Source organism: Caretta caretta, chromosome 5, assembly GCF_965140235.1.
Source record: "Caretta caretta isolate rCarCar2 chromosome 5, rCarCar1.hap1, whole genome shotgun sequence".
Classification (NCBI taxonomy): domain Eukaryota; kingdom Metazoa; phylum Chordata; order Testudines; family Cheloniidae; genus Caretta; species Caretta caretta.
In genome coordinates, this window is record NC_134210.1 from 29,008,830 (window position 1) to 29,130,725 (window position 121,896).

General features: G+C 41.4%; 1 long non-coding RNA gene across 1 annotated transcript; it reads left to right on the forward strand.

Moving 5' to 3' along the window:
* Positions 1–19,235: 19,235 nt before the first annotated feature.
* Positions 19,236–119,124, forward strand: LOC142071992 (uncharacterized). Its single transcript, XR_012668275.1, has 3 exons — positions 19,236–19,391; positions 114,815–114,924; positions 118,348–119,124. It is a non-coding gene; the product is annotated as an uncharacterized LOC142071992 (long non-coding RNA).
* The last annotated feature ends 2,772 nt before the right edge of the window (positions 119,125–121,896 follow it).

A 121,896-nucleotide genomic window follows, 5' to 3' on the forward strand; every position in this document is an offset into this window, starting at 1 on the left:
GTTTCTCTCTTCTTAGACCTGCATGACCACTGTAAAGAGTATTGAAGACATATTTGAACCACTGACCTTAGTGTCAAAGGTTCTGGATTCCTTTACCAATTCATGGCTCCCTAGCTTCAGACACTCATCTTGTAGAGAATTGCACCTGCACCTGCACAGAGCCTCACTGACTTTGGTGGGTCTCTACCCATGCACAACATGTTGCAGGATCAGTGTCTTATACACTGTAATCAAGTCAGCCCTTAATCTTCTCTTTGTTAAACTACACAGATTGAGCTCCTGGAGTCCATCACTGTAAGGCATGTTTTCTAATCCCTTAATCCTTCTTGTGTGTTTTCTCTGAACCCTTTCCAATTTATCAACATCTTTCCTGAACTGTGGGCACCAGAAATGGACACTATTCCAGCAGCCTTTGCACCAGTGTCATACACAGAGGTAAAATAACCTCTCTTCTTCTATTCGAGATTCCCCTATTTATGTATACGCAGACTGCATTAGCTGTTTTGGCCACAGTATCACACAAGGAGCTCCTGGTTAGCTGATTATCCACACCCCGCTTCAAATCTTTTTCAGAGTCACTGTTTCCCAGGTTAGAGTCCCCCATCCTGTAAGTATGTATATGTTTACAGTTAGCCATTTTAAAATGCATATTGTTTGCTTGGAATCAGTTTGCCAAGCAACCTAGATTGCTCTGAATCAGTGACCTGCCCTCTTAATTATTTAGTACTCCCCCAATTTTTGTGTCATCTGCAAACTTTATCAGTTATGATTTTGTTTTCTTCCAGGTCATTGATAAGGATGTTAAATAGCACAGGGACAAGAACTGATCCCTGCAGGACCTTACTGGGAACAGACCCACAGATGATGATTCCCTGTTTACAGTTACATTCTCAGACCTACCATTTAGCCAGTTTAATACACTAATATGTGCCATGTTCATTTTATATCATTCTAATTTTAATCAAAATGTGATGCAACACCAAGTCAAACCCCTTACAACGGTCTAAGTATATTATGTCAAACTGTCACCTTTAATCAACCAAACTTATAATGTCATCAAAAAAAGATATTTATTATTCATAAAATATGTTGGAGGTTCTTTTTCTTTTCTTTTTTTTTTTTAAAAGGGCTTCTCTTTTCTTCAGATTGCTTTTTATATTAGAAATACAGGCTTTGTCTATACTCCAAGAGGGTGAGAGGAAGTGAAATGAAGTGATGACATCACCACCACCAAGAGATTGAAAGTTGAGCAATTGAGAGAGGAATAGACTTTTAGTCATATTTGTTAACAATTTTTGTATTTATTTATTTGCTTATTTATTTTTAACCACATGGTTGCAATGACTGATATTCCTCCCTTTTCAACTAAGGCATGAGAGGTCACAGTACACATCCCTAAAACCTCACTGAAGGTCCTCCAAGAAAAACTAGGTGTGGACACTGACACTGATATAAACCAGGCTTAAAATTATTTAGTTTAAGTTGATTAGGAACAGGTTTAAGGTAAACCAAAATCAGCCACTCAGGCAAAAACAGACTTAACAGTCCTGATATTTCCCATGGAAAAAACAAGCAGAAGAAAACCTTTGAAAAAAATCTTTCAGGCCTTCTTTATACCTCCAAAAGTAGCAAAAATAGCACAGTTTCTACTTTTAAAAAAATCCCTTCACAGGTCACCATTAAACAGTAATCTCCAGCAGATATTGCCTCTCCAGTCATATTTCTAGCCAAGATCATAAGAAAAAAAACAGAGGTAGAACTCTGAGAAAGTTGCTGAATAACAAATATTCAATGCTAAAGCTTCAGCATCACTACTCAAACAGTACCTTGTCTTCATCTTATGTATGTTCTACATTTACATTTGTGATACAATTTCTTTGAGGGGGAAAAAAAAATACCTGTAACAGGGCAGCCTGCCTCTTTAAGGGCCAGGAGGCCTGGGCCCCAACCAGCCTTCTTCAGTTAGCCTGGGGTAGCCAGCCCTCACTACATTTGTGCTGAGTGTTGGATGTAAGAGGAGGAAAGACCAGCAGTTGAGAGATATTGGTGAAGGGGGGCTGAAAGGCTGCTCTTGCATGGAGCAAAGAGCTTGACTTGTACAAGGGACTATTGGAGGACTGAAGGCAAGCTATTGTACTTGGGGACTCACCTGTGAGGAAGGGGGCTGAAGGTTGAGCCTGGCTGGACTGAGGATTCTTTTGTTTCATATGTTAGCTGGATTTGGACTAAGCGATTGTTACCCCAGAAAGGGCTGAATGCTTTAAAGTGGCTTGGCTGTGGGGGGCCAAGTTCCTTTGAGAGAGGGAATAGGATGAAATTGAGGCAAGGGTGCCTGCAGGGCCACATCTAGCCACAAAATGTGATCCAGAAGGACCTGCATTATCACAAGGCTGCTCTGTATGTCTGAGCTGTGACTATGGAGTCAGTCTTTCTGTTGGAAGAATATTATACTGCATGTACAGGGCCTTCATACTATGGTGATAAGTGTTCCAAAACTGCTTTGAGATAGACTCATAGAAATGGCTTATAAGAATTTCACAAGGTAATTATTTAATGGCCAATTCACTAATCTTTTCCAGTGGGCCTCCTCCTATGTGCTGTTAAAATCAAATGTCAAAAGAAGATAACCAAGTAACTTATGACTTCTCTTGTTCACTGCAGCAAGACAATCATGCTTTAATCTAGGGGAATGTTAAACGAAAATGAATTACATCAAATGTTTTACTTTCTAGGATGTTAAATATGCACAAATATTTGAAATAGTTGAAATTAGCATAGTTCGCCTTGCCAAAACTGTAGAAAAACACATTGTGAACATAACTAATGTTTTCACTAAATATGTATCATGTAGTGAATGCCTGCTGTTACAGCTCTTGTCTCAGCCTCTCATTCTGCTCTCCAACAGTAATTAGCAATTTTTGTTTAGTACAACTGGCTTCTAATTTAGGAAAAGTGTGGTTCTCAAGAATGGACTTCCAGTGAGCTGGAGACACATGACCATAAGATTTGTCTTTCTGGATCAGATTACTGGTCCTTCCTGCCTTCAGCAGAGACCAATGGCTGATGCTGTAGAAAAAGGTGAAAATGTATGTACCCACTTGTACTCCTTAATACCCTTTTTTCACACCTTAACATCTTCTCTTCACACCTGGATTTTCTTAAACCCTGAAAAATTCACATTAGACTTATATTAGAGTCTTTATTCACCTTGCTTATGGGTATAGCTGTGGCCGTTGACTCTTATCAGCTACAGTAATGAATTCTACAAGTTGACGATATGTTGCATAAAACAGTTTAGTTTTCTTTAATTCATTCTTTCTTTCCCCTTGTTCTCTAATTATGTGATAGGTTAAAAAGAAAGCTTTACTGGTCTTTAATTTACAGGATCTCACTTTTCTATAGAGTTGTGTAAAAAATGGACATCACAGTCCTGAAAGTTCTGCTTATTCTAAAGTATTTAAAAGTTTATTTTCAAAAGTTTCTACATAGTTTAAGAGTACAAGTCCCATTGAATTTCAATTTCAATTAAGCTTGTGCTCCTAGATCACTTAAGTGTTATTGAAAATCCCAACTGAAGTCAGAAATGTTTCATATGTAATCATGCAAAAAACAATGCCTCTTCATCTATAATGATGAAGGTTCAAATTTTTCTTTGTCTCCTATTCCACAATTTGCTCCTGTCCCCTAATTGTCATTTATGTTTCTGAGTACAGGATTTTGTTAAGTTCCCTGAGCTGTGGTTAAAGATTTCTCCCTCACGTGTATGCAGCATGCGTCTCCCTTCCTTACATTTTAGCTGTGGAAAATCAAGGAAATTATCCTTCTGCTCTCAGTTTTAGAGGATTTTTTCCTTCTAGTAAATTAACTATGAAAGTTCCAAAATGAGATTTAAGATTTTGGACATTAGAGTCTACATTTTCTGAACCAGTTGCTAGTTTTGCAACTACCATGCCCTTTTATCATCAGAACTCTTCCTTTTTTGAGAGAATGTTAGCTATTAGTATTGAGATAAAATTGCCTTTAGAAGATTTTTTTGATAGCTTGAATGTTATTGTTTTAGAAAAAGATATGATGCAAATTGAAGTAATCTTGTCTGTGCAATCTGATTACAGTGTTCAGATTGTACTTTTTATTAACATTTTGAATATATGCTATTTTTGTCTTACAGCTTCTGTTTCCCATTACAAAGTAAAACTGAAGAATAGCGAGTTTATCTTAACCAAATGTTATGAGATCACAATGTTGCTCTTTTTTCCTGTAATCCGGTTTACATGGATATTTGGCTTGTCCTAAACAAAGTATGTCAGTCATGTCCAACCCAATTTCTCTTCTTCAGCTCCATTGCAGTTTGAGAAAGGAAAGCATGTAACTGGGATTCTGAAGACTAATTAACAAGATTAATAAGGCTTGGTCTACCCTACAGAGTTAGGTCGACATAAGGCTGCTTATGTCAACCTAACTATGTCAATGTCTACACTACAGTCTTGCTCCCACTGATGGTAAGTGCCCTACTACGCTGACATAATAACTCTACCTCCACGAGAGGCATAGGGTTTATGTTGGTGTCGTTAGGGCAATGCAGTCATTCCTTACATCAGCTGTTGGTTGTCTTGTCAATTTCAGGGCTCCCCAGCTTGGGCTGCCACCCAAGATCTCTGCTGCATCCCCCACCCCCCACCGGTGTCCTGGCTTCCCCCTGGGAGCATGGCAGCTGACTGGACTCCAGGCACGGTTCTCCCTATTGGAGGTGAGGTGCCCCGGGCAGCTGCCCCCCCTGCTCCCAGCTGGGAGCGGGAGGCAAGGAGCCCTGGGGGGCAGCTGGGCTCCCACTGGGGAGCTGCTCAGACCTGAGAGCCCTGGTTCTCGGCCTCCCACATTTCCCCTCTTCAGTTGGTGGAAGCACTCCTGGTGAGGATACACACCAGCAACAGAAGGAAGGTAGCGTGGACATCAGCCCTAAGAGTTGTGGATGCATACAAATCTCCATGAGGCCATGTTTCCTGCTCTGCACCACATCCTCATCTGGTATAAGTTAGTGAGCTCCATTGGTTATGCCAACTTTACATCATCTCAGAACTTGGCCCTCCATAATCTCATGATGTGATATAAAGGCTATTTGTAGACAACTACAGTCATTGGAAGTTTTTCCATTGACTTTTGTTTGAGTAGCATCATGCACTATAGGTGAAATCTGTGAAATTCACTCCACTGCAGAGGGCCTAGATGAATAAATTCTGATCACTTTTCAAAACTAATGTCTAATCAAATACATTTAATATGAACAAAATCATCCACACTTTAAAAAGGAATGGCAGGGTAATATTTCATAATAAGTGTTCTGTTGTAGCAATAGTTATGGCTAAGTTAGAAACCCTCCATTCTAACTCTCCTGTTCTACTGGCCCTGTAGTGGTGCCTCAGGCTCAGGCTTGGAGGGAGGCCACTCTGTGTCGTGCATCAGGCAACAAACATCAGGCAACATTCAATTCACGGTCTATCTCTCTGGGTGGAGCAGAGCAGGAAGTAAGCTCTTGCCTACACCTGGCTAAGGCAGCCAGAAAATTCAGTCTTGGCCCACAGTCTCCTGGCTGGGGCAAGCCACAAACAAAGCATAGGCCTTCTGGCCTACGGGTGAATAGGCCACCACTCCTGGGGTGGGGTTGGCAGCAGAGGGTAGGGGGACCCAGACCCACCCTACTTCCCCAGGTTCCAGCCCAGGGCCCTAACGATGGCAAATGGTTCTGCCACTGGGTCAGTGGGGATCCCACCAAAACACACTGACTCCTGCTCTGGTAACTAAACCAGACTAAAGTCTGGTTTTCCTGGGCTACTTCCTACCTCAGTCTGGCTAGAGGGTTCCGTAGCCCAAGGGTCCTCCATCTCCTTGGAGTACACTGTGCAATGCAGTCCTAGCAACTCCTCTCCAGGGTCAGTCTCCTCCAGGGCAGGGCACTTCACAGCACAGGTTCATCTCTACAGCTCTGCAGAAGGGGTGGAGATGTCTGCCTTCTTCCCCGACTCCAGCCCAACTGAGCTGCAGGGCTTGCCTTTTCTACTTCCTGCCATGCCCCTCTGTTTCTGGCACAGAGAGCTAGGCTGGCCCGGCTCCACCCACGAGGAGGAGGGTAGTGGTCCCTTGGGGTCAGGCTATACTACTCTGCCTCACTACAGGCCCTCTTAAGCATATTTTGATTCTGAGGTATGAAAGTGTCAAAAATATTTGTGATAAAGTTAGGAGAAAGATGATCAGTGTGTAGTTTCCCGAAAGTACATAACAGGTGAAAATAAATAACATATGAATTATATTCTGCTTCTTGTCTTTGGAAATCTCCAAGGCTCAGCTACAGGGTCTTTTCCATTTGCTTTTCAGATTCTTCCTGGAAACATCAGAAATATATTTATTTAATGCAATTTTAAATTACCCATCAGATGAATCACTACATCTAAAATGCTGTCAGAAGGGGCATTATGAAAGGCATCAGTTTGCATAAGATCCCTTAAGTGCATAGTCTTCAAAACCAAAATTCATATAGTTTCACAAGGGGATAGTTGGAACTGGAATGTAAGTGATTGAGTAATGAAGACATTAAAAAAACCGCTCAGTAATTTGGCTTCAATGGAAAGTTATTTTCATAAGACATAAAAATTGTTATATTAATAAAGTACAAGGGATACATATTTTATTTATTATTCATATTCCCTTCAAAGTAGAATTGGAAGCACATATCCAAATCCATTAAAAACCTATTGAACTTCATAGGTTCACACTTTGGGAAAGATTGGTTCCATATGTAAAGAATCATCAATACTGAAAGACAAAACATGTTTTAAGATCTCACCCATGACGATATTGGTGAATTTAGGGTTCACCCATCTCTCTAGCATAGCTGATGAGTGTCAGCTTCATTACAAAAGGGCCAGATTCTGGGAAATGCTTAGGCATCCCTGCCAAGTTACTGAGCTTCCCCTACTGTCTTTGATAGAAGTGTTCCCTTCAGAAACGGCCTTGCAGGCCCTACCCAAAATATAATAAAAACAGTGCAAGTAGAAATCAGGAGAACAAGGAGATTGGGAAGAAGAGCCTGAAAGAGGTCTGAATGAAGGTGGGGAGAGAGAATATGTGTTAATGTTTCCTTATTCTTGCATGTTTCATGTTTTGTTTTTGCATTTTCATAATCTTTTTTTTACCTCAGCTGCTGGTTTTCTTTTGCTGTGATTTCACTGTGACACAGAGGCCCACTGGTGGTTCACTACCCTGTGTCAGAGACTCTTGTAAGGCCTGAAATACTACACATCACACACTGTTGCCATGACATATATCCAAATCGAGTTACTCAGTGATCGTTACTATTCTTGCATGGTGTATGTCTGGGGTGCCTACAAAGAGCTATAAATATGTGTTAGAATTAAGGTCTTAAAATGTATTTGGCAAGCAGTGCCTGAGCCACACCTGTTCCAGAGAAAGGAATGTGGTTCCCCCTGCTTGAATGTATTTCTGATGTAAATTAGGTAAGTTGTAATCAAAGACAAAGAAAAGCACATTTACGTGCAAGGTAAACAAAGCCAAAAAGAGAACAAGTGGGGAAAGATGAATACTTAACAGTTTCAATGGGGGATGGAGACTGAATCCGGAGAGAGCTTTCCTGCCTCTTGAAGCAGGGTCAATAAACCTTAGAGGACAGCAGGAGAAAGAAGCTCGGTCTACTTAGTTTTCAAAGGTTTCAGAGTAACAGCCATGTTAGTCTGTATTCGCAAAAAGAAAAGGAGTACTTGTGGCACCTTAGAGACTAACCAATTTATTTGAGCATGAGCTTTCGTGAGCTACAGCTCACTTCATCATTTCAAAGATTTACTGGGCTATAAAGCAGGGAGGCTGAACCTCAAATGATAAGCAGTGACAACGCCCCTTACTGGTCTGGGTTGAACCCAAAAGAATCACATTCACCTATTCAAATAAGACAATAGAGCTTATAGAATAACTAAATGTCAAACAAACAAACAAACAATCTGATTGATAAGTACTTTTGTGAATAAAACGGAAGATTTTAGTTAGCAGTGATTCATGGGATCACAGTCCTCAAGACTTGCAAGTATTTAGACAACCCACAGTATTTATTAAAATGTTCACGAACCCCAAAACATTCACAAATTTTAGTACAAGTGATTGTTCGTTTAAAAATTTGTAGTGGAAGTCTGTTAATTTATTATTCACAATTCTCTTGTTTAATAATCTTCTGTAATCCAGTAACAATACCATGTGAATCAGGTGACCAATGGCATAGCACAAATAATTATTAGTAAATGAACAGTACACAAACAAAGGGCTTAAAATAGTACACTCAAACTATTCATTGAATAATTATGAATAACTCGGTTTCAGAGTAGCAGCTGTGTTAGTCTGTATCCGCAAAAAGAACAGGAGTACTTGTGGCACCTTAGAGACTAACAAATTTATTTAAGCATAAGCTTTCATGGGCTACAGCCCACTTCATCGGATGCATGCAGTGGAAAATACAGTAGGACGATTTTATATACACAGAGAACATGAAACAGTGGGTGTTACCATGCACACTATAATGAGAGCGATCAGTTAAGGTGAGCTATTACCAGCAGGAGAGAAAAAAACCTTTTGTAGTGATAATCAAGATGGGCCATTTCCAGCAGTTGACAAGAACGTGTGAGGAACAGTAGGGGGGAAAAATAAACATGGGGAAATAGTTTTACTTTGTGTAATGACCCATCCACTCCCAGTCTTTATTCAAGCCTAAGTTAATTGTATCCAGTTTGCAAATTAATTCCAATTCAGCAGTCTCTCGTTGGAGTCTGTTTTTGAAGTTTTTTTGTTGTAATATTGCGACTTTTAGGTCTGTAATCAAGTGACCAGAGAGATTGCATTGTTCTCTGACTGGTTTTTGAATGTTATAGTTCTTGACATCTGATTTGTGTCAATTTATTCTTTTACGTAGAGACTGTCCGGTTTGGCCAATGTACATGGCAGATGGGCATTGCTGGCACATGATGGCATATATCACATTGGTAGATGTGCAGGTGAACGAGCCTCTGATAGTGTGGCTGATGTAATTAGGCCCTATGATGGTGTCCCCTGAATAGATATGTGGACACATATCACATTGGTAGATGTGCAGGTGAATGAGCACATCTCTTGACTGTCATGACACTCTTGAAAGATTTTGATATTTCCTGCTTGTGGGTAAACCAGAAATATATAAACAACCTTTCTCACAATGTTTTTGCATTTATGCCAATAAGGATCACCAGGAATTGTGGAGGCATGGAGTAAAGAGGAAGATGGTAATGAATTAACCTAGGGGACTGGACAACAAAATGTCAGATGAAATTCAATGTTGATAAATGCTTAGTAATGCACATTGGAAAACATAATCCCAGCTATACATACAAAATGATGGGGTCTAAATTAGTTGTTACCACTCAAGAAAGAGATCTTGGAGTCATTGTAGATAGTTCTCTGAAAACATCTGCTCAACGTGCAGCACCAGTCAAAAAAGCTAACAGAATGTTAGGAACCATTAGGAAAGGGATAGATAATAAGACAGAAAATATCATAATGCCACTATATAAATCCATGATACCCCCACACCTTGAAACTGTGTGCAGTTCTGGTTTCCCCATCTCAAAAAAGATATATTAGAATTAGAAAAGGTACAGACAAGGGCAACAAAAATTATTAAGGGTATGGACTGGGACTTTTCAGCTTGGAAAAGAGACAACTTAGGGGAGGATATGATAGACATCTACAACATCATGAATGGTGTGGAAAAAGTTAATAAGGAAGAGTTATTTACTCCTTCATATAATGCAAGAACCAGGGTCACCCAATGAAATTAATAGGTAGCAGGTTTAAACAGAAGGAAGTACTTCTTCACACAATGCCCAGTCAACCACTGGAACTCATTGCCAGGGGATGTTGTGAAGGACAAAACTATAACAGGGTTCAGAAAAGGATTAGATACATTCATGGAAGACAGGTCCATCAGTGGCTATTAGCCAAGATGGGCAGAGATGCAACCCCATGCTCTGAGTGGCCCTAGCTTCTGAGTGCCAGAAGCTGGGATTGGATATCAGGGGATGGATCACACAAAGATGGCTGTGTTGTTCATTCCCTCTGAAGCACCTGGCTTTGGCCAGTGATGGAAGACAGGATATTGGACTAGATCGACTGTTAGTCTTACTCAGAATATCGGTTCTTATGTTCTAGTTCATTTTGCATCTCTGCAAAGGTTTCATTCAGGTTCAGTTCAAAAAGGGATGGACAATGGTATAAGATGAATATCTAAAATGATTGTCCTCACTGATGTAAGTAGGGTCTGAATGAGCTCTCCTCTGACATCTATTGATGATCTGGGGGGAAAGACTTCAGGAGCAGACTGTGTTTGCATAGACACACCTACTCTGCCAAGGCGCACAGCATGATGGAGCTGCTTTGCCAAAATGATCACTTTTGGGTGGTGTAGGGTTACAAATCACTTTAGTGTCGGGGTAATGAAAGGTTGATATCCTTATTGTATGAATAAAGGGCAGCAGAACAGTACTTAGCCTCCCCTAATTGAGGTGGTCACCCTAAGCCAAATTTTACTTACTAAACAAGTTGTAGAGATGCCAAATCCCAGTGGGGGAGGAGAGTAGATGGGGATAGGTGTTCCTACTTGGTCTTATGATGCTGCCTAAAGCGTTCTAGGCATTATTTGATCTGTTCCTCTCTAGCATGTAATGACAGCTGATTAGACTCAACTGAGAGTCCTTCTTTGTGGTTGGTGATTCTGAGAGCTAAGATAACTGCTGAGCATGTCTAGAAGCTAAGTCTTAGGCCTTGTGTGGGAAGAGTGAAAGACAATACAGATACTGCACACGCTGTGAGGTCCCCCACTACCTGCTGAAATCACTAAGAGCTAGGTTTAGTGGTGGAACCTCAGAATGTGACATTGCGGGAGCAGCAAGCAGTGGTGGCTAGTGGCAGCAAAGAGACAGTGGCCAGTGGTGGCAGAGAGCGGTGGGTGAGAGATGGTGGCCACCGGCAGCAGCAGCAATGAGTCAATTGTAGCGGCAGTAGCAGAAGCATTGCTCAGTGCCCTCTCCTCTCCCCTCCCCCACCCAGAATGGGAAGTGAATCCTATGAACATACCTCTGGAACTCTGGGTCTTCGCTAACCAAGGACAACCAACTGTGAGTGGGGTGCAACTGAAAGGGTAGTGGTTAAAGGGACATTCATTTGTTGGACTTTCCCACCATGAAACTGAGGCAAAGGACCCTGCCCAACACACTGTGGATTTGAGTTTACTTATGGTCACAAGCTTTTCGAATGTGGTTTGGTGTTTTCCCAGATTAATGCTTGGTTCCCTCTCCCTTTTAATAAAAATTCTCTTTTATTATACACGCACACAGTGCTTTCAAGTGGGGAAGTATTGCCTCTTAGAGGCGTCCAGGGGTGGTGTTAGGTTTTTCCCTGGTTACTGGGTGGGGGCGTAAGCCTGTTCTGTTTTGTATTGTTAAGAGGAGCCCCTAGATATTGAACCTGGTCCTTGCTGCTGACTCCACCTGGCAGAAGGGTTACATTTTAATAAATCTTATGTTTCAAGGTTTAAACTAATCTCTAAATATTAAGGACTCGGAGATTTAATATGGAAGCACATGATCACACATCTCTCTAATGTGAGGTTTTTGTACATTCCTCTGAAGTATCAGGTGTTGGCCTCAGCTGGAGACAAGCTACTGGACTAGATAGACCTCAGGTCTGATCTAGTCCTGCAATTCTTATATTCCTTTGACGTCTAACTGGTATTTTTGGGATTTTCTTCAATTCTTTCTTCCTAAGTACTTTCTTCCTAAGATTAAACCATAATAGCACAGACTGGGAGAAAGTAAAGTTCTTTGCAGAGATACTCTGTTATAGCCCAATGATTGTGATTTGATCTTACTAAACCTCTTTGGTTAGATTTTTACAAACTAGGGGTGGTTTGGATTCAAACTCCATTTTACCTGAAAAACCAAAGTTCTGGATGGGGACAGGGTTCACTAAAAGGTTTCAATCTGAGCTGATTTCTAGCTGATATCTGTAAGAAGAAGGCTGAATGGTTTTGCATCACAGGGGTTCATGAAACAATTTACTTCTCTTTCAATCCACGCAGATTCACATGGCCTGATTTTGCAGATTCAAATGAGCCAAGCAAAAGAAACAATCCTTGAAGAGAGGCCTAGTTGAAATTGCCAAGCTCCACGTGCTTTGTGCTGAAATCAGCTTATGTCTAGTTTCTGTGCAAAACCATAACTTGGTTCAAGTTTGCTTAAAACTGAGCTGATGATAGCAGGAAAGATTCATGAACTTTAAAGAATCTGATGTGAGGTTTTAATAAAAGCTTTAAAGTAAGTGAGTTTCATGTGGCTCAGGGTTTTGTTGCAAACTGATTGAGTAAACTGATTTCTAAAGAAACATGCCATTTTTTTATTTGTTTCCTCCTAGTGAAATTCACCTGTGCCATCCCACTCAATTTCCTTCTCTCATGATGGGGTGTTTACCCCACACTTGTTCTGAAGGCATTAATGTAAGCTAAGAAGGTGACCAATTAACCAGACAGGCTACAGCTGAGGGGAATCAGATGGTTTAAGTAATACCCTGACTGAATAATGAGGTAGTCCAGGTAAGGAGGAATAAGCTGGGCTGGATTTATAAAGATAGGAATTTAGCAGCAGAGAAGAGGCTCCAGGGAAATAGTCTGTAATCACTCTCTGGGATAAGGGAGGTGTGTTTGGGGGCTACAGAGCCAAAGCCGCCTACAGTTACTTCCTGGCAGGAGGGAGTTTAGAGATGAGGATGCTCAGAGAAGGGGGAAGCTAGAAGGCTAAGAAAGGCCCAGGGAAGGGATAGTAAGGTCCAGAATGGAACAGACATTGGATGCTGATTAGAGGATAGAATAGATCTGGTGCAGTAGGTAAGCTTTGAAAATATTTTTTTTAAGTTTAATGGGTATTTTTGGCATTCTTCACAACTGAAAATACCTCATTCAACAAAGCACTGCCTTTTTTCAAAGTGGCGGCCTCCTCCTATTGCTCTCACTCCCACTCAATGAGAGTGAGGCTAGCTACAGAGTGGCCATTAGCAAAAAGAGTGAATGAGAGTGAAACCAGCTGCCTTCAGGGAAGATGATGCCCCACCGCCACCTTCTGTACCATGCTGCAGTTTGTTACTTAGTATCTCTTGACAGGAGTAGCACTGACTGGGAGAGCCAGCCCACCTTCTGGCACCCAAACAGTCAAGACACATTTGTTTGGGGGTTTTTTGTGGGGACAGTCACACTTCCCAGTGATTCCTTGGGAAATCTGCAGGGGCAGAAGAGAAGTAGTGCTCACTGAAGATCCAGAATGGATGTGGTGGGACTAGCCAGGAAGGGAAATAGACTATCCTGTCCTCCAGAGACAAAAAGATTATTTACAGAGTGGGGGATACAATATGTGGTAAAGGGAACATCTATAGCAGTGAAAGATGGGGCAGGAGCATATCAAGACTACAGGAGGAAGAGTGCTTAGTGATTAGCTTTTGTAAAATCTAAACTTCTAAGGAAACCATCAAGAGGTGATTGCTGCCCAACCCACATGAACCCAGTTGAGTTGTGCTCTATCAATATAGCTCACAGGAACTGAAAACCAATAGTGCTCACACATCACTAATCATCAGTCTATTACATGTCAGTATACGCTAGCAAACACTTGACCTTCCAAAGATGAATTACAAAATGACTTTCCTTTTCTATTTTTAGCCCTCTAATATCATAAAAGGAAATAGCTGACTAGCAGCAGGGCAGATATGTGATATCACTCAGATTCATGTTCTCTATTAAGAACTTCTTCATAACTAACACATGTATTTCCTTCTCTGTGCTTTGTACTTCATCACTTTCAGAGGGTCACGGAATTTCCCTCCAGTGGGTGCTAGAGTGAGCAGTTGTGAAAAGTTATATATTTGATCTTATTCCTATTCATTTTAGATCTACTATGGAGAAACCAGAATAGAACTTTCCACTAGAGGAGCAGTCCCTGTTGCAGGATGTAAGAGATAAGAAAGTCTCCTGCAAACACTTAGGAACATTCATAACTATTCACTTGAGTAGTTGTTGAAATCAATGGGACTACTTGTGTGCAAAGCTACACATGTGCCAAACTGTTTGCAGAATCAGGGCCACCCATGGGGTGATATGTAACTATGGAATCACACCAGTGACTTTGTAAGGTGTGCTGTATGGCTGCTCTTTATCACCAGGAGAGAGCTCTCCCAGTGACAAAATAAAACCACCCCCAATGAGGGGCGGTAGCTTTATCTACAGAATCACAGCTCCCGCCAACGAAGCGCTGTCCAGACTGGCACTTTTCGTTGCTAAAATTTTTGTCGTTCAGAGGGGTGTTTTTTCACACCCCGGAGCGACAAAAGTTTTAGCAATGAAAGTGCCAGTATAGACATAGCCTAAGGCTTCAACGCTCTGGCAGTGTCAGGGGTCTTAAAGTGGGTGAAAATTACATTTAAGTCTTCTTTTCATTGCCAAATTAATATAAAGTGGCTTTATTGTAACTGAAGATCAGGCACATGAGTAATTTGTTCAGTGCATTCCACTTATTTTTCTGTTTGAATTATTGTAATCAGATGGCAATTTTCTCAGATTTATTAGTTATTTGAACTAGTCACAAAATAGTTTTGCTGACTGATTCTGGGTCTGTAGTAAATTCACTAGCAGTTCATTGTGAGATTTTATATTAGTAGAGCTGGTAAAAAAAATTAGGAAAAAACACTTTAACAAAAAAGGATAATTTTAAAGTTAGAGATGGCGATGAAAAGTGTAATTCAAAAACCAAGATATAGAAAATGTTGACCATGTATCAATGCAAGCTGCTTTGATTGGGTGTGGTCACGTAGTATGTTTCTGGTGCTTGACTGAATGAGCCATGACTCTTGGAATCAGATTTCTGCTGCGAAAATGTGTGAACACACGTTTGCAATTTGTTTTCCATGTGTATTTGGCAATATTTGCTAAAAATGTACCATTTTGGTGAACATTCTTGTCAATAAACTCATTTCTTGGAAATTCAAAAATTCAAATGAATAATTCACAGAATGATTTTTGCAGTACTCACCACAGCTGTATTCATGACTAAAAAGCTTAGAACATTTTTAAATGGGAAAAGTATATTCGTTTTCACCCTCTCTATACTTATTCATGGAGGCTGCAGAATGACTGAAATGATCCTGCTCAAACTTTATGAAATAATGTCTTTTGGGGGCAGAGATCAGGCATGGAAAGTGCCACCCCCAGAAGATCATTTTTCTGGAACTTAGGAGCAAGTGGAGAGGTTTTAATGGAAATGTTTGGAATTTTGTGTGTGTGTATGTTGTATATACTTTATGAATCAGTGAGGGAGATCTTTTTCTCTTTCTCTCCATGATCTTTGCTCCTCTTCATTAGGAGATAATGAGATCTACTATTATTATAACCTGTACAGTATAACCACTCTGTACCATTACCAGTCTTTTAAGAGAGAACCCAATCACTGAGCCTATGTACTTGCAAGTCTAGTCACTGTTTCTAGCTTCTATGGTGAACTCCCAGGCTCAGACCTCTTGCTTAATCTCCCAATCTTCACCTATGGGGCAGGGCCCTGGCTGACTTGCATCTCCCATGATACACCCAAAGCCATGTGACTCCTCTGACGCACCACAAAGCTTGAGCAGCTTGAGTTGCATTGCATTGTGAGAGACGTAGTTCTCCAGAATGCAGAGAAGACAATGGGGTCCTGAACTACATTTCCCATAGGGCAAGAGAAATGCAGTTTAATGTCTGACTCAAAACAAAGCATTTCAGGTCAATTCAAGAAAACAAAATGAAACCTTGCTACTTTAGGAATGTCAATCTTTTGTTTCTATCAAAACATCAAAAGGAAATGTGTGAACATTTCTGAATTGAAATTTTTGGGAATTTCCATTTCTCAAAAAAAAAAAAAATGTCCACATTTTTTCCATTGGGGGCCAAAAGCAAAATGTTAAAATGTCAGAATTTCCCACAGGACAGAAATTCTGAATTTAGCTCAGGTCTACTCTTAAAGCACCCAAGAGTTACAGCTCATTGACAACAACAATAGTGCTGAGATGCACCCTCCCTTAACCTGCCGTCACCTTTTCTGTGAGTCTGTGGTAAATGAGCATGTCGGGCTGGGCAGAGTCTCTCCTGCAAGTCCTTTTCATATCTGGCAATGGTCAGCCCCCCTGCATGAGCAGAACCCTGTCATGATCAAATTGAGACCCTCCATTCTCCCTCCCCCCTCCCTGCCTCCTGTTTCATGGGGGTAGGACAGCAGAGAGTCAGGGAGACTGGGTTTCCAATGTCTGAAAGCCCTGGGTGGCTTAGACTCCTGGCTCCATGGCAGGGACCCTGGAAATCCTGGAATGGTGGGACTTGCCCCTGAGTTGTGCACTGTGGAAATCCAGAGTCTCCAGCCCCTCCAGAAATCCACATGGCAGAGCAAGACTGACTTCAGTCCCAGTGCTGATATTTACATTTGTAATACAACATGAGTTCGTAATTGCATATAGATAAGTCTCACCCACTCTGTCACAGTTATAACTAAAGCCAGGGCTTTAAGGTTGCTTGTTTCTGTTCTCTTTGTTGCCACTGCTTTGGGACCCATTTAATCTCTCTGTTTACTTAGCTAGAAAGTGATTGTAATAATGCTTAGCTACCTCACAGTGACGCTTAACTGATGTTTGTAAAGCACTCGGTAGACATGGAGGCACTATAGACGTGCAGAGTGATGATAATAATTGACTGATTATTGGATTAAATACAAGAGTTAGGCCCGGTCTACATCACTAACTAACAGCAGTATAACTAGGTCGCTCAGGGGTGTGAAAAATCTACATGTTTGAGCAACAGTTATACTGACAAAACTCCCAGCATAGGCAGGGCTATGTCAATCTGAGAGCTTCTCCTGTCCACATAGCTACTGCCTCTTGTGGAGATGGATTAACTATGCTGATGTGAGAAGCTCTCTTGTCGGCCTAGTAGTGTCTTCACTAAAGCGCTACAGCAGGGCAGCTGCATTGGGGCAGCTCTTTAAGTGTAGACCCATTCTCAGATCCTGCTGGGGGATAATTCCCCCATGGCAGGTACTGCAGAAGACAGTCATAAGTCTGCTCTCTGAGCAAGCATGACTTGATGTAGGAAGCATGCCAAGGATGGGGCTATGGGTGGGAGGGCTATACCTGGGACCAGGTTGCAGCCCATAGCACTGCAGAGATTTCAGGCAGTACTGTGGTCAATAGGGCAGCCTGGAGTAGCTGCCACAACTTATAGAGGCTCCCAGATCTATTAAGTTATGCTAGGGGCCTTGCAGTAGCCCAAGGATGTGAGGGTCATAGATGTCTTAAAGCCACCCTAGCCCCTTTGCCCATAGGCTGGAAAGTCTGTGGAAAAGATTCTCCAAAAATTGTCCCTGTCTGTAAACTGAGAATAGGACAATCACCTACATCGTTCCATTTTTGTCAGGTCTATAAAAAATAATTTTTCTACCGCTGCGTAGTAGAGGTGGGGCTGGTAGCAGCACCTATTATTACGGTTGCCCAACACTTCCAATTATAAGACCCTGTTTTCTGTTGCTTTTAACTTTGTCAAACTTTAACCATTTGGCCCAATATTTTTCATGCTGGATGTCTGCCTCAGGCTGAGTCATACTGGAAAATTTCGGCCAAAATGGTTCAGCCATTTCTGAGAATGAGGGTGGGAAACCATTGTTGTTTTGCCAATGGTAAAATTCTGGTGCTCTTTCTTTGAACATCTCTACTGCCCGCATGCTTTGGAGCAGGAACAAGAAATTTGGGAAAGGGAGGACTTTTGTGGCAAGGATGTGCCTGTTGCCATCCCTGTGAACATATGCCCAAATTTGGCCACATGATAAGTCTTTGGAAAAAACCCCACCTTTCATATACTTGGCAGAGGCTTGCTAGATACTTGCAGCTAAGTTTCCATCTACACTGGGCATGTTTTGGCCCAGGGCTGAGCAGGACTTTACCTGCAATTGCAGCTCTGGACTGCTGCAAATCATGCCAGGTCTGGCATTGGAATGAAGAGCAGGAAGATTGTCTCTCCTGTGCTCTCAATGGCTTTCCTGCTGGACACAAGCACCATGGAGGAAGAACCTGCCTGATTTGAATGCAGAGGGAAAAGAGTCAGGACTGGGGCGAGGGAGGGAGGTGGCAAGGGGAGCAGATTGGGACAAGAAGCCTGCAGGGACTGGGACTGCAAGCTGATGAGGTGGAAGAGGGTAACTGAGACTGGAAGTTTGTGGGGGGCCACTAGGAGCTGGGTGAGGGAGAACTGGTACTATTGGGCAAGGACAGGGGAGGCAAACAGGCAGACTGAGACCCAGGCCAGGTTTACACTACAAAGTTTTGTCAGCATTGCTATGTCAGTCAGGGGTATGGATAAACCACACCCGCATTGACATAGCTATGTCATCAAAACCCCCAGTGTAGATGTAATTACGTTGACAGAAGCAACAGGCAGATGGTGTGACTATGCTAACAGAAAAAACTCCTTCTGTCTGCATATGCTTCATCTACTGGAGGGAGCTATGCAGTACAGCTGTATCAGCAAAGCCTGTATAGTGCAGATTAGCCCCAAACGATGAGCTGGGGGAGCAGACGGGGCCTGGCTGAGCAAGGATAATGGGACTTGGAACAATGGAGTGGCGAAATTAGGTGGTGGGAAGGGAGATAGATCTGATGAGCAAGAAGGGTGCAGAGTAAGCACTGGCTGAGTAAAGAGACAGGGACGAAGAGCTGAGGGAGTGTGGGGAGGGCACAGTAGGTGATCATGTGATTAAAGACTGTATCATAATGTGTATGCACAAGGGACCTAAATTAAGGTTGCACTGAATTCTGGCATTTCCTAACTTTGGAGTGTTTAACTTAACAACATTAATAACGTTCTTCTAAGTGTGCGTGTGTGTGTGTGTGTGCAATATAAAGTATGATAAAGGCCAGACACTGGGGGAGATGGCAATAGAATTTAGGAGTGCCTAGATCCCAGCCTGTACTCATTCTTCCAAACTGTGTTGCTTCTGATGAAACTTTTATCGTGAACACTTTGTAAGGTTTAGCAAACCCAGGCTGGTATGCCGTACTAGCAAGCTATTTATAGCCAGTACAGCATAGTGGAAAGACACAGCAGCAGCCCGGATGGAGTTCTGTTCCTTTTCCCACTGGCAGGGGTAGCAGCTGGAAAATGAGCAGAATGCCGCCGGCAACTCTACCGCCCCCCAGTCCTGTTTCCAGTGCAGCAGGAGGAGGACCGAGCCCCAAACCCCACTCCACCCCAGGTAACATGGGATGGATGTGGGGAGGGGATGGAAAGAGCCTGGGGGCCCCAGGCTGGGGGTAGGGCAATGAGGAGTCACATGGAGCGTCATGTGGGGAGGTCACGTGCTCCCCTTAGCTGGTGCCCCGCCCCCGGTAAGACAAGGGTTTTATTTGCACCACTGAACAAATCATATATGTTTTTGCAAATTTAGATCAAGCTGAAGCATTTTACTATGCTCCCAGTGTTCTAAATTGTCTCAGATTGAGCCAAACCACCTAACAGCAAATCCTAATGAGCATATATGGGGGGAAAAATATTCGGCATTCCTAACTTCACATCTTCTGAACAAATTTCCTTCAAACTTTACTTGTTTCTTAGATCTCGCTCAGATTTAAATAACACTGCAGGCTGGAACCTAGTGATTGTCATCCTGGAGAGTGCGTGGTGCATTCTGTATTGCTATACTGCTGTAAACCAGTTATAAAAATAGCAGATCTGGCCTCAGAGGATGTGGCAAAAAGCTACTATAACTGCTTCTTTGACACTGCCCCCCATCCTAGCTCTTAGTGAATAAGGTGTGGCTCTGGGAAAGGGTGTGTGGCAGAAGCTCCCTTGCACCTCGAAGATTCTTGCTTCTATAGCACCCTTGGGGCAGTTGACAGCTGCTGAAAGTGAGAGCAGCCATCAGGTGAGACTTTCCTTGCCCTAAATTATGCCAAAGGCTCTTCAGTTGCAAATAAGGATCTGACTGAATTAGTTCAGTCATGGCTGAGTTGTATATGCACAGAGTTAACTTTCTGAGTGGACCATACGGGAGATGAGTGCTTTGTTTGTCCTTTTACCTCTGCAGGATCAAAAACAGCAGGCCCAATTGTATTCATTCTCTGTTGGGAGTAAAATAAAGTTGGAATTGAGACCCAGCCTGCCAAATTTCACCCCCAAGTAATTTGTTTGTCAGAGTTATGAGCAACTGAAAAAGGAGTGAAGGAAAGCTATAAAGGAAGCTGCAGCTCAATTATAACGGTAGCATGGAATGCTTATCAGAAATACCTACTAAAGAAAACATGCTCCTTTCAGACTTAATTAAGTAAGTAAAGCTCCCACGGTATTCAGCTCAACAATATCATGTTGCCTTGAAATTTCCAGTGCTTGATGTTGTATTGAGATGATATTGTACATGGGTGCATTATACTACGATATCTTGTGTTACAGTGTGTACACAATATGCCAGTGTGTTGCCTTATAAAAAATACACTTAATTTGCTGAAAAGTGCAATTGAAAATAATTGGTTTTTAGAAAAGCTTCCTTTATTCAACTCCTACCTCAAGAAGGAAATACTGGAAGTTTCTGTTACTGCAACTGCTCTTTGGAAAGACTGATGTTCATTTCTCATTGCCATATTTTATTATTAATCTTAAATTGTTCTCTAACGCAGTCTGGGTGTCCCTCCCACCACAATAAAGATATTTGTTACATGGCTGCCTTTTCCCTTTTCCTGATCTTGTTTCCAGAAGCCAAGTGTCCTCTTCCTTCAAATTGCCCCCTTGCATCTTTATTTTGCCTGATTTTAAACCCTCTCGGGTGATATATCATAGCCACCATCCTTCCAGGCCAGGATTACAGGATAACAAGCCTATCAGTGCTGTCCCATAATTGATTCTGATGGGAGTAGGATGTAAGCTTCCCTTTCAACTCAACCATACAATTGTGAGTTACTTCCACAGCATGCCCCACACTGGTGTCCTGAATGGTGTGTGACTGGGAATGAGAATGAAAGAGGGTTTGTTTGTTTTCTTTTATCTCCCCTTTGTATCATGTTTTCCAAGTCTCTAGTTTATAAAAACACTGTTGTGGTGAGAAATACAAAGTAAATTTGGGTGAGATGCCTTTGAAAACATGTAACATGTCATAGTATTAGCACATCCGCACAAGTGTGTGACACATGGCTGCAACCATCCTAAAGCCTCATAAACCCCAATACTATCACAGTGGGGATATTACATGGGTTGCTACTTGAATTTGTGCTTACTATTATTACGGGATATACTGGAACTGATTCTCATTTATACCCACTTTTCAGGCCCCTTTACGAAGCCAGACCAATGTAGAGAGGACTTAGTGACAATGAGAATCAGACCCACTGTATTTACAGCCTTTCTTGTGATTTTTATCACAAGTCTCATGATATTTGGAGTTTTTCTTAATGTTCTAGCTCTTGAGGTGATTATGAGGTAATCTCTTGAGGTAATCTCAGCTTTCTTTTTCAAGTAAATTTCTAGCTCTCTTGAGTGCAGAAGAAAGCTTGAAAACGTGAGCCCAAAAGTTTTAAAAAACGGTAAAAAGTCAGAAGGATCCAAAATTTGTAACTTTTTAAATCTCATCCCATCCCTTAGACCAATCCCATGATTTGGGAGAGGGGAACTGTCTCATTATTTTGGAAAGTTTGGGATTGCCCTTATCATATCCATCATGGTCGCTCTGACTCACGTTGAATAATGTCTTACTCCACAAACATCCCCATTTGTTTCTGATCCATTATTGGATCTGGCTGTCAGACCAATTACTATGGAGTAAGTTACTATTCAGTATGAGTAAAGGGGCCAATTCTAATTTTTGACAGAATTAGATCCCGCGCCTATTTCAGCATTTTTGTACACACAGAGAAACCAAATTTAAAGGGATTAGTGACAATATTCTCTAGTTGGTTCTCAGCACTGAAGGACTAACTCTTCCTCGCTAGTTTGCCATTAATCAGAAAGAGAAAAAGTACATGTCAATGGCAGTTGCTTATAATGTTATTGTGTCTGTTGCTGGTGCATATGTATTCTCTCTGCTTTAGATGCACAGAGATGGTGGAGCGCTGGGCTGGAGGAAGGAGAGCACAAGAGACATAACAAGCAGGCAGGAGAAAAGGTGAGAGGGAATAACAGAAAGCAGCAGGAGCTGCAGGGAGAGAGAGGAGGAGGAGCCTCTTATGTACCTCTCTAGCACCCCCAGGAGCCTGGACTGATTAACACCAGCTTCTCAGGGAGCTTCCTGTTTCCTACCGCTTCCTTGAGCCCACTTGAGGAGAACAGGCAGTCAACTGAAGTAGTAGGAGCCAGTTAGGCCCTTAAGATGCTGATATCTTCCCTCACTCAGGCCCTGCTACCAGCCTGCTTATTTGTCAATTGAGTGTTGAGAGCCACTATAGCTGGCACAGAACAGCAGTCATGAGTGAAAGAAGAAAACTCCCCTCTGGGGCAGCATTCAGAAAAAGAAAGAAAGCAAAGGAAGCTTTTCTATCTAAGCAGGAAGGAGCTCTCCTGAGATACACAGACACAAATGTTCATGGTGAGCCTTCCGGCCCCAGTGTAGATGTGAGAGGTGAGGAGATGCCTGATCTTCCAGTTAGTCAGAGTGCAGGTGACCTGGCAGCTACTGCAGCATCCATATCTCCAACTCAGATTAATGTAACCATGCACATTCCTGAAGAAAAGTGTAGCTCAGAGAAGAGTGTGGTGGAGGCGCAAGAAACAGCTGCTGCTGAGTTGGTTCCTTAAGTCTAGATGATCCAGGACTGTGGACCCACTTGAGCAGTAGCCTGAGGGACTTCCTTGTACTGCATGGGCCACTGCAAGTGAAAAACTTCATGTTCCCCAAAGACAATGAAAATAGAAGTTTCCATCCAACACATTAGTGCTGTGAAATCCCCAAGGGTGACAAAGTGGAGAGGCCATGGCTTATGTACTCAAAAACCCAGAATGCTGTGTACTGTTTTTGTTGCAAACTCTTCCAGTCTAATGTTCCAGCCACATTGGGTTCTACAGGAACAAAGGACTGGAAAAATCTGGCTAGAAATCTGGCATGCCATGAGAAGGCAGTAAATCACCAGAGAGCATTCCATAGGTGGAAAGAGCTTGAGATGAGACTAAGGTTAAAGGCCACCATAGATGATCAGCATCAAGAGAAGATTGCATCAGAGTCTCTTCACTGGCAAAATGTTCTGAAAAGGCTCATTGCCATTGTGAGAATGCTTGCTACCCAAAACCTAGCAGTGTGTGGCACTTCAGATCAGAGAAGAGATCACTGAGAACAGTGGCAGAGGGAAATGGAATCACCAGAAACATACATAAATTCAAATTTCTGTGTGGCTTAGAGTTATGGCATGACATACTGTTTGAAATAAATGTTGTAAGCAAGAGACTCCAAGGCGTTGACCTTGATATATCTGGAGCAATGGAACAAAGCAAAGTCATACCTACAGTCTTACCAGTCAGATGAGGGATTTCAAAACGTTCTGAAGAGTGCACAGTAGTTGGCAGAGGAACTTCACACTAAAGCTATTTTCCCACCCATTCAAGAATACAAGAGTCACCAAAGAAGAAGACATTTTGATTACAAGGCACGGGATAATCCCATAAGAGACCCCAAACAACAATTCAAAGTTGAATGCTTTAACCAGGTATGAGATTGTGCAATACAGTCAGTTGAAGAACATTTCATGCAGCTCAAGGAACACAGCAGTATATTTGGGATGTTATATGATATTCCAAAACTCCTCACTAAACCTGAAGAAGACCTACACCAGCAATGCAGGCCACTAGAGACAATGTTGACACATGATGACATGCGCAATATTGATGCAAGTGATTTAGGTGATGAATTGAAAGCCCTTTCAAGATACATTTCAGCAGGATCAACTCCAAAGGCTGTTCTGGAATATATGTGCACAAATAAGATGACCACCCTCTTTCCAAATGCTTTTGTTGCTCTGTGCATACTTCTAACACTTCCTGTAACAGTTGCCATTGGAGAACGCAGCTTCTCCAAGCTGAAGTTAATAAAAACACATTTATGCTCCACAATGATGGGAGAGGCTGGTCTGCCTTGCAACCATTTCAATAGAGCATGAGCTGGTCCAGACTGTGGACCTTCAGGAAGCCGTTCAAATCTTTGCAACCAAGAAGGCATGGAAAGCACCACTTTGATTATTCAAACAGATACAAATGCCAGTGTTTACTATGCAGACAAGAAAAGTTACCTTTGCCGTTCAGGCATTTGAAAGTTAAGTGTTACTTAAAATTTTTGAAGAAGGCATTTAAAGTTGTTAGTTCTCCTTTGTTGGGGTAGGTAGCAGAGCAGTACCATGAGAGGAGTTGAACAGAAAGAAGGCAGAACTGAGACCTTTCAAAGTTTTGGCCCAAGCGAGGGAGTATGGGAGGCATCATTTGAGCTCCCCGCCTCAGGTGCGAAAATGTTGTGGGCCGGCCCCAGGGAACACAGGAGTTTGGAAGGCCTGGCTAGCCAGAGCAGGAGAGAGGAGCAACTCCACCAGCCTGCTTGTCTCACACATTGGCTGTCTCTTTGTGGCTTCCACCTTCATGTGACATGGATAGATGTACACAGGTGGAGCCAGGGGTCCAATGGCAGCATAGCTGTGATGCTAGTTGTGGTGGTATCAAGAAGCAACATGGAAAACTGCATACTTTGTTCAGCTTCCCCAACCAATATGCATTCAGCAAGGAGGCATGATTACCTGTGGATCCTTGGGCTTTGTGAGGCTGTTAGCCCATGCTTCCTGAGACCACCACACGTCCACTAAGGCCCTGATCCTGTATCACAGAAGTCAATAAGAGCTTTGCCTAACTCTTTAGGGAACAATATGTTTTAAATCTTAAATGCTATTGATTTTTCAGACTACTTTTTCTTTTCCTATGTGTTTTTGCATGGCTGGGGAAAACATAGGCCCAAGATGCAAACAGATGGTTGCTCAAGTAAATTCTCATTGAGTTCATTTTGCTGGATTGATGAGACTTGTTTAGAAAGAAAACGGCTTCCTTGCCTCTTGCCTGCAGCTCCATCCAGATGAACACCTCATAGAAGTCCTTTATTTCAAAGGAAACTTTAGTCTGTCACTTCACGAATTCACAGATCTATTTCAGACTGTCTGAAGACTCAGGCAATCACCACTGAATTGGTTTGAATTCAACTCACACTTTGGCTAGTTTTGCAAACACAAATGCGAGAGCTATGGTCCAAATTCAGCACCATTGTGTACTGTACAAGCACATAAGAAAGAGGACATTACATTTAGATTGTCTACCACTCTCTATTATAAAAGACTCTTGTGACTTTTCTTTGAGAAGTTCCAACCTCTCCATTGTTCACAACAGGCTTTTGAAATTCTGTAGGTAAGAAAGGTTTGGCCTACATAAGTGCTTTTTACCATGCCCCTTGAAATCCCGCTCAAGTGAAACTGTGTTATGAACTACTGAGGTTATTGTTCAGTAGCTTCTGTTCATCAGGAAAGCTTTGGCAGCTAGATCAAAATAAAAAAATAAAAAATAACCAAACACAAATTAATTGGGCCCATGCTGCTGCCAAAGCAGTACTGGGAACACCCTGGGAGTATCCAGAGCAGCTGTACCTGGAGAGGGAACTAAGCTGGGCTCCCCTCCCTACATCATATCCCTTGGACTCAATACATGACCACAGCATCCTATCCACTCTCTGAGGGCAACACATGAGGCAAGAGCTCCCCTAGCTTCCAAGAGGGGGAAGGAGAAAGAGCCGAGCCAGGTAGGACTACCATCAACCATTCCCTGGACAAGCACAAAAGAGCATGTGTCCCATCACCCCTCAAAAAGCGGTCCTTAGTCCTGTGGTTCAAGTGTTGTTGTAGCCGAAATTGGTCCAGCAAAAAATATTACCTCACACACCTTGCCACTATAGTCTGTGCTGCAATGCTGAATGCTGAGGATTCAAATGCCTCTGATGATGTATAATGGGAGGCTGTTGCCCATAGTAGAATTTTTAGCTTTTCTTCTTTTTTAAATAAAATAAGTACATATTTATGAGGAGAGGCTGAGGGAACTGGGATTGTTTAGTCTGCGGAAGAGAAGAATGAGGGGGGATTTGATAGCTGCTTTCAACTACCTGAAAGGGGGTTCCAAAGAGGATGGACCTAGACTGTTGTCAGTGGTAGCGGATGACAGGACAAGGAGTAATGGTCTCAAGTTGCAGTGGGGGAAGTTTAGGTTGGATATTAGGAAAAACTTTTTCACTAGGAGGATGGTGAAACACTGGAATGCATTACCTAGGGAGGTGGTGGAATATCCTTCCTTATTTTTTAATTTTTTAATTTTTTATTATATTTTTAAGGTCAGGCTTGACAAAACCCTGGTTGGGATGATTTAGTTGGGGATTGGTCCTGCTTTGAGCAGGGGGTTGGACTAGATGACCTCCTGAGGTCCCTTCCAACCCTGATATTCTATGATTCTATGATTTAGGTTGCAAAGTCAAGCTCTCAAAGGTTAGGAAATGACAGAATTAAGTTTGCCTGCACAACTTTAATGCTGCCAACTTGTGCATTATGGTAGGGCCTTTAATTACACGATTTTTCCTGCAGTACAGGATGGATGCACGTGGAGGCAGAATTAAAGTTGACAAACACCTGTACTTCTAGCATTTCCTAACTCTTTAGTGTTTGACTTTGCAACCTAAATAACATTTTTAACATGGTTTGTGTGTCTGTGCATGATTTATTATTTATATTTTGATTACAGCTAGAGGACAGTTGGAGCTATGTAGTCCAGAAGCCATTGTGCAAGGTGCTCTAGAAATAAAGATGTAGATTTGGACCCTGACCTAAATAGCTTAAAGTGCAACAATGTTTCAAGAAATATTGCTTCTGTGGATAATTGCTACAGATGTAAAAATTACCTCTCACAAGGACAAGTAGCAAAATTCTCTTTTTTTCTCTCCCATCCACTCAAAATTCCAGGAATATAAAACCACCACATCTCAGTCGGAAATCCTCTATGACTCAGGCTTTCAGAAAGTCTGGGTGCATTTGCACAATAAGTCATGTGTTTTCTGAAAAACTGGTCCTAGGTATGAAACCAATTTTTATCTAATTTTTCTCAATAGGAAGTAAAGTTCTCAAAATTACATTCATAATACCCAAGATAATTCCTGTAACGTTTTCTCTCCTCAATAGCTAGGTTACCTGAAATATGATGACACTGGTTAGGGAGACAAAATGGGTGAGGTAATATCTTTCATTGGACCAACTACCATAAAAGATATTATCTCACCTGCCTTGTCTCTATTCTGAGACTGACATGGCTACAACGATACTGCAGACAACACTGATTGATAGTTTCTCCAATATTACTGGTAGAAATAAGACTATTGTCATTATAACAGGGTGATATGATGGGGGTTGCCTGTGATAACAGGGGATGGGCTTGATGAACCAAAAAAGGAGGTCTCTTCCAGTTGTATGTTCCTATGTTATATGTCTTAGATGAGGGAATTACCTATAAAATTACCTATATTTTTTATAGTCGGAGACCAGAAGGTTGTTTCTACTGTTTTGTTCTACTCTATATCACCCATGATTAACAATGTAGGAACCAGACACACTCCTTATGTACAGCTCTGCTCTAACATATTATCTGAAGGGAATCATGATACAGGCTTCTTACATTAACAACAGCTACTCTGCTTGGTCTCACCCTACTTTTCATTCCCATGGGTGGTGTCATAAATATAAAGGGAAGGGTAAACACCTTTAAATCCCTCCTGGCCAGAAGAAAAACCCTTTCACCTGTAAAGGGTTAAGAAGCTAAGATAACCTCACTGGCACCTGACCAAAATGACCAATGAGGAGGCAAGATACTTTCAAAGCTGGAGGGGGGGGGGAAACAAAGGGTTCTTTCTGTCTGTGTGATGCTTTTGCCGGGACCAGAGCAGGAATGCAGATCAGAACTCCTGTAAAGAGTTAGTAAGCAACCTAGTTAGATATGCGTTAGATTCTGTTTTGTTTAAATGGCTGATAAAATAAGTTGTGCTGAATGGAAAGTATATTCCTGTTTTTGTGTCTTTTTGTAACTTAAGGTTTTGCCTAGAGGGATTCTCTATGTTTTGAATCTGATTACCTTGTAAGGTATTTACCATCCTGATTTTACAGAGGTGATTCTTTTACTTTTTCTTTAATTAAAATTCTTCTTTTAAGGATCTGATTGCTTTTTCATTGTTCTTAAGAGCCAAGGTTTTGGGTCTGTGTTCCCCTCAGCAAATTGGTGAGGATTTTTATCAAGCCTTCCCCAGGAAAGGGGGTGTACTGCTTGGAGGGATTTTTTTTGGGGGGGAGACGTTTCCAAGTGGGCACTTCCCCTGTTCTTTGTGTAACACTTTGGTGGTGGCAGTGTTTAACCTAAGCTGGTAAGAATAAGCTTAGGGGGTCTTTCATGCAGGTCCCCACATCTGTACCCTAAAGTTCAGAGTGGGGAAGGAACCTTGACAGGTGGTTTACCAGTCATGTACTTCACCCTAGTACAAAAGGTTCCTTACAACAGGAGGTAGGTTTCCAACCTAACTTCAAATATGGAACATAAATATTAGAGCTGAGCTATTAAGTTGCAAGAAATAATATGCTTGATACGTTTCACCTTTTCTGTTTATGAGAAAAGGGCCTGATTCAGCTCCTATTAAGTCAATGAGAGTCTTTCATTAACTTCAGAAGAGGTTGAATTGTGCCCAGATTGTGCAATTCTCAACTATTCATAATTGTGAATTTCTCCACAAAATAATTCTTAATGTGCAGATCATTTACAAAGTGTGAATATTCACAGTTCATGCTGTATGGGTTAGTTAAATCAGGTGTTTGTTTCCTGATTGGATTAATTACATAACTAATCAACAAAGAGCAGTTGGGAATATGACAGTTGAATACACAATCTAAAATTCATGCTGAGTTGGCTAATTACATTTGTCATCCCATCAGGAAACAAACACTATCACTTGATTTACATAGTTAAGCAATGAATTTTGAATTGTAATATTCTCAATTCACAATTTGCATTTCATGCTGTTGGTTAGTTACATAAGTTGTGTGATATTGTTTTGTTTTCATGCTTGGATGACTTATGCTACTGTCCAACACAATGCAAACTATAATTTGGCAATCCCGTGCAAAATCTGAAATTTGCTTTATGCAAATATGCAGATATCTGGGTGAAAATGCACTTTTCCCAAGTATTCATGGCAATAAAAATTCAACACTTCAGTGTTCATGGAGAACATGAAAGACTTGCAAATAATGTTGGTCTAATGGAATTTCATAATTTGAATGAATGTTCACAGAACATTTTCACACATTTCTCATCTCTAACAAATATTACTGTTGCTGTAACATTCTTTAGTACTATGAAACTTTCTGACTTGGCTGCGACTGAGTCACTGGGAATGAAATCACCACAATGGTACTATGACATCTTCTTTGCAGATTGGTTATCTAAAAACACCTTTATGAGTAGCTATTTGGTACAATGACATCAAGCTAATGACAATTACCCATATCAGAACTCTGTCCATATCAAAAACTCTGAACTCTGAAACCTCTCAGAATCTTGGGAACAAAGTAACCTCCTATTGTCCTGTATTTTTCTCACTTTGTTTAGAAAGTGGGTCATATTTGCCCAGCTTATGGTCATTCTGAATATGTTTTTGGAGGCTATACTTTCATTTTTTAAAAATAATATATTAAGGAACGAATTTTCAAGCCGTGTCCTTGCACAGTACAATAGAACAAGGGGATTTCCTTCTAGCGCTGTAAATGGATTGAGTTCAATTACAAAAATGAACAGATGCAAACTGATTTTCAGAGCTGCTCAGCTCCCACCAATCCCTTTGAAGTTAATGAAAGCTAAGCGTGCACTTTTCAAAATCAGGACCCCTTTATTTAAGTGCTTATATATGAGTTTGTGTATCATTTTGTGTATAGCTAAATGTGAAAATTTGGACCATAGCTCTAGCATTTGTGTTTGCAAAACTAACCAAACTGTAAGTTGAATTCAAACCAATTCAGTGGTGATTGCCTGAGTTTTCAGGCAATCTGAAATAGATCTGTGAGTTCGTGACTTGACAGACTGCTTTGCAATATGTTGTTTACCCAGAAGTCTAGCAATTTAAATGCAGCAGCATATAATATATTTCACTGCTTATCAAAGCATACCAGAAGAAAGAGGGACAATCCTATTAAGATCCATATGACTCCATGTCAATAGCATCTTGGTTTGGCCTCTCAGGTAGATGTAGTTTAATTTGTGGCAGATCTTTGTGTGTGAAATTTCGGAGAGTTAGCTCTATCCTTTTCTAATTAGACCCTTCATTATATTAATTTGGAAGGTTTTGTATAAGAGCCAAAACTTAAATTTTTACTAAGGTAAAACTCTATGGAAGTTCTTAAAACTTTTGACAAAGTAAAGACTGTAGGATTTGTCCTTAAAATAAAAAAGATAATGCAGTAATTTATTCTGTGAGAGAGAGGAGTACCTGGTTTGTTATATATAAAGATATAGTTTTTGAAGCCTGCATATTTCACTAATTTCAAGTGTGCTATTTGTAGACAGTCATTAAATGATCTCCCTGCAACAAGTTGTTTTTCTTTAAAATCACCTTTCTATTTCCTTTGAGCTCTAGTACAGTACGTGTGATGTTTTCATAACTCTCTAACCACAGTACTTTTGAAGAGCTATCAACATAACGCAGTAGTGGTAATTTAGTAAACAAATTGTTCCCACAAACTCGTAACAGAAGATTGGTATTTTAAACATGATAACACATTGCACACATTGTAGTTCATGTAAACTTCCTGTGCCTGATACAAATTATATGTAAAAGGTCCAGAGAGAGTTTGGTGTTCTGTTGATTCACCTACAATGATATTGTATTGTACAGCATAAATAAGAAATGGCAGGCCAAATTCTGCCCTGATTATGTCTTTTTATTGACTTGTGTAGGGCTTGATCTGGCCCTTGTACTCTCTGCAATTCTGTTGACTTGAGTGTAGGGTTGGTCAAATGTTTTGTTGAAACTGTTTTGTTGTTTTTTATGGAAATTGGGTTTTTGACTAAACAACATTTTTCAAAAAAGTGTCTGTTTTGATGGAACATGTTGAGTTTACTTAAAAAAACTGAACACCCAAAAGCCAAAATATTTTGCTTTGTAAGTTCCACTGCAGTACCTCGTGGGAGTCATAGTTCAGGTGACTTATGTCCCCACTGTTCTCTATGAGAGGGCTCTGCAGGTGGACTTCATCTCCCATGATTCATCCTAGCCATGGGACTCCAATGATGCACTGACCAGCTCACTAACATGTCTACACTGCACACTTAGCCTGGGCTCTGACCCAGGCTTGAGCTCAAACACCCCTTCAATCCATAAGAACATACGAATGGCCATACTGGGTCAGACCAAAGGTCCATCCAGCCTAGTATCCTGTCTGCTGACAGTGGTCAATGCCAGGTGCTGCAGAGGGAGTGAAACTAACAGGTAATGATCAAGTGATCTCTCTCCTGCCATCCATCTCCACCCTCTGACAAACAGAGGCTAGGGACACCATTCCTTACCCATCCTGGCTAATAGCCATTAATAGACTTTACGTCCATGAATTTCTCTAGTTCTCTTTTAAACCCTGTTATAGTCCTAGCCTTCACAACCTCCTCAGGCAAGGATTTCCACAGGTTGACTGTGCTCTGTGTGAAGAAGAACTTCCTCTTATTTGTTTTAAACCTGCTGCCCATTAATTTCATTTGGTGGCCCCTAGTTCTTATATTATAAGAACAAGTAAATAACTTTTCCTTATTCACTTTCTCTACACCACTCATGATTTTATATACCCCTATCTTATCCCCCCTTAGTCTCCTCTTTTCCAAGTCCTAGTCTTTTTAATCTCTCTTCATATGGGACCCATTCCAAACCCCTAATCATTTTAGTTTCCCTTCTCTGAACCTTTTCTAATGCCAGTATATCTTTTTTGAGATGAGACCACCACATCTGTACGCAGTATTCAAGATGTGGGTGTACCATGGATTTATATAAGGGCAATAAGATATTCTCTGTCTTATTCTCTCTCCCTTTTTAAATGATTCCTAACATCCTGTTCGCTTTTTTGACTGCTGCTGCACACTGCGTGGACGTCTTCAGAGAACTATCCATGAAGACTCCAAGATCTCTTTTCTGATTAGTTTCCTGATCAGTCCACACACAAATCAGCCTGACTCGAGTCAGTAAGCACTAGGGACCTGGGTCCTAGGACCCTGGGGGAGGAGGGAGGTCCCACTGTGAGTTGGGTCCAGGCCCTGCCATTTTGCAGTGTGGACACAGGTCAAGCTGCAGACCTGAGTCAGAAGGTCTGTGTAGCACAGTTGGAAACATTAGTACGACAGTGAGACCCACGTCCAGCAATTGTAAACCCAGGTTTACAATGCAATGTGGACATTCAAACCAGGGGTCAGCAACGTGTCCATACACAGACATGAGTGTCCATGGTAAAATTTTGAGGTCCATGGTAATTTTTCAAAAAATTGAATGACTGAATGACATAACCGCCCCCTCCCACACCTCCCCAATGTCCATCACTAAGTATGGTAATTTTGTCAAGTGTCTGTCATGCAACCCCTGGCTCAAACACAGGCTTGGAAACACCAAGTCCATAAGTCCAGGTCCCAGAGACCTGAGCTTAGTCTACAGTGTAGATGAACCCTAAAAGGGGAGACTGGGGTGCATCACTAAACTGGGAGGAGTGGTAGATACGCTGGAGGGGAGGGATAGGATACAGAAGGACCTAGACAAATTGGAGGATTGGGCCAAAAGAAATCTGATGAGGTTCAATAAGGATAAGTGCAGGGTCCTGCACTTAGGACGGAAGAACCCAATGCACAGCTACAGACTAGGGACCGAATGGCTAGGCAGCAGTTCTGCGGAAAAGGACCTAGGGGTGACAGTGGACGAGAAGCTGGATATGAGTCAGCAGTTGTGCCCTTGTTGCCAAGAAGGCCAATGGCATTTTGGGATGTATAAGTAGGGGCATAGCGAGCAGATCGAGGGACGTGATCATTCCCCTCTATTCGACATTGGTGAGGCCTCATCTGGAGTACTGTGTCCAGTTTTGGGCCCCACACTTCAAGAAGGATGTGGATAAATTGGAGAGAGTCCAGCGAAGGGCAACAAAAATGATTAGGGGTCTGGAACACATGAGTTATGAGGAGAGGCTGAGGGAGCTGGGATTGTTTAGCCTGCAGAAGAGAAGAATGAGGGGGGATTTGATAGCTGCTTTCAACTACCTGAAAGGGGGTTCCAAAGAGGATGGCTCTAGACTGTTCTCAATGGTATCAGATGACAGAACGAGGAGTAATGGTCTCAAGCTGCAGTGGGGGAGGTTTAGATTGGATATTAGGAAAAACTTTTTCACTAAGAGGGTGGTGAAACACTGGAATGCGTTACCTAGGGAGGTGGTAGAATCTCCTTCCTTAGAGGTTTTTAAGGTCAGGCTTGACAAAGCCCTGGCTGGGATGATTTAACTGGGAATTGGTCCTGCTTCGAGCAGGGGGTTGGACTAGATGACCTTCTGGGGTCCCTTCCAATCCTTATATTCTATGATTCTATGATTCTATGTAGTCTGGCCAAGTAGCCCGGCCTACATGAGAAACCAGAGTATGAGATACTTTACTTACAAGTTGGGTGAGGCACTGCAGAAGCATTTCTGAATAGAAATATAATGGATTTTGATTTTTCACTGCAAAATATGGATAATTTACTTGAAAACGGTGCATGTTTGTTTTTGCCTTGTTTTCATCCAAATCTTCTGCAGGAAGAAAATCCTCATCAGAAGAAAATCCACCAGTGTTAGTTCTGTGTAGTTGCATGGTATGCAGGTGAGGGTGAAATTTTTGCCCACTGTGTCTAGCTTAATCTGTCCAGACATCTATAGCCTTTTTAAAAAAACAAAACAAAATCCTCACTGTTATTACAATCATTACACTGATGTAATGCAAAAATTGAAGGGAGCACTAATGCAGTTCAACCACGGCCAGGAACCAGCAGTCAGTATAACAACCACCATTTGGTCTAAACCTGCTCTGGTCAGGGGAAAATGCCAACAGCTGCTTATCTTTTTTTTTTTTTTTTGTAATCTAATGCTCTCGTTGTTTCTATCCACTGCGCTGGAACTGCTCACTTATAGCACGGTGGGAAATTTAAAAAAAAAAAGACTAATGTAGTATTTACAGACTTATCTTCCAACATTCTTCATCATGGGCATAGATGCATGTATGCTGATATCTTTGGTACTTTAAATACTCTTTGTTCAGTTCAGTACTCCAGGAGTCAAGGGCTTGATTTTTTTAAATTCAGATTTTGCAGCCTGTTTTAAATCTAATTATAAGAGGAGGCTACATATCTTCAGAATTACAAAAATGTGAAAGCAGTGTACAATAAGAGTTTCACTGCAAGTGCTTCCAAAGAAGAGTTATACACATGAAACTGGTACAGGAAGTGAACTATGAGTGTGGCTAGACAGATGAGCACGGAAGTGATAAAAGGGAAACTAGTTTATAAACGTAACCCTTTTGCCCATCAGAGTTGGCAGCAACAAGGGCCGGGTTCAGTATCTAGGGGTTTCATTCCAATAACACAATGCAAAACCGGCTCGAGCCCCCACCCAGTGACCTGGGACAAATATATACCACCCCCGGTGGGCACCTCCAAGAGGCAATACTTCCCCTCTCGCAAGCACAGAGTCTGAGTGTAGCAAAAAGCCTTTTAATAACAGAGAGAAACAATGTGGCATTATGTCGGGGAATGATAGGATTCATAACACAACCCATGAGCAAACCCCGTCCCCAAGCAAATTGGGGCGTGTCCTTTCCCTTTGGTTCTTGAGTTCAGCAACCCAAAATCATCCAAATTCCCAAAAGTCCAACAACCCAAAAGTCTCTGTCCCTGGTCGGGGCAGCCCCAGAGTTCGAAAGTTTATCTGCAGAGTTTTACCTCCCAACCCGGGTGGAGATGGGGGGGGGGTTAAGGGGCACCTTACGTGGTCCAAAGCTGATTGCCCCACCTCTCCATGGAGCTCCGCTCTGCCAGCCACCCCCATTAGCTGCTCCAGGCATCCAACAAACTGCTCTGCTCCACCAGCCACCCCGCAAACTGCTCCACAATATATCTTCAGGCTCCCCCACTACTTAACACAACACTCAGTGATTTCAGCTCTTAGTAAGTTTAGCTCTTTTGTGATTTCAGCTTGTGCACCGTTAGCCCAAAGTGAATTCAGCTCAGCAGCCTGTAACTAGACTCCTAATGGAATCAAAATTAGCTCTGATATTCCACAGTGGAGAGGAGGAAGTACAATTAGCATATAAGGTCCTCACCAGGGGGCCCATACCACCAAGCATTAATACCTGTCTCCAGCCTCTCTCTATTCATTGGGTTTTGGAACCCATGACCCTTGCCTAGCAAGTGCTACTTAGTTGATGGTGAGTCCCTCCATCATAACAAAAGGCCAAGTACAGTTCCACTGTCCTTGATTCACATAATCAGGATAATAACAGTTTATTCCTGCCCAATAACAGAGAAACTGGGGCTCCTACAGCAGCCAAAGTGACCTTCTAGGCAGGGTGGGTGTATCTATGTAAATGAGATCAGCCCCTGAAGTTCTTTTCCACAACCCACCATGACTCACCACCAGATGTCAGGGTAGAACTCATCCTGACTCTGCTTACATAAATGTTTGAAAAATAGCACTATGTCAGTGTTAAGTATTATTAAAACTATTATTGCAACACCACATTTCAAGGAACACGCTGATTTCTGCAGAATACAAATCAATGACAGAAAACTGTGGAGTGGTTTCTAATAACAAAAAAAAACAGGTTAATCAATGATATTCTCAATGGATAGCATTCAGACTTCCATTTTCATGAGGCAGAGTATTATAAAAGTTGTTCTGTTTTCCACTGTGCATGTGATGACAATTTAAATCCTCAGCCAAGTGTAAGTTCAGTGGGTCATTCAAAGCATTCCAAGTCCCAAAGAAATGTGTCAAATCAGATGGAAATGGTTCCTGCATTTCCCTACAACTGATCACCGTAGTATCTCAGTCATTAAGGAATTAATCCTCACTGTAGCTCTGTAAGGTAGGGAAGTATTGTTATCCCAGTTTTACAGATGGGGAAAGTGAGACAAACAGCGGTTAAGTGAGTTGATGAAGGTCACACAGCAAGTCTGAGCCAATGACAGGAATACAAATTGTATCAGCTTAGGCCCATTCTTAAATATTAATAATCTCAAGACACTACAAGATGATCCTTCTTCCCTATTCTATCTGAAGGGATGATCTCAGCATCAGGATAATTGCTTAACTCTTGTAGTCTTTTATTTTAAGTATTCTCGCCACAGCGAGATCTAATGGCCCAATCCTTCCCTTTCCTCTGTGCCTCCGGAGCTGCAGAACCAGGGAAAAGGGGTGGGCAAGATTTAGAGAGCCTACCTAGGAGGTCCACACAGCTCAGTTCCAGGGAGGCTCCCTGGGATCCCCCCACACAGCAGAGATTCAGTAGTGGGGCAGGGACAAGCTGGGAGGCAAGTGTCTCTGTCACTACATTGATCTACTGAATATTTCCCCCTGCAGAGTGAAAACACAGGAGCCGCAGGGGCTGCAGCAGCCTCAGGCCTGCATTAGTGGCTGCCCAGTGACTCTGCAGCTGCTTTGTGGCCTGAGGAAGAGGATTCCTTTCCACTATAGAACCCTCTTGCACCAAGTTCAGCTATTCAGCCTCAGCTTGGGGTGGGAGTAAGATTTTAAGCATATGTTTGATTCTAAACAATGTTACAATAAATAGGACTCGGACAGCCTGACTTCCAGTAGAAGCACAGATGTGCATCACTGAGTTTGTTATACAAATTTGTTTCTCTTTCCTTGTTTTGAATACAAACCAGAACATCCGGGCAGGAAAGATAAAGATTACCCACAAATTGACTGCCTGTGACCTTAGTGACACAGATGACGTTCTTAATAAATGTAACGAATAATGAATCCCTGTACTTCTCTTCCTCTAGTCCATATGTCTCCACTAAAGTAATAGCTCATGACAGTCTGCTTTACTTTCCCCTAGAAATATTAGAGAGGCAAGGTGAGGGAGGTAATATAACTTTTATTGGACCAACTTCTTTTTATTTGTTTCTTGCATTTGTTCAAGAAATGTCACTGTTAAGTTTGCTTTCTTTTTTTTTTTTTCCTGTTGTGGAGTTCCCATTTCAGATGGCAAAATTCGATCTCTTCCATTGTTGTTTGCAGTGTTGTTGTAGCCATGTTGATCCCAGGATATTAGCAAGGAAAGGTGGATGAGGTAATAAATAAATAAAAGATATTACCTCATCCACCTTGTCTCTCTAATATCCTGGGATCAACACGGCTACAACAACACTGCAAAAAAACATAAAAATATTGGCACAGGATGGATTTATGTGAATGTCCATATCTGTGCCATTGTGTTTTGTACACTAATGTTTCCCATGTCCTGTGTTGGATGAAAACTTTAAAAACTACTGCAGGATTACTGGATGAAATTCTGTGATCTCTCTTAGTCAGAAGGTTAGAATAGGTCAAAATGGTTCCTTCTAGCTTTAAAATATCTGAATATTAGCTTAGTAGACATAGGTCAGTTCCTAGTGGTCATGGGTCAACACAGCCACTGACACCTTTGTTAGTGATCTCAGTGGAGATGTCAGAAACTAAACACATGTGGAGAGTGAGTTAACCTCTCACCCCTTTTAGCTGGTCATGTGACACCAGGTTATCCCATATAGGGAGGACAGTTCAGAGAAGCTTGCTTTGCTGCTACTTCTGTTGTACCCATTTCAAGGATCCATTTCCAGGCCTATTCATACAGTAACTGTCACGAGTACTATATAGCTAGTTACTCAGAACCAAATTCACACTATTTTTTAACCAGAGAGAATCTCAGATTTTGGTATCACACATTACAAAAGGGTTGCCTGTGTAGCAAAGGTTTGAAGAGGACACTTCTGTGAGTCATGGTGGATGCTCTGAAGATATATGTAAACCAAATGCCCTATATTGTCTTTTCAAGAAACAGGTAAGAATGGCCCTGGACACAGATAGGAAGTGATGAATAAGAGACTCTGAGGCTCATCAGAAGGAAATACTACCTTTTGAAAGTCACAGGATTGTTAGCCATCAATATATGTGAAACCACAATAGACCTCATTTTGCCCTGATTGACTTGACTATGGAAGTAAAGGTAGAATTTGGACCAATAAGTATGACAATGTTGTTTAAAATGGCAGTGAATAAATAACTCTTGATGACACAGAGCGGATGTTTGGGGCAAAAAGCTATCTGCAGAAGAAACCTTTTAGAAATTGTTTGGTTCTTTATTTCCAGGATGTTTGCCGAACAAGGCAGCTGGATAAAACGTATGATTATTCAGCTCAAGGTTTTAGACTGCTTTCTGAACCAACACAAAAAGCATTTGTATTTACAGTTAGTTAGTCTCCGTTTAGACCAGTGGCAACTGAAAAAATTATCACACAGCACTGAAAATTTGAAATCTGTGCTTTGGAGTGGGCCAGTGGATTTAGCACTGGAACCCAGAAATTCCTGACTTCCGTTACTGTGATTTTTGGGTGACTAACTTCAGTCAACATTTTTGGAAGTGATTTTTTTTGGATGCCTAAATATTTGGGTAGTTGGTGGGGAACACCCAGGCCCTGCTTGTCAGAGGTACTGAGCTCTGACAGCTCCATTGACTGCAATAGGAGTTGTGGCTGCTTAGCATGCTTGAAAATCAGATACAAGGGGTTCCTGGTTGGACACTCAAATACTTTAGCACCCAACATAAAAGGCCACTTGCAAAACTTTTGACTTATGAGATTTGCCCAAAATCATACAGTGAGCGCTAAGCTTAAGGCCATGTCTGAAAACGTTGCTCTTTACTTCTGTGTCTGTTTCTCCCTCTGTAAAATTGGGTTAATATATGTCTACTGGATTTGGTTGTTCTGAGAATGAATTAGTTAATGTTTATATAGTGACTTTAAGATATCAAATGCTTTATAAGTAATTAATGTGATTATATAAATGAGTCTCAAAGTCAAGGCTGGGAGGAACTCTCACAGCACGTATCTGTTCAACAAGGTACTTAACTTATGGGAAAAATCAGAGGTGGCAGTTGCTAAACAAAACAGAAAGGAGGGCAGGTAACATGGAAGGAAAGGTTTGATAGAGAAAACAGTTAATATTTGCAAAAAGAAAAGGAGTACTTGTGGCACCTTAGAGACTAACAAATTTATTTGAGCATAAGCTTTCGTGAGCTACAGCTCACTTCATCGGATGCATTCAGTGGAAAATACAGTGGGGAGATTTATATACACAGAGAACTTGAAACAATGGGTGTTACCATACACACTGCAAGGAGAGTGATCAGGAAAGGTGAGCTATTACCAGCAGGAGAGTGGGGGGGGGGAAGAAAACCTTTTGTAGTGATAATCAAGGTGGGCCATTTCCAGCAGTTGACACGAACGCCTGAGGAACAGTGGGGGGCAGGGGAGGGAATAAACATGGGGAAATAGTTTTACTTTGTGTAATGACCCATCCACTCCCAGTCTTTATTCAAGCCTAATGTAATGGTGTCCAGTTTGCAAATTAATTCCAATTCAGCAGTCTCTCGTTGGAGTCTGTTTGTGAAGTATTTTTGTTGACGAATTGCCACTTTTAGGTCTGTAATCGAGTGACCAAAGAGATTGAAGTGTTCTCCAACTGGTTTTTGAATGTTATAATTCTTGACGTCTGATTTGTGTCCATTGATTCTTTTATGTAGAGACTGTCCAGTTTGACCAATGTACATGGCAGAGTGGCATTGCTGGCACATGATGGCATATATCATATTGGTAGATGTGCAGGTAAACGAGCCTCTGATAGTGTGGCTGATGTGATTAGGCCCTATGATGGTGTTCTCTGAATAGATATGTGAACACAGTTGGCAACAGGCTTTGTTGCAAGGATAGGTTCTTGGGTTAGTGTTTTTGTTTTGTGGTGTGTGGTTGCTGGTGAGTATTTGCTTCAGGTTGGGGGGCTGTCTGTAAGCAAGGACTGGCCTGTCTCCCAAGATCTGTGAGAGTGATGGGTCATCCTTCAGGATGGGTTGTTGGATGCGTTGGAGAGGTTTTAGTTGGGGGCCAAAGGTGATGGCTAGTGGCGTTCTGTTATTTCCTTTGTTGGGCCTGTCCTGTAGTAGGTAACTTCTGGGTACTCTTCTGGCTCTGTCAATCTGTTTCTTCACTTCAACAGGTGGGTATTGTAGTTGTAAGAATGCTTAATAGAGATCGTGTAGGTGTTTGTCTCTGTCTGAGGGGTTGGAGCAAATGCGGTTGTATCGCAGAGCTTGGCTGTAGACAATGAATCGTGTGGTGTGGTCAGGGTGAAAGCTGGAGGCATGTAAGTAGGAATAGCGGTCAGTAGGTTTCCGGTATAGGGTGGTGTTTATGTGACCATCGTTTATTAGCACCGTAGTGTGCAGGAAGTGGATCTCTTTTGTGGACTGGTCCAGGCTGAGGTTGATGGTGGGATGGAAATTGTTGAAATCATGGTGGAATTCCTCAAGGGCTTCTTTTCCATGGGTCCAGATGATGAAGATGTCATCAATATAGCGCAAGTAGAGTAGGGGCATTAGGGGACGAGAGCTGAGGAAGCGTTGTTCTAAGTCAGCCATAAAAATGTTGGCATACTGTGGGGCCATGCGGGTACCCATAGCAGTGCCGCTGATCTGAAGGTATACATTGTCCCCAAATGTGAAATAGTTATGGTTGAGGACAAAGTCACAAAGTTCAGCCACCAGGTTTGCCGTGACATTATCGGGAATACTGTTCCTGACAGCTTGTAGTCCATCTTTCTGTGGAATGTTGGTGTAGAGGGCTTCTACATCCATAGTGGCCAGGATGGGTGTTTTCAGGAAGGTCAAGATGGATTGTAGTTTCCTCAGGAAGTCAGTGGTGTCTCGAAAATAGCTGGGAGTGCTGGTAGCATAGGGCCTGAGGAGGGAGTCTACATAGCCAGACAATCCTGCTGTCAGGGTGCCAATGCCTGAGATGATGGGGCGTCCATGATTTCCAGGTTTATGGATCTTGGGTAGCAGATAGAATACCCCTGGTCAGGGTTCCAGGGGTGTGTCTGTGCGGATTTGTTCTTGTGCTTTTTCAAGGAGTTTCTTGAACAAATGGTGTAGTTTCTTTTGGTAACCCTCAGTGGGATCAGAGGGTAATGGTTTGTATAAAGTGGTGTTAGAGAGCTGCCTAGCAGCCTCTTGTTCATATTCCGACCTATTCATGATGACGACAGCACCTCCTTTGTCAACCTTTTTGATTATGATGTCAGAGTTGTTTCTGAGGCAGTGGATGGCATTGCGTTCTGCACGGCTGAGGTTATGGGGCAAGTGATGTTGCTTTTCCACAATTTCAGTCCGTGCATGTCGGTGGAAGCACTCTATGTATAAGTCCAGTCTGTTGTTTCAACCTTCAAGAGGAGTCCACCCAGAATCCTTCTTTTTGTAGTCTTGGTAGGAAGGCCTCTGTGGGTTAGTATGTTGTTCAGAGGTGTGTTGGAAATATTCTTTGAGTCGGAGATGTCGAAAATAGGATTCTAGGTCACCACAGAACTGTATCATGTTCGTGGGGGTGGAGGGGCAGAAGGAGAGGCCCCGAGATAGGACAGATTCTTCTGCTGGGCTAAGAGTATAGTTGGATGGATTAACAATATTGCTGGGTGGGTTAAGGGAACCACTGTTGTGGCCCCTTGTGGCATGTAGTAGTTTAGATAGTTTAGTGTCCTTTTTCTTTTGTAGAGAAGCAAAGTGTGTGTTGTAAATGGCTTGTCTAGTTTTTGTAAAGTCCAGCCACGAGGAAGTTTGCGTGGAAGGTCTCCCCACTGTATTTTCCACTGAATGCATCCGATGAAGTGAGCTGTAGCTCACGAAAGCTTATGCTCAAATAAATTGGTTAGTCTCTAAGGTGCCACAAGTACTCCTTTTCTTTTTGCAGATACAGACTAACACGGCTGCTACTCTGAAACCAGTTAATATTTGGTACATTGAGCCCTATTGGCTATATTAGAGCTCTGGGACATACTGTGCAACACATTAAACTTCTTATTATATAGAACAGAAACTTGAGATTAGATGTAAGAACTAGACACATTTGAGAAACTACCTGCTTTTAATTGTCCATCTGTGCCTTCTAGCATGCAGCTGCTGTTTAGACTGAGTACCTCTGCTTCCTGCTTTCTTAAACCCACTTTGTCATGTGCTCTTTGCCTTTTGTGTTTATGAAATACTGCAGGTGAACATGTTTTATTTGCTTTGCTTTTCCAAATACGTGCTTATGAAGAAATTTCCCCAGAGGCAAAAAATAAGATATGCCACAGAAAGAATGTCAAGAAAATGTAAAAAAGCGAGAAGATACTTGCCTAACCTTTGGGCAAGTCACACTACTTTTCTGTGCCTTACTTTCTCTGGACTTAGTTCTATGTGTGGAACTTGTACGCAGGTCAATAGGGGCTCTACAGGTGGAGGGCTGGCAGAATGGGGCCCTCTGGCTATAAGATGATGATAAAAAATTCTACCACCTACCTTGCAGGGATGGTGTGAAACTTAATTCATTTTCCCCCTCAAATGTCTTTATTAATGTTTTTTAGACACGAAAGGTATGAAAAGTTTGAAGTCCCACTATTTCTCCTCTACCTCTGGTTCTTTTTATCCATTTGTTCTCCCAGCTTATCTCTCTCTGTCTCTTTCTTTCCTGTGTTGCAGGTTTCCCTGCTTATTGGCTCTCACTAGCTGTGACAGAGAAAAGAGAATAAATAGAGTCCTGTAGGGCTTGAAGTTAGGCCTGATCCACTGATACAGAACAATAGCTAAAATCCTTCTTCTTGAGATGTATTGGTGTTCGTACATCTTTATATTACAATTTTTTTATTCATTTTAATGTAAATTCTCCCTTCTCACTAGCCAGGATAGATTATTTTTGCCAGTGTATCTCACAATAATAAACTGTAGAGTAGAGCTGGTTGACAGTTTTTCATTTTGACAGAAAATTGGGTTTTCAACTCAACCAATTTTCTGCATTTTTTTTCCTTTCTGAGGGGAAAAATGAGCATTTCTGTCAAATCTGAACATTTTGACTAATACATTTTGGTTTTTTCAACAAAAAGTCAATTATTTTCCACAGAAAAAAGGTTCCAATTTTCCAATCAGCTCTAACTGTGAGGCTACCATTGGGAGTCATGGAAGGGACTTACAAAGAATCCTAATTTGGTGTGGAACAAAGGGGGATTTGGATTGAAATGAGGGGTTCTGCTTGTAAAGAGGGAGAATGGACAGGCATCGGACGTTGAAAACTCAAATGTTTTTAAATTACTGTCAATTAATAGTTTTTTTTTTAAATAAGAGATTGATTGGAGCCATAAAAAGAACAGGAGTACTTGTGGCACCTTAGAGACTAACAAATTTATTAGAGCATAAGCTTTCGCTGAAGTGGGCTGTAGCCCACGAAAGCTCATGCTCAAATAAATTGGTTAGTCTCTAAGGTGCCACAAGTACTCCTGTTCTTTTTGCGGATACAGACTAACATGGCTGCTACTCTGAAACCTGTCACTGGAGCCATAGTATTTGCTAAAAGCAGATATTTGTTTATTTTGAAAAGTACTCAACAAATTTGATCTTTTGTAGATATTCAGATTAATATTTATTGAAAAAATTAGTTTTTACCACAAACCCAACCTAGCTACTGTAAGAGAAAGCTGAGATCTGTTTTTTCCTGTACATGATCAACTACATTGTTTAGTAAGTTCCAATCAGTTCCAATGTCAATGTGACTGCACAGATGTCAATGAAGGCAGAACCTTTATTACTAGCTTTATTCTCAGATCTCAGAAGAGTTTGAAGTACTGGGAGATGGAAAATGTCTTTTTCCTTGTAAATATTTAGTATAGAAGTGATATATAAATCATTGATACATTTGAATTTCAAGAAGCCAGTTTACACCACACTGCATGCTGCTCAACAGCAAATATATTTACTTCTGCACATCTGGAAACGATTCTTGTCCTTCTTCCTGCTATGGGGCCTTATTTACCAAAACAAAGACTTTTAAATAACAAAACAAAAGAAACCCCTCTCATCTTTTGTTTGAGTTATAAGTACCTAAAAATAAAAAGAATGTTAGTCATGTAGTTGTTTGGGGAATTTATTTACTTTTTATATATATATATGCTACGAAGCAAATTACTGGGATCTTTCCACCAATTCTTTTGTGTTCTGGATAAATTGCATTACACATCATATTGGAAAAGGATCAGATTCAGACTTAGTCAGTGGTTCACTTATGTACATCCAGCAGGGCATATACGGAAAAAATGGTTAGTGGATATAAAATTAGTTGTGAGCGCATGAGCTTTTCAGATACTACCCACTGCCATGGGTACCTCTGTTGTAGGGCACCTCTCCCACTCCCAGCAGTAGGACAAGAAAACTCCGTTTCCCTCATGGAATTTGCTGTAAATTGACCCCTCTAGGATGTGGCCTCTGAGGCATAGTAGTGAAATGGAGAGAGGAAGAGGCCTCCGCAACCCATCCTACCTCTGTGATGATGGTCTGCCCATTGACACACCCACACATCAGTGGCAGAATTGGCAAGTTTCCTGTACAGCTATTACAGAAGCATTCACTCTACAGATAAAGTAAAAGATTTATGGCACTCTTGTAAGGCTGTAGTATCAGCAGTGATTTCATTTATGGCTTCCTAAAGTGAGTGACAAAGACAAATTAGCTTGGCAATCAAATGGCAAAGTGAAAAGAGGCAAGTCAGTATAATACCTGCTCTGCCTGCCTTATGCTTTCCTATACATTTATGCAACCTTTGTATTGTTTCAGTGGCCCAATCCAAAAATAAAAGCCTGTCCAATAGATATGGGTCTGGATTCTCAGCTTCAGTCAGATTATGCTCCATGCACCTAAGGAAGTGAGTTTTGCAATTTCCTAACCCTGGGGTCATCTAGAGGTCAATCTGTTCCCCAGCATAACATAGAGTAGTTTTAGGGCTGTTCCAAATTATGCCCAACTGTCCACACCCAATGGCCATGTTCCAGCACTTGGGGATTAGCAGAGCACAGGTACACATCAGCATTTCTCTCAGCCTTTACACCAGAGCCAAAGAGATGGTAGGCATAGAGCCACTATGCCAGCTCTGCTCCACCTTGTGATTCCTTATATAATACAGAAGCCGGTTTATCTTGTTTTCCAGCCCCTCAAAAGAGGTGTAGTGGGGCTGAAAATCTGGCCTGAAGTTTTAAAAATTGTTGACATGCTCTGGTTGACTCAGGAATTTCCTAACCTTGATAGAATGCCTGCTAACTTGATACCACATAAAACTTTCAAATTTCCTTCCATAAAAGCAATGTGTTGATTACAGCACACTATATTTGTGCAATCATTTTATTTGACAGGACACTCATTTGGACACTGTATACATGAGCATCTCTCACTACCATAATAACATGTCTGCTGTATACAATCCCTTTCCATTGGCTGAATTCTTTTGGTCTTAAATGAGTTAAAACAAGACTACAAGTGATGCTCAAATAAGGCACATAGTGAACTCCTTCTGTAAGTACTATCTGTTTATTTATAGCACTGAGGTCTGTCTCACAATGTGTTTCATGTGCATTGTGATTATTTTGTTTACCTGTGAATCTACAAGGGTAGAAATTACCTGGAAGCACATTTTTTACATTCTCTAAATCCAACAGCCTCTGCTTCAGACAATGAGTATTTAACTGAGGTCTTTGATTATATCTTGAGTCCTGGTGCTCATTTGGCCATGATTACTAATTGTTTTGCGTTTCAACCTGCAGCTTCCATAAATGCACTCGTCAGATGTTACAGCTTGATTACACCACAGCAGTGGAAAATAACTGCTACAAATAAATTCTGGTAAAGGAGATATTTTTTTGAAATGTAGTTAGGAGCATGAGAAACATGCTCACTCGGATGCTTTGCAAATCAACCGTCACATAGTTTTGCAAATGCTTTAAACCTGCAGTGGTGTCAGACTTTATTGGTTCACATGCTGCCTTCTTAAAAAATGGTTATGAGGAGAAAGGATAGAATATCAAGTTGAAGTGCCACCCATGGTAAGAGTAAATATTACTGAGGAGATTTTAAAAAATGTCTATTGGTGTTTTTGTATCTCTGCACCTGCAAAGCAAGATGCTTAAGTAGAATGAGTCCAAGTGTACAGGCCTTAGAGGGAAAGGAAAAATGTAACTAGTATATTTTATATGCCTCTAAAATGGGTATGGAAAATTTATGGCTAATTTTAAATCCTATAGCTTGTGACATACCAGGGCTAGAAACAAGTGCCTCATTGGAAAGGAGGAATTCTTGCAGTTTCTACCTTTCAATGGGCCGCAAGACATTGGACCTTAAATCTATTACTGAACCCAGGCTGAATATTGCCCTTCCTTGGCCTCAGGACAGTGTAATTTTGGATGGAAACAGGAAGATTACATGCTTTGAAGGAGAAAGTAGGAATCATTCCATTGATATTATTATTTATTTTAACGGCAGCTGTTTGAAGCTGCCCAGAAGTTTGGAATGTTGGTGATTGTCTTGGGAGATAGATTGGAGGAGAGCGTGCAGGTCAGACTGTCAAAAGGTGCATGACTAATGCACTTTATCACAGCGCTCTGGCATTTATCTGCAGGATGTTTTCCTGGGGTGGTATCCATGGCAGAGAAATGTTGAGGCACAGCCAACTGAGAGAGGAGAGAAAAGCGAGTGTATGGACAGGAGTGATTTTCAGAAACAGCGGTTATTGTCTGCAAGACTCAGAGCTGAAGGTGAAGTCTAGCGGTGGAGGAACAAGGAACTGGAATGCAGAAGTTAAGAGAAGGGTGAATTGTGGGGAATCAGACTCTCCTCACCCACTTATCAAGTCACTAGAGCTTGATTAAAAGCAATAAACTTTCAGGGGTGGGCCCTCATGTTTGGAGGGGATCCGGGTGCCATTTTATCTCAATCTGTTCCTGAGCATGGTCCGGCATTTGGTCTCTTTACTTTTAGCAGGATGAAGGAATTAAATTCTCAAACGTGAGTTGTGGAGGAGAGGATCCCCCTACTTTACTGTTTTAACAAAGCAATAAATTTTCTCATAGGGAGGACACAGGTAATAAAAACCTTTCTCTAGGGCTCTGCATCAGCAGTTCTGGAAGCAGCACTTCCTCTCTGCAAGTGCTTGATGTGGGAATGCAAAGTCAGTGTAATGAAAAGCAACAATGGCTTTTATAGCAGGGCACGAGGCAGCGTTCAGCATTCAGGGAAGGCCCGTAAAGTCTCAGTTACTCCAGAGTGGAGAGGAGGTGAGAAGAGAGAGCCTTGTGCTTGAGGAGTTGGCCAAAGAGAACAGAGGTCTCACCCAGAACTCCTGAAATCATCCTCTGGAGTCTGAGAAGCGCATGGATTCCTACCAACTGCAGAGCCTGAGGCAATTAAAAAGAGAGGCCTCTACTAGTACAGAGGACTGCCTGATCCTGCCTGTCTCAGAGGACTTTGGCTTCTGTACCCTCCACACACACCCCAGCTTCCAAGAGCAGTTTAATTAAAGCAGGCTCCATAGCTTCACCAGTGTGGGGAGACTCAGCTGTTATATAATGCGCACTTTGCTGCTGCAACACCTGGGAGCCCAAGTGTAGAATCATAGAATTTGAGGCCAGAAGGGACCACCCAGTCATCTAGTCTGGCTTTCTGTCTGTCACAGGCTACTGACACCATCTAGCACCTGCACACTAAACCCAACAACTGAAATTTGTCCAAGATAAGAGACCCCTCAGGAGACAACTGTTCTGTGCCACAGGCAGGTAATAGGAGGGACCAAGGTATTCTAGTGCCAAGGCCCTTGCAATGGCAGGGAACGGATTAATGGACCAGGACCTCATTGTGCTAGGTACTGTACAAAACGAAAGGCCCAGCCCCCAGAAAGCCAACTATTTAGGAAAACTCAAGTAGGCAAGCCCCTGCCGTGGCTGATTTTACAATATACGCAATAGTGCCTGGTACATATCAGAAATCAGAATTAGTTTGTTTGCTCTATGAAACAAAGTTGTTATTTCTTTGTGATTCAGGGCAGAGGAGCCCTTCATTTTAAAAAAGGAAACTTCCTGTAACTCAGCTTCCTGAATAGCCCATTTGACTTGTGCTGATGTTCTCAAAATTCAGGAAATGCCTTGAAAAGTTTGTTTCACAACACAGAGCACATTACAACTGCAGCTGCAGTCCTTTCACCCAGAAATCTACTGTCATGTTCTATACAACTTGAAGGTGGCTCACAAAGATATATAATGTATAGGAGATTTCTGGGGGCCCTTTGCTGCTGGTCCTAAGAAATTGTTGCCAAAATTACGATATAATTTTTGATCATAAAACTGAAGTTGCAGCCATTGTGCTGTTATAAAAACTCTGCAGATATACAGTAATAATAATGAGGGACTGCTGGGAAGACCAAGCTTCCCGACCCATACTTCATATTACTAAGATATAGTCTCTGATACAAAAAATGTATAGAGGCAAAGAGTAGTTAATGGATCCGTTGCCCTTCCCTGTGTTATTAAAAACAGCATATTCTCCTGCACCACTCCTACCTTACAGTTATTCCATCATCATCATGGCGAATCCCAAAGGGACGTGGCCTCCTTACAAACCAAGTGCCACCAGATTGATCTCTGGCAAGATGCTTGTATATACAGTTTGTCCATCACTGTCAGTCTTGTTACACCACCAAAGCTTTTGGTACCCACCTGATCGCCAGCCATGCAGAGCGTTTCTCGGTACACATGCTTTGGAATTCATTGGTCTTCCGTTCTTATAATATGTCCATACCAAGGAAGCTCCCAAAACCAGGCCAGTGCTGATGGAGTCAATTGCTGGGTTTGGCTTTGAACATCATCATGCTGATCTTGTCCTGCCACTTGATATGGAGCAGCTGATGGAGACTACAAGAATTGAAAATATCAATCCAGTTTCTTCAGACTTCCTCAGCTTCCATGTTTCACTTCTGTACAATAGAGTTGGCATAACTGGTCCTATAGATCCATAGCAAGCTTAATATCATAACACCCCACAGAGGTCACTGAAGGGTCCGAACCATGGCAGCAGCTACTGCTGTACAAGCTGCCACATCTTTTGGGCATCCTCCAGCACTGTCTATGATGCTGCCCAAATATTTGAGAGCTACCAGCTGCTCAATGTCCTGTCTAAACAATTTAATAGTGAGCTGGTTGTACTCTGGAGCTGGAGGTTGTTTGGTAATGCCCAAAGATTTAGTTTTATCCAGATTAATAACCTGACCTGAAATGCACTGCTTCTTGCCTGGCCCAATCAGCCGCAGCAACTTGCCAAACTGAGCCAACAAGACAATGCTATCAGCGTACTCAAGATCTCAAAGCAGAATGATGTTCAGTCCAACGCCACCTCCAGGTGCCTCCACAAGCATATCCATCAACCAATAAATGCTGATATTGCACAACAATGGTGACAGAACACAGCCTTGCAGAACTGGAGATAGGAAACCATGCTGTGTATCTGGCACTGACTGAAATGCAGCTTTCTGTTCCATTAAAGCTATTTACAGTGTGTCAATGTCTTTTCAGATTAATCACAGGAGCTAATTCCATGTCTTAATATTAAGGTGACTGGCTCCGACTACCAGCTAGAGGATGTGGAGTCAGGCCCATTAAGGAAAGCCGGGTACCCGGAGAAGATGATGGGAACACCTTTCTGTAACTAAAGCCCAAGCTACTGACAGAGGGTAAGAGGCAAGAAGCCCTGCGGAGATCCTTGGGCTGAGGAATTATGCTCACTAATAGGGCTTCAGAGGCCAGGGAGCCTGCAACCTGCCTTTGAGAGCAAGACATTTGCTTTATGGTTAATTTCCTCTTTATTGTTCTGAGTTTGGAAAAATAAATAAAGCCCCGAGGCAAGGGGCTAAGGACTGATTTGATGCTGGCTGATTATTCTCCAAACTGGTGAACAAGTTCACGAGCTACACACAGGCTTAAGGTTAAGCACACACTTCAATTGCATTCCTCAACTGGAGCCTAAATTTGGACTTCGTGGTCCATCTATTAGCAATATCATCAATAGAATTCATCCAATTCATTAGCAATTATATTAGAACGGGCCTGATTTCCCCATTTCTTATAGCTGTTTTACCCTGATATAACTTCAGTGGAGTCACTGGAATTATTCCTGATTTACTCTGGTATAACTGAGAGCAAGGTCAGGCCTAATAACGCAAAAGAAAAAAGCAAACAGAAGAAGAAGAAATCCAGAGATGGAAACAACTCTGAAAGGTTCCACTATGTTCTTTAACAAAGTTCTCTAACCAGAGGCCTGCTTCCACCCAGTCTCCCTAAATCCTTCCTCCTCTTCCACCTATTCCTGTCATTCCCAACACACTCTATACAGTCTCCAGAAGCCAGGGAACTATGGTTCCATGGCTGTGATGTAAATCAACGGTGAGCACTAACTCTTCATAATGGAGTTCTCAGTGGCTGTATATGATTTGTGTAAACACAGCTGAATGAGTTGCCAGGGCAGCTTTCGTCCCTTCACAACTTGCATTTTATTTATAAATTAGGTTATTGAGATAAATGGTAAGAGGGAACCAGGTACTATCACCTTTTATTTAATATTGGTATTGCATTTATTTCACTTGACTGGCTCACTTCCCCTGACCAGTCAGTACTCACATCACAATATTAAGAGTCACCTTCTCCCTCTTCACAGCTTGATAGGAAAAGAGCAATAAATGCTAAATGGCAGTATCCTAGCTAGAGATGGTACTTGCAGGAGGATATTTTATCTCCCACTTCTGTGTATAGTTATAGAGTTCCATAAATGTGCATAGTACCTTATCAAACCTGTCAAAAAACAAAGACCCAGATCCTCAAAGGTACCAACTCCCACTGAAATTAATTTCAATGATGTTAGTAGGGTGACCAGATAGAAACTGTGAAAAAATGGGACAGAGGATGGGGGGTAATAGGTGCCTATATAAGAAAAAGTCCCAAAAAATGGGACTGTCCCTATAAAAACAGGACATCTGGTCACCCTCGGGGGCCTAAACGCCTTTGAGGGTCTGTGCCTAAGGCCCTGCCTTGTGGAGATCATAAGATAAATCAGGCAAAGAATACATGGGACATCAGCTCAAATGAAAGATGATATAGAGAAATAATCATGAAGGAAATTGATGATGGAGGCATTAACTAAGGATGTTGGTTGGAAAGCCCTCTGAGGGATTGGTGTAGCAAATGTATACCATCAAAAGTAGAGGATACAGACTGAGGTCAAGGTGTTGTTGCCATAGGACCATTAACTTTAACTACACAGCCTTAATGTTGCAATAACATCATTTTTGTGTGTTACATATTATATATAATTAAAGAGTTTTTTCTTAATACTATAACATATATCAGGGGTTCTCAAACTTCATTGCACCGTGACCCGCTTCTGACAACAAAAATTACTACAGGACCCCAGGAGAGGGGACCAAAGCCTGAGCCCAACCACACCCCACCACCCTGGTGTGGGGCAAAGCCAAAGCCCCACCTCCCCAGGCCAGGGGGCCAAAGCCGAAGAACAAGTGCTTCAGCCCCAGGCAGGGGTCCTATAACCTAAGCCCTGCCGCCCAGGGCTGAAGCCCTCGGGCTTGGGCTTTGGCCCCTAAGGTCCCAGCAAGTCTAAACCAGCCCTGGTGACCCCATTAAAATAGAGTTGTGACCCATTTTGGGGTCCCAACCCACAGTTTGAGACCAGCTGGCATATACAGTTCCAAAGAGACTTTTTTGATTAAATACTGTGGAATATGTTGTAGTATAGCCTTGGCCTTGCAGATGAGCAGAATGTGAGTTCTGAACAACAGGAAAGAGTGAAGTCCAATGCTGTGAACAAGCGTCAATCTCTTGTCTTGTAGCCAAAGAGGTAACACCTGGATACGTACATTAGGCATTGATGCAAGATTTATAGATATCAATCACCATGTAAGTCCATATGGAGTGCTCTTGAATAATTCTACTAAGTATTTTGAACTGACTGCATGCAGTAGTAATTATAAGGGTCATATCACCTCTTCCTGCTACAGCACAAATAGTCAATCCTTCAATCAGTATGTATTATAACCTTGACAACATATTCCCATTTTTAGAAGATTGTATGCCTCCCTTGAGCATCAATGCACAAAAAGTTTCCCTTGATTCATTACACCTACAGCTGTCTTTCGTATGAAAGGAAATAAGACAAAATCTAGCTGTAGTCTAATTTTGTTACGCAGATAGAATCTTTCCTGCTGGGAGCAGCTCAGTGATGATAGTTGTAGTTATCGTCAGTGATTTAAACAGTAATGGATAAATTTTTAAGGTGGGCACTGAAATTGTGCCCTCAGAATGTGTGAACATCCCGTGTTTTCCGCTTAAGCCCTGCGCTTGTGTGAAAAGGCCTGTGTGGGTACAAATCAGGTAGTTCTCACATGGCTGCTTCTATAGATGTTGTTATATCTTTCCATAGTTGAACTTCTTTCTTGTCCTATGTGGGTGGCTTGTACGTGAAATATTTTGAATAGATAGTCTTACAAATCCCAACAACTTCAAATACCATGCGGGAAAAGGTGAAAAAACAAAGCATACAATAAGGCACAGTTCTGCAACAGCAGGGCACTGAACTAGGTGACTGAATATTGTGGTTCCTTTTCATCTCTAACTGCTACGGGTCTAATGTCAGGGAAATATGACACTAACTTTTAGAGGGAGATTTTATCTAAATGCCAATTCACTGTTTAATTAGATCAGATTTCTATGCAAACATGGTCATGCCACCGTAGGATATGCAAAGAGCCATTTCAAGATGAGACAAGCCCAGCAAGGCATCTACAGGCATGTCAAGAGACTTCTTTTAGGGGTTGCCTGTTAAATCTGTTGCTTGTGGACCTCAAGGACTTGTCTACATTAGGAAAAAGGTGTGTTTTTAATGTTTGCTAACACGTGATAAAATCCTAATGTAAACAAATCAACTGTAGTTTTAACATGTTTTAATTGATGAAGAACTTTAGAAAAGCCTAGAATTTACTTTGACCAGCTAACACATATTAAAAGTAAAATTTGCCTTGTCTATACCAGGATTTTAATACATATTGAAAACACAACTTTTCTCTTAGCAAACACAAGGTCAAGGTACACAAATATAGGGTCAGGTTCTCCACCGCGTTGCACCTGTGCAAAGTGGGAGTGAAATGTTTGCACATCTGAATGGTAGCAATTTCTATCCCCTTTACACACCCACTTTGTAAATGACTGCCTGAGGGACAAGGAAGCAGAGAATCAAGCCCAGTGAGTTCAAGCATCAGATGAGGACTCAGCTTAGCTGATGGGCGTTACTCTTCTGTTTAGCTAAAGAATATTTAGTGCTATGAAAGGTGCCAGGTAAACACTCCAAAGACTGAAATCTTCTGTAAAGAACTGTGTGGTACAAACACCAGCGTGGGGTATAATATTCCAAACTTCTTTCCCATTGTGCTTCACTCCAGGACTGGAAAGACTCCCTCTCTGCCTAGCCCTTGACTCTGCTGACTGGTTAACTCTGCCACTTGAAAGATAGATTTGTTTCCTGCAGTGCTGCTGGAGATTTCTTCAGAGTTCAACTTTAATCACACTTCACCATCAGACTGTATCACCTACAATAAGCTCATATACCCTATCAATCACTCTAATCGCATTGAATCAAGGCCGGAGAGCCTGGGTTATTTTTGTTTTGTTTTATTTTGTTTTGAGAGGGTGTGACTTAAAATATTAGGGCGTATTTTTTAATTGAACAGCTCTCCTCAGCTCCATAGAACTGTCTGTCTGTTCGTTTGCTTGTTTCTAATTAACAATGATTGTTTTCTAACACTTGTAGGAAACCAAATGACATTTTGAAAGCCTTTGTCACCCTTTTCCTAATATGGTTTCAAAGTCAATCTAGTTAGCACTACACCTGTGGTATTTTGATGAACCTGACCAGCTTGGCAGGTTCTTGCACAGGTTTACTGACCTTGAAATGCGAGTGCTGCCTCCGGCATTTGTTCAGCTGCATTTTCCCCTGTTCTGAGGAAGAGTGCTGTGTAAGCTTGAAAACTTGTCTCTCACCAAAAAAACGTTGGTCCAATGAAAGATATTTACCTCGCCCACCTTGTGTCTCTCTCCCACCGCTTCAGAGATCCGAAAAAGCCAGTGGGCACCTCCCATCACTCAATAGCAACAACCCCTCTGATTAATTCATGAGTGACTTCTGGAGGATACTGCATCTAATTCTTGGCCCATAGGATGATCATGATGACACAAGGCCCTGAAGATGGAAGAGGGGTCCATAGGGATCCTACAGGGCTCAAAGGTAGTGCTGTGTAATATGCAAAGGCTTGGTTTTCCTTTGCAAAGGGTGATGTATACACACACACATACACACGCTTCAGTCTGCTTAGATTCTTGCCTTTCTCCATCCTACCTCAAGTTCAGTGGACCTCTATTCACAAATCTATTTTCATCTCAAAACCCTATAAAACTGCACTGTCCTGATTAGAAATAGACCAAAACCAAAATCCAGCTCCAAAATCCTTGGGACCCTAGGAAGGTCAGGATCTGAAGTGGAGCCAGATCCAAAAGATGGATCTGGTTCCTCTTTTTTAAAAAAAGCTGAGCCAAAAACCAAAACACTCTTTGTTTTGTTTTGTTTTGTGGTGGGGAGGGGAGGGGAGGGGTGCAATTCAAAACTGGATCCAGTGGTTGTAGTTCCTATAGCTTATTTCAGTGCAAAACCATCAATAGACCCAGATCCACCTGAAAATTAGTGCCAAGACTTTCCAGAGCTATAAGGTAAATGGAAGCTGCCAGGTGCGCAGTACTTATGAAAATCAGGTAGGTGCCTACAAATAGATTCAGGAGCCTAAATTGTGAGTTTCTATTCTGAGAAACTTGGCCAGGATGGCAAATGATTCGTGGCACTTTAGTAAATCCTTCACCAAGCATGGCGTGGGATAGAAGTTGGTAATAAAATTGAGAAGAGCCACATAGTTTCACATTTTCTTGGGAACATTTTTTACATTTCTACACAGAGAAAAGTATTTAAAAGTATGTGTGTCTGGGTGTTTGTTTTCAAGAATCAAGATTATCAGCTTTCTCCTACTGTACTACACTGTTCTGGTATTGTGAAGCTCATAGACTCAAAGATTTTAAGTCCAGAAGGGCACAGCATGATCATCTAGTCTGACCTTCTGCATGTTGCAGGCCACAGAACCTCACCCACCCACTCCTGTAATAGACCCCTAACCTCTGGCTGAGTTACTGAAGTCCTCAAATCATGGTTTAATGACTTTAAATTACAGATGATCCACAATTTATACTAGTTTAAACCTGCAAGTGCCCATGCCCCATGCTGGAGAGGAAGACAAAAAACTCCCAGAGTCTCTGTCAATCTGACCTGGGGGAAAATTCCTTCCCAATCCCACATGTGGCAATCGGTTAGACATCATTGAGCATGTGGACAAGGCCCACCAGCCAGACACCTGGGAAAGAATTCTCTGCAGTAACTCACAGCTCCCCAACGAGCATAAATTTAGAGGGTATGTGGGCAACAGGAAGCTGATAGAACAAAATCACTCACACTCAGCAAAGTCGGTAGGTATGTGGAACCCCTTCTGAGCAGCCAACAGGGAGAACCCATAGTTTTGTGTGTGCTTTCAAGTTTGAATTTTGAATCTAAAATTATCATACACAAATTGGACAATGGGTGGTTAGCCCAAAAGGCTTAAAACCCCCCTCCCCCATTTATTATTATTTTCCTGTTGTTTTAAGTCAATCACATGATTTTGCGGACCCACTTTCAATGCTTGGGATTGGCATAAGAGAAACAACTTGCAAACTTCTCCATTAAAAATGACTTAAGTGCCAATCTTTTCAAGGCTGTTCGTATAAATACAGCATGGCAGCAGAATTTTTGTTGCTCCATTTGACACTGACTTGCCAACAGCACTTGCACTGTTCACACAGCCCATTTGTTGTTATAATATTTATTTTAAATGAAACATGCTGTATATGTACCCTATTTAAAATAATTAAGGAAATTAGTTCCTGTGTCAGTCTCTCAAGGCTCTAATGCAGTGCCATATTTATTATGCTGCAAAAAATATCGCTAATCACAAATAACGGCTTCATAAATCATGAGATATTGTATTGATCCTGAATTACTGCAATTTAAATAGTTTCAATATTTAAAAAGGAAGAATGCAAATAACTGCTCATAGGTCACCATGCTTATGGAATGGAAGGTTCTCATGCCACTAATACTACAAATAAATGAACCCAGGTTCAAAATTAAAGACTTATGGGTAAAACGCAAATGTTTAGCTAGTACCCGGCCTTGCCCTTTGTAGATATTTTTAACTCACATGTCCTTAGAAGTGGGAGTATACAAACATTTTCCAGATTCTTACAACTGGTATTACTTTTGCGTTTACCTTAATATGTCCTATATTAGCTGTAATCCATGCATTTATTTGCTTGTGTACTCTTATTTCCTTTGGAATCTCCATCTGCTGTGGAAATACCCACCACTGGGTGCCAGGATGGAGAAAAAGGTGACAGTTTCTGCACAGAGTCCTTATCTATCTGCCTTTATCTATCTATGGTATTTATAAGCTGTCAATCAATATCTAGGGGTTACTTTTTTTTTAAGAATTAAAACTGAAATGGACTCTGATCTTGCTTTCTGGTGGGAAGCCCCTAAAACTTAACTTGGTTTTATTTTCTCTCTTTCCCTCAGCCCACCCAGCTCCCTCATCTTGAGTCTTTATTTCCTGTTTTCGGAAATAGGCTCCTACAGAAAAGTGGGGTTTGCCTTGGGCTGTGAGAACTGCCAGACAATGATTTATTCTGAACCCTTCTGGCAATGATGACCTGGAAGCGCTAGTAGCGGTCCCTTGATAAATACTGAAGAGAGGGTTGGTATGATTTCCTTGTAGGATGGAGTTCACTCTGCCCCCATGATATATTGTAAACTATCCTTGCCAGAGACCACTCATCTTGGGAACTCATAAAACTACTTCTGAACAGCAAATGTTTTACCTCATTGCAACAAATCACAGCATTTAAAAAAAAACCACACATTCCCAGGGGAGGAGACCTCAAATTTCAGGGGTCTTCATCCCCTTCCCACACTTCATATGATATAAACTGAACTATGTGCTGAAAATTAACATACTCAGTAAATTCTCAAGAACAAAATATGCATTTCTACATAAATGCATATTTGTTTGCCAAGTGCTGTTGCCTCATTCCTAGATGGAGAATGATAGATTCCTCAGTCCTTCACACATGGAATTTACAGGATTATAGGATAAGAGGAAATTCCGTGGGGAACCCCTTGCTAAAATATTAGTAGCACATTACTGTCTTCAGTAAGGGTGTTCCATAATCTAGGACCCAGCACTGAGAATGCCTTTCCACCATCTCCTGGAAGGATGTTTCATTCTGGGTACAAATAATTGCTGTGTCCTCAATGAGTGTCATTGTCTTAAGCCTCTTCTGCATTGGGAAAATGCATCTTTGTTAGAAAACATGTTGATTAACACATTTGAGTTAACATGAAGTGCTCAATTATTTTGTCCTTAGTGGAGATAAGAACAAGTCCTATTTAAAAACATGTTAGCTGGTCGTGGTTACCCTTAAGAGGATCCTAAAGTTCACCAGGACTAGCTAGCACATTGTTAAGCAGAGCTTGTTCCTGTCTACTCTAGATGCTAAAAGAAAAGGAGTACTTGTGGCACCTTAGAGACTAACCAATTTATTTGAGCATAAGCTTTCGTGAGCTACAGCTCACTTCATTGGATGCTGTAGCTCATGAAAGCTTATGCTCAAATCAATTGGTTAGTCTCTAAGGTGAAACAAGTACTCCTTTTCTTTTTGCGAATACAGACTAACACGGCTGCTACTCTGAAACCTCTAGATGCTAAGTTGCTTTAACATCCTATTAACTAAAATGTTACTTAATATGTTTTCCAATGTGTTGCATTTTCCCTCTATAAACTTGGACTCAGAAGATCATGGATTGAGAGTTGGCCTAGAAAGCAGCTTGGACATCTCATATGAGACTAAACTAATGACCCATGAGGCCTCGATAAACTCTACTGTGTAGAAATTAATTATGAAATGTCCTGAGATTTCCAATAGATTATGCAACATTATGTACTCCAGGTTTTTTATAAGGAGCAAGGAGCACACACAAGGTCTAGTCGAACAGATTAGATACAGCAGTGACAATACTTTTTAACTGAAAGCATATAAAGTGGAAAAATCTACTAGATTTACAAGACTATCTTAAAGTCCAATTTAATAGCAAAAAGTATAAAACTCAAGTGCTTCAAAATACAAACATTTCCCTTGACTCCAGGAGAATCTTTGATCTCAGTTTTCAGAGTAGCAGCCGTGTTAATCTGTATCCGCAAAAAGAAAAGGACTTGTGGCACCTTAGAGACTAACAAATTTATTTGAGCATAAGCTTTCATGAGCTACAGCTCACTTCATCGGATGCATACAGTGGAAAATACAGTGGGGAGATTTTATATACACAGAGAACATGAAACAATGGGTGTTACCATACAGATTGTAACAAGAATGATCAGGAAAGGTGAGCTATTACCAGCAGGAGAGCAGGGTGGCGGGGAGGGGGAAATAAACAATTTTGTAGTGATAATCAAGGTGGGCCATTTCCAGCAGTTGTCAAGTGGGGGGGGGGAATAAACAAGGGGAAATAGCTTTACTTTGTGTAATGACCCATCCACTTCCAGTCTTTATTCAAGCCTAAGTTAATTGTATCCAGTTTGCAAATTAATTCAAATTCAGCGGTCTCTCATTGGAGTCTGTTTTTGAAGTTTTTTTGCTGAAGAATTGCCACTTTTAGGTCTTGCAGGGGCATTGCTAGTATGTTTGGAGTGGGATGCATCAGAAGAGAAGTTATTCAGATTTGACTTTAAAAAGACATAAACACTTATTGGAGATTTACAAGATGCAATTGTTAGGTAATGAAAAACATGGGAAATGTTCTTATTTGACTGCCAAATGTGTATTCACTGTGAAATGTTCCACTTAGAAATACAATGCAAATTGAGCTCTACTAATGAAAGTGCATTCCCTGAAACTAGGACGTGTCCCCTGACAGCTATTACAGTAGTAAATAAGGTCAGTATTTCCTATTATACCACACACTACAATAATTACCTATTCTAAGTGAAGTCATATTTAGCTGTTATATAAAGCTTTTCTTCTGGTGATCTCAAAGCACTTTACATGGGAGGTTAAGTATCACTATCCTCATAGTTGGGTAAACTGAGGCATAGGGAAGTGAATTTACATTCCCAAGGTTGCCCAGTAGAATAGAATCCATGTTTCCTGAATTTCAGGCCAATTCCCTATCCACCAGAACACATTGCCTCACAGGAATGCCATTTTGTAGTAGTTGTAACTAAAGCATTACTATTTTTAATGGTAATTACTGTGATGAAATTGAACACTTTCTTGATTGAGCCTTCTTTGACAGGTTTCAGAGTAGCAGCCGTGTTAGTCTGTATTCGCACAAAGAAAAGGAGTACTTGTGGCACCTTAGAGACTTACCAATTTATCTGAGCATAAGCTTTTGTGAGCTACAGCTCACTTCATCGGATGCATACAGTGGAAAATATAGTGGGGAGATTTTATATACACAGAGAACATGAAACAATGGGTGTTACCATACACACTGTAACAAGAGTGATCAGGAAAGGTGAGCTATTACCAGCAGGAGAGCAAGGGCTGGGGGGACGGACCCTTTTGTAGTGATAATCAAGGTGGGCCATTTCCAGCAGTTGACAAGAACATCTGAGGAACAGTGCGGGGGGTGGGGGGGGAGGGAATAAACATGGGGAAATAGTTTTACTTTGTGTAATGACCCATCCACTCCCAGGCTCTATTCAAACCTAAGTTAATTGTATCCAGTTTGCAAATTAATTCCAATTCAGCAGTCTCTCGTTGGAGTCTGTTTTTGAAGTTTTTTTTGTTGAAGTATTGCCACTTTTAGATCTGTAATCGAGTGACCAGAGAGATTGAAGTGTTCTCCAACTGGTTTTTGAATGTTATAATTCTTGATGTCTGATTTGTGTCCATTTATTCTTTTACGTAGAGACTGTCCAGTTTGACCAATGTACATGGCAGAGGGGCATTGCTGGCACATGATGGCATATATCACATTGGTAGATGTGCAGGTGAACGAGTCTCTGATAGTGTGGCTGATGTGATTAGGCCCTATGATGGTGTTCCCTGAATAGATATGTGGACACAATTGGCAACGGGCTTTGTTGCAAGGATAGGTTCCTGGGTTAGTGGTTCTGTTATGTGGTGTGTGGTTGCTGGTGAGTATTTGCTTCAGGTGTGGGGGGCTGTCTGTAAGCAAGGACTGGCCTATCTCCCAAGATCTGCTAGAGTGATGGGTCATCCTTCAGGATAGGTTGTAGATCCTTGATGATGCATTAGAGAGGTTTTAGTTGGGGGCTGAAGGTGACGGCTAGTTGCATTCTGTTATTTTCTTTGTTGGGCCTGTCCTGTAGTAGGTAACTTCTGGATACTCTTCTGGCTCTGTCAATCTGTTTCTTCACTTCAACAGGTGGGTATTGTAGTTGTAAGAATGCTTGATAGAGATCTTGTAGGTGTTTGTCTCTGTCTGAGGGGTTGGAGCAAATGCAGTTGTATCGTAGAGCTTGGCTGTAGACAATGGATAGTGTGGTGTGGTCTGGATGAAAGCTGGAGGCATGTAGGTAAGTATAGCGGTCAGTAGGTTTCTGGTATAGGGTGGTGTTTATGTGACCATTGCTTATTAGCACAGTAGTGTCCAGAAAATGGACCGCTTTTGTGGACTGGACCAGGCTGAGGTTGATGGTGGGATGGAAATTGTTGAAATCATGGTGGAATTCCTCAAGGGCTTCTTTTCCATGGGTCCAGATGAGGAAGATGTCATCAATGTAGCACAAGTAGAGTAGGGGCTTTAGGGGACGAGAGCTGAGGAAGCGTTGTTCTAAGTCAGACATAAAAATGTTGGCATACTGTGGGGCCACGCAGGTACCCATAGCAGTGCCGCTGATTTGAAGGTATACATTGTCCCCATTGACATGGTAACTGGTCTAGTGGATAGGAAAGAAGCAGTGGATGTGATAGATCTTGATTTCCATAATGCATTTGATGTAGGTCCACATGACATTCTCATAAGCAAACTAGCGAAATGTGGTCTAGATGAAATTACTATAAAGTGGGTGCAAACTGGTTGAAAGACCATACTCAAAGAGTAGTTATCAATGGTTGGCTGTTAAAATGGGAAGGCATGTCTAGCAGAGTCCTGCAGGGGTCAGTCCTAGGTCCAGTACACTCAATATTTTCATTAATGATTTGGATAATGGAGTGGAGAGTATGCTTATAAAGTTTGCAGGTGATATCAAGCAGATGACATCAAGCAGGTTGCAAGCTCTTTGGGGGACAGGATCAGAACTCAAAACAAACTTAGCAAATTAGAAAATTGGTCTAAAATCAACAAGATGAACTTTAATAAAAGACAAGTGCAAAAGTAGTACGCTTAGGAAGAAAAAAACCAAATGCACAACTACAAAATGGGGAATGATTGGCTAGGTGGTAGTGCTGCTGAAGAGGACTGGGGGCTAAGTGGATTACAAATTGAATATGACAACAATCTGATGCAGTTGCAAAAAAGGCTAACATCATTCTGGGGTGCTGTAGTTAAGACCTGGGAGGTAACTGTTCTGCTTTACTTGGCACTGGTGAGACCTCAGCTGGAATATTGTGTCCAATTCTTGGTGCTTCACTTTAGGAAAGATGTGGATGAACTGGAGACTGTCCAGAGGAGAGCAACAAAAATGATAAAAAGTGGAAAGGATTTTAAAAAATATGTTTATTGTATGTTTAGTCATGAGAAAAGAAGATTGAGGGGGAACCTGATAACGGTCTTCAAATAAGTGCTAGGGTTGTTATGAAGAGGACAGTAAACAATTGTTCTCCTTGTCTGCTGAAGGTAGGACAACAAGGAATGCTTAATCTGCAGAGAGATTTAGGTTAGACGTTAGGAAAAACTTTCTAATTGTAAGGGTAGTTAAATTCTGGATTAGACTTCCAAGGGAGAATTTGGAATCCCCAGCATTGGGGATTTTTAAAAACAGGTTACCTGGCTTCAGTGTAGACACTCACTACAGCAATGGGAGAACCCCTCCCATCACCGTAGTTAATCCACCTCCTGGAGGGGTGGTAGCTAGGTCAAAGAAGACTTCTGCTGTCAACCTAGCACTATCTACACCAGGCATTAGATCAATTTAACTGCATTGCTCAGGCATGTGGATTTTTCACACTCCTGAGGGATGTCGCTGGGTCAACCTATCTTTTTTGTGTAGATCTGGCTCAGATTGTACAGTGCACGTTCTGATAGGCAGCTCTAAAACAGATGCAATGACAACAGGACTTTATCAAACAGCCAGGCAGCCACAGGAGAGCACAGAATAGGACTGTCAAAGGTATCCCTAATTAATGAGCTCATATGCAAATAATTTTAGAGAAGATGTCCAACCTGAAATTTTGACCTTGAGCTACCACTTCCCAAACATTAATTTATACAAGAGGAAAACCTCCTAGAAATAAACTTCTATCTAGGTGAGAGCCTCATAAAGATATATAGTCATGCCAAGAGGGGAGATATGGGTGAAGAGGATTCACCCATCTTGCAGAGTTCCACCTCAGTACAAAGAATTCTTCAATCAGCATATCTAAGAATAACGTAAACTCTCAGTAAAAAGAGAGTACTGCAACCTGAGCCTTTGGAATTGGGCTTATCCCAAAACTGAACTCCCCTTAAATTAAGAACTTTCCTCAGGTACATTTGGCCATATTAATCCATATACTTCATTGGACTTATCCCAGGGATAAATTTAATCCACTAGCTCTGAGTTTGGAAGAAGAAACTACCAGCTAGGGATGCTTGAAGTACAAAGCAGCTTTGATTTAAAACCAAAACTTTTGTAAAGACCTGGATTTTAGTAGTGTTATAAACCAGACTTGTTAGCCACAATTCTGTGGTTATTGAATGACTAGCATGAATGTTTAATATTTGTGAAAGGTGATCCAGCCATCCACTGAAGTCTGTGCTCCATTAGAAGTAAATGGAAGTAAGCTACTTAGTGATCCCACAAAATAGCTTCCCCTAAGGTAGAAGACAGTTGGAGGTAAGGGAGCCCAGAGGATCATTGAACAGGTCAGGGATTTCTGACATTTTTAATGGCTCAGAGCCACTCTTGGTCCTTTACACAGTGGACCTCCTTGTAGTTAACCTTAGTCCTAAATAAGATTACTGGCTGTTTTGTTGACAGATAGAAGTGATTCTTAGACTAGGCATACTTAGCAAAATTGTAAAGAAGGGCTTTGCTTGTTGTTTGACCATCAGTAAGTATAAGCATCAGTCTTAAGTTAAACCTATAATAACAGAGAACTAGACAGCTTGTCAAGTCTTAGAGCAGCTTGATAGAAGCCAGGGTAACCATCTGCTCTGACAGCTTTAGTAGCAGAAATCCCATAGATTGCTTCATAAGAGTTAACTAGTTTAGGAAAAGAGGTCACTGTTAGGTCTGGATTAGTTAACGTGTTAGGTAACTCCCAACGGTCACTAAATCAAGTTAAAGATGTTAACCTATATCTACACTAGGCTGAAGGTGAGAGTGAATTAGCTAACTCTGGCCTAATCTCAACCTCTTTTCCCAATGCAGTAAATCTTTTAAAACCTGGCACAGGATTGAGCCATGCAAATGATCACTTTCTTTTTGCTAGCATTTTTGTGCAAAACCTAGTATTCATGTTGTGTTTCATGATTATCCTTTAAGGGAAGTAAAAGCAAAATTTCATGTCTTCTGTTACTACCAGCAGCTTTTGAGGGCGAAAAACAGTGGTACTAACCATGAGCCAAATTTCACAGATTAAAAAACAAACTGCAACAGGAAAATGTTTCAAAATGTTAATATGCCCCAACATGGCCAAACTACATGTGGGTCTTTCTAGGACCCCCACCCCTGAATTTTGAAAAAATGATACTGCAAGGAGTAGACTTTCTACACCTTGGCTTAAAAACTCAAAGCATTTGAGGGTTCTCACCACGCAACTAAAGCTCTATCTTGTTCATCTGGAAGCCCATTAAATTCCTTTACGCAAGTGAGGTGCCCTGCAAGGTCTTTTCTGCCAAGAGTCTGACTGGTTGGGACAGGTCTGTGTGCTCAAGATTTTATCTTTTTTTTTTTTTTTGGACATCTCCACCTTCAAAGCCCCCCTGAAGATAAACTTGGCAAATCTGAATTCATACTGAATCATCTCATTCCTTCATTAACATCCAGGTACTTCCACTAAACTTGGACAGCTCTGCTGAGGAAAATAATGTGTCAGAAAATAAATGCGCTTTCTGAAAACATGCCCAGATCTGCCTTACCAGCAACCGCTGACAGGAATTCTTGTTTCTGTTAAAATGTTAGTGTCATCTGATTAATTTAGGACAATGAATTAACTAGTGAGGAGCTTCCCCTCTTCCCACAATATCCCTGTTGGCTACCCATTATCTGTAAGATCTCCCGCTCTTGCTAAAAGAGAGGCCACTCCAGAGATCTGAGTGAAAACTACTTTAAAAAGCCTTCTGTAGCAGGAGCAAGTTGCTAGTAGTCATATCGCCCTACTGTTATTATTTCTTTGTATTTGGTAGCATCATGAGACACCAACTGAAATCAGTTGAAACCTTTTATGCAAGACATTCTTCAAACAATGATTAATAGACCAGTCCCTGCCTTGAAAAGCTGCCAATCTAATTAGACAAGAAAGACAAATGGTGAGACAAAGGAAGGGATTTTTTTCCATTTTAGAGATGGGGAATTGAGGCACAGAAAGATTAGGGGCAGATTTTTAAAGGCATTTAGGCACCTAAAGATACAGATAGGCACCTAGTGGAATATTCCAAAGTTCCTAGGTGCCAAACTCCCATTGTAGGTGCTCAAATGCCTTTAGAAATCTGGAGAGTGGAAAAGCCAGCAAAGGGAGTGATTAGGAAGAAATTTGTGGGGAGCAAAAGGGAGTGCAGGGAACAAAACAAGAGTACTGGGATTGTGAAGGGACTTGAAGTTGCGGACTAGAAACTTGTACTTGTTAAACATGAGGGGAATCCAGTGAAGGGATGAGAACTGGGTTATTTGGGGAAAATGTCAGCATTTTCTATATCTTAAATGTTCCCCAAACTTTATGTTTGCAAACTTTACGAAGCATAGAACTATGTTGTAGAGCTGAATTGCAGGGATTAAATGAGGGTCAGCAAAACTGCCGTTCTTTATTTCATAAATATAATTAAGCATATTTGGTTTTAATCAGAAACCCTTAATATCCATACCAAACACTTCCAGCTGCATGATCAAAAGAAACTCAGAGCCATGCCTTGGAGCTGTATCAATAACTCTATTCCAATTAACCCGGTGCTGTAGTGATGTAAACTAAAAATCTCTGTTCAAATAGGTTAGGGAAGGGACGAAGCCTCTCTGACACATTTTCTTTCTGGGTTATAGTTAGCTGGAAACACTCACTAAAGCTGCCCTCCAACTGCCACCAGTACCTTATGTCTCCCTGCCTCCAGTGTCCTCAGGCGCTGAAGCTTGCTGCCCTGGTTGTGGAATGACAAGCATAAGAATTTGGTACGTTTTCTTTCCTACAGGCATTCTTGGGAATAGCACTCAGAGCTATCCTAATAATTCCTCTCCACCTTGGGAAGGACTGGTGGTAGAGAATGATGTTAATGAGATTTACATGCATGAAGCAAGGTCAGATTAAGCCATGGGCACTACAGACACAGTGTACCTAGGGCCTTGAGCACAGATCCTCAAAGTTATTTCATAGCTAATTTCCCTTGATTTGAATGAGAGTTAGGTACCTAAATACCTTTGAGGATCTGAGCCTTGGCACCTGGAGTCACATCAGAATGTCAGGTTTTATTTTTAAAATGATTATATTGCTGGCCCTTATGGCTGTGCAGCAGAAAAGCCTGAACCCCTGACCTGAGTGTAACTGGTGAAGGAGCATCTGCCAGAGTTTATACATAGCCTAAAAATGGCTTTGGGAGGTGTGAACTGCCCCCTTCAAATTAATGGTTTCTGAACTCTGAAACTTGCTGCTCTGGGAGTACGTCCACTGATATCTCCCATCACTCCGTGGCAGGTAGGGGGGCCTCACTTCTGCCACCATAACATGTTTATGCTGAGGTGGTGGTAGCAGGGCCTCCGTACACAGAGTCCTCTGCTCATTTGGGGGTGGGGACTTCCTCCAGAATGGACCTAAGAGCCCCTGAAGCCAGTGGTCTAGAAAGGGGTGAGGCCCAGCATGCCCAAAGATGAGTAGGGATGTGCCCAGAAGATGGCTCATGGGGGTGGTCCCTGCCACTGCCACCCTTAGAAGGAGTAGGACTGCGGCACAGGAACCCCATTTGGGGTATGCCTGCAGCTCCGAAATTACCTTATTCCAACCCTGGCGTACACTGCACGTATATTCCTTGTTTGCAGTTCTTCCCAGATGACGACCTCTCCGTGAACATATACGCACAGGGCAACATCATTCAAAAACAAAATTAATCTCATTTAACTGACAGAGTGGCAATACTGGCTTAAGCCAGGCATAGTGTGGGCAGATAACTCAGGAACCTATCCTTGCAACAAAGCCCATTGCCAACTGTGTCCACATATCTATTCAGGGGACACCATCATAGGGCCTAATCACATCAGCCACACTATCAGAGGCTCGTTCACCTGCACATCTACCAATGTGATATATGCCATCATGTGCCAGCAATGCCCCTCTGCCATGTACATTGGCCAAACTGGACAGTCTCTACATAAAAGAATCAATGGACACAAATCAGACGTCAAGAATTATAACATTCAAAAACCAGTTGGAGAACACTTCAATCTCTTTGGTCACTCGATTACAGACCTAAAAGTGGCAATTCGTCAACAAAAATACTTCACAAACAGACTCCAACGAGAGACTGCTGAATTGGAATTAATTTGCAGACTGGATACAATTAACTTAGGCTTGACTAAAGACGGGGAGTGGATGGGTCATTACACAAAGTAAAACTATTTCCCCTTGTTTATTTCTGCCCTCTCCCCCCCCCCCACCCCGCTGTTCTCAAACAACTGTTCTCTTGTCAACTGCTGGAAATGGCCCACCTTGATTATCACTACAAAAGTTTCCCCTCCCCCCCGCTCTCCTGCTAGTAATAGCTCACCTTACCTGATCACTCTTGTTACAGTGTGTATGGTAACACCCATTGTTTCATGTTCTCTGTGTATATAAATCTCCCCACTGTATTTTCCACTGAATGCTTCCGATGAAGTGACCTGTAGCTCACAAAAGCTTATGTTCAAATAAATTTGTTAGACTCTAAGGTGCCACAAGTCCTCCTTTTCTTTTTGCGGATACAGACTAACACGGCTTCTACTCTGAAATCTGCTAGTTTTGCACATCTCTGCCAAGAAACACACATCTCTGTCAGCATGCATGCCATTCCAGGCTTCTGCCTCTGTTGAGGAGCCTTGAAGTTGTACCAACGACCCACCTAATTCTGACTTCTAACCTAACCCAGGATTTTAACTTGGATCTCCAGCAGTGGAAGGCTAGGGCACTAATAATTCACTGTCCACCTACCTATCAATTTTCATGCACAACCATTTCTCTCATTTTGAGCTCCGCAAGGCAAGAGAGAGTATTTGCCTAAGGGGAGCCCAGGGCATAGGCATTTACTTTTACATACACATTAGCCTTCATACTTACAGTTTATATAAAGTAGATATGAACTGAAATGATATAACCTGAAATAATACAGCTCAATAACTTACATGCATGACAGACAAAGGACAAGATCCTCAGCTGGTGTAAATGGGCATAGCTACATTGAAGTTGGTAGAGCTATGTCGATTTACACCAGCTAAGGATATGATCTGAGTAGTGCAAAATAGCTTCCAAAAGAGTCTGTACGTTGACTTCAATGGACTTTGGATCAGACAGTTTATGACAGGAACGCTGTCAACTGCGTTCAGTGTTTTTTCCTCGCCATTATTTATAACTCCCTCTTAGAAGCTTGACCGTATTTTTTTTCCTGTTCCATGTGGCAACTACTGATTTTTCCCTTTCCCCCCTCTCCATTGTTTTTAACATAGTCCCTTTGGGATTCTAAAGTCTGGAAGATAATGATTGTGTCTTTATCTGGGTATTGTACAGTGCAAAGTGCAAAGTCTTCACTTGCCACATAACCAGTTCTGCAGAGACTGTAATCTTCCCACAGAGTTAAGATTTCAACTGGGGCTCCATTCCTCATAATGCCAAAAATAAAAAATAAAATAAAAGAACACCTCACCTTCTCAAAGTTTTCAAGTCAACTGTCAGCACATAGGAGGATTTTTGCAGAAAATTTCAAATAGGTTAAGTACTTTGGGGAAGTACAGTTGATTTTAGGGAAGTTCCCAATATTTCCTTGTTTCCCTGTGTCAGCCCAATAAAAATCACACAACTCCCAGTCATGGGCTAATTCCTTCCTGAGGGTGCCAATGCAAGAGGTGAGATTCACTATTTCTGCAAAGACATTTGTCTCCCATGCAGTCATACTGGTGACTGTGCATTCTCTCACGCTCTACTCTACACTGTAGAAAGAGATTTCTTTGGGCTAGCTGGGCTGGCTAGTGTTCATCTGATGCTTCAATTTTTTTCTTGTCGTCTAGATTTGCATGTGAGGAATTTGCACTTTGTAACCCACAAATCACCTTTTGGGGTAGAGTGTGTGGTTGGCAAAGAAGCCTGTTATATTTTACCACAGATATGAATTCATTGCACTCAATTAATTTTTATGGGGATATTTTAATTTTAATGGCCCTTTGTTGATTTTGTGGTGTGGTGAGTCCGTAGCGTGGGGATAAAGGGAAAGCGAGGATAAGGGCAGGACACGACAGAGTAAAGAGGAGGGGAAGAAAGAGAAATGAACTAGTTAAGTATCCTGCAGCTCATAGTCCAAAAAATATGGAATGTTTGTTCTCTCTCTCTCTCTCTCTCTCTCTCTCAGCTTCAGTAGCTCCACTGATGAGGCATTTCTGAGTTCTTTCAACTAAAGCTTTCTACCTTGCTTTTTCAGGGATAATGTAAATTAACAAAATGTAAATGGTTTCAAATATGTTGCATATTATTTCTCCGTGACGGGTTATTAATGCAGTATGAATTATGGGCCAGAGTATGCCAGCACTGGGGGTTGCACAGAGCCTCACAGCCCCCAGGAGAGATTACACAAGGCATTGTGCCTAGTTCACAGGTGCTCCCAATGGGCCAAATCTCAAGAATGTTCAGCTTGCTCCTCCTTCTGAAGCTAGCCATCTCCTCTCTGCCCCCTTTGGGGTAACTAGCACCCCAAGTGCAATGATTGCAACTCTGCCTAGCCCTGGTGTGTCATGGAACAAAGGTTTGTTGGGCTGCATCGCCTAAGGGATTTATGGGTGGGGCCAGTGAATTCACTGCTACACAGATCCATCAGCCATTCTTCTTCCCCTCCTTCATAGGATGGGTGGTGCAAAAGCTATTCCAGCGCTGAGGCCCAGCAGTAATATTGCTCCACGAGGAAAAGGACAAGCTGACAGAAAGAGGTACAGTCGTATCAGTTAGTAGTTAGGATGGTCTCAGTAATCACTTTGCATGGATATTTAAAGCTTCCAGTTAGTTTTGCCTCGTTTTATTTACTTAGGAAAGAAAATCAGTAAAACTCTGATAGTGGAGTCTTTTTTCAGAGAATGACTGCACTGTATTAATCAGAGGTTCCCAGTAACTAGAGCAGCAAGTCACACTTTGCAGCAGTATGGATTGAAACAAGATGGGATTTTCATCCTACCTATGGGCCAAGCTGACCTTGATCAAATGACTTCCTCTCCCAGGCACCCCCTGTCCAGAGTCCAGAGCCATTGCAGTCCCTGCTACTGTACCATGGGGCATTGGCCAGCCCAAAGATGGACAGTAAGGAGTCAGTGCCAAGGACCCCTGGGCTCCCCACTTCAGAGTAGTCAGCAAGTCGAAGCAGGTCAGGATGGGACAGGTTGGTGCAGAGGTGAATTACCCCGGCAATCCAGACCTCAGAGGCTTTGGGGCTTAAGACCCAATCTATTCCTTAATAAAAAATTTATTATGTCCAAGAGGATGATGGTCCTAATCCTAGAAGGTGCTGAGTATCCTTGCCTCTCATTGGACATGAAGTGGTGGAAATGCTCATGATGATTCTTCACTATTTCTGTGCTAGAAGCAACTTTCTAACCATGCCCATTGTACAGCACAATGTCTGGTAACCCAGAAGTGTCTACTCTAGATTTCCTACCCAAGAACGGCACATTTCACCCAAAATCAAAATGCTTGTTGCAGTTCTCTGCTCAATATAGAACTGTAAAGAAGTAAAGGCAGATTATGCAATATAATAGTTAATGTTTTAACAACAAGTTTTGTATTTACAAGTAAATAGCTTTGCAGTAAGAAATTATGTCACATCACAATTGGTTTGGCTTCTGCACAAAGATCTGCAAACGAGATGAGTCACTGAAGTGCGTAATCTGGTAACGTTGTTTCTTTTCGAAGTTGTGTTATATAAAATCTTTTATGAGGGTGCAGCTAGGTAAGGAACATTGTGAGGACTGAATGTCCATTACACCTCAGCATGTTGCATTTAGATTAAGGTGTGTGCAAGTAACAACAACATTAAATGTCAACAAAGCTTTATATGTCCTGAATTAAATGATAAACTAATTCACAGTCAGTGACATTAGCATAAATGCAACAATAAAGCCTGTATAGAGCTAGGAATGAGCAAATCTCTTTGAACAGAATCAAAACTTCTTTGAACTTTCACCCAAAACAAAAAATGAATTTTTTGTGAGAGTCAACCAAACCCATCTATCAGGCACTGGAAGGAAAGAGGTGGAGAGGAGTGGGGGTGGCTTTGAACAAGGAATGCTAAGGACATAGAGGACTATCAAAAGACTCAATTTTAGCAGAGAAATTCACCCTGTGCTGTAGGTGAACACTAGGCCTGTGCACCACTAGGGCTTAAGTTGGAGTTACAAGGTGCACTAGCCTTGTGCTGGTTCCCTTTCACCCCAGGAGAGCAAGTTAACAAAAAGGACCATAAATCAGAATGTTTTTGTCCCACTACATGTAAAGCTGGCCAGTAAGGGAAACTTTTTTTTTATTCCACTCAGTGCAATTTAACTTGAAATTAAATATTTTATTATTATCAAAACCAGTTCTAAAAATGTCTCATGAAAGGTCTAGCGGTTTTTATTAACATTCTAGAGGTTTCAAGGCACTCCAAGCATCTCTGGATTCTCTCCTGCCTTGTGCTGAGTAACCTATTTTTATAAAACCACTGAGACTTTACACAAGTGGATTTTATGAATGCTGTGAAATAGCAACTATGATAGAGGATGATCCCATTTTGATGCTATTGTTTCACAAGATGATGAAAATGATCTTTAGTTTACATAGGATCTTTTATCCAAATGGATCCCAAAGCACTTTACAGATGCTTGGCTTTTTGCTAACTCATTGCACAAACATTACTTTGCCCCCTATTGAAGGGCAATCACCTCTGAGATTAAATGTAGCAACCCTTCATCAGCATTACATAGAAAACTACCCAAAAGTTTAGGACAGGCATATTGTATCCATTTCAGATTACAGAGGGGATCTGGGTAGGTTAGAATATAATTCCCAATTGGAACTAGTTGTGTACATCTGAGTACACCCTTACTCATGTGAAATGTAATGACTTAATAAGAATGACCTGAAGTGGGCATGCATTTGTCCTGTTTGCAAACCAAAGGCACAGTACCCCCAACATTAAACTTGGGGGGGGGGAGTGTGCCAGCTACTGAGTCACTAGTCCCACGTCTAAATCATGAGATAGTAAACTTTTTGTTCTGTGTACACATAAATAATAATACTACTACTACTAATAATAATGATTAATAATATATTTTCCTTAGCAGTTTCAAACCCAAGACTTGACCTGCCCTAACCTGTTTAGCTTATGAGATATGCTGTGATCACAAAAGCTGGGCAATAAGGAGAAAAATAATTGTGAAGAGTGTGTTTGTCGCTCTGTTACCCTCCAGCCACAACAAAAGCATTCTTAATAAGTTTCTGTAAAACGCTACAGCAGTGGGTTTTAGTCTCTCATGTTATAATTATGGAATGCCACCACAGACATCATGACACACCTTTTGGAGTTTAAAGGTGTTTTGCTGCATGGGGGCTTCCAACTGTCTTGAGACACAATCTTTCCTCCTGGTTGTTTAAAATCTACTGACCCCTTTTCCAGTTTGATAAGCCTGATGCCACCTCTAAACTTACAGCAGTAGAAATCCATCAGTATCCATGAAGTTATTCCACATTTAACCCAGTGTCACTGGAATCAGGGCCACGACCAAAAACTGCAAAATCAAGAAACAACCAAACACATAAATTGTGACACTGTGCTTCTGGTTTTGTAATGCCTGCCTCTTTTTTTCCTTCACCGCTTGCATAACTTCCTGCAGACATCTATTTATATCTTAGCTGCACATTTTGTGCAAGATCAAACTGTGATCAAACTGCTTAAGGGAAGTAAAAATAGGTCACAGTCATCACCTTTGTATTTCAAATAATAAAATTAGATAATATTTTTACAATTGCCTTTTAACCTATTAAGGAGAAAAAATAGTGCAAGTACCTAGAGTGCAATGCATTCCAGCTGTCCCAAGCTGGTGGAGGGTGACTAAACCAGTGGTTCTCAACCTCTTTTTGGACCAGGACCCATTTGTAAACATTGATGGCCAGTCCCGACCCAGTAAATAGCTTAAGTAGAAAACACATAAGTATTTAGGCCCCAAAATACTTATTACCCACTCCATGTTATAATAATAATTAAATAATAATAAATAATAATCATAAATAATTAAATAATTAATAATAAGTTAAAGCCACAGCCAGCAGCAGCACAGAAGGAAGGGTGACAGTACCATACCATGCCACACTTATTTCTGCCTTCAGAGCTGGGTGCGCGGCCAGTTGCCACTGTGCTCCGGCCGCCCAGCTTGGAAGGAAGCATCACCACCAGCAGCAGCACAGAAGTAAGGGTGGCAATACTGTTGGGATGCATCATGTTAACATACGGCAAAGCAGAAACAGCATCTATTTTTTAAAAGAGTGTGCAAAATCTGATCTATTTTTAACGTTTGTTTGCGATCCTTTCATATATGGTCTCAACCCCTGGGTTGAGAAACGTTGTCCTAAAGGACCATAGCTAGCTGAGTCTGTTTAATGAATCCCCTTAATCTGCACTGGTGCCAACCCCCTGAAGGCCCCGCTTTCCCTCAGCTACAGCGAGCAGAAGGTGGATGCAGCGGGGAATCTAACCCAATGTGTCAGTATGTAACATGGAGTGCATTTTTAATGGTTCTTCTGGAGACCACACACCATAATGTTGTGTGTGGCATTGCTAATGAGTCAGCTTGGCTGAGACAGGACTGGGGTACAAATAGGATATGAAAGTGCAGTTCCATTAGCATTTTTAGTTTGTTTCATACTAGGTTATATATTATTAGGATCGAGCTGGTTTTATGGCAGCTTACGTAGTGCAATAAGAACATTATGCAATCATGGTTTTTTTGGAAGTTATCACCACACTGGTTTGACTTGATATTATGTGGTCATGAACTTCCAATAGCACTTTTATTTTGTTGCAGTAAGAGATTCTATGGCTTAAAAATTATGAATTACCCCAGTGCCATTCAATGCATGAGATTCAGCTTGAGACACAGCCCAAAAGTAGGCGGAGCTGATCAGCGAGAGGTGGGGTGATCCATTGAACCCTTGAACAGCACAAAACCTGATCTTGACAACCCTGACCGCAGGGGAGTGGGGGAGGCAACACTGCCTACTTTCCCTCGTGATGAATTTTCCTACGTTGCAGGAGTCAGGCTGGTTCACAAAAAGATGATTATACTTCCATGCCTCAGCTGGCATCTGGCCCCATATCTGTTTATGCATCATAGACGCCATCTGAGGCAAATAAAAAGCTCAGATGAACAATGTTGATACTGTTGTAATGTAATCAGTCTTGGAACATCATTGAACTGTGCTTCATAAATTTTGTGATCCATCACCTTGGGTTTTGAAACAAATGACCATTTCCACTGACAGTGCTTTCAAACCATCCATGCCTGTAAAGTATTGACTAGATTCCATATATCTCAAGGTTGCTTTTATTTTTCCTGTCTGATGTCATTGCATTAGCTAAACTGCATCTCCATTGATCTCTCCTCTCACTGTAAGTGGGTGAAGATTGGCTAAGCTTGAAAATCTCCCTGCTATAAACAAGCTGTTTAAAAAAAAGTCATGGACTCAAGCAGCTTTTGAGAATGGGAAAATCTAATTTCAATGTTGGTATGAAGAAAACCTCAGCGTGAGTGGGAACTTGTTTGTCAATATATCACATTTGTGGTGATAGATTCCTTTGGTTTGAAGAGAAAAATACCATGACCAAATTAGAAGATTTTTTAGAAGCTGTCACCCATTTTCTAGACACAAATATATGCAGGCAGAAACGTCTTACATTTACAGTACATTACACAGAAAACAGGATTGTAACATCTCTTTACAAGTTACACCATAATTTGATTTGCTATTCTGAGTCAATGCAGGAAAATAAAAACCTGCTTCTTTCCACTTAAAGAACAAATGGAAAAAGGGAAATTGTCATAAAATGTATCTTGCCACCATCTATCGCTTTGCTTCAGTCAAGCTCATGACATTCTGATTGGTGAATGGTTATCTATCTATCTATCTATCTAGGAATTATATAGCCCTAATCACCCTTGTATCTGAGCACCTCCTGTCCACACCTAGACTGGTTCAAGGACAAGCAAGTTTTTTTTATGGATAACCAGGCAAAGTACTTCTTGAGTTTGGGAAATACTCAGCCTTTGGCTTGGGGCCTCAGAATGTCCCTGAGCCACCCAGTTCTCAAAGCTGACCATAGGCACTGCCATTGTGTTAGCCTAAGTTCCTCAGGACAGGGACCCATTACTTTTTATTTGTCTGGAAAGTGCCAAGCTGTAATGCCATTTGTCTGTAAATAATAGCAAAGCTGTGGCTGTAAATGTTAAGGATGCCAATGTTTTTCATATGAAATATTAATTTTTAATTATGGATTATTAGGGATATGGTGATAAGGGCCTTTCAGAATGCATCAGCAGACCACTTCTTTCCTGCACCGCGAGCTGTATTGCCAAACTTCTTCCACTCCTAAATTTCACTCTTCCCTTTTTCTCCACTCTCATACTAATGCTCTTTAAAAATCATCTAGTATCAATTCTTGCTTTTTTGTTCTGTTTGTCTAGTTTAATCAGCCTTGCCTGTGCCTTACGCAGATAAAATCAGCTTCAAAGCAAGATGACACTGGGGTCATCTTGTTCAGAGTGTTACTTTGTTGTTTTAAAAGCTACATTGCCATTTAGCATTTGGGAGAGGCTGGTTTCCCTGCTAGCTAGGATATAGGTGCATTATTTGTTCTAAGACTTTCATGTTAAACCTAGTATATTCGGGACTGCAGATTTTTGCCTGGATATACCAGTTCCATCTCTGTTCCATCTGCAACATCTGGGTCTCTGCAAAGTGACAGGTCATTAGCACATATTAATATATCATTACAATAGCATGATTCTCATAGCAAATATGGGAATGAATGATCCAAAAATATGATACCTGTACTGCAACATTTTCCCTGTTTTATTTGTTTGTACAGCCCCTAGCACAATGGTGCCCTAATACCTCTCTGACTTACTCTAATACACATAAAAATAATAAGGTGGCAACTTTACCCTGATTCTCATTGAACATAGGTATGGCTGCAAAAATTAATCACTAGTCACTATTGAAAATCTTGGTCCCACATAACCACCCAAGTAGTTCAAGTAAGAATTGGGGTGTTCCTGGGTCAGTTCTTCCTTGGGTAAAACCCTGAAAATCCCACTAATATCAATGGAATTTGTCATGGATATCAAGAGTAGAATATTTCTAAAAATCAATCCTTTGATTAATCTTTGTTCTTCAGACCTTAATGTACAGCAATTAGTATTCAAAGTAACCAGGCAGAAACTAGGAAAGCAAGTGAAGACAACTGTTATTTAGACAGTTTTAAGCATTCACAGGTGAACAATCCGATGCAGTGAGCTGTAGCTCACGAAAGCTTATGCTCAAATAAATTTGTTAGTCTCTAAGGTGCCACAAGTCCTCCTTTTCTTAATACAATCTTCAATTCATGTGCTATACACAACATAAGTTAAACAACAAAAACTATCAGACAGTATGGAATGCAACATTAGTAGCCGTAGTAGAAATATTATATTAGAACACAGAGGTCTCAATCCATTGTGAAAGACACCACACAAATATAGTGAGATACAGTTCCTGCCTTGCAGTGTTTATTCTTTAAATAGACAAGAAGAGTTCCTATGTGCATCAACCTGATGATACTCATCCACCATTGTTTTTGTGTAAATTTATGCTTTGGAAAGTGGCAAGCTAAATAGCTGTAGATCAGATAACTCTGCTTGATGTAACAACACAAAAGGCTGGAGCAACATGACCCTTACTTTGATCAAGTGATTTTATAATATTATCTAAACACTCACAGGGCCTGATTCTTCAACTTTGAAATGTGATATTTCCATTAGTCCTGATTTACAGAGCTGAGAATCAGGCCTTTTGTATTTAACTTTAGAGGCCTGTCTACACATGAAAGTTAATACAGAATATGTTAGAATGTGATTTTAAAGCAGATTTAGCTATTCCCGATTAACTCCCCAAATAGGGTAATGATCAAGAGTCAGAGATAGTTTGCCATTAGGCAACTTGACTGTATCCTAACCCTGTAGATCATAGAGATCAGTAGAAGTTGCTCCATAACTGAATACAAATTGAGATCTTTACATAAGCAAGATTTTGAACCTGTTAGCTTCTGTTATGTTATTTAGATGGGCACTTTTTTCAGCAATACATTGCTTAAATCAGCCTGACAACAGGAATAATTCATTGTAATATTATGGAGTGTAATAGATTGGTTTGCTAGTTATTTCAGGTAGAGACAGGCTAGAGTGAAAACAGGAGTAGGACATTTTTTGAAGCATTACAGAAAAAAAAGCTATAACCAATCTCTTGGATGGTTTGTCACATGGCACAGTTAAGCTGTTTATTCAACAATGATTTCTGGGAATGGTTTTAGAGGATGTGTTAATCATGAGTATGAGATTTGTGTAATTTTTACCTTGTATCCTCAATAAACAAGACATGTTTTAATCACAGACACAATGATCTTTAGCAGGAACAAGAATTTTCCTTTCATTGGAGCTTGTTTATGTATTTATACACTGTGCCTAAATCAGTGAGGATGGGATTTATACACTGTGCCTAAATCAGTGAGGATGGGATTTTCAAAAGCATTCAGCATTGGTCTTAACTCTGCACCCAATTAAGCCAATGGGACTTAGTGTGGCTACTGGTTTGAGACCACCAAACTCATTTCACACAGGCCACAGAATAGACATCGGCTGTAAATAAGTTTTAGCCACCAGTGACCTGGGCTGTATTGAAATAGTCCATTTAGAAATGGCAGCTTCTATAACCCATTACCAGTCTCCTGAGCCATGCTGTCTTCCATAAGATATAGCATTTCTAAAACAATGTTAAACAGTTACCTTTGGAAAAGGAACAATCAAAGCCAGATAAGATCAAAGACAGATTATGCAAAAACTGCTTATGTAGCAAGTTGCCTTTTGACAGCAGCCATTTTGTTCCCCAGATACTTCTCAAATCCACATCACAGGGCAGATGTACTGCCGTTGAATGTGTTCATCCAGGAAGTACATCTGGTACTCCCTGCAAAATTCCTCTTCTTTATAGATTCCAACTCCCTCAGGCTCAGTAATTTCCCATTTTACATTAATCTTAGCCCCATTTTAGAAGGCACGTTTGTTACAGAATTTATGGAACAAAGCCACACTTTCAATCCCCTTCCTCACTCTCTGTCTTTTCCACTCTTATCCCCCTTTGCCCACAAACACTCCCTCAGTCAACACCTGCTATAGCCCAGTTCAGCTCAACTATTTCACAGAAAGATACCCACACTTCTTCCAAGTCTGGTATACCCAAGGCTTTTCTACATGAGAGTCCTTGATTTTTTTACCTCAAGTTAATTGATTGTTAATTAACTCCAGATGGTTAAGACAGATGTAAAGGCTAGTATGGACTATTCCCAAAAGTTTGATCCAGGATTGTTAATTGGCAATCAAACTCTATGGTATATGTACCTCAGGATACAAAGCAAAGTGAAATAGAAAAGGGTATATATCCCTCCTCCAAACCCACTTATTCTGCAATGACCATAGAGGTGAGTTGATTTCAATTCAGGGGAGAAGGTTCAAAGAAATGTTAGCTATCTTTTGTCTATCCCTTCATATCCTATCTTATCTGTATATCTTGAGTTAGCAATCTCAATATAAAAACATACCTTTTTGACAGTAAAAAGAAAAGGAGTACTTGTGGTACCTTAGAGACTAATCAATTTATTTGAGCATAAGCTTTCGTGAGCTACAGCTCACTTCATTGAATACATACTTTGGAAAGTGTAGAAGATCTTTTATACACACAAAGCATGAAAAAATACCTCCCCCCACCCCACTCTCCTACTGGCAATAGCTTATCTAAAGTGATCACTCTCCTTACAATGTGTATGATAATCAAGTTGGGCCATTTCCAGCACAAATCCAGGGTTTAACAAAAATATCTGGGGGGGGGGGGTTAGGAAAAAACAAACTCTTCAAATAATGCAATCCTCTCCCATCTTGTTTTCAACCTTTGCCTCAATCACATTTCAACCAAAAGACTCACAATCTATTATTGGTTTACACGGTAATTCTAAATTGTGTCATTTCCTGGGCAAAAGTTAACGGAGAAAGGAAAAATATCATAATGTCCTTTTGTTAAAAAATAATACATAGGTGGCTATTTTTAATTTCCTGCATGATTTGTTATTGCTTGTATTTAAAATAATACGATGAATGTAATGTTATTAGCCATTATGGATCTGAAATGAAAAATACAGAGATAAGACATGGCTCTTTTGTTTGCTATTTTTTGTCTTTTATGCAGATGTTATATAACCATATTCTTATGTTATACATGTTCGGTAAGCAGAATTGGTATAATAATCATTTTAACCCTGAAATGACTGCAAGACATTATATAGGATTTCAGAATGCTCTTCTAGCTCTAAACTATTTCCTATCAGTACTGGTACTTGAGCTCTGTGGGGAAAACTGTGTGCTTTACAAGTTTGATCTGTTGGTAATTCCCTCGCATCCCAACCACTATCACTCTTAAGCTCCACTTTTACTGAATACAGTCACTTTATCAAAATGATTCCCTACTATCCCAACATCTTTTTCATCCTCAGTTATTACTTACATGTGTTGGGTATCTGATTTTTGAAGATATTTAGGAGCAATCCCAACTGCCCATAAAAGAGCACATGCCCAATGACTTTTCCAGTAGTGCAACGAAATGTATCCTTCAAATGCATAATCAGAATTGAAAGGGTAACAGAAACTCCCCAGAAGAGAGAGAGAGAGGTGGATACATTGCAGCTCACCCTGAGCAGCCTGAACCTGAAATATACTTTGATCTTTATCATCATCACCTGTAACCTGGACAATTCATGCTTCTTTTCGGTTACATGAGCTACCCAGGCACACATGAAAAAATATTACTCTCTTGGAACATCTTTATATAGGAAATGTTACCACTACCCCATTATGGAACACTAACACACACCTAAATTCACATATTTGTTTTACACAGAGAAAATCACTCTTATAGCAATCACTGCGTATGAAGGAAGACTAGTATTTCATGATGACATGAACTAGCAGATCCATTTCTTATGACTGAAAACTGGATGTCCTCCTCTTAATCATAAAGGTGTCTGCAGGATTTTGTAGCTTCTTTAGGACCAGATTTTAAGCTCAGTTACACCAGTTTAAATTGGGAATAATACCACTGTAACTGAGATCAGCAACTGCCCAGAAAACTGAAACAAACTGGAGAAAGAAAGGGTCAGAGCCAATTCTTAGCTGCAGGTATACCAATCCTGAAGCTTTTATGTTTATGCTAAGAAAACTTACCTGTTTCCCAATGCAGTGCTTGTGACTGATGCAGATTTGGAAGGTACATTAGACTTATATGTAGATTCTTTTCATTCACCTCTTTATGTGAAAGTCGGTGTTTCCCCTAAGACTATGTGAAACAGACGCTAAAAAGTCGAAAAACCTAACCATTGCTAAATCCAAGTATTCAATAATGTATTCTCTGTCTTGCTAGGACAGAGTACACAGCCTTCAAGACACAAAGAGAAGAAACATAACCTAATCTAATGCAAACATCCATAAATCCAGAAGATCAGAACAGGGCCCCCTTCATATTTACATTGCTCCTGTGATTTGTTTTACTATTTGTATTGTTCAACTTTACTTCTGGTTTTATTTCTAGACCTAGTCACATGCTTCAGATGTCCACAGTTCAATGCCAATTGTAAAGTTATATAGGCCACTTTTCACAACCTGCAATGGAAACAGTGCATGTATCATTTGTTCAAGAAAGGTGATAAGTGAGGCCATTTGTTAAGTTTAGAAATATGTTGTGGTTAGGCCACCCAACCGTAGCTGGTGGAGACTGCCTAGGTTTCAGACATGAGGTGCTTTACCAGGGTGATCGGGTTGAGATTGAGATACACAGCTCACTTTTACACTTTAGACCTAAATTTATATGCCCTTACTGCACAGGCCAACATGTTGATTTTCATATCCGAATGCAGGCTTTGAATATATTATTAAAATGGCCACGTTTGGAAAACTGGGTCCACAGTTCCTTTCTCTTTGTGATCTTGGCAGACACTTAACATTAATTACACTTAAGACTTTGTTTATTTCCTTTTTACTTTAACTAGTTTGTTTTGTGGGTTAGTGTATGATTACTTATATACAATGGTGTGGTTATATACAATGTTAATTCATCTGATGGCACAGGCACCTAGTTCTTAGTATAGGCACTTTAAAAAATAAATTATTAATCAAAATCTGTAATATGAGCTTCTTTCCTTTTTCTATCTATTTTAAAACCATTGAATAGCTGAGAGGATTGACAGTTAGAAAGCAGCTTCTCTTTTTCATGAGGAAGTACAGGCCACATCTGTATACTGTACCATGGTGACTGGCATGTTACAGATAGAGAGTGGTTCTGACTATAATATATATTTAGTATTATATCTCTAGAAATACAGTAAAGCACAAATTAGTTTTTACAGAGCTTCCACTGCACAAAGGCAGAGCGGGACAGATTTTTGAGTCTTGCCGGTGAACTTCCTTGCATTTGTGAGACTATGCCAGGCCTTGTAGTATCATTTGCTCAGAATGTTGTGGTTTCCGTGATATACTAGATGACTAATGGTTTGGTGGACTTAGTCTCTGTCAGTGGTATCTGCCCTCACAAGGTACTGACACTACCATATTCACTTTGCATCATAGACCACAACAAAAGCAGACTGCTGCCAGCTTTCTTTTTGTGCTCTTAAACTGGCCCACTGGCATCTCCAGTATTGAAACGCCTCCCACTCATTCTTCCTGGCACTTTACATATCATCATGGGAACTTCAGAAATGCTAAGATGTCGCCTTCACTTCACTAAACCAAGCATTGCTTACTGCGCCTATCTCCTCATCTGTTATTTCCAACATCAGGCAATTTGCCTTCCATCTTTCAGGGCAGAACATTCACCCTATACTTCCCTCACTTCTGAAGTAAACGCTTCTTTGTCAATAAGCTGGCAATACACACATTCAACCAACAGCCTAGTTAGTGCTGTAGTTGGGCAAAAGAGGTTTAGATGAAATGGGAACAGCACTCCTAATCTTCTCCCATTTACAGAAGTAAAATGAACCCTTTTCTGGGTTCTGAAATGTTTTGGATACACTTTTTTTTTTTCCTGTTTTTAAGATGTGCTTCCAGTTGGAATTGGAGCTAGAAGTGTCAGACTAATGTGGAAAAGGCTTCTGTCACTATCTGAAGTGCTGGCTGCCCCAGATCCAGTTGGATGGGGAAAGTTCCATTAGGGAAACTCTGCAAAGGAAGAGGTGTGGGTTGTGGGCCTGTTAGACTGGACCCAAACTGGATTAGGGAGAAATGGGCCAACCATGCTGCCCTCTGAAGAGTGGGGACGGGTCTGCCAGTCCACCATAGAGATATTGGAAGGGGAAACAAACTACTGGACCCTTCTCATTGTTCTCCATGAAGAGTACCCCAGTAATGGGGAGCCGCAGTCTTTTGTGTGGGGAGAGAAGAAGACTAATAAAATTTAACAGAGCCTCGTTAGGACAGGTGCTATGCAGGAAAAGAAGTCCACATGGACTCCTATAAAAAGTATGGATTATTCATGAAAGTTTAGGACAAGCCTCTATAATGCTCGTACAAGCTCAAATTCCAAATGGTTACAGGTTCACGCATTTCAAGAGCCCTTCCTTCCAGAGACTAAAGCAATCAACTCTATTAACCCTCTTGGCAGATATGTTGGGTAATACCAATATTCCTGATGTTCAGGAATCCCAAATTTGCTCTAGAATACAGCTCTCCATATCGGCTTGAAGGTTTGGCGGGATCTGCAGTCAAAGTAACGTGCATGCAACTTTTTTATAACTGTACAACCACCCCAGAATTCAAGTTTGCATGATACTTATTAAATATGCTGTCACCACTTTGGTACAAATCTTGCAATCCCTATGCAGGTAAAAATCTACTCAAGTGTCTGATGAGCACAGGGGCAGCACTTCTACAAGAGCTGGTTATCATAAATAGGGCCAAGAGAGTCCAAAACAATCATGTCTGAAAAGCACATGGAAAACTTCTCCCAGTTTCTCCTGATTCTCTTTTGTGGGCAGAGACAATTAGACTTTAACCGCCTTGAATAGCTCATTGGATGAGACTTCAGACCCTATCAGAGGGTTTCCTTGCAGCTTTTAAGTGAGGACCTGAGGAATCTGCTATGTGAATTTATAGTCTCAGTTTTCCCTTTATTTTGAATTCTATTCTCTATAGGTTCTTATATTGCACTCATCACCCCAGTACCAGAGCACCTTCCAATAGTGCATTAAGCTATGTGACTAACATCTGTCACATGTTTGTTCTCTCGTTCTCTCCCCAGGAAGAATTGTTTTGTGTTTGGAATTTTTTAGATAGATAGCTATAGATATTGATATATACAATTTGCTGTCTATTTATATTAGAGAAGACAAGGTCAAAGAAATGCGCCTTTCACTCAGAGCAGAAGGTGGTAAGGTTTGTGATACTCCTTAGTTCTGGGAGGAGTTCATTCCACAGTCTTGGGCCAGCCTCAGAGAAAGTTCTGTCTCCCGTACAGGCTCACTTTACCTTTACTGTAGCGAGATTCACAGCGCCAAAAGAGCAAATTTGTCAACCATGGTCTTCATCCCAGAGCTCTACGCTCTTTTAGATTCCCTGGGCCCATTGGGTGCCTTAAAGATAAGGACTGAGACCCCCTTGGACTTAATGTTCCTCACCGTAAGACTCACCAAATCCACATCCTGTTAGTCTTAATTAAAAGCAGAAACATGAGACAAAAATAACGAGAGAATCAATTGACAAAAAGCAGGTAACAATAAATATGCCTCCTGTCCATGTTGCTAAGATGGCTAGAAAAATTGCTAACCAGGCTAGAAATTTTCAGTTACAATGTTATAGTACCTGTAGCATGATTGCAGTTTTGCTCCTGACCTCCTCGTCTGAGCAAAGCTGCCTTCTTCCTAGTGAATCCTGATGGTGTCTGACTCCCAGAAACTGACAACCAGAGTCCATTCTTAGGCTGTATCTACAGCACAGGTGCTATAGCAGCATAGGTTTAGCTCTGTGGCTGTGTTGCTATAACACTATAGTGTAGACTCTTCCTACACCAACTGGAGGCATGTTTTCCATTCCCGTAGGAACTCCACCTCCGCCAATGGTGGTAGCTAAGTTGACAGAAATATTCTTCCATAGCCCTAGCTGTGTTTACCCCAGTTGTTAGGTTGGCATAACGACAGTGCTCCGGGCTGTGAATTTCTCACACTCCTGAGCAAAGTAGTGATGTCAATCTAAATTTTAATGTAGATCAGGCCTTCGTCTTGCTCCATCTTTGCTAACTATGTGACACTATCATTTGTCAACTGAAGGCCACCTGTGTCTTTCCTACTGGCTGGTTTTCAAGAGCAATTTAAAACTAGCATTTAGAGTCATTCACTGTGACCAGACTAAACCTGCTGGGTGAATGACTCATTGTTCTTCTATTCCCCTATTCTTCCCCTGAAAAAGTTGTTTGCTCAATATACATGCTTATAGTGACTCCCATGTAGAAAGTTAGCTAGGCATGCCCTGTATTAGCTGTGTGCCACAAATCTTACCAGGACAAGGTAGTCACACAGCCAGACAAAACATGGGAGTTCAGAAGTATTTTGCACAGTTAATAAATCGTTTATCACAACTAAACTGGTCAAACTGGGTAAAAGTCTGGGGAGGAGACAGGTAGAGGCAGGAGAAAACTGAAAGTCCCATATTATGTAGCCAATGGAAAAAAAGGGAGTCCAGGAGGCAGAGACAAGACGGGAAGAGCCTAAGAAGGATGTTGATGGAGAAGAGGACCCTAGGCTTGGTCAGGAGGTCAGCAGAGGAGTGGTCCAGATAATGTTTGGATCAACCCCATCATTGCTATTAAATATATATCAAGCAATTTCTTTGCACCTCTGAAAATATGGGGAAACACCTCAAATTATAGCTTTACAGAGCAGTTACAAAGATACATTCCGAGTACAATGATACATTCCACCCAGTAAGGAGCTCAAAGGAGAATTTTGAAGAGTCTCAGGAGAAAAGACTGTATCTTAAGGAAATAGCAATACTATAACTGGAACTGAAATATTTTAGCATGTATGTTTGCAAAATTCTCAAAGCAGACTGGGCTGTAAGTAGCTCAGTCTCTGGTCATTATAGTAATGGAGAGGTGTAATGCTTGAGTGCATCTCTCGAAGCGGGTGGGCTAACTTTAAAGCTAAACTCACATTCAAAACTTTTCAATGCAACTGTTTTAGGATGGGATTTTCAAAAGCACCTAATCGATTTAAGAGCACAAGTCTCACTTAGCTGTTCCTGACAATCCCAGCTTTAGTTTCTATTTCCATAAGAGTTCAGCTGGTGGCATTAAGCTATACATAGTAACTATGCAGTGCATTTAATAAATAGTATATTCTCTGTATGTTTTCTTAGTTATAATTCGGATTAAATATATTTGTTTTCATCAGGATTGACTCTGCAGGCTGTGCAAAAGTTCTGTTTGCAGTTACCATAGTTTAAGGTTAAGTTGAGTTTGGCACTTAAGCAGTGCTTCAGCCATTTTGTTATGTATGAAGAATACAATGTATCCCCCCCTAAATTACAGCATTTGCTCTTTGAGCACAGAATGAATTTTCTAAGTATTTATCAGTAAATTGGTTAAGTAGTTTGAGTAAAAATTAATTAATATATGCGTCTTTTAAGAAATTTGGCACCTAGTGCTAGAAAAGATTAAATTCAAAGAAATTGTCCTAGTATAGTCTCAGTACCACAAGGGGCTGAGAGCAACAAGAATGTAATTACACTAAGAATTTAGGGGAGCTGGTCTACACTAAAGCTCTAAGTCGACTTAAGTTATGCTACTTCAGTTATATACATTACATAACTGAAGTTGACCTAACTTAGGTCAATTTACAGCGGTGTCTACATCATGCTATGTCTACAGGAGACATTCTCCCACCGACTTACCTTCCACCTCTCGGGGAGGTGGAGTACAGACATCGACAGGAGAGCGCTCTGCCATCAACTTAGCTTGTCTTCACCAGACCTGCTAAATCGACCCTGCTGCATCAATTGCAGCAGGGTCGATTTAGCCAGAAGTATAGACAAGCCCTTAGTAGTAGTAGGAAGAGTTATAAGGCCAGATCCTCATGGTATGGAAAGACTTTGATACCCTGGAAGGGGAAGGTTATGGTGACGAAGGTTATGGGTCGAAGCCATGAAGACAGAGTACCCTGAATCACAAGGAGAGAGAGATAGCAGGGCATGCAATGAGCAGCAGAAGGGGGCGCCAGACTTGAATGGAGCTAGTCCCCCAATGCAGCCACAAAGAGGTGCTCCTAGTGGTGAGTAGAGTACCCTGTGATACCCATACAGCTAAGAATCATGGAATCATAGAATATCAGAGTTGGAAGGGACCTCAGGAGGTCATCTAGTCCAACCCCCTGCTCAAAGCAGGACCAATCGCCAATTTTTGCCCCAGATCCCAAATGGCCCCCTCAAGGATTGAACTGACAACCCTGGGTTTAGCAGGCTAATGCTCAAACCACTGAGCTATCCCTCCCCTCCAAATGCCAGTTTGCAGCTGAAATGGTGCTTCATTGAGCTCTACACGGAACATTTGTTTTAAAACTGGAGTCCAGACATCAGATCAACAGTTTGTTGTTCTAAACCACTCATTGTCTTCCTTCATGTGCTACACTTTTTGCAGGAGGACAAAGTCACGGAAAAATGATTCAGCAGAGATAACTATTGTGGCTGGTATAGTGTGGTTAGAAGCAGGGACTTTCTAATCTTGCCATTGATCATTTTTCAGACCTCCAGATTAAAGATATTTGTGTTTACAGGATTTTTTGGTCTATGCTGAAAGCACTTTAATTGTGGGACCATTTGCTTAGTTAATTAGCCCTCTGACATTCCTTATCAATTGGGGGAAATCAATGCACTAATGGAAAACAAATTATAAATCAACAATGTGCTGTAGCTGCTGTATAAATAAAGGGCACTGCATCCAATGAAAAGCTTGTTTGTATCATAACATGGAAAGTAGGCAATGGAAAGTTTTTAAATGAATTGTATCTTAGACCCAGTGTTTATAATAGTTCCAATTTTGCCCACATTCTGTAGTCCCCTGCATTATTAGGACAAAGCATGGAATTTCCTATACTGTTCCTGACCCTGTTCAGAGTCAAAGGGCAAATTAGTGTTCAGATTTTCTTGCTAGTTAGTGCTGGAACAGATGGAGACAGTGCCCAGATTTTCAACTGATTTTTCAGGTGAAGAATTTTATCTAAGGTTAACACAAAGAGAGCAGCAAGTAGTCAATATTCAAAGAGAAAGTGCAAAAGGACTGTAATCAAAGCACATATAAAATAAAGCAAAAAACCAGAATTAGTTCAAACATTCATTTAATGTACAATTACAGGGAACAGATGGCTGCTAACTTTTCAATACACTGCTCAGAAGATGACATAATACTTAAAACTTCTAATGAAGAGGAGATGTGTGCAAACTGATTGACACAAACTTCAAAAGTACAAAATATCAGCCATGATTAGGTTATGAATACTGTTCATTGGATGCTCAAATTTTGCACCTGTCAGCAAACTGCGCATAGGACTGTTTGTAGTGTTGTAGCCATGTTGGTCCCAGGATATGAGAAAGATAAAATAGGTCATGTAATAAATTTTTTATAGGACCAAGTACTGGTGGCAGAAGGTACGAGCTTTCAAGCATCACAGAGCTCTTCTTCACGTCTATGAAGTTCAAAAGCATGTACCTTCCACCACCAGCGGTTGCTCCAATAAAACATATTACCTCAACTACCTTGTCTCTGTAGAACTGTCTCGCAACTTTCTTTTTGTCCCATATGTGAATACCTGTGAAATGTAGTAAGCTGCTGCTGAAGCTGTATTTCATATTCAGTTCTGTGTCACTGAGGTAGGTCACCAGGAACAAGTCAGATTGGCAATCAAAAAAAAGAATAACACAGCAGAAGAATTTTCACTTGGTTCCCCCCCTCCAACCCCCAAGACCGGGTTTGCATTTTTGTTGAGCTTTCTGAGTCAGCTGGAAAATTCAGAAAGAAGTCATCTTCCCGCACCCCGTGTGTGTGACTGTTGCAGGCAAAGGTCTACCACATTATTATCTCCTAAAATTAGCTCACTCATTGGCAACCATCTCATTATGATAGTTGTCTGGGGGACTTTTATCTCCCTGAGATCTAAATTAAATCATTGCATCAATACTGAGGCCTAGTCCCACTTCCAGTGCCAATGCACTAACAAACTGGTTTTAAGCTGTGCAAATGGGTATTGTGGTATATGTAACTATGAAACTGTAAGGAGGTGTTTTGCCCCTATAATAATAAGGTGGCCTACCTAGTCTCCCTTCAGGGCAAGTCCTGTGAGAGGCACTATCTGGAGTGCAAGTTAGCTCAGGATGGAGAAAACTGAGAACTGTCTCTCATAAAGGCTTTGGGCTTGATTCCCCACTTCATATTTTCTCGGGCCTTGGTTTATCTTTTGCCTTCATCTGAAATAGATCAACTGACTGAAATGATGACCCAGAGTCTGGCTCCTGATAAAGCTGCTGAAGTAACTTTTTTCCCCCTCTCCCAAGTAGTGGGCATGGCTGGGGAAAAAAGGGGCATGGCCAGGAGCTGTAAGCCCCAGACAATACTCCCAGCTGTTGGAGCCCATGAAGGCCATAGGAAGTCAGGCATAAGATAGAGCAGCCTTGGCTTCTCTATCTTGTGCTAAGGACAAGTTCATTGGCCCCAGGGTCAGGGCAACACAATGGTGGTTTACAACCACCTTTGCTTATCCTCCCAGCCACAAAGAGGTTGCACCAGGGGAGACAACTCAGATTCTCAAGATGTAGCCCAAACTGCTTATCTTTGTGTAAGAGACATAGTAGCCATTTATCTTTCAAACCCAAACCTTGCCTATGGTTGTACAATATTTGACCATGGCGTAAACTAGGTTTGTTCAAATGTGAACCTTTTCTGACTTCAGGTCCTGCAAACCTATCGCAGCTGTTTCTCCCAAACACAATTTGTGAACTTGTTTCAGAGTAAACTTGGAAGCATTCTCACAGCTCTAATGAAGAGCAAGATTTAAGTCGTTAAGATTTTCCTCCGCCCCCCATTCAAATCATCACCTGGAACTACTCCAGTGGTAATGAATCAAACAATTTACACACACAGAGAAATAGAAACCTCCACATGTACTGAAACCCAGGACAAGAAAAATAACATACTCCATAATCTAGCAAACCAGAACATCTTGAGCAAAGTCAGTTGTGTCACCACAAATGAAGAAAAGCACATAAATATCAATAGCAGGGATCCACTTCACAACAAGTCAGCCCAAAAAAGAAAAAAAAACCCTTAGTTCATTATAAAATATATAACAAAAAATTAAATTTCAATATTTATTATTAATTTTACAGTTATGCCCAGAGGCCAGAATCAGAGAACAGGGCCCCATTGCACTAGGCAACATGCTAAAAATACAATAATTGCTTACAGGTTAATGACAAGATACAACATGTGGAGGAGGTCACAGTATGAGCATTTATAGAGTATTACCAAATTCAAAGCATTCAGAAATCATGAGCCAGCCCCTAAAATCATGAGGTTTAAAATATATAAATATGTTAGGGTCTTTTGAGGGGGGGCTTCTGATTTCTGGGCCTTTAGGGTGCACTTTTGAAAGCTTTTGTCCAACTTTGACAGTACTGTACTCTGTGGGAATATGCAGTTCTACTAAAATCTAAATCATTTACAAAATCAGGTCAATTTTACTACAATTTCATTTTGGAAAAAAAAAAGGCGGGGAGAAAGTTCTCATGATGGTGAAATGGGATGCTTTGTCAAACAAAACATTTTAATTTTTTTGTATTGAAATAACTTTTCATTTTGAATTTTTAGCATATATTGTATTATACATAAAAATCAAACCATTTTTTCAGTGTATGGAATGAAATGTTTTGAACAGCCCAAAACAGAGCATTTTGAGGGATTTTTACTATATGGAGAATTTCAAAAAGTTGAGTTTTCACTTTGATTTGGAATGAAGCCAAATTTTGAAATCTCAGAATTCTTTGTAAAACAGAAATTTTGTCCTCTGCACAGCTCTAAAAAACACCAAATACCATGAGACTCAGGCCAAAAAAATCACAAAAGTTGGCAACACTGTTCAATATTATTCTTCTCATGATTGCTGTTTTTATTGTGATAGCACCTTGGGGCACCAACTAGGAATCAAGATCTCCCCCCATTATTCTAGGTGTTATACCTGGCTGCAACATGAAATAACAAAAGACAGTTCTTGTGCCAGAGACTACAATGTTGGCAATAAATGTAAGAGTTATATAAGATAGTTAACCTTCTGGCTCACAATAAACAAGAAAGCAGATCAGCAGAGTGCTTAATGGGAAGGAGAAGGAGAGGCTTTCTTCTACATGCCTTCAGTTAAAATTCTTCCATTGTATCGACAGAAGGGTTAGGGCGATCTCCCTGTAAGTTACTTTGACAGGTGCTGTTGCTCCTCTTTCTTCTTTTTCACAATGCCAGTCAATATATTCTCCATTCCCTCACCGCTTTTCACTGCAAACACATGCACCACTCACACCGTACACAGGAAGCTGGTTAGCAGGAGGCTTTGGTTCAATTACTGGCCACACATCTCTGAAACAAATCATTCTGTAAGCTCATAAGCTTTGCTTATGCTCAAATAAATTGGTTAGTCTCTAAGGTGCCACAAGTCCTCCTTTTCTTTTTGTGGATACAGACTAACACGGCTGCTACTCTGAAACCTGTAGAGAAAAAGGGGCTGGCATTTTAATTTAAAGACCCTGCATTGTGCCTTGTGTTCAGTTAATATATCAAGTTTACAGGCTATCACTGCCAACAGCCATATTGGTACATTAATCTGGCATTACGAAGCCATCACAAAAGAAATACTAGCCAAAGTGATGCTATAAGAAGTATGCTACAGATCTTGAATAATGCAACTGTTTCTTCCCACCTTCCAGATACAGCTCTTCCGGCTGGTAATCTCATTTTGCATTACATTGATCTGAGTTCATGGTGATGTGGTAGTACTTTATTTGCCAAATGAGATTATTTGTCCTTAGAGATAAACTGAAAATAGATGCAGTCACATGTATCCCCAAAGGGCCTCACTATCTGATGCACTTTGGATGAGTGGAGGAAGTTGGTGTCCTTATGTCCTTTCCAGAAATCCTGCTTTGAGGAGTTGGCATCTCCACTCCTCCAGGAATGAGGTCATTGGGCCAGAACCCAGCTGGTGTAACTAGGTGCAGATCCATTGACTTCAACAATCTTCACGCATCGTTCTGGCTCACAGCTTCAGGCAGCCAGTCCTATCCGATAATAAAACCTCATTCCTGGAAGTGCTGCTTTCCCACACAGTGATGATGGTGTATAACTGAACTATCTCCTAGAGCTGGTCAGAATAATTTTGACATAACTTTTTTTTGGTTGGAATTTACCAGTTAGTTAAAATCCAAATATTCTGTGGGACCATGTCGATTTTGATAAAATTCTGCAGGCACCCAAGCAGCCTTCTGATGGAATCCTACCTGCCAAACAGGTTTTGAAACTTTGCTGGTTTCTTGCCAGCTTGCTCACCTGACGGGCTGCTGGAGAGGCTGGGCTTCTAGCCTCACAGGCCAAGCAGACAGCCTCTGGGCTAGGGCTGCCAGGTTCCTGGGTCTTTGGCAGCACACCATGTGCACTGCCCCACAGCCAAGGCTCCTAGGGCTTTCAGACTTCTATTTTCCAGCAGAGCTGGGTGGAGAATGGTAATTCCATTTCATGAGGAATTTCATTATCATTCAGATTCTGAAATTGTTAAATTGTCCATGAAATGAAATGATCATTGGCCACCCAGCTCTACTATCTACGACGCGCTGTACATCTGGCCATTTCTTTAGACACTGACACTACAACTAGTGTTAGTTGAAACTCAGAATTTGTGTGCCATAGAAAATTCTGACATTTTTAAATTTCCTTTTATCCTGAAGTGGAACAAAAAGTTGAAATTTTGAAATTTCCTTCAAAACAATTCTGAAAAAAATTTGCTTTGGAAATATTGAAATAGCCTCATTTATTTTTTTTTTATTTCTTTTTTGTTAAGGTCAAAGTGTTTCATTTCACCTTTATTATTTCAATACTCATATTATAATATATAAACAATAAAGTCAAAACAAAGCATTTCACTTTTATGAAAACAAAGTGCTTTGACCTTATCAAAATGAAATGTTTTGATGATTGTTCACCAAAAATGTCAGTGAAATAGATACAGTCCCATGAAATATTTCCATTTCACCTAATCAGCATTCTTCTATGAAATGCTGTTCCTTACGAAATTTTTTGAGCAGCTCTAATTAAAACTGTTTACACTAAATGTAAGATCCCAAGCTAATGAGTGATTGCATGGTGATACCTGTGAAGTTCTGAAAATGAGAGCTCCTGAAACTGTAACGCCTATGATGAGTTTTGTTCATGTGGAACGCCACACAGCTATACATTATCAATACACACTTCCATAGGATCAACTCAGATTTGCCATAGGGTGCCATTACTATTGTCACAAAGCAAAGGCCCTGAGTTCGTAGGGCCCTGAAAGCAGGAAATAAAAAGGACCTGAAACTATCTCAGAATTATGGCTAAAAAGGCAAGGCAGAACAATGGCTGGGAGAGGAAACATAGGCAGATAGATTTGCCCTATTGTACACAGCAGATCAGTGGCAGAGCCAGAAGAGAATTCACATCTCCAGCCCAGTGCTCAATCCACTAGAACACAGTGACTCTCAGAAAACACATTACTTTTGTTTAATTTGTTTAGATGTTACTTTTCATCTAGTTTCTGCAAATTCCTAACAACAAGCATTAGATGGCATATTTGTGTGAAGTGAGTAACTTGCAGAGTGAGAAGGAACAGCAACCTGATAGGGCCATCTTCCCTCTGGAAAATTATAGGGAAGTACAATAAATAACACTTTATATCACCTGGTGAATGCCAAAGGAAAAAGCATCTGTAGCAGGGATGGCTTAGCACTAGCCAGACAGAAGATGAACTTCAACTAAGGCAGGGAAATCCCCCATTTATTCCCTCCCCAGCGCATTCTTCAACCTGAACACTTTCCCCATTACAGTATTTCCTCTTGTCCAACTTAAGTGTTTACTGTTCTTCCTTTGTTAAAATTTTAAAGTGGGCTCTGAAGGAATTTGTAGAGCCAGAATTGTGAAACAATGTAATTCAGTCTCTGTGTAAAATGCCCTGTGTTTTAAGGATTCTCAAATGTTTTTATTTTCTCTGGCATTTCCCCCATTGGAAATGTGCCAACAGTAGAAAAAAATAAAATCAGAACAAGAATTTTCTTTCTTTTTTTTTTCTTTTTTGACATTAAGTACCACAGTGTGGTTCCATTTAACCACTTTACTGGTAAGGATTGTTCATGCCTTATGTTTCTAATTAACAGCATTCCTTCTGTGAGAAAAATTTCACTACCGCATTCATAAAAGCCCCAAACTAACAGATACAACATGGCTTTGGTTTTGTTCTGCCATGCTAAAAGACTGGCAAACAAGTTGCAAAACAGATTCAGAGACTCCAGTGGTGACATTTTTCCTTTTAACTATCAATGTTGCAAGAATGTATACCTTTATGAATTTGCATTTGTAAAAATTGGAGGATTCTTATTATGGGAGTCATTGTCAACTCCTTTTAAAACAATTTTTAAATTATTATAATTTGAAACCTCATTAAAATTAGTCTAATATAAAAATCACGTGGATTTGGGAGTAGTCTTCCAAACTGTTCCCAGCAAACATTAAATTGTTTTGTGTTTGGAGGCGGGGAAAAGCCACTTCCGGAAGCAGGCAGTTGTAAACAGCCTTCTGGTAAAGATTAATGATAAAACAATTATAGCAGGATCCAAGGATATGGAAGAACTGAATATTTACTTTGATGTGAACTAAGAAATGGTCATTGATCATAAACAATGTGGATAAATCCAATATAATTTCTGTCAACCCAATAACCCCAGAATGGAAGAATTTTTGTAACTCCACTTACTTAATAAAAAGAAAAGGCGTACTTGTGGCACCTTAGAGACTAACAAATTTATTTGAGCATAAGCTTTTGTGAGCTACAGCTCACTTCATCGGATGCATGCAGTGGAAAATACAGTGGGGAGATTTTATATACAGAGAACATGAAACAATGGATGTTACCATACACACTGTAACAAGAGTGATATATAAAATCTCCCCACTGTATTTTCCACTGCATGCATCCGATGAAGTGAGCTGTAGCTCACAAAAGCTTATGCTTAAATAAATTTATTCGTCTCTAAGGTGCCACAGTACTCCTTTTCTTTTTGCAGATACAGACTAACACAGCTGCTGCTCTCAAACCTACTTACTTAATACGAAGGCATGATGACCACAGGATACTTAGAATGAATATTATAGCAAAACCTAGACCTAGACATCTAGCAAAACCTAGACATTTAGTGCCAGTCTTTTCTGTTTTAATCTCTGTTCTTAGGTTTAACCTCTATTCTGAAGTTTATTTTTATTTAAAAATGGTAGTAATGCCTCTCACTTTGAAATACTACGTCCAGTTGAGAATATTATGGGGGCAGAATTTTCAAAAGCAATCAGTTTTGGCCTAACTCTGACTTCAATAGGAGCAATGAGAATATAGTTGCACCAGTGTTGAACACTTTTGAAAAACCTACTCTAAATGTATATGTATTTCTTTTTTCTTTTATATAGCTTTCAAGTTTTTGGACATACACATTTGGCCCCCTGTGAAATGAAGGAAGGTATATAAAATACTAGAGTTGGTTGGAAAATGGTTTCTTTCCCTCCAGAAAATGTCAAGAAAAATGAACAAAATCCATTTTCATTGGAAATTTTCAACTTTTTGTTGAAAACCCAAAAACTGCAAACTTTTGGCCAAAAAGCAAATCTTTCCATTGCAAAAATCAAAACAAAATATTTAATTTTGGTTCAATGGGACAGCATGAATCAAAGTATTGCAAACCAATATTTGTCAATCCAAATTGAAATGTTTCATTTTGGTTAAATTCAACACCAAATTGCGTCCCCCTGCACTATTGCAATGCCTCATGGGAGTTGTAGATCTGGTGCCTCATCCCAATGAGCAGGGCTCCAGGGATGAACTTCATGAATCACTCGCCTGTAGCTGACCCATTGTGATACATCATAGGAGTCACATAACTGTAGTAAATCATGGGAGACGTAGTCTGGCCAGGGAGCCTGGTCCTTGGAGAAGAATGTAGGCATCTGAACTAAAACTCCCATGAGGCTCCATGATGGCTCAAACAGATATATCTTAATGATGAACTGAGCCAAAAAGAAACAGATTCAAGAATGTCAGAACATTTATTTTCAATTTAAAGTGTCAAAACATAAAGTTTCAACATTTCCAAATTGAAACTTTCAGTTTGGGTTTGGTATTCGACCAAAAACTGAAACTTTTTCAGTTGTCAGGTTTTTGGTTTTCTGATAAATTTTCTGGTGAAAGCAGACACATCACAAAAACTTTCATTTTTTCAAAAACCCGTTTTCTGTCAAGAAAATATTTAAATGGAAAATTTTCAACCAGTCCCAATAAAAGGTATTTTATTGTTGCTGAGGGAGAGGGGGAATCCATTTAAAAAATACTACTGGTGAAAAGACTAAAGCTCATATGGACTTCAAGTCAACTACAACAGCAGAGAGTGGACCAGGGACTGGATAAACTTGCAATAAATAGCTACACTTTTATTTAGCTTTTGTAGGCTACTGCATGCCTTTCAGCTGGGAGGAACTATAGCAGCCTGCAGAACCTTAAAATAGCACTTCTGAGTCAAATGCATGTATCTGATGTTGAATACATTTGACCACATAACCCAGACCGAAGCCTTGCTAATACTAATAGACTTGAGTAGGAAGAACACAAACTGTGCCCATATTATTTAAGAAATAGTGGATAATTTGTTTTCCCTGTACTCAGTCCGCTTTAGTCATTAACTCAACTTGCGGTTGCAAGAACTACTCTATAAATCAGAACTTGCAGGAGCCTCCCCATGTTTCTGCTTTCTCGGGGTTGTCATTACATAGGTGTCATAATCTTTTTCTGTCTCATCTTGAGATAAATAATTGAAATGATGTAAAATACCTTGACAGTCTTTTTAACATGACAACATATAAAAGTAACTCGATCATTCTTATGGAGCCTGAGTTGCTGAGCACCCGTACTCCCTGTAGACTTCAATAAGAATTAATGGTAACTCAGTATCGTGCAGGAAATGCTCAACACCTGGCTAGATCAAAACCTTGGTGAGCACTAATTGTTCTTATAAAAGAGTATAATTTGGAGCAAGTCAGTGAAGATCTATAACCCTGAATTGTTTCCTTGCTCCTCTCTAAAATCACACATCTTCCCTACTTGATTCTGTTGAATCCTGCTCTCCCACTGAGCTCAATGAGAGGTTTTACTTTTGATTTCAATGTGAGTAAGGTGGGGTCCATTGTTTTACTGAATCCAAAATGGCATTTTCCTACGTAGAATACACTTCAGAATTTCAGTGGTAAGTGGCACAAAGAAGCTGCAGAGAAATAACCCAAATGAATAACAGTGGAAGCTGTTTTTATCTATAGAACTGCAAGTTCACTAGCACCTAATATGGTCAGTCATTGCAGGCCTGATCCTGCAAACCTTTACTCTCATGAGTAATCCTTATTCAATGAGTAGACTAATGGATGTCAATAGCCCTTATGCATGTGCACAGACCTTGCAGGGTCACATCTTCAAACTACCATTGGCTATCTTCCCTGTAATCTCAAATATAAAATAAATATTATTTGAAATACCTAGTAAAGCCCCATCCTGCTTCCAGTGAGTTCGGCACAGCTTTTGTTACTGACTTCAATGGGAACAAGATTAGGTGGCCTTAGAACAAATCACAGATTCAAGCCATTGCACTGAAGAAGGGTGGAGTAAACACAGTGAGGTTTTCAAATATTAAAATCCAAATAGATTGCTGGGGAAATATATATCCAGAATGTCTTGTTTTAGGATCTGCAGCGTTGTTGTAACCATGTTTTTCCCAGGATACTAGAGACAAGGCCTATGAGGAAATTTTAGGATTATTAGCCAAGGAAAGAATCCAAATAAGCCATGCTGTACAGAGAAATGGTTAATTACTGCCCCATGTTTTACAAAATAGAGTTGCTTTTTATCAAATATTGTTTAAATTCTGTTTGTCCATTTTATAAAATTTGCGTCGTAATTCCTTATATAAGTTTTGTAGGTTTATGGTTTCAGTTATGGAGTTTTGTTGTTGCATAGTTAATAGTAGTAGTATCATTGAGCCTATACTCAAAGACCACACTCATCCACCAACTTTTCCTACAGGACAATACAATATCTCTCATGTGACATTATTCATTATTGTATGAAATAACCTATTTTTGCAACACCAAAATGCATTCAGCAAAAATACTTTTACTTTAGAACCTGATCACCCTCCCCTGTGATCCCATGGGATGGGGTACAGGGATAGAGGAAAGCTTTGCAGCCTTTCTTTGTTCCATTGGAGAACTGGGTTTGCCTCTTGTGCATGCCAGCGGTCTCCCACAAATCCACAGGTCCTTTGAGGCCAGGGCCTTCTGCGCAGATGGTCTGCACACCTTCAGCAGTTTTGGCCCCATGCAGCTCTGATCCAACACCTTGGCAACATGCTGCAAGGGATTCTCTTGGCCACAGCTGCTCCTAATTCTGTATTTCCACAAGATATGGGTAGATCCACACACAGTAGGACATACATGAGGTCCATTGTGATCAAAATCTTGGTATGCCATACAGTGAAATACCTTGACTTTTGCAACTGGTATGATGATTGTAAATTACAGTTGGTTTGTTTGCACCAGGGGCAGTTAGAGTCTACATAAATGTGTAACCTCAAATTGGCTCAAAGTTTGCAGGAGAGTTGGGGAGCAAACACAGAAATCATCCCCATAACCTAGAGAAAGAAATAAAATGAGGGAAAAATATGCAAAGCACCCTTTGATCAGTCTCTTTGTACAGTGCTCGTGCAGTACATACTGTTGATTAAAATCATGTGGACACCTATCAAGATTAACTGATCCTTTTAAAAATGATAAAGACTAATATCGGGGCCTACCCTCCCCCTGTTCATAGGAGTTTTGCTATTGACTTTAGTGAGAACAGGTGATTACGTTTCTCTTCATACTGAAATGAGTAACAAAGGCACAAAAGCTCATGAACGTCTTGATCACTACTGCCAATTCCTCAACACTGGACTCATTCCTATTATGTGTGGATCACCGGGTATAATGCAGACTTTCAAATCTCGGAGTGTGTTGTAATATAGGGGCTGCAAATCTTATTCGTCTGCGTAAATACTTACACAAGTAGTCCTAGTTGGATGGAACTAGTAGTAGTGATACGTATACAATTTAATGCCAAAATTTATCTGAATACAGATTACACATTTGACCCCACAATGGTCCAAATTCATCCCTAGTAAAATTCCACTGTAACTGATGGAGGAAATGAAGGAGGAATTTGATCCAATAAATTATTTGTGAGTTTATTAAATCCTGTACAATTAATTTCTTAAATTAAAATAGAAGAAACATAATGGACCTGAGTCTTAATTATTCTAAGGCTCTTTTACATTATTCTGTCTGTGTAAAGGGACCTTAAAGTGAGAGTAAATTACATTACAGAGCCAGAGCAATGTAAAAGGACCGTAGTGGAAATGAGATTCAGGCTCTATATACTTTGACCTGGTTTTGTTTCAGTGAAGTCAATGAAGCTTCTCTGAGAACAGTTTTAAGCTCTTTGTAATGGCAAATTTAAATTAGGGAATAGAGCTTGACAAGTCACAGACAGGGAAGAGAGTTAAAATCATTGATAGGAGATATATCACTCAGAGGAGTCACTAATTGTTTGCCCAGCTCTAGCCATATACTTGAATACATACATACTGGCTTCTGAAATTGATAGATAACATAGCAGCACTGCAGTATAACAGCACTTATTACCAAGCATCAGAGGGCTACTTAATCTTTAACAAACTGGAGTGGCGAAACCTTTCTATTTTATTGCTAAATTTATGACATTTTTTTCATGTAAAAGAGTTCTCATCCACAGCATCCTGCTGTTTTTAACCAGTCACCTGGCTTGCTTTTCACACTCAACGTCTACAAGAAAAACCAAAACCCAACTGAAGTCCAAGGACTGCCAGCGAAGCAGTGAGGAAAAGCAGGGGGAGAATGCACCTGGTTAGCTTTTGAAAACCACACCAATGCAGCATTATGAGGCTTGAGACACAGCTGACTATTTCAACCCTTTATGGACTAATGCTCCTGGAATTGCCTTATTGTTCTGGTTTAATGATTTTATTGCATGGAAAAAATTCTCTCTTATGCTGAAAAGAATGAAGTTAGCTATTAACTTTAAGCCAATGTAAACCAGATGAGCTGTTAACACCTTAGCCATTGGATTAATTTACCTCCTTTGATTGTTTTCCAGCAAATTAGACTGTTACATATGGAACACCATTAAAAAGCCAACATTTGCCAACAATAGCCACTTGCTGCTATGTAAGCTACCAGAGTTTCCCCTCACTACTTAATATATTAAAATAAGTGTGCATACATTTTTTTAATTTGATTCACTTTGTCCTTGATAATTTTATTGCAGAAAAAAAAAAACAGCTCAAGGCTACAGTAAGAATATATTTTGTCCAACATTTCCAACCAACACCTTTGAAAAGTTTGCCACTTGACTTCTTTTGCAAACCCCTCCACAAAAGTAACAGGCATGGAGCTGTAGAAAATTAAATCAAATTCTGTTCTCAGTTACTCCATGCAATTTTACTGAAGTCAATGGGGTTGCAAGGGTGTAAGGTAAAGTCTGACCCAAAGCTCCCTGCAGTCAAATGAAGGGATCTGGCCCTCCGAGAAGGGATATGGCCCTATATTAAATATCTTTTTAATTTTTTTTGGTATAAATACAAATAAAAATACAATACACCTTAATACAAAATTCACAGCCACAGACTGCTGAGTGAAACCAAAACTATGACTGTCATTTGGTTGATCATAACCAATCTTTGACATTTGCTTATAAGAGAAATTCATAAATTCAGGCAGGAGACTAGGATCCAGGAGGTCTAGGTTCTATTCCCAACTTTACCAGGGACTCACAATGTGGGTTAAATTAGGTGCTTAAAATTAGCCCCCCAAATCCATATTTTGGCACCTAAATCCATGGCCTGGTTTTTACAGGTGTTATGTAAAGTAGTAGTACTTCTGAAAACCAGGTCATTTTATTAGGGGACCAAGATATGTATTTGGATGGTTAATTTTAATAAATGGCACCCACATTTTGTTCTTAGCTTATCTATACTTCAGGTTACCCACCTGTAAAACAGGAATAATAATGCCTACCACAAAGGAGGTATGTGCGGTTTAATAAATTGTTTGTAAAGTGCTTTTCAGAAGAAAGCCACGGGTAAGTATCAAGTGTTATTATAAAGGTTAAAATAGTTCATCAGCATTGAAAAACTATATATACGTGACAAGCTGAATAGGAAAATGCTTTGCCATGCCAAGAGCGGCTGGACTGTCTATGACTGCATAAACATGCCTCAAAGATTTTCCAGGTGTATAGTTTAGTGGCTGTCCCTATCTACCTTGTCTATCATAATAAATGTTAACACTAGCCCAGAGGCCACAAAATAAAACTGTCCCGCACTGTTGTGCTATCTACTTCACTTTCATATGCACTTTCAGCATTTAATATATGATCCTGCAAACACTTGTGCATGTAACTTTCTTTTAATGCCTCAAAACTCATGTGATTCTGGAGGTGGAAATCTGGTCTCTTTATTTAACCCTGACATGTAATATAACTTAACAACTAACTCCTCACAAGCTAGGTAACAAAGTAAGGCACTGCTGGTTTTGCCTGGTGGTATGATTGTTATATTCTGTCTCTTTAATCTTTGTGATGCAGTTCCAAAATAAAATCATATTTGGGGATAATGGTGGTAATCTTTTTCTGAAATATGGTTCACAACATCAAACCTGGATCTAGTGTTGGTGGGACTATGATTAAGATGATGAAACAATGATTTTCAAGAGAGAAAGGAAGAAGAAACAACATCAGTATCCTTTAACTGTTATGATGGTTTTCTCTTAACATTTATTGCAGCCTGCTATATCTGGGAAATTAGTCATGTGGGGGTCACATTTTCAAAAATGCTCATGGTTAGATTTTTTTTTTTCAAGCACTCAGGACCCATGATTGAGGCCAGGGTAAAGGCACAATTTAAGCCTAAAAATAAGGGCCACATTTTCAAAAAATGCTCCACACCCAGCAGTTTCCACTGTGTCACATGCAGTCAGATTTTACAGAGGTGTCATACCGAAAATGCTGGGTCCTAGCGTAAAATATGGCCACTTAGGGATTTGAGCTCTTTTGAAATCTGGCCCACATGTGGGCGCTGAGCACTTGAAAACTCGGCTGTAGTTGCTGTTTGTTTATATTTATTTATAGTACTTCTAGGCTCTCCTGTCCTGTTTACAAAAGAGAAAAGCAAAATCATTGTAGTTACACAGGGCTCAATTGTGCAAATGTTCCTCATGCTCAGTAAGTAATACCTTACACTGCAAATAGCCTCATTAATTTCCATTGGGCTGCTTATAGAGTAAGAATGGAAGAAAAGGGAAGAGCTGCCCCTTTCTCTTGGATGTGGACCTTGCTACAGTTATGCCTGCCTTTGTCATCTTGAGGTTAGATTGCTGGGCACGGCTACTGCACCTCCTATAACCAGCAGGGGTGCTTGAACTGGGGCTCCCTAGCTATAAACAAGAGGGAACTGCTAACCGGGTATTTATTCATTTGGGGAACTGCTTTTCCCCTTGGTCCTAGGGACCCGGGATTACAAACCATCCAGGCACTCTCCATAGCCCAGCACCTTCCCCTGGCTTGTGGGGAGAGGGTGAGCTGAATATTGGGTTTATTTCATTGTCCTCACATCTATCAGTGTGGGAGGGGCAGCCCTTTGTATTGTTGTTGACCATTGCTTTCTGACCTGCTATTGAATGGGTTATAGTTTTGTGCAAAATATAATCTACCTGCTAAGCATGCTTATAGAAATAATAATGGACGTTATTGGAGCTGTAACGATAAGTAGGATAACACAATTAACAGGGTTTTCAGGCTTTGCCATAGGAGAGTGGCCTATTTTTATTATGCGTGGGAGATGCTGGCTTTTTAATTAGCTGAAGTAGGCCTAAGGATTGAACCCCAGCTCAGAAATTATCCACTGTCATGCTGAGAGATAAACAAGTCAGCCCAAAAGAACAGGTATACCGCATAACTGTAGAAGTAATTTGGATATAGGAGGCTGGGGGGTGGCACGCTTTTGCAATATGGTAATTATAGAGAGAACCACATTGACAAAGATAAGCTGTTAAGGAATTGATTGAGGCAAATGTCAATGGTTGGAAGCCCAATATGTGCATCCATAATACCACACACAAACAAAGGATTGTCTTAAATTTGCTATGGGCCTGGAAATGGTGAAATATGCTCATAGATCTGAGTGGGTTACATCCAGCACTCTAGGATGCATCAGGTTCCAGAAAGGGCATCTATTGTATCATGTCCAACTCTTATGATGTTCTCTACTTACTTGTTCTTTCCATCTTTCATTTCTAATGGGCTCCATAAGGTTATAAGTATGTACTATGTCAGACTGTAAGTATGAACAATGCAGAAAACCAATTTAAATGTACTGATTTTATTCTTTACTTATGTGTATTGATTTTTCTATTATTTCAATTATGTCAAGCTCAAAATTTCTGTGAGTGCATCACCCATATCATCATCTTAATTAACTCTAAATTGCCACCTGAATAAAGAACCAGTGGCAGTACCAAGTGTACATTGCACCCCCATAAATACTTTTGCAATTGCAACGATCAATCAGGCTACACTGCATTGTTATGTGTATTATAATGATTAATGTATAAACAGGGTGCCCAGAGTCCTGGCAGGTATCTAAACAGGCTAAATGATAAATCTAAATAAATCAATCACTCATATTCCATACAGCGGTTCTTCCCCCCTCGCTGTAACTTTTGCCTAAACAAGCAAGATTACTTTTTACCTATTCATTTATCATGTGGCGACCATCCTATAAACAGTGAAATTAATGGTGCTCTAAGCAGCTTCAGTTTTCCCTGTTCTTCTCTGTGAACCCCTTCAGAGAGTGCTGCCCTCACTGGTGGACCAATGTTGGCAAGAAACCATTGCCAGCCAAGCTACCAGTGCTAGGAGAGTCTTGTGAGCTGTGCAAAGAGAGAGCCCATCTGCCTGGCAGGTGGGGGGCCAGAGGCTTCCTCCAGACCCTCACACTCTTTTTGTTCCTGACATGACATAACAGGAGCTAGCAAAGCCTGCTGGGTGGAATGTGATTGGCTGGGATTCTGGTTTGGAATAATAGAGGGATATATTCATGGCAACATCGCATACATGGCAATAAATAGCTTTTGCAGGTGTTTGACTTTAGAAATGGCTGAGTGTGAGTTTACTCCAGTGCCAGAGGTTCAACAAAGCTGGGCACAGAGAACATGTGCTTTCCTCGGGAGGGTGTGAAAGTCCTATGCTAAGCCTTTCTCTGACAGATGTTGCACTGGAATCTCTGTAGGGAGTTTCTCTTCAGTCATCCATTAGAATTGAGAACAATTAGAGGAATGACGGTTTAAAGGTGGGTTCCAAAAAGGGAAGATTGTCCCAGGTCCCAGATGAAAAGTGCATGCCCTCTGTTAAATGTCACAGGAATAATGTATCAGAGCAGTGCTGCCAATAAGGATGTTAGGGTATTTGTGAGAGGGGATGTTTGATTCTCTTTAGGCTGTGATTGTTGTGTTCCACTCAGAGGGGATGCATTTTCTTAATATTCCAATATGCACACTGCTTGGAGACTGAGACATGTAGGGCCAGATTTTGCCTGGTCCTAGCATAATGTGGAGCAGAGACTGGGATGGAAGGAGCTTTCCATTTTATCCTCCAGGTAAGGACCAAATATCATAAAAGCCTCCGTGCCTGAAGGATTACAGGGACTGCTCTACCCTTGAACTCCAAGGGTGCATATCACCCCAAGGAGGCCACCTCCTGATTCAGGTGCATAATTCCACACTGCCCACTGGATGGGCCAGTGCTTATTTGATGGGGGGATTGTGTTTCCTGCAGCTATGAAAACAAAGAGGAGTTTGTGTAAAAGCTAAACAGCCTACGTTAGAATATCATGATTACCACAGACAATCAGATAACGTGTGTCAGGATTTAGTCTCAGAAACTGGATGATATAAACATGTTTAATTTTCCATTACTCTAGACAACTCACAGAACTTGGAGTTATTATATACAAGCAAAAGACTGCACAGTGCCTGGTTATCAAGGTGCTAAATACCTCCAGGGCTGCTAGTGTTGGTAGAACTAGAATTAACTTGTTAAATATTCACTGTACTTCTTAGCCCTGGTCTACACTAGGAGTTGAGGTTGCATTTAGCAGCATTAAATCGATTTAACTCTGGACCCGTCCACATGATGAAGCCCTTTTTTTTTTTTTTACTTAAAGGGCTCTTAAAATTGATTTCCTTACTCCACCCCCGTCAAGGGGATTACCGCTGAAATCGGCCTTGCCGGGTCGAATTTGGGGTACTGTGGATGCAATTAGATGGTATTGGCCTCCGGGAGCTATCCCAGAGTGCTCTATTGTGACCGCTCTGGACAGCACTCTCAACTCAGATGCACTGGCCAGGTAGACAGGAAAAGGCCCACAAACTTTTGAATTTCAATTTCCTGTTTGCATGGTCACCTGCAGCTTGTCACGCTGGCCAGAGCTCATCAGCAGAGGTGACCATGATGGAGTCCCAGAAAAGCAAAAGAGCTCCAGCATGGACCGAATGGGAGGTACGGGGTCGGATCGTTGTATGGGGAGATGAATCCGTGCTATCAGAACTCCGATCCAGTTTTCGAAATGCCAAAACATTTGTCAAAATCTCCCAGGGCATGAAGGACAGAGGCCATAACAGGGACTCAAAGCAGTGCCGTGTGAAACTTAAGGAGCTGAGGCAAGCCTACCAGAAAACCAGAGAGGCAAACGGCTGCTCCGGGTCAGAGCCACAAACATGCCGCTTCTATGATGACCTGCATGCCATTTTAGGGGGTTCAGCCACTACTACCCCAGCCGTGTTGTCTGACTCCTTCAATGGAGATGGAGGCAACACAGAAGAAGGTTTTGGGGACGAGGAAGATAGCTTACAGCAAGCAAGTGGAGAAACCGGTTTTCCTGACAGCCAGGAACTGTTTCTCACCCTGGACCTGGAGCTAGTACCCCCGAACCCACCCAAGGCTGCCTCCCGGACCCGCCAGGCAGAGAAGGGACCTCTGGTGAGTGTACCTTTTAAAATACTATACATGGTTTAAAAGCAAGCATGTTTAATGATTAATTTGCCCTGGCATTTGCGGCTCTCCTGGACGTACTCCCAAAGCTTTTGCAAAAGGTGTCAGAGCAGGGCAGCCTTATTCCGTCCACCATGGTAGGACACTTTACCACACCAGGCCAGTAGCACGTACTCAGGAATCATTGTAGAACAAAGCAGTGCAGTGTATGTTTGCTGGCATTCAAACAACATCCGTTCTTTATCTCTCTTTGTTATCCTCAGGAGAGTGATATCATTCATGGTCACCTGGTTGAAATAGGGTGCTTTTCTTAAGGGGACATTCAGAGGTGCCCATTCCTGCTGGGCTGTTTGCCTGTGGCTGAACAGAAATGTTCCCCGCTGTTAGCCACGGGGAGGGGTGAGGGGTGAGGGGCTAGCCACGTGGTAGGGGGAGGCAAAATACGATCTTGGAACGAAAGCACATGTGCTGTATATGTAATGTTAACAGCAAGGTTTATCATGAAAGAGTGTACTCATTGTTCTATAAAATGTGTCTTTTTAAATACCACTGTCCCTTTTTTTTCCTCCACCAGCTGCATGTGTTTCAAGGATCACAGGATCTTCTCCTTCCCAGAGGCTGGTGAAGATTAGAAGGCGAAAAAAACGCACTCGTGGTGAAATGTTCTCTGAGCTCATGCTGTCCTCCCACACTGACAGAGCACAGATGAATGCGTGGAGGCAGACAATGTCAGAATGCAGGAAAGCACAAAATGCCCGGGAGGAGAAGTGGTGGAGGGCTGAAGAAAAGGCTGAAGCTGAAAGGTGGCGGCAGCATGATGAGAGGAGGCAGGATTCAATGCTGAGGCTGCTGGAGGATCAAACTAATGCGCTCCAGCGTATGGTTGAGCTGCAGGAAAGGCAGCAGGAGCACAGACGGTCGCTTCAGCCCCTGTGTAACCAACCGCCCTCCTCCCCAAGTTCCATAGCCTCCTCACCCAGATGCCCAAGAACGCAGTGGGGGGGCCTCTGGCCACCCAGCCACTCCACCCCAGAGGATTACTCAAGCAACAAAAGGCTGGCATTCAATACGTTTTAAAGTTTTACATTTTTAAAGTGCTGTGTGTCCTTGTCCTTCCCTCCTCCACCACCTCTCCCGGTGCTTCTCTCCTCCACCACCCCTCCCAGACTACCTTGGCAGTTATCCCCTATTTGTGTGATGAATTAATAAAGAATGCATGAATGTAAAGCAACAATGACTTTATTGCCTCTGCAAGCGGTGATCGAAGGGAGGAGGGGAGGGTGCTTAGCTTACAGGGAAATAGAGTGAACCAAGGGGCGGGGGGTTTCATCAAGGAGAAACAAACAGAACTTTCACACCGTCGCCTGGCCAGTCATGAAAATGGTCTTCAAAGCTTCTCTGATGCACACTGCAGCCTCCTGTGCTCTTCTAACCGCCCTGGTGTCTGGCTGCGCATAACCAGCAGCCAGGCAATCTGCCTCAACATCCCACCGCGCCATAAATGTCTCCCCCTTACCCTCACAGATATTGTGGAGCGCACAGCAAGCAGTAATAACAGTGGGAATATTGGTTTCGCTGAGGTCTAACCAAGTCAGTAAACTGCGCCAGCATGCGTTTAAATGTCCAAATGCACATTCTACCACCATTCTGCACTTGCTCAGCCTGTAGTTGAAAAGCTCCTGACTACTGTCCAGGCTGCCTGCGTACGGCTTCATGAGCCATGGCATTAAGGGGTAGTCTGGGTCCCCAAGGATACATATAGGCATTTCAACAGCCCCAACAGTTATTTTCTGGTCTGGGAATAAAGTCCCTTCCTGCAGCTTTTGAAACAGACCGGAGTTCCTGAAGATGCGAGCGTCATGTACCTTTCCCGGCCATCCCACGTTGATGTTGGTGAAACATCCCTTGTGCTCCACCAGTGCTTGCAGCACTATTGAAAAGTACCCCTTGCGGTTTATGTACTCGCCGGCTTGGTGCTCCAGTGCCAAGATAGGGATATGGGTTTCGTCTATGGCCCCACCACAGTTAGGGAATCCCATTGCAGCAAAGCCATCCACTATGAGCTGCACATTTCCCAGGGTCACTACCCCTGATATCAGCAGATCTTTGATTGCATTGGCTACTTGCATCACAGCAGCCCCCACAGTAGATTTGCCCACTCCAAATTGATTCCCGACTGACCGGTTGCTGTCTGGCATTGCAAGCTTCCACAGGGCTATTGCTACTCGCTTCTCAACTGTGAGGGCTGTTCTCATCTTGGTATTCATGCGCTTCAGGGCAGGGGAAAGCAAGTCACAAAGTTCCATGAAAGTGCCCTTATGCATGCAAAAGTTTCGCAGCCACTGGGAATCGTCCCAGACCCTCAACTCTATGCGGTCCCACCAGTCTGTGCTTGTATCCCAAACCCAGAATCGGCGTTCCACAGCATGAACCTGCCCCATTAGTACCATGATGCCTGCATTGCCAGGGCCCATGCTTTGAGAGAAGTCTGTGTCCATGTCCTCATCACTCTCGTCACCACGCTGACGTCGCCTACTCGCCCAGTATCGCTTTGCCAGGTTCTGGTGCTGCATGTACTGCTGGATAATGCGTGTGGTGTTTAATGTGCTCCTAATTGCCAAAGTGATCTGAGCGGGCTCCATGCTTGCCGTGGTATGGCGTCTGCACAGAAAAAAGCCGCGGAACGATTGTCTGTCGTTGCTCTGACAGAGGGATATGGCTTACAGGGTTGGCTTACAGGGAATTAAAATCAACAAAGGGAGTGGCTTTACATCAAGGAGAAACAAAAACAACTGTTGTACAGAATGGCCCCCTCAAGGATTGAACTCAAAACCCTGGGTTTAGCAGCCAATGCTCAACCCACTAAGTTATCCCTCCTTCTTGTATTTCAGAAAGGACTTCATGGAGGGAGGGAGGGAGGGAAGGAGGAAGGAAGGAGCAAATGAATACAAAACAAATCTGGTCTATTTCTTGTTTTGATCCACTCCATCTATCTTTTACATCTTTGGCTGGCAGCAGACGGTGCAGAAGGACTGCAAGCCATCCACATCTCTTGGATGCTCGGCAGAAGATGGTACAATAGGACTGCTAGCCATCCTCATCTCCTGCCTGCTCACCATAAGATGGTACAATAGGACTTCCTGCAGGACTAAAGAGAATGACCTGGTCGAGTCACTCCTAATTTAGTCCCTGCACCCATATCTGCCCAGGCGCTCCTGACCGACATGACCAGGAGCACCTCGGACATGACGATGATGGCTATGAGTCCTATTGTACCATCTGCTGCCACAAGACAATGGGTTGCTGCTGCTGTGTAGCAATGCAGTACCACGTCTGCCAGCACCCAGGAGATATACGGTGACAGTGAGCTGAGCGGGCTCCATGCTTGCCATGGTATGGCGTCTGCACAGGTAACTCAGGAAAAAAGGCGCGAAACGATTGTCTGCTGTTGCTTTCACAGAGGGAGGGAGGGAAGGAGGGCCTGATGACATGTACCCAGAACCACCCACGACAATGTTTTTTGCCCCATCAGGCTTTGGGATCTGAACCCAGAATTCCAATGGGCAGCGGCGACTGCGGGAACTGTGGGATAGCTGCCCACAGTGCAACACTCCGGAAGTCAACACTAGCATCGGTACTGTGGAAGCACTCCGCCGAGTTAATGCACTTAATGCACTTAGAGCATTTTGTATGGGGGTCACACACAATTGACTATATAAAAACGATTTCTAAAAAACCGACTTCTATAAAGTCGACCTAATTTTGTAGTGTAGATATACGGGGGGCTCCACCTTAGCCAATCACAAGTTAGGAGATAGGAACACTTTCAGTTAAGGTGAAATTCACCTCTCCCTGTAATAAAAGCCCAAGTAACTGGCCTTTGGAAGAGGGTCCCAGCAAGGGTCACGGGTACAGAATAACAATCACCCCGCAACCTAATCTGCAGCACCTTCCCTTGGCAGCTGCTATTTCAGCCTGCTGTGCTTCTGCACCCTTCTCCAACAGTCATCTTCCTCTTTGCTCATTCTGGGTCTACATAGGGTCCACCTCCATAATGCACAAGCAGTGCAGAGGCATCTGCATAGACACTCCTTTGACAGTGTGGGTAATGAACCACTGGAACAATTTACCAAGGGTTGTGCTGGAATCTCCATCACTGGCAATTTTTAAATCAAGATTGGATGGATTTCTAACATATGCTCTAGAGATTATTTTGGGGGAGGTCTACGACCTGTTATAGAGGTGGTCAGACTAGATCAGTGGTTTTCAAACTTTTTTCCTCGTGACACAGTTGAAGAAAATTGTTGATGCTTGTGACCCAACATAATTATATCTTTTGACTAGAGTTTTCATAAAATCATAATACTGCAATATAGTCCAGCTAAACTCACTTTACATAACTAACACTAGACACTAGCCTTAGTAAGCGCATGGTAAGGAGTGTGGGAAGTGGCCCAGGGCAGGGCAGAGGGAGAGGTGTGGAGGGTGAGGGGTGCAGGGTGGGGCCAGGGATGAGGGGTTCAGGATGCAGGAGAGGGATCAGGGCTGGGGCAGAGGGTTGGGATGCGGGAGAGTGAGCGCTCTGGCTGGGGGCGTGGGCTGTGGGGTGGGGCCGGGGATGAGGAGTTTGGGGTGCAGGCAGGCTGCCCCAGGGCTGGGGCCAGAGGACTCCCCCCAGCCCTCTCTCTGCTAACAGCAGTTAGCTCCGGGGGAGGGGGCCTCTTTGTCTTGCCCTGCCGGCAGGCAGCATGGAGCTCCAGGGGAAAGGGTCCCTCTGTCCCCGCCAGCAGCAGCGAACTCCAGGGCCAGGAGAGAGGCCCTCAGCAGCCCTGCAAGCCCCAACTTGCTCCCTCCCCCGTTCCCGCCCACCCACCCCACCCCCGTCTCCAGGTCCCTGCTGCGTGGCCCTTTAGATCGTGATAATTTGGATCATCAAGGCAGCCCAGTGCCCAACATTCCGCGACCCGGACTTTGAAAACCACTGGACTAGATGATCACAGTGGTTCCTTTTGGCCATCCTTGAAGAGACGAAGATTCATAAATTTGCTGAATTCTGTGAGACTCCCCATGGAAGATGGGTGCCGGACTCAGTCCCTCAGAATTCAGTTGGACACAGACAGTCCATAGTAAGGAGCCATACAGGACTGCACTGCCTCAAATGGAGCAACAGGAAGCATTCTGGAGAATGCCTCTTGGAGCCTCCAGGTGCACAGAGGATGTGTGCCCATCGCTACATCCCTTTGTGTGGAGCACCGTACTCCCCATACACGGCTGGACAGCTTTCTTGGCTAGTGCATATAGGAAAGCAAAGTCAGGGCCACACCTCCTCCCATCCCCCTCTGGGGAAATGTGGCCTGAAATGGAGTAGGGATTCCCATGTGCAGGGACTGACCTTGCCCTTATATAGGCCATTGGAGGGGTGGGTGAGGAAAGGGCCTTACCCTACCACCCATTCTGCACATCTCTGTAAGGGCCAGCACAATCTGGCTCTTAGAGAAAATATGTAGGAAAATATCCAGATTGTTTATTGCATGTAAGTTATATAACCCGCTCAGATCTATGACCATATTTGACTATTTCCATGACCATACCAAACTTAGGACAGCTCTTTGTTTGTGTATGGTATTACGGATAACCATACCTAGGCTTCCAATCATTGACGTATGCTGTTTGCTTCAATCAATTTTTTAATAATTTCTTAACCATATTGACACAGATAAATTGTTATCTCTATAGTGACCATATTGCAAAAGCTTCCTATTTCCAAATTACTTCTTCAGTTATGCAGTGTACCTGTTCTTTTGTGATTACTTGTCTATCTCTCAGCATGAGAGGGGAGAATGAGCTGGTACCTGGTCTGCCAATGTCACATCCCCTGCAAGACTTGTTACCCTGTGAAAGAAAGATATTAGGTTGGTTTGACATGATTTGGTCTTGTAAAATCCACGTTGATCCTTACTTATCACCTTGTTATCTTCAAGATGCTTAAAAATTGATTATTTGCTACATTATTTTTCCAGATACAAAAGTTAAGCTAACTGGTCCATAATTCCATGGGTTGTCCTCATTCCCTTTTTCTTTTCCTTTGGGATCTCTCCCATCCTCCACAAGTTCTCAGAGATAATCACTAATGGCTCAGAGATTACTTCAGCCAATTCCTTAAATATTCTAGGATGCATTATGTCAGTCCCTGCTGACTTGACGACATCTAACTTGTCTAAGTAACTCTTATCTTGTTCTTTTCCTATTTTAGCCACAGATCTTATGTTAGTCATACGGTCACTGCTAACCTTTTTGGTGAAAACTGAAACAAATAAAGGCAAACACTTTGGTCATTGCTGTATTGTCTGTTATTGTCTTCCCCTCCTCATTGAGCAATGGGCCAACCCTGGCCTTGGTCTTCCTCTTGCTTCCAATATATATGTAAAATGTTTTCCTGTTACCTTTTTTGTCCCTAGCTAGCTAGTTTAATCTCTTTTTTTGTGTGTGTTTGGGGTTTTGACTTGATCTTGCTAATTTTGTCCCGATGTGCTTGTCATGGTTTTTATATTCATCCTTTGTAATTTGACCTAGCTTCCACTTTTTGTATAACTCTTTTTTGAGTTTCGGGTTGTTGAAGATCTCCTGGTTAAGCCAGCGTGGTCTGTTACCATACTTCCTATCTTTCCTATGCATTGGGATAGTTTGCTTTGGTTCTCTGTCTCTTTAAAAAACTTCCAACTCTCTTGAACTCTTTTTTCCCTTAGACTTCCTTCCTATGGAATTGTACCTACCGAATTCCTGAGTTTGCTAAAGTTTGCCTTCTTGAAGTCCATTGGCTTTATTCTGCTGTTTTCCTTCTATCATTCCTTAGAATTGTTAACTCTATCATTTCTTGATCACTTTCACCTAAGATGCCTTCCACCTTCAAATTCTCAACCTGTTCCTCCTTATTTGTCAGATTCAAATCTAGAACCTCTCCCCTCGTCACTTTCTTCACCTTTTGTAATAAAAAGTTGTCTCCAATTCATTCCAAAATCTTGTTGGATAATCTGTGACCCACTGCATTATTTTTCCCAACAGATGTCTGGGGTAACTGAAGTCCCCCATCACCACCAAGTCCTGTGCTTTGGATGATTTTGTTAGTTGTTTGAAAACACCCTCATCCACCTCTTCTTCCTGGTTAGTTCACGACAGGAGACACCTACCATGACATCACCCTTGTTTTTTACCCCTTTTATCCTTATCCAGAAATTTTCAGCAGGTCTGCTTCCCATTTCTATCTCTACCTTAGTGCAAGTGTATGAGCCTGATATACAAGACATCTCCTCCTCACTTTTTCCCTGGCCTGTTCTTCCTGAACAAGCTGTACCCTTATATACCAATATAGTTGTCATAAATATAAAGGGAAGGGTAAACCCCTTTGAAATCCCTCCTGGCCAGGGGAAAGCTCCTCTCACCTGTAAAGGGTTAAGAAGCTAAAGGTAACCTCGCTGGCACCTGACCAAAATGACCAATGAGGAGACAAGATACTTTCAAAAGCTGGGAGGAGGGAGAGAAACAAAGGGTCTGTGTGTCTGTCTATAGTCTGTCTTTGTCGGGGATAGACCAGGAATGGAGTCTTAGAACTTTTAGTAAGTAATCTAGCTAGGTATGTGTTAGATTATGATTTCTTTAAATGGCTGAGAAAAGAACTGTGCTGAATAGAATAACTATTTCTGTCTGTGTATCTTTTTTGTAACTTAAGGTTTTGCCTAGAGGGGTTCTCTATGTTTTGAATCTAATTACCCTGTAAGGTATCTACCATCCTGATTTTACAGGGAGGATTTCTTTATTTCTATTTACTTCTATTTTTATTAAAAGTCTTCTTGTAAGAAAACTGCATGCTTTTTCATTGTTCTCAGATCCAAGGGTTTGGGTCTGTGGTCATCTATGCAGATTGGTGAGGCTTTTTATCCAACATTTCCCAGGAAAGGGGGGTGCAAGTGTTGGGAGGATTGTTCATTGTTCTTAAGATCCAAGGGTCTGGGTCTGTGGTCACCTATGCAAATTGGTGAGGCTTTTTATCCAACATTTCCCAGGAAAGGGGGGTGCAAGTGTTGGGAGGATTGTTCATTGTTCTTAAGATCCAAGGGTCTGGGTCTGTAGTCACCTAGGCAAATTGGTGAGGCTTTTTACCAAACCTTGTCCAGGAAGTGGGGTGCAAGGTTTTGGGAAGTATTTTGGGGGGAAGGACGCGTCCAAACAGCTCTTTCCCAGTAACCAGTATTAGTTTGGTGGTGGTAGAGGCCAGTCCAAGGACAACGGGTGGAATATTTTGTACCTTGGGGAAGTTTTGACCTAAGCTGGTAAAGATAAGCTTAGGAGGTTTTTCATGCAGGTCCCCACATCTGTACCCTAAAGTTCAGAGTGGGGGAGGAACCTTGACAATAGTGGTGAATTATCCCTCCAACGCTCTGTGGGAGGCAGGGGAAAAAAGTGATTGCAGATTTTTTTTATTTAATCCATAAACTTGTTTTAGTAACTGAACTTGGTTTCACATGTTCTGGGATGCGTCATGTTATTTCTTGCCACAGTGGATTGCGCAAGTCATATGGATCAGATATAAAGTGAAGTGACTGCCTCTGTTATGTGTAACAGGCCTTATCTCCAGGGGCTGTCCTGACATTTACAAGATAATGGGCTTCAATCATGGTATTAAATTGCTGAAAATAAAAGCTACATTCCAGAGGGTACCATTTTTTTGGAACTAATGAAACCTCAAGGGTAATAATAGAGCCCACAGCCTACTGCAGGAGCCTCCAATTATTAGCTCGTAGCCTGGAGTTGTGAGTATTAATATTAGCACTCTTCTCTTAGATTTGAAAGGAGGATACCACCTAGAAACTAACGGGTCTTTGACACACCCTCAAGGCACCTACCAGCGAGAACTGTCTTTCTGCTCTGATAGGATCCAGTGAAAAACACAGGTAAGGAAACTCCCCACCCCCGTGCATCACAGAAGAGGTGTTCATGGAGCCTGCCTATATTGCCATGCAGAAGCACAGTGAGAATTCACGAAGGTCAAATCTCACAGTGAGGGAGCAGCAGTAGCTCCCCCAGGCCACCTGTGGGTTGATGTGCTCTGAAACACTTGGTGAGGTTGAGAGCTCCTTTCTTCAACTCTGCTGTGCTTTGGATCATTTTCCTGGGGGAAAAGCCATTTTTGCTCAGGTGCTGCTCCACTTCTCATGCTTTAGTTCATTCTGAGGCAAGTGCTGCTGTGGACAGAGTTGCATGTGACACTCCACGTATGATATTTGCCATACTTGGTGCCCCCCTGCATCACATATTTAAAGGTGTCTGCCCAGTTTTAAAAACACTATAAAAACCAGACACCAAAATCTGGCAGCAGCAGCTCTAAAGGGCCACGCAGCAGGGACCTGGAGAGGAGGGAGGTGGGGGGTGGACGGGAACTGGGGAGGGGAGCAAGTTGGGGCTTGCAGGACTGCTGCGGGTCTCTCCCCTGGCCCCGGAGCTCGCTGCTGCTGGCGGGGAGAGAGGGACCCTTCCCCTGGGGCCCCATGCTCCATGCTGCCTGCTGGCAGAAAGAGGACTGGGGAGAGTCCTCTGGCCCCAGTCCTGGGGCAGACTGCCTGCACCCCAAACTCCTCATCTCCGGCCCCACCCCAGAGCCTGCACCCCCAGCCAGAGCCCTCACCCCCCCAAACATCCTAATCCTCTGCCCCAGCCCTGAGCCCCCTCCTGCACCCTGAACCCCTCATCCACGGCCCCACCCTGCACCTCTCCCTCTGCCCTACCTTGGGCCACCTCCCACACTCCTTACCATTGGCTTACTAAGGCTAGTGTCTAGTGTTAGTTATATAAAGTGGGTTAAGCTGGACTGTATTGAAGTATTATGATTTTATGAAAACTGTAGGCAAAAGATATAATTATGTTGTGTCACAGGCATCAACAATTTTCTTCAACTGGGTCACGAGGAAAAAAGTTCGAAAACCACTGCCCAGGATCTAAACTGCCAACTGGAATTCAGTGACAAATGTCACTGTCCTTTTCAAAGGATTGAATTAAATGAGTCAGCATTGCAGCTCGGTGTAAGCTACACAAAAAGCCACTTCCAGCAGAAATAACCATAGCAGCTGTAAGGCAATAACTCCCTTCTGCCACTACTTCTGCCCCTCACCATTTTCCCTGAAATCTGTGAAGCAAACTCCAACTGCAGGGTTTCTGTGTGGGACAAAGGAGGGAGGCTATAGGGTCGCAAAGACAGCATAACCCCTTCCACCTCGGCAATGGAGAGATCCATGCACAGTGTGTCCTCTGTGAGCCTTGATGGGATCATCTGGATCCAAGCAAGCAGCTGCTCGATTGAAATGTAGGACCCAAAAGCTCTGCAAGTCCTAGCTTTATGGGGAAACATGGGTGATATGGTAGGGATTTCCAATTCCTATTTAACACCCCTTGAAAACAGCAGAACCTTAAGTCCCTCTTCTCAGCCAGGTTGCCCGTTCAAAACACTTATACATCCCTTCAATGCCATGTCTCAGCTGGGAACTGGAGGAAAACATATCTGGCATTCATCCAACGCCTATTTAATGGCAACAATTAATCCTAAACTTTTTGCTGGTTTATAAAAGAGATAAAACAGAAAATAAAACAAAACAAAACAAACAAAGCAGCCATGGAAAGTGCTTTAAGGCCCCAGTTTACCAATGGACTTAAGTATATGTCTAACTTTAAGCATGCAAATAGTACGTTGGCTCAAAGTTGGGCATGAGCTGAATTGGGGTTTAGTTCCCTTTAATGTCTAAACTCTCACTGACGTCACTCATGAGATAGCCTTTACTCACGTTCCAGAAGTTAATGTGTTATTCACTGGCCTTTGGCTGAGTGTATGACCCAGAATGTGGCTGGAAAAATCATTACTGCTTCAGTATTTTCATCTTCAAAGGCATTCCTAATAGGGATAGATTCCCTTCTTTTATTCTTTTTATTTTGAGCTTAAACCCAGAAACAACAGCAGTTTGTAGTTTTAATTATTTATTTATTTAGTTTGTTAAAGCAAATTAAAAGTTTCTTCACTGATATGTCTGATCGTAATGGCTATAAAGGAATCAGTACGTTATCTGAGTACCCTCATATTTTCAAGGTCCATCATGATTTATTGAATAACAGCACAGTTAGTTCCTTTAAATCTATCAAGCAGACAGAATATTGCTAAATGCTATTTTACTACATAATAACTGACAGAGGAGATTGAGTATGAACTCCTATAGCATCCAAAGCTTTCTCATAGTGTCATTAAACCATAAACATTAATTTCAGATGTTTTTCCTGGATTTCTTTAAAATATGGTTATTGAATTGTTCAACTCATAAATCAACAGTACAAGCCTAAAACACATAAAACAAGCATATGTTGATGCAGAGATCAAAACGGTTCCTATAATAAACATATTCGATAAAATTCACTCAGTTCTCTATTACCCACCATAAAGAAAAAGTGAAGTCGTGTATGTGCAATAGAGAAATTATGTTAATATACAAAGTCCATAAATTAAAGAGAGAAATTTTGACTGATATGAGCACAGAACTTTGGAAGCATACAGCTCTTTGTATGTTTTTATGACCATCTTTTCTTTCTTTGTGAAGAGCTGGTCATGTACTCATTAAATAAATATTGCTGGGGAAAATCAAGTACTATGTCAGATACTCAATTCTGGAGACTGCCACTGAGTTTTGCCAGACTGAACAGCCAAATACAACTGGGTAAGCTGAATAATTAGCCTGGAACTATATACGTGGTTTTGCAACCCTGCAAAGACTACACGTGGGAGCTCTATGCTGTTGAAAAGGCTAAATTTCCAGTTGCTTACCAATGCAACCCAGACATTGTTTCTAGCACAGGCCGACTTTAAAACCATGGTATTTTTACGTATACCCCAGTTTTTTGAGGTAATTTTTGAGGCATTTTACATGTTTTAAGTTAAAATTTTTCTCTCCACGTGAATCCTGCCCAATCAGACTCATGGTAACTGTGGCAGTTGGCCTTAAATGCAGAAGGGTACAAGAAATAGTCCCAATACAGTTTTTAAAAATGCTTTAAACCATTTTCTAAAATAGTCTTTTCAGTAACTTACCTGTCTTCTACAGAATGTAGGATAGTGTCCTCTGATATGAGTATTTGACTGTTTATTTATTATTAGCAGAAGGAAAGGGCTGGTGGATCTAGGTGCTAGGTCCCAGCAAGGAGATGTTTGTGGAGGAAAGAGCCAAGCCTAACAGGGAGATAATGGGGAACTAAGGCCAGTTCTCTTCCTCCCCCTCCCAAAGCTGCTCTGGCGGTTCCCAGTACAGTGTTGGGTGCTGCTACTGCTTCTTTGCTATTTGCAGGCTGCCAGAATTTTCCCTGAGACTCACAAGCACGAGTTGAATAGAATATCATGTGGTAAAGAAAAGGCACTTCTACAGCCTGAGGTCTGGTGGGAGAGCTTCTCAAAGAAAAGTCACAGTAATTGTTTATCATGCAAAATGTTAACAAAGTAAACATGGCGGTTGTTCCCTAGAGAGAGAGATTTCAACCTATATCTCATAAGGTAAAATTCATCATGAATGATTTATTTAAAAGAAGTCTCTTGTGCCTTTAAACATGTACTGACAAGTTGCATGTGCCATTAAAACATTTGTTTCAAACATGCTGGTAAATGACTAACTGTAGTTAATGTATTACTACCAAGTCATTAGTGTTATAACTTTTAAAATGAAACTGCTGTTTAACTAGAATACTCATTACATTTAATTTTAAGACTGAGCAGGGCAGAAACCTCCATTCCCCATTTGTGATTTATATTATGCTATGCTGATAACAAGTCATCCCCAATATCTCTGTGAATGGAGAGAGCCAGTACAGTCTAATGGAAATGTTTCCTCAAAAGTCACCCAAAAGCATTATGCTCACTATTAAAGGGCCTAACCCAAAGCACTTTTAGGCCAATGGGAGTCCGTCCATTGATTTTAATGGGTTATGGATCAGGAACAGAAAGATTTAATTCCTCCTTTGTGAAAAGCACTCCCTTTAATGAAATCAAGCCAGCAAAAGAGGGCCTCATTTTTCATTTGTAGTAAGAGTGGTGAATAGAAATGTACCAAGATGAGTACATTGTCATCAGACAGGTGTATACTCATATAACTATTATTCACTTGCCTATCCACTAATTGTGAAAGTTGACTGGCTTTCTATACATTTCTACTAACCAGTTCTGTTTCCTGCTTACTTCACATTGATAGTACTATCGCTGTGGTCCTAGAACGAAATACCAGGTGGTTCATACTTGTACCCTAACTGGTTAAGATTCAGAACCACTTTGCAGAAACTTTGCAGTCACATGTGTAAAGCCCTACATGTTGTGTGTCCATTAAACTTTGCCCAGCGAGGGGGTACAAACAGGCACTGTCTGTTACAGTTTTATGTATTGTTGCTTGTTTCCTACCATGCAGAGGATGGTCTTGTAGCTTCAGCACAGGACTCAGAGTCCAGAGAACAAACATCTACCTCCAGCTCTGCCATGGAATGATATTGCACAAGTTACTTAAATGTTCTGTCTCAGTGTACCAGCTGTAAAAAAGAGAACATGTAGAGGTGTTTGAAAAAGAGGAAAAGTACCTTGCAGAGAATGGCTGATCTTCCACTTCTATATGAGAGAGCTCTCCTCCAGTACAGGTAAACAAGGCCTGTGTTTTGGGAGTTGAAGGACCAGAGTGCTAGTCTTATGTCCTCTTGGCTGTTGAGAGTGCATGACTCTTGCCTAGTGACAGTGTCTGCTGTATGAATCACGTGGAATAATTATAATATTCAGCTTCTTGTGTGAGTGGAAGTTTTTCTATACTCTGTTCCCCTCCACACTTGCACAGCAACACAGCATTTCATGTTAAGTATCCTCATAATGCACTTGGAAACCAGTTTTCTACTTTTTCAGCACTTGCAGGACATAGGAGTTCTTTGACATTGTGCCAGGACATCAATAAAAGATGAATTTGTATTTTACCATGCAATAAACTTCAGAGGTTAAGAGACGACTTCTCCAGAAATGTATCACCTGCTTCCAGTCAGGTCCTTTCCTTCAGTCAGTCATCATACACCCATAGGTCTTTTCACTATTTTCTCTCCGGTTGCATACAGGACTTCACAACCAGAAAAGATGCCTACCAATTGTCTGCTGACTGTCACTCTAATACTCAAAGTTACTCTGTCTTGTAAACCCCCTTGAATCTTTAAAAGGCCATCGAGGCCAATGTTTTTTCTCTGTCACAGCGGAGGAGAGATTTTATTAACAGGAGATAATCAATACACCATAGCACTAGCAAACGATAACAACAGGCTTAATATTTTCATAAACAGCACAGTTCCAGTCAAATTAAGCAACTAAGCAATTAAGCAACTCTTCAAACTTTCTTTCTGCCAGTTAAAGGTGTTGCTATTTCTAGTTTTATCTTATCATTGGCTAATTTAGGCATAAGTCCTATATTGTTCGTCCCCCAGGGGCACCCAGGACACCTTCACACACTCAACGGCTATTGACTTAACAAAAACACCGTACAAGGCATTGCAAGATCAGGACTCCTATGTGAGGAAAGTGTTGTTTCTGTCTTTTTGGCTGCTTGCCTTTTTTGCAGGCCCCAGAGAATTTAGATGTCTTATCCAAGAGGAATGAAAGGACCATTTGAATTACTACTCCTTTATTTCATGCACAAGAATAGTTACTCTGAGATTTGTTTTTTTTAAATTAAAACACTATCCATGTTCTTTTTCTTACCAGCTGTGCCATCTGCAATAGTGGGAACACATCCACTTTATGTTTTCACACTATCACCCACACTCTCATTTCTTGAGTTTCTTATGATTAAACAGTTTTGGCTACCATTTTCCCGGGCAGATAATAATATGATACAATTTCAAGGGCTTTATATTTTACCTGGTTTGTCCAGATATTGATTTCTGCCAAATGTTTGTTTTGCCATTTGTTTCAGTTAACTAGAATATCATATTCCACTGAAATGAATAGTTTAAAAGTGGGCTCTTCGCAGCTTTTCCCGGGATTTAACTGGAGTAGAATGAGACATGACCATCAAAACTTAAACAATAACAGGAATGAAAAAAAATCAATCTAATTTCTTTGTACATAGCAACCAATATTTTTCATGACTATGATTTGCATAGCAAACATACACCATGGTATAATTAATTATTGTTGTGATGTTCCATAAAGCAGACCCCTGGACATTTTCCTTCCATAAACTGAAGTGGGAAGTATTTGCCCTTACAAACTAAATATATGCAGAACGAGGCTAGGATTGAAATATGCAGAGTACATTCTCTGGCCTGTATGAAACAAGTGGTTGGACTCAGGCCAGTTCCTACTAAATAGGTGCCCTTATCACAAAAACTATCGCTGGCAAAACTAATAATAATTGGCTCCCTTGTTGGCAGTCTTAGAGCGGTCAAGCACCGAAGAAATGTGATAAATTAATTGCTTACCCCTAAAGGAAATTCCTCCCAAAATAAGATTGAGGTACAGTGGGAGGAAGTTGGCATTGCCACTGCTCCTGCTATGCTTATGCATTTGAGACTTCAGCCTCCATTCTTACCCATTCAGCTACCTTTAGGGCTCAATTCTGAAAAGTCCTGAGCAGTGGAGCCCAATACAGAAAAGCAGTTAAACGTGTTTAACTTCAAGCATGTGACTAGGCCTAATGACACTTGGTGGGACAACACACAAGTCTATGGAATAAATATGCTTCAGCACCAACTCATGCCAGGCCGTTCAACACTTCGAAAGATCAAGCCTTTAAGCGCTACATTCTCTTTAAAATTACTCTCAGCTGCTCTTTCAAGCTTTTCTGTTTAGGACTGTGGTGTGAGCAATGGCTTGGCTATAACCACAG